Raw genomic sequence first — 144,179 nt, 5'->3', positions numbered from 1 at the left:
CACACATGTGTATACCTCGGAGTAACTGGTGTTCCCTTAGCACATCTCACCTTTGTTCTTCTGCTCTTCCTGTTCTATCTGGAAAGCCCTTTCATCAATCTTCATCTGGTAAATCTTACTCATTCTTTAAGGAGCGACTCGGATTTCACCTTCTCAGTGAAACTTGCCATATCAGGTTGAATTCACCACTCCTGCCTCTGTGTTCCAATAGCACTTTGTCTAAAAGCTGTTACTGCTTTTAAAACATCATTCAGTTCTGGATGTATCTTTCTCTCTTGCAAGATAGTGAGACATTGGACAGCTTGCTTGCATAGCACCAAACTTAGAACATGGAGAAGGCTAAATAAAAGAGTGTCAACTGCTTTTAAAAAGTTAATTCTTACATGGAAAACTACCAAACCCACCACATTTATTGCCCCTTTTTCATAACTTGGCACTTCAGTTTCAGAGAACATTAACATTATACTTTTCTACCTAATTTATTTCTTTAATTTTCCTCAAGAACAAATAAAATATAAGTAAACTTAGATGCATTCTATAAACTATATATTTATTAGTGCTTAGCATTATGCACTTTAAAGGTTTTCTATAATATTGTTTGTTGGCTCAGTTATTAAGATAAGAGAGTGTGCCCTTACAATTTTTCATGTGGCTGTGGTTTTTCCCCATTTTCCAATAGTTTTGTTCCAACTTCTAAAGTATCTTAAGGGTTACTTAGGATTTCTTTTACAATTGCATGTAAATTAATAACAGATTCATTATGTAAAATAACATAGAGAAAAGCAACATGAGAAATCACTCATAATTCCAGAGTCTAGAAAACTAGTCTGAATATTTTGTTACATATTTTTCTGGATACTTCCATGAGAAAATGTATTAAATATAATTTTTTTAAAAAATGGGGTTGTGGTATACATGCTATTGTATAACTGGTTTTTGTCACATAATAATATACCATGAATACATACACTGTTGTTGTTTAGTCACTAAGTCATATCCAACTCTTTTTAAACCCCACAGACTGTTAACTGCCAGGCTTCTCTGTCTGTGGGATTTCCCAGGCAAGGATTCTGGATGGAGTGGATTGCCAGTCCCTTCTCCAGGGGATCTCCCCAACCCAGGGATTGGACCTGCATCTCCTGCTTTGGCAGTCAGATTCTGTACCACTGAGTCACCAGAGAAGCCCCAAACACATACATTACATGTACATATAAACACTATAGGAATTTACCAGAATGGTATTTAGTCAATCCCTTATTTTTAAAATTTTAGATTATTTTCTATTTTTTCTATCATTAAATATACTGCAATACTGCATTGAATGCTTCATTGAAAAAATGCCGCAATGAATTTTTCTGTAAATATATCTACGCAATATTTGCACTAAATTGTTTGAGCTATTCCAGCATTTCATGTTCATTGTGATTTCCATAATGACCCTGACTTTTAGCTTATGAAATGCTATTAATTATAAGAAGCTTGGACCCTGAAATTAGCATCACAGGTGAGATGTTTAGTAGTATTAAGCATGTGATGATGTACAACTCCTAACCTTTTTTTCTGCATTTATAATTAAAAACTAGTGCCAGTTATTAATGTTATAATTAACTTTGACAGCTCATTTTTAAAATATCTAATTTCAATCTGGTCTTTATCTTTGCAATGGGTTATAAAAGTTATTTAGGTAATGGTAACATAAAAGTTAATTTTTATTATCTAAAATGCATAGGGCTTACTCAGAATATTTTGCCTATGTTTTTCTGTTTCTATTGATTAATATTTAATGTTTACTCTAAAATACAATTTATTAGTTTTAAGATAGCTGTATCATTGAAAAAAATAATCTCTTAATTGCGATTCTGAAACTATCCATACTTTAAGCTCTATCCTTTTAATCACTATTTTTTACACTATGATTCTTAATCATTCACAAAGAACTCAATGATTGTGTTAGAACTGACTTTATTCCTAGACATGAATTAGCTGAGTAAAGACTATGCTCATTTTAAGACTTTCAGTTCATAAAAATGACTGATCTCTGTTACCATTCTGAGAACCCAGAAATACATGTCAGGCAGCTGAAGAGAGCACAGTATCTTAGGAAAGCCAACAAGATATGGCAGAAAGTAAGCGTAAAAATGGGAAATCAGTCATTTCCAATTATGGAAGGGAAGACAACAGCTCTCAGAGAAAAAATAAAATTGTAGGAATAAATTAGATTGTTTTTAAAATTCCAAATCATTGCTAATTTTTTTTTTCTCTAAGACAGTAACTGTCTGATCATTGGCTATCTTTTAGTTTGGTCAAATATTAAATCACCTCAATATGATATTCTAAGAAATTTCATTTTAGTTACATGGTGTTCAGAGAAGCTATATTCAAGAAAATCTGAAATATACCATAAATGAGTACAATTAGAGCAGTGAAAGTAGAATACAGTAGGTCACTGGTTTGTCACCGAATCAGTAAGACACCTGTTGATTGCACAAAGTTGCTAATCTGTATTTACTTAGCTTACACTTTAGCCAGACTCCACCTGAGATGTAAAGTTGAGTATAGAACATCCCAAACTGATATTCATTTGCACAGTATGTCAGAGATGAGTGCAATAATAGAACATATGGAAATTTCTGTTCCCTCCTTTTTATACTTGGGATCAGTTGTCAAAACTTTTTTAAATTAGAATAAAATATCTGGCACTACTCTGGATTTTTACGGTGATGCTGACTTCTTCAGTATCATTTTGAGAATAAATGAAATTACACATCTAAAGAAACTAACTAAGGGCTTGAAACAATGTTGTTATAATGGTAGTTCTTTAGTTAACTCTCTTGTCCTACATTGCAAAAACAAAACAAAATAAAACAGGCAAACATATCCACATTTCTAGACATATGCATTGGGGTTCTTAGAGAGTCAATGGATATCAATTATGTCCCTATTTTCCACCTGAGCCCTTAACCTTTTGAGAAACAGACACAGCTGTCAAAATTTTGGAAATAAAAAGTTTTATTACTGATGAAGTTGCTTGGAGAACAGCTTAGCTTTGCCTGCAGGACTTCCATGGCCAGACTGGCTGCTATGGATGGTCACAGGAGAACCCCGGGGCCCAAAAGGCATAGCTTGCTTGCAAAGCCTCCCTCCAGCAAAGCTAGAGTGAAGTTCCTCAAAGCCCTCTTCTCGTCTAGATCTGGGCTTTGGTCCCTGTCTTTGCCTCTACTGCATAGCCTAGTTTTAGCACAAATTCTGTTAGTCAGTTCAGGGAGAATGACCACCTACAATATTTGACCACCCTCCATCTCTGCTCAAATTCCTCATCCTTCACCCTCCCTCAGATGATTATCTGACCCTCCTGGCCTGCCTTCAGTGAGACTCTATCAAGATTACTAACAGAAACTAATAGATTTAACAAGAAAATTTCCTCCTCTTAATGTCTCTTCTTAGTAATTTTCTATCCACTGATCCCTTCACCTTAGCTTCTTAGTTATAAATCCCCATTTGTTCTTGTTTTAGTCAAAGTTGAACCTGGTCTCTCTTCCTATAATGACAGACTTGACACCTCTCACAATAGCTCTAAATAAAGTCTTCTGTACTATTTTAACAAGGGCTAGAACAGTTTTTTCTTTAATATTGCCCCACTCAATTTAGAAAGTGGCAGAGGAAAAAAGATGAGAATATACTCTCTCTACAGTCAGGCCAAACCCAAAAGGAGTCTTTTTGCATGCACACCTAATTTTTCCTCTGATGCACATTGAGGTTCATGAATGTTCTTTTGCCCCTGCTACCCTTAATATTCAGTTAGGACAAATACTGAACATGCAGCTTCAGTTAGGTGTCCATTTATTCCCCAGGGACCTATCAATGACCCTCCCACTGAGAAGAGTAAACAGCAAATGAAAAACATAATCCTTATCATTGAGCAAATCATCAAGCAATCAATTGCCACTAATTAAACAATAATAAATTAACCTAAAATTAACTTTCTGAGTACCGACTATGTGCCAAGAACAGCATTTTAAGACAACTTGAAAGTGTGAGACTTGGTCCCTGGTGTCAATGAGATCAAGATCTCAAATTTGACCTTCACATGTCTAGAATTCTAGGAGATTCAGTCCTTGGTGATAACACCAAGGATCTGAATATAAGTAAAACAAGACATCAGGGGACGGATAATGGTTCCATAGGTAAAGAAATCAAGTACCCTCTTGGGTGTACACACTGCAACTCCCGTCTTTGGCTCCAAACTGGCTTCACTCACTCATGCCTTGAAATCTAGGTCATCAATGACTTCTCCCTCCTTCTCCCCATACCAAATCCATTAGCAAATCCTCTTTCTCATTCCTCCAAAGTCAGTTCTGAATCTGTCCACTTTTTGCCCCCTCAACTGTTACCACTATTCTGTGGCACCACTCCTTGGACCTCTAAGTCAGCCTACTGACTATTTCAGGGACTTTCTCCCTTATTTGTCCAACTCAGAGATTTTCTGAAAATGTGTGTAAGACCTTCTCACTTTTCTGTGAAACCTATTTCCATATGAGGTGGGAAAATCTAAACCAATAAAATATAGTAGCAGCTTCCCTATGTCCAGCCCCGTGCAGTTCACATCTTCACGTGGCCCCTCTCCCCCACAACTTCTGCCTCCTGCAGGTTTCCCTTCATTTCCTAAACATGCTAGGCTCTTTGGTACACTCAGGGCTTTAGCACATGCGATTCCCTCTGCCTGGATGTTTTCTCATTCTTCATCTGGCTAAATTACCTATTCTTTTGAGTTCCCCTACAGAGGCCTGCTCTATATAACGGCCTAAATTAGCTACCTTTGTTTTACTCTCTCATAATATCACTGTAGATTCTTTTTCCTCATGCTTATTCACCTTGAATTTATATTTTTATTCATGTGATTTTTATTTAGTATCTAGATTATAGGTACTTTGAGATCGATGTTTGCTCTACTATTTTCCTAATACTGTGCTTCCTTCATAGCTCAGTTGGTAAAGAATCTGCCTGCCAGTGCAGGAGACCTGGGTTTGAGTCCTGGGTTGGGAAGATCCCCTGGAGAAGGAAATGGCAACCCACTCCAGTACTCTTGCCTGGAAAATCCCATGGATGGAGGAGCATGGTAGGTTACAGTCCATGGGGTCTCAAAGAGTCGACAGACTTAGCAACTAAATAACAAAACAATGACAGCAAAAGATGAGTTTGGACCAGAATATCTGTGAGTGTGTGGATGGGAGGAGCAAATGTTTAAAGTCTGGTGGTGCAAGAATCAGGTTTGTGCATTTCACTGCAATAGGAAACCCAGAAATTTCAAGTGAAACAGGAACTTATTCCCTGAATTACCTCCTCTAACAACATCTATTTCTGCTTTATTGACTATGCCAAAGCCTTTGATTGTGTGGATCACAATAAACTGTGGAAAATTCTGAAAGAGATGGGAATACCAGACCACCTGACCCACCTCTTGAGAAACCCATATGCAGGTCAGGAAGCAACAGTTAAAACTGGACATGGAACAACAGACTGGTTCCAAATAGGAAAAGGAGTACGTCAAGGCTGTATATTGTCACCCTGCTTGTTTAACTTATAAGCAGAGTACATCATGAGAAATGCTGGGCTGGAAGAAGCACAAACTGGAATCAAGATTGCTGGGAGAAATATCAATAACCTCAGATATGCAGATGACACCACCCTTATGGCAGAAAGTAAAGAGGAACTTTTAGCTTTTAGCCTCTTGATGAAAGTGAAAGAGGAGAGTGAAAAAGTTGGCTTAAACCTTAATATTCAGAAAACTACAATCATGGCATCTGGTCCCATCACTTCATGGGAAATAGATGGGGAAACAGTGGAAACAGTGGCTGACTTTATTTTTTTGGTGCTCCAAAATCACTGCAGATGGTGATTGTAGCCATGAAATTAAAAGACGCTTACTCCTTGGAAGGAAAGTTATGACCATCCTAGATAGCATATTAAAAACAGAGACATTACATTGTCAACAAAGGTCCATCTAGTCAAGGCTATGGTTTTTCCAGTGGTCATGTATGGATGTGAGAATTGGACTGTGAAGAAAGCTGAGCGCTGAAAAATTGATTCTTTTGAACTGTGGTGTTAGAGAAGACTCTTGAGAGTCCCTTGGACTGCAAGGAGATCCAACAAATCCATCCTAAAGGAGATCAGTCCTGGGTGTTCATTGGAAGGACTGATGCTGAAGCTGAAACTCCCATACTTTGCCACTCATGCGAAGAGTTGACTCATTGGAAAAGACCCTGATGCTGGGAGGGATTGGGGGCAGGAGGAGAAGGGGACGACAGAGGATGAGATGGCTGGATGGCATCACTGACTCAATGGACATGAGTCTGAGTAAACTCTGGGGGTTGGTGATAGACAGGGAGGCCTGGCGTGCTGCAGTTCATGGGGTCGCAAAGAGTCAGACATGACTGAGCGACTGAATTGAACTGAACTGAACAACATGACACAATTTTGAGGAAGATGTCTTTCCTGATACAAGATGCTTAATCCCACAGTAAGTGAAGACTGAATATGGATTTGTGGATTTTTTTTTCCTCGAAATATTTTTCCAAATATCTTTCAAATAATACCAAGTTCTTCAGTAAGTATGCAGAGGCAATAAGGTTGTATGCCGCCACTACAGAAATCACCCAAGTTCTAAATTCTCCTGTTGATTCAGATATTTAAAGGCTAGCACCGTCTCCAGGTTCAAATGCAAACTCAGCATCCCACATGCCAGATTTCTGGCCAGAACAATCCCAGTGGGAGCTAATCTGCCCATTACACAAAAGGTCTTTAAATGGGTTTTAGCACAGTTTTTTGCTCCTCTGGGTCTGAGAAACATACATAAACAAAATTCCTTTTCAGACAAAAAAGCATTATTCTACTTTAAAAAAAAATTGTCCAAGACAATTAATTAAATAATCATTTAGTGGTAATATGGAGCATGAAAATGTTTATATAAATCAACAGTATTATCAGTGGCTTCAATATATGTTTGTTTATGACATTTACAAAACATAAAACTGTGAAATAGGAAATAATGAGCTTACTGTTAGGGAAAATGTTCAATAAGTTATTAAATTAGAACAACGAGTTAAGAATGAAATTTAATGGGGATAAATGGTAAGGATTAAATATATAGAGTGGGATATAGTCAATAATAATGTGGCATATTTGTATGGTAGTGATAGATGATAACTATATTTATCATAGTGATTATTTTGTAATGCATAGAAATATCAAATCACTATACTGTACACCAGGAATTAACATCATGTTATAGGTCAATTATACTTCAAAAAACAAACTCCAAGGAAAAAAAAAGATTTTATCTGTGGTTACCAAAGGTGAGGAATTAGGGTCTGTGTTGGATGCAGGTGGTCAAAATGTAGAAACTGTTTTATTAAAATAAGAAGAGAGAATTATCAATAGACAGTTAACGGCTTTTACCCTAAAACTACAGGATAAAAGTTAAGGGGGCTAAGAGGATATTTAGATAATATCAAAGTATTTACCCAGAGGATACACATTAATTCAAAAGGCAAAATAGTACTTTTAAAAGGAAAAAACTGGCAGCCATCACCTTAACAAAATGATCAAACTTTGTATCTACAATAATGAGGCTAATTGATGGCATGTACCTCCTGATATAAGGCATTAAAATTCATCATCAGATGCATGGCACTCTCACAAAAGTGCATAAGCTGAATCTCAACCTGAGGAAGCACAAACCTGAACAGAGAAACATTCCACCAGATAACTGACATTATTCTTTAAAATTATCAATTTCATGAAAGACAAAGGGAAGTTCTAAATTAAATATTTTGGATATGTGATCACCAAATGTAACACAAGGCCTTGTAGTTTTGGTTTTGTTTTGTATTTTGACCAAATGGGGTGTTACTTGTATAAAATCTGAGTAAAGACAAATATGAATAAATTGCATAGCTTTTATAAAATATAAAATGTAATAGATACAATCATTATATTTATATTAATTTCTTGATTTTGATAATTGTACTATGTAAGAAAAATACATACTAAAATATTTATAAAGGGAAATTGCCTCTACTATTTATACAGTTCAAGCAAAAAAAAAAAAGCAGTAATTATGCCATATTTGATCATTGGAAGGACTCCTCACACTCCAGAGAGTGTGCTCACAGAAGACTTAAAAGGATACGGAATATGGTGCAGCTGGAGAAAGGACGCACAGGCCCACATCAAAGAGACCTGAGACCTCTGGTTGCCTCTCCCAGGGTCCTTTCTCAATTTCTAGAACACACTTCATCTTCAGATCAGGAATCACTAAGATTACATGAGACATCTCAGTTTCAGTGGAACCGCAGTCTCATTTGAAGTAGGATTTTTAATATCTCTCTGATCACACGCTCAAAAGCAGGTGGCATGACCAGTCTCTACTGCGGAAACCAAAGCACGTACTAAAGCCAGGTGTAAACCATCAATCTGTACATCTTCCAAAACCAAGGCTGATCAAGTGCTAAGTTTGCTGCCTGGTGTTTTGCAGATCCTAGCATATTTCACCAGTTAGCATTTTTTATTCAGGTTTTGCCAAGAGTCAGCAGGCCCCTGCTGTCTCAAAGATAGGCACAGAATTGAAACAGAATGACTAAGATTAGACCTCTACTTACACAGCAAAATCCCTAATCCTTGGTTAAGCATTCTGAATTATAAACCACTTGTCACGGTTCTTTCTGCATCATTCAACAGTTATAGAACAAAAAATGTAGAAAGATGCATACCAAAACATAAAATCATTTGTATTTTCCAATGAGGGGTAGGTATTGCACTAAAGAAACATTTCAGATTAGCCAGTATTCCAACACAGACTTATTTATTACTTTAACAACCTACAAACTTAAGTCTTTTACCTCCTTCCACCATTAAATGTGAACTTTATGAAAAATGTCTATACACTGATTTAATGTAACAGTTAAGCGGATTATTAACAAAATCTCTTCTTTCTTTGGCCATTCAGCTTTCATCAGAAGAACAGCTTGTGGGACTTTTAATTCATTCTCACAATAATTTTGATCACTAATATCGATATAGTGGTAAAATAAAATTGATCTTATCAGTTACACCAGTATTACACCAAAATGAAGCTAAATGGTGTGTTAGTCTAAGATCTTTACAAAATTAATCTGCTGGAATTACCAGTTGTATTTTCTCAACAAAATCACTCACTTCACATTTGTTGCAGAGTTATGTGCCTTTCTTCATGTTAATGCTGTACTGACATGGATTCCCAATGAGCTTTATCCTTACATAATATCTATCATTTCCCACTAGTGAAATCCTGCTGCTGTTGCTGCTTAGTTGCTAAGTCGTGTCTGACTCTTGTGCAACCCTATGGTTCCACTGTCCATGGGATTTTCAAGTCAAGAATACTAGTCACGTTTAATAGGTTTCCAGTCCCAACAAATTGTACTTTTAAGTGAGACTGGTATGATGGTTAATTTTATGTGTCAATTCAAATGTAACAAACATTCATTAAAATATTACTCTTTGTGTGTCTGTGAGGGGGCTCTGGATGAGATTAATATTTGAATCAGTAGATTGAGTAAAGCAGATTGCCCTCCCTGATGTCACTGGGTTTTATCCAGTCAGTTAAAGGAAGACCTGAATAGAACAAAAAAGGTGATCCTCCTATGAGTAAGGGGTAATTTTTTTATCTTCCTACCATTGCAGAAGACTCAGGAGACATGGGTTCAATCCCCGGGTCAGGAAGACCCCCTGGAGAAGGAAATGGCAACCTGCTCCAGTGTTCTTGCCTGGAAAATTCCATGGACAGAGGAGCCTGCCAGGGTAGAGTCCACGGGGTCACCAAGAGTCAGATACGACTGAACATGCATGTACATACCACCTCTCCTGCCTGAATGCCTTCAAGCTAGGAAGCTATCTTTTTCTCTGACTTTGTACTAATTTCTCCACTCTACCTGGATCACCCCTGCAGAACTTCAAACTGACATTACACCCCTGGCTCTCCTGAGTCTCCCATTTACCTAAGGTAGACTGTGGGACTCGTCAACCGCTATAATTGCATGAGCCAAATCCATGTTTTATAGATCTATTACGTATCATCTCACTGGTCCTGTTTCTCTGGAGAACTCTGACAAACACATCTAGGTTTTGTTTGTGCATGGAGCCTTGGAAGTCAGAGAGACCATTAGTATATCACACGTGTATTCCTTGACTTTGGCTGACCAGATCTTAGGATATTTTCCTTGAGCTACCTCTGTTTCCATCTGCAGAAACACACTTCATAGCCTCTCTAAGGTAAGTATGCATACTCATTCCTATCTATGCCCCTAGCAAGTTGTCTAGCTATTGTGTTCATTTTATCCATTTTTTTTCTAAAGCTGTGCTGTCTTAACAGGCTAGATTCCATCTTTGTACTTTCTTCTGAAATAGTATCACTTCAGCATGCAATACAGCAAATACAAATTTTCCTCAGTCTGTCTCTCTTCATTAAAGGTAAATGTGACTTGTCCTAGGATGTGGACACGTAACAATTTCTCTCAATTTTTTTTGGAATGTTTTGGCCAGTGTTGATTTTCCCACTAAATATTTTGTTGCCATTGAGGACTTAGTGTTAGAGTACAATTGAAGTATAAGTGTGACTCTAAGATGTTGAATTACTCAGGGTAGTGTCACATGGTTGGTTGGAGACAACCAACTGACACCCCTAGGTGTTTTTGGTGGAAATCAGGGCTCTGAGGAGTCTGCATGTGGGCCCAGAGAGGCATCCTTAAACTGATTTCAGTTTGTTTTCTTTACCTTGGTTATTGGTCTCCATTTACAAACACATGTCTACAGGCATGAAAGAATCTCATAAAGCATGATGTTTCCCATCCACTAATTTCAAGAATCCTTTTCAACAGATTATCACTTGGGTTAACAGCTACCTTTGGCCCATGGCTTTGTTGTAAAGCCATGTCTTTTGCACTCATTCGGGAAGCAACGATTCACACATGTTACCTTCTGAAAAGAGTCCTCTGTAAAATGCTTATATATAACTTGTAAAATGGAAAACAAAAGACAAAGCAACATAAGAATTATTCCAAGTGCTCATCTCAGAGGCCTCAAAGTGTCACTGAGACGCATCACATAGCTGACTTCGCATAAATGCTTTTTAAATCTACTAGGACCCGTCCTGGACCTTCAGCTCCAGATAAAGCAATGTGTTTTGGTGGGCAAATAGTTTCACTATTATGGGATTCAGAACCAGCTTCCTGGAGTTTGTAAACTGTGCAGTCACTCAGGGCTCTGGATTCGGAAGAGACCTACATTTTGCTTAGTTTTGAGCTGACTTGAAATTCTTATTTATTTAAAAAAAATGTTTTTATTGGAAGATAATTGCTTTATAATATTGTGGTGGTCTCTGCTGTACATCAACATGAATCAGTCATAATTATATATATATAATTATATATTTTAAATTATATAATATATAATAATTATATAATATAATATGATATATATATAAAGCTTAATTATTTTTTAGCAAGGAACTCTGCACTTTAATTTGCACTGAGCTCTACAAATTACATAATCTGTCTTGTACCTGTATAAATACAGCTAAAAGATGATTTCATTCTCTTGCTCTCAGCCTCTCACAAAATAGCAAGATAATATGACCTTTCCATTGTAGCTTTATTCATTTGTAACTTCCTTTCCATCAACAATTATTTCCCCTTTTTTCCATTTGTCATTAATTTTGACCTAGATCCTCTGCCATGGGGTAGTACAAGCAGGTTCAATGACACTGGCAGCGATATAAATATAGCCAGTGCTTCATCCTTCATCCAGTTCCACTCACAGGGTTGGGAAAGGAACATTTATAGGTAATCACTAGGTAAGAAAGAGGGAAACACCATTAATCTCAGTTTAGGCGAGAAGGAAACACTTATGGCACCATCCCTCCCCAGATTTGAACAGTTGTATTTAGAAATGGTATCATGTGTCATGTTTGGCAGCAGATCTTTCCTCTGAAACTCATAAATGTGATATAATTCTCAGCACTATATGATCAGCCAAAAAGAAAGAAACTAAAGGTAAAAAGGAGGTTTATGTAAGTTCTTATGTCACACCCTACCCCTCTTCCTTATCTTTTCCAAAATGTCTCAACAGTCTGTCCAATGGTGAGCCCTCTTTACTTTCTTTTGCTTTGTTAATTTTTATTGGGATATAAGCGGTTTACATTGTTGTTAATTTCTTCCGTACAGCAAAGTGAACCTGTTAACATATACATAAATCCACTCTTTTAGATTCTTTCCCCAGTCCATTACAGAGCATTGAGCAGAGTTCCCTGTGCTATACGGTAGATCTTTATTAGGTATCTGTTTTACATATATATAATAGTGTGTATGTGTCAGTCCCAATCTTCCAAGTTATCCCTTCCCCCTCCTTACCCTGTGGTAAGCATAAGTTTATTTTCTACACCTGTAACTCTATTTCTGTTTTGTAGATAAGTTCATTTACTATAAAACTCTTTAGAGGAAAATATAGGCAGAACACTCTCACATAAATTGCAGCAAGATCTTTTTTGATCCACCTCCTAGCACAATGAAAATAAAAACAAAAATAAACAAATGGGACTTAATTAAACTTAAAAGTTTCGCACAGCAAAAGAAATCATATAACAAAATGAAAAGGCGACCCTCAGAATGGGAGAAAATATTTGCAAATGAATCAGACAATAAAAGATTAACCTCCAAAATATCTCCAAAATATGCAAACAGCTCATGCAGCTTGATATCAAAACAAACAACTCAATCAGAAAATGGATAGATTTAAATAGACATTTCTCTAAGAAGACATAAAGATGGCACATGAAAGGATGCACATCACTGTCACAGAAATGCAAATCAAAACTGCAATGAAGTATCACCTCACACCAGTCAGAATGGCCCTTATCAAAAAATCTACAAAAAAGAAATCCTCTTTATTTTCACATTTATTGAGTTTTAACACACATTGACTTAATCTTGCAAGCCAGCCATTATTCTCTTATTTTGTTCCAATTTAATAAGCAGATGTTTTCATTGCCCATTTCTACCTTCACTTGGTCCACTACTTTGTGGATAATAAGGTAGATAATATTTTTATTGTATATGATACATCTTAACTCATGGTTCTATTATACCTGCATCAAAATGGCCACTGTGACTACAAAAACAAGATCTCAATAAAACACAGGGAACCCCAGAATACCCCTGACAAACTCAACATTTTGATATAAACTGAAAGATTTATCACAATATGTTGTATAATTTCAATATATGAGTATTTTAACATAATGAATTATAAGCTAAGAACCTTGTTTTTAACTACTTTTTCTTTTTCTCTGTCTTGATATATTATTAATTGATTGAATATCACGTCCTAAAAAGAACACTCAAAAATCACAAATTCTAAAATGTTAAAATTGCTTGTTAAAATAATTTAGAATACTTGTTAAAAATTTAAAATAAATAAAATTACTACGGATTCCAAATAACAATTTTATTTAAGGTAATTTAAAATGTAAAATAAAATAAACACCACTTCACTACCAAAGAAAATTCTTAGCTTTCATTTATGCAACATATTTTTTGTGATCAAAGTCTGGGCTAGATACTGAGACATCAGAATTAATACATCATGATCCTTGATACCTGAGTCACACATTTCCAATTAAATCAAATGTATAAAATAAGGAAGCAGTTACAATGCCAAGGTTTCCTCATCACTTCAAAAACAAAATAGGAATAAGAAAATTGATTGATTTCTGCCCTGAGAAATCAACATAATCTATCAAAGCAGAGATTTGCAAATTTCACCTTAAGAAATGTACTCATCTCCAGGCCAATAAAATTTAGACTACAGTCTTATTTAAGTATAATAAAATCAGAAACAATGTGCCAATTAGATAAGAGGTAGGTCAGTCACTTAAATATATAGAGAAAAAGAGTTGTATATAGAGAGAAAAGAGGCAGGCAAAGATTAGTAGTTCTTGTATAAATACTATCCAGGAAGAGTTTTATCAGGCTTACAGGTTTATATGCTCTGCCTGAAGTCATACCCCTGATGCTGAGGTTGCTGTGACCAGTTAAGGAAGCCTAATGCCATAAAATATTGAAACTATACAATGTATATAAATCCCCTTGTTCTGATTCCATGCTTATCGAGCATCTCCCTGGTAATGTGGCTTTCAGCATAGTTTATGGGGAGTAAATGTACTTAATCAGATAAATGTGAATGTCAAATTGGCCACACAGATTTTTCTCATTTTAAATTAACAAAATTGCTTCTGTGAGGTCTCTTAGTGTGAGTTAGCATCTTTCTGTCCAATCATTCTTATTAACTGAAACATGACTGAGGCTAGTTTCTGAGCACACAAGGCTAAGAGCCTGATCTCTATCTGTGGTGAGATCATCAGGCAAATAAATAAATATTATTGATACCTTGTGGCCACCTGTCTAGGTGAGCATTTGGCTTTCCATATAAAAACACGTCTTTATTCTCATTGTATGTGTTCCTAAATCTTCTAAAGTAATAGGGGCCATATCAGAGAAACACAGGAAGCACCCTAACTGTGCATGGAGTACATCACAGAGGATGAGAAAGGAAGAACTGACTCTTCAGCTGAGGCTTAACCTTAGGCAATGGAAGGAAGAATACTTCAGGAAGAAGAAATTTCCATTGCAGAATATCAAGCATGCTTTAAGGAAGGATGAGATGACACTGGAAAATGTAGAGAATGACAAAATTATGAGGAATTTTGTACATTTTCCCTATCAATTTATACAACATATTCAGTGCCTACCATGTATGAGGCCCTATAACAGACTTTCATCATTAAATGGAAGTTTGGTTTTAAGAATGAAGTTGCATGTGTCCTCGGTCACTTCAGTTGTGTCTGACTTTGTGATACTATGGACCACAGCCCACCAGGCTCCTCTGTCCATGGGATTTTCCCAGCAAGAATACTGGAGTGGGTTGTCATGCCCTCCTCCAGGGATCTTCCCAACTCAGGGATTGAATCAGTGTCTCCTGCCTGTCCTGCATTGCAGTCAGATTCTTTACCACTGAGCCACCAGGGAAGCCCTGGAGTAAAGTTAATGGAGACCAAAAAAGTTTAATCAGGGAACTGATAGTTTTTTCAGAAAGACTTTCAGTGTTAATAACAATGTGCAGAAGAGAGTTTATATAGCAGGCTTGAGACTGGTATTCATAGAAAGGCGTATGTGCATGGTTGGCCTTTGGTCAGTGTCTGGAAACCTGGGCCTCAGGATGATTCTCAACATCCTCTAACTGATTAGAAAGACTCATTGTGCCTAAACTGTTTATACAGACAAGATGGTTTATGCTGAACAGAAGCCTTCCCTCTGTGGGGGTGAGGGGGAGGAATATGGGTATGTTCTGGGCAGATAATACCTCTACGACCAGTCTCTAGAAGGAACTTTAGGCATTCAGTTTCTCATGAGCTTTCCTGGTAGACAACATTCCAAATATGCTGTCACAATTCAATGCTGAAGAAATTAGATGTGTCCCGTGGGACCCACAGGGAGCAGACTCCCAGGTGCTTTCACCTGGCTTCATCTGGACTTTTATCTCATGTACTTTTTCCTTTTGCTGATTTTGTGTTGTAATAAATCTTAGTTGTGAGTACCATTGTATCCCAAGTCCTGCTAGAAAATCATCTAAGCAAGCCTTGGATGTGGTTCAGAGATCTCCAATAGAGTGACAAGGAGAGAGAGACTGAACATTGGTGGAAATAGAGGGAACAGTTGATTAGAAGGAAATTCCAAGTAATGTTCAGAATATTTTAATGGGATGGATGAATGGTATCATTATTAAACAGTTTATTTTAAAATTCTGAAAAGAAACAAATTTGGGGGTAAATGATTTACCTTTTAAACCTAGTATATTGAAGTTAGCTGTTGGATATTGCAGAAAGAATAATCTAATAGGTAATAAGAAACACAGGCTTAGAAACCAGGACAAAGACATCGACAAAAGATGTGTGTGTGTGTGTGTGTGTGTGTGTGTGTGTGTGTAGGAATATACATATATTAAATATATGTAGGAATACACATACATATATATATGTAAGAATCATTGTTTTGTAGGAGGGTGTCTATTATATACCCAAGGAATATATATGACATGAGGAGAAAGAATTAAACATTTCATCATTAAGAATATCAGTGTGTAAGAAGTAGACAGAAGAGGATCCTACAAAAGAAATACATGGTGACAAACTTCAAGGAGTGGTATCAAATGCCACAGAAAAGTCAACTATGGAAATATCTGACTACATTCCCTATGTGATTTGTCATCTGCACTTGATCTCAAGCGCCTTTTCCTTTTGCTGATTTTGCATTGTAATAAGTGATTTGTCATCTTTCAGTTCAGTTCAGTTGCTCAGTTGTGTCTGACTCTTTGCAACCCCACAGACTGCAGCATGCCAGGCTTCCCTGTCATCACCAACACCAGGAGCTTGCTCAAACTCATGTCCATCAAGTTGGTGATGCCATTCAATCATCTCATCCCCCGTTGTCCCCTTCTCCTCCTGCCTTCAATCTTTCCCAGCATCAGGGTCTTTCCAATGAATCAGTTCTTCACATTAGGTGGCCAAGGTATTGGAGCTTCAGTTTCAGCATCAGTCCTTCCAATGAATATTCAGGACAGATTTCCTTTAGGATGGACTGGTTGGATCTCCTTGCAGTCAAAGAGACTCTTAAGTCTTCTCCAACACCACAGTTCAAAAGATCAATTCTTCAGCACTTAGCTTTCTTTATAGTCAAACTCTCACATCCATACATGACTACTGGAAAAACCACAACTTTGACTAGATGGACCTTTGTCAGCAAAGTAATGCCTCTCCTTTTTAATATGCTGTTGGTCATAGCGTTTCTTCCAAGGAGCAAGCGTCTTTTAATTTCATGGTTGCAGTCACCATCTGCAATGATTTTTGAAGCCCAAGAAAATGAAGTCTCTCACTGTTTCCATTGTTTCCCTATTTGCCATGAAGTGACGAGACCAGATGCCATGATCTTAGTTTTTTGAAACAAGTTTTAAGTGAACTTTTTCACCCTCCTCTTTCATTTTCATCAAGAGGCTCTTTAGTTCTTCTTCACCTTCTGCCATAAGGGTGGTGTCATCTGCATATCTGAGGTTATCGATATTTCTCCCTGCAATCTTGATTCCATCTTGTGCTTTATCCAGCCCAGCATTTCGCATGTGGTACTCTGCATATAAGTTAAATAAGCAGGGTGACAATATACAGCCTTGACGTACTCCTTTCCCAGTTTGGAACCAGTCTGTTGTTCCATGTCCTGTTCTAACTGTTGCTTCTTGATCTGCATACAGGTTTCGCAGGAGGCAGGTAAGATGGTCTGATGCTCCCATCTCTTTCAGAATTTTCCACAGTATATTGTGATCCACACAGTCAAAGGCTTTGGCATATTCAATAAAGCAGAAGTAGATGGCTTTTTGGAACTCTCTTGCTTTTTCGATGATCCAGCAGATGTTGGCAATTTGATCTCTGGTTCCTCTGCCTTTTATAAATCCAGCTTGAACATTTAAGAACTTAGAGAGAGCAGCCTCATATACATGGAGGAGTATAACAGAGAGGAAAGAAACCAGGTTAATGAGTAAATAGGAAATAAGGAAATAGGGAATCCCCAAAAGAATTAAGCTAATGCCCCAAAGGACACAGGTAGAAGGCTTTTATTACCATTCTCTACATGTGTGTGTGTGTGTGTGTGTGTGTGTGTAGCTAGAAAGATAGATGTTTTGGACACATTTTAAGTATAGGGAAATAAGCTAAAATTAATAGAAGTCTGAAGATACAGGTGACCCAGTTAGGCTGCCGACACATGTCTATGTTCTTACAGATTAACCCAGTTCTGAAGTGACCAACCTGGGCTTCCCTGGTGGCTCAAATGGGGAAGAATCTGCCTGCAATGCGGGAGACCCTGTTTTGATCCCTGGACTGGGAAGATCCCATGGAGGAGGAAATGACAACCCTCTCCAGTATTCTTGCCTGGATAACCCCATGGACAGAGGAGCCTGAGGGGCTAGAGTCCATGGGGTCAGAAAGAGTCAGACACAACTGAACACACACACACACAATGCTTTATAGTATACAAAACACTCTTATATATCTTCCCATTGTCACACTTCCCCACAGTCCTATAAGGTAGAGCAGGCCTTGTTAACCCCATTCCACATATGAGGAGCAGACTCGTGGGACTTGGGCTATTTGTTTGAAGCCATGTTAACAAGAACTGGCAGGACTCACAGAGTCTTGTGTCTCCAAGAGTATGCCATTTCTACTACAGCACATTACTTAAGTAGACATCTACGGATAATTAGGCTAGGATAAGTCAGACATCTGCAGCATATATATACATTCAGCTCTAAAAGAAAACTTACTGATTAGCTCAAAAGGAAATGTGAGGGTTCAGTGGCAGTTTTTCAGCTGACCTAGAGAAATGCAGTAAGCACTGATTTTCTGCCCATAACTATTTCAGGTTTTCCTGCAATTCCTTGGAAGGAATCCGAAGCTTGACTCTCTAGGGAAGTACTGCCTTCAGCCCTGCAAGTGATAAAACATGCCTAAAGGGTGCTATTGGACACGACTTAGCGACTAAATAACAACCAAAAAAAGATGCTTTACTATGAAAGAATTCAAAAGAGAAAAGGCTTGCTGGTACACTGAGGCACAGAAACTGGAAGAACTTAGGGAAAAAATGATGCCTCACAATTTCTGACAAATCCTTCCTAGGAGTTACAGATAATTAAGAATGGCACCTATAGACAACAAAGCAATCTAAATGAAGTGGTATATTCCTGATCTATGATGTTCTAATAGAGTCCAAATTTAAATTATGGCTGTGCAATTGATATCTGGCTTTTCCCCTCAGCATTTGATTTTCAACCAAACGTATGTAAAAATAGATTTTTGCTCATGTGTACTTTTCAAGTTACATTTTAGAAATGAATAAACAGAGGAAAAGATGGGGAGAGGAAACATTTGAAGAAAATCAACTAAGAACTTTTCACGAAACTAGAAATAAAATATTCATTTTTAAATAGCTAAAATAAAGGTATGGATCAAAAATTCATCTAGACTGTTTCTCTTTTAACTGAAGGAAAATGAAAACTGTTTTACTCATTTATGCAAAACCAACAGATTTTTCTGGTTTGATAACCAAGACTTCTTGAAACTGGGAAAGGCACAGGTGTGAGAAAGCCCCAATTCTACACTTAAACGACACATTGGTGGTCACTAGAGAGTGGCAGGAAGCTGTTTTTGGTTTGAATGACATCAGCAGCCTCAGATGTATGTGTTCCTGGAGTCCCAACTGAGTATCTGTCACTATGTTAGGCATTCCTCCAGAGGAAAGGCTTTTCACCATACTTTGCGAGAAGAGGTTTGGCCAGCCCTCTCATGTCAGGTAGGTTCATGTAATGTACATGCAATTATTGGAGTGAAAGGTCTATAAGGGAAGACAAGACTGAAACGGGGCCACAGTTTACTTTTCAATTAAGCAGAGTTTGTAATGTGGGTAACTGCCTACACACCTAGAATATCAAAGTCACCACTATGATGGTACATCACGCTTTCAAGTAGATAATAGAATGCAGAAACCTTATAATGGTTACAGGAAGCATTCAGCTATGAATAATAGACACTACTGCTTACTTCCCCCAAAATGTAACATGTACTTAAACAAATTTAGGTTGGCTTTGCACACATAACAACAGGCTCTGAGTAGGAAATCTAGGGCAGATTTGACAACCCAACAATACCACTGGGGAGCCAAGGTCATTCTAGCCTTCCATCTCACCACCCCTGAGTTTGCTTTTATTTTAGACGGTTACCTCACTATCATAAGATGGCTGTATCATATCCTGCATGGAGTTTGTGTTCTGGAGAAGGGAAAGGTGAACACTGAAGTGTAAAAGTCATGTTCAAGCTGAGTCCTTTGTTCTTTTAAGGACCTTTCTTAACGCTTCACCCTGTAAACTCTAATATCGTCTTATTGACCATCCCTGGCTGCCAGGAATGCTGGGAATTGTAGTACTTTTGTTTAGATGAAGCATGATAACTAAAGAAAATTGAGAATGAAAAGGAAAGCAGGAGGAAGGGTACTGGGCAAGCAACTTGTAGTCTTGCCACAGACAGGAAGAGAAATGAGGAAAGCTGCTGCTCAGGGTCAGCCTCAAATGGCAGGAATAGACCTCAGACAGCTGGGTGTTTTCATTTCTCTTCATTGAGCTATTTCCACTTAACAACATCCTTTGTATTTTCAGACTGTAACCCAGGTTGCATCCTGCTCAACAGAATAACTCAATTAAATTCAACTACTTTTAATTAGAGCTTCATATTTACCAATATAAGAAATTTATGTCTGACATTTATTTAGTAATTACTGTGCCTCAGGCACTGTACATATTATCTTACATAATCCTTAAACATTCCAATTAATTATTATTTTATTTTTGTCTTTTTTGTTGACCCATGGGATGAATAATTTCCCAATATACAAAATGGAAATTTGAAGCATAAATAAATATAAACTGTATAACATCTAAATTAAGTAAATGCCAGAGCCAGAATATAAATCCCCACAGTTTGACTCCAGAATCGATGGCCTTATCACTATGATTACTGATCTCAAGTAGGAGTAAACAATTTTGTGGTGGCTTACTTGTCAATTAGTTATCCTCAGCTTCTAAGAGAGCATGAACTATCTTAGGTGCCAAAAAATAATGAATTAATGATAAACAGAGGAGCAGAGCGTGGCTAGTAGATCTACAAATCCCCTTTTAATTCAGCTCCAGGACAGTGTGATGGACCTGGAAAAGCCAGACACATTCTTTCAATGCTTAGGCACCCTAATCTTAGAAATCTCCTGGGAGAACACTGTTTAGTCTTTTCAAACAAAGTTTCCTTGCTACTTCAAAACTCACTTAAAAAATTACAGAAATAAAACAAAAATGAAAATAAAATATACCAATTAAACTCTTGAAAAGCAATAAAGGAGTAGGAAATACTACTTAAGCTGGAAGTTTTCTAAAAAGTTGTGACTCTTGCAGGCCTTAACATTTACTGTTTCTTCTGTCTGCATCTTTCTTCCTCCAGGTAATATGTATAGTTTGTTCTCTTAGTTCAATTAGATCTCTATTCAAATCACACATCCTCAGAGATATTGTCCGCAACTCTTCTGTTAAAATAGGGGTTCCCCTCCAGTCTCCAATTATCTTGATTTATTTTTCTTCATAACACACAGAGGTACTAGACAGTGTCTTTCATTCACTTTGCCTTGTCATCTTCCTACTAGATAGTAAGATTCTTAGGACCAGGGTCTTTGTCTTATTTGGTTGCCATCATATCGCTGGAGTTTAGAGTAGTACCTAACTTAGCATTATAGGAGCTCACTAGTTCTTCATTCAGAGAATAAGTAAATCAACGAAATTAATTCAAGAATGTTAGAAAACTGACAGAGCAGTATAACATACTCTTAAGTGACTAAAGCCATTATACAAAGATGACTCTGCCATATCTATACAGATATATACATATATAGTATATACATATACATGTGTGTATATATAGCATAAATGGTGTATATAATATAATACATAGGATATGTATTTATATATGTGCATGTGCAATGTACAGGAGGAGAAGGGGATGACAGAAGAGGAGATGGCTGGATGGCATCACAGACTCAATGGACATGACTTTGAGCAAGCTCCAGGAGATGGTAGATGACAGGGAAGCCTGGTGTGCCGCAGTCTATGGGGCTGCAGAGTTGGACACAACTGAGCAACTAAACGGTAACAGTGTGCAATGTCTGTGCATGCGTGCTGTCATGTCCGACTCTTTGTGACCCTATGGACTGTAGCCAGCCAGGCTCGTCTGTTGATGGAATCCTCCAGCAAAAATACTGCAGTGAGTTACCATTTCCTACTCCAGAGAAACTTCCAGAGCCACTGGACCACCTGGAAAGTCCATATTTAAATATACTATATAGATATTTTGTGTATATATATATGTGTGTGTGTGTTATATTAACATAAATATACCTATGTATATGGGGCTTCCACGGTGGCTCAGTCGATAAAGAATCTGCCTGCATTGCAGGAGACTGGTTTCAATCCCTGGGTTGGGAAGAGCCCCTGGAGGAGGGCATGGCAATCCACTCCAGTATCCTTGCCTGAAGAATTCCATGAGCAGAGCAGTGTGGCAAGCTACAGCCCATGGGGTCACAAAGAGTCACACATGACTAACATACACACACACAGACACACACACATATATATATACACTATAGATCAACTCCTATGCTAATATAAACATCAATTATATCAACTAAAATTAGCATACTTTTATTAATTTTAAAAAATTAAAATTTGTTTAATTTTCTTTAAAAAGAAAAATTTTGCAGGTACATTTTCTTCCTGTGGAAGAAGAGGTTTAAGTTTTTCTGAATTTTATCTTGTAGATACCATGGAAACAGTATGCTTTGCATAATCAGTTATTTAATTTAAGAAAATTTCAAATGCTGCCTAGAAGAACCTCTAGAGATTCTAAGCAGTATTACCAGTGGTTTTAGATAATGTCTTGGCAATTATAAACATCAATAAATGCAATGAGAAGAAGCAATGATATGACCATTCTGTCTTCAAGAAGTGAAATTTCGATAATACCCAAATCACTCATTCCCTAACTGAAGAGAATACACATGTAGAGTTGAAATAAAAATTAATTTCAGCAAATTTAAATTTTGTAAGTATACACATAAAAAGACCTACTGATGGAACAGAAATGAATTATTATCACAATTGTTGTTGAATCATCAATTCTATCAATATTTAAAGTAGGTTTTTTTATTCCCTTTGTTAGGAAAATCTAGATGTAGACACATCTTACTTAGTGGTTTAACTGTACAACCTCTTGAGACAGTTACAGACTGAACCACATTCCTCCAAAATTCATATGTCAAAGCCTTAACTTTCTTTGTGATCCAGGTTTATTCACATGTCAGTGGCATGGTGGTATGCTTTAAAGAGAAAAAGTAGAAGCAATGCATGACCACTGAAGTCTAAGCTCAAAAGTGGTATAGTGTCACTTCTGCTGCATTCTGTTGGCTGAAGAAGTCACAAAGCCAGCCCAGACTCATGGTGTAAAGAAATAGACTTACCTCTTGACGGTAGAATCTGCAAGGTCACATTGCGAAGGATACAGAGAGGCCAACTGTGGTGAAAGTGTGAGTGGTAATGGAAATGCTGGGGAGGGGGGCACCATATGCGGATAAATCAGGGCTGATATTTCTTAAGTATATTTATCATAATTTAAGTAATAATTATACATATAGAGGTGGGAGGGTAGATAGTTGATTCCTATTTTCTTAATGAAGGAGAATTCACTTCTTTAAAGAAAATGCAAAGGAATTTAAATGAGAAGGATCTTAATTACCTAACCTTAACATGGAGATTTTCACTGTATGAAGCAAATCAATTCATGTTATGCTGGAATCTGTGAGTTTCATTTTTCCTTTCCTGTTGAATGAATATTTCCTTGTAATAATTCTCTTTGCAGAGCACAATAACTACCCAGCCAGCCTGCCAGTTCTCTCTGAGTGGGAGGCTGTCAAATGGTACATGAGAATCAAGCAAAAATACAACCATCTTTCTGTAGTGTGACATTAATGAATCAGACCAAAAGCTTTTAGTAATATGGAGACAATATGTGAGTTTTAGGCCTATGTGTACAGAAACAGAACTGTCATGATGACAGCATGTTCCCAGATGAAAAAGGCAAAAGTCAAAAGAAGTAAGCAGCCTTCAGTTTCTTTTAATCCTTCAACATGTTTGGGGTTTCTGATTTTTTTTTTTTTCTGGTTTGGCAATAGTTAAAAAATAAAAAGTCACATTAATGTTTTTTGTAAGGAGATTATTTTTATTATATTTTTTCATCTAGAAGAAGAAATATATCATTTCACTAAGCAAAATTTCTATGAAAAATACAGTTGTGATTAGTGTGTACATCATATCCTCATGCACATTCAAGAATATTGAAAAAATCCTTTATTTTCTAAAATCTAAAATAATTTTTATTTTGAGTCCTTTTTCAGAGAGGTGAATGAAAACTTAATCTCAGCCAACTCAGCATCCCCTCTGTTTTCCCTCTGAGTTGCACTGAAGCTTCAGGAAGTTTTGGTCTTGTTTGTTGTTTAGTTGCTAAGTTGTGTCTGGCTCTTTTTACTACATTCCCATGGAATGCAGGCCTCCAGGCTCGTCTGCCCACAGGATTTACACAGTGACAAGACTTTGGAGATGCAGAGGGGAGGCGTCTGGCCTGTTGTTTGCTGTGAGCACAGGAACACACAGAGATGTCCATCGGCCCACCTGAGTCTCAGCCACTGACCCCTGCATATCCCAGAGCTTTCCCTGGTTGTCGTCAACAAGACCCCATCAGGATGAGCAACTGTTGCCATTACTGCTGTGTTCCTGTCAGATGCACGTAAATTATCAATTTTTCTTTCCAAAAATGTGGAAATCCTAGCTGACCTGTTTTAAGGTCCCATGTACTAAGGAAGGCTACTCAGTCAATTCAGTTTTCTGGGGTCTTGCCCTTTCTCAAGGGGCTTCCCAGGTGACACTAGTAGCAAAGAGCCTGCCTGCTAATGCTGGAGACAAAAGGTAAGAGACACAGGTTTGATCCCTGCGGTGGGGAAGATCCCCTGGAGGAAGGCATGGCACCCCACTCCAGTGTTCTTGCCTGGAGAATCCCATGGACAGAGGAGCTGGCGGGCTCCAGTCTATGGGGTCACAAAAGTTGGATATGACTGAGCACGCACGCACATCCTTTCTCAGAGGTGGAACTGGGAAAGGAGACACGTGTCTTTCCTCCTTCTTGGGTGCCACAAGGCCCACTGGGTTTTGTTTTCCTGCCTCTTTGAGGCTCAGTCACAGAAGCAAGATGAAAGACCTTTCATCATGGACCACTCACCGTGCACTCATTGTGTCCCTTCTGACTCTTCTCTCTCACACACACAGGGAATGTTTCTGAGGTGGTGTGTAGGGTGGGAGGGTTGTTCTTTCTCATATGTTTTTCTTACATCTTTCATCAATGTTATGAGCAATTTTTTTTTCTTCTGAGGAGAGGAAGTTGATATGGTACATTTGGTTCAGGGCTTATTTAAAAAATCACAGTAATCCAAGTCTATGCCCCAACCAGTAATGCTGAAGAACCTGAAGTTGAACAGTTCTATGAAGACTTACAAGACCTTCTAGAACTAACACTCAAAAAAGATGTCCTTTTCATTATAGGGAACTGGAATGCAAAAGAAGGAAGTCAAGAAACACCTGGAGTAACAGGCAAATTTGGCCTTGGGGTACAGAATGAATAAGGGCAAAGGCTAATAGAGTTCTACCAAGAGAACACACTGGTCATAGCAAACACCCTCTTCCAACAACACAAGAGAAGACTCTACACATGGACATCACGAGATGGTCAACACCAAAATCAGATTGATTATATTCTTTGCAGCCAAAGATGGAGAAGCTCTATACAGTCAGCAAAAATAAGACCAGGAGCTGACTGGCTCAGGTCATGAACTCCTTATTGCCAAATTCAGACTGAAATTGAGGAAAGTGAAGAAAACCACTAAACCATTCAGGTATGACCTAAATCAAATCCCTTATGACTATACAGTGGAAGTGAGAAAGATTTAAGGGACTAGATCTGATAGACAGAGTGCCTGATGAACTATGGACGGAGGTTCGTGACATTGTACTAGAGACGGGGATCAACACCATCCCCAAGAAAAAGAAATGCAAAAAAGCAAAATAATTGTCTGAGAGGCCTTACAAATAGCTGTGAAATGAAGAGAAGCAAATAGCAAAGGAGAAAAGGAAAGATATACCCATTTGAATTCAGAGTTCCAAAGAATAGCAAGGAGAGATAAGAAAGCCTTCCTCAGTGATCAATGCAAAGAAATGGAGGAAAACAATAGAATGGGAAAGACTAGAGATCTCTTCAAGAAAATTAGAGATACCAAGGGAACATTTCATGCAAAGATGGGCTGAATAAAGGACAGAAATGGCATGGATCTAATAGAAGCAGAAGATATTAAGAAGAGGTGGCAAGAATACACAGAAGAACTGTACAAAAAAGATATTCATGACCCAGATAATCATGATGGTGTGATCACTCACATAGAGCCAGACATCCTGGAATGTGAAGTCAAGTGGGCCTTAAGAAGCATCACTATAAACAAAGCTCCTGGAGGTGATGGAATCCCAGTTGAGCTGTTTCAAATCCTGAAAGATGATGCTGTGAAAGTGCTGCACTCAATATGCCAGCAAATTTAGAAAACTCAGCAGTGATCACAGGGCTGGAAAAGGTCAGTTTTCATTCCAATCCCAAAGAAAGGCAATGCCAAAGAATGCTCAAACTACGTCACAATTGCACTCATCTCACATGCTAGTAAAGTGATGCTTAAAATTCTCCAAGCCAGGCTTCAGCAATACATGAACTGTGAACTTCCAGATGTTCAAGCTGCTTTTAGAAAAGGCAGAGGAACCAGAGATCAAATAGCCAACATCCACTGGATCATTGAAAAAGCAAGAGAGTTTCAGAAAAATATCTATTTCTGCTTTATTAACTATGCCAAAGCCTTTGACTGTGTGGATCACAACAAACTGTGGAAAATTCTTCAAGAGATGGGAATACCAGACCACCTGACCTGCCTCCTGAGAATCCTGTATACAGGTCAGGAAGCAACAGTTAGAACTGGACATGGAACAACAGACTGGTTCCAAGCAGGAAGAGGAGTACGTCAAGGCTGTATATTGTCACCCTGCTTATTTAACTTATATGCGAAGTACATCATGAGAAACGCTGGACTGGAGGAAGAACAAGCTGGAATCAAGATTGCTGGAAGAAATATCAATAACCTCAGATATGCAGATGACACCACCCTTATGGTAGAAAGTGAAGAACTAAAAAGCCTCTTGATGAAAGTGAAAGAAGAGAGTGAAAATGTTGACTTAAAGCTCAACATTCAGAAAACTAAGATCATGGCGTCTGGTCCCATCACTTCATGGCAAACAGATGAGGAAACAGTGAAAACAGTGTCAGACTTTATTTTTGGGGGCTCCAAAATCACTGCAGATGGTGATTTCAGCCATAAAATTAAAAGACACTTACTCCTTGGAAGAAAAGTTATGACCAACCTACACAGCATATTAAAAAGCAGAGACTTACTTTGCCAACAAAGGTCCATCTAGTCAAGGCTATGGTTTTTCCAGTAGTCATGTATGGATGTGAGAGTAGGACAATAATGAAAGCTGAGCACAGAAGAATTGATGCTTTTGAACTGTGGTGTTGGAGAAGACTCTTGAGAGTCCCTTGGACTGCAAGGAGATCCAACCAGTCCATCCTAAAGGAGATCAGTCCTGGGTGCTCATTGGAAGGGCTGATGTTGAAGCTGAAACTCCAATACTTTGGCCACCTGATGCAAAGACCTAACTCATTTGAAAAGACCCTGATGCTGGGAAAGATTGAGGGCAGGAGGAGAAGGGGACGACAGAGGATGAGATGGTTGGATGGCATCACTGACACAATGGACATGGATTTGGGTGGACTCTGGGAGTTGGTGATGGACAGGGAGGCCTGGCGTGCTGCGCTTCATGGGGTTGCAACGAGTCGGACACGACTGAGCGACTGAACTGAACTGAAGTGAAAAAAAATAGCTGACTAGAATGAGATCTGAACCTCCTATGTTTATTCAAGTATAAATGTGTTTAATATTATTTCACTGTCTTTTATATCATTTAATAAAAGTTAGAAATGTCTCTTTATGCTTTAAACAGACTGATTGAACATAGTCCTATGAGGAGATCAAACCAGTCAATCCTAACAGAAATCAACCTTGAATATTCATTGGAAGGACTGTTGCTGGCCAATACTTTGGCCACCTGATGCAAAGAGCTGAATTATTGGAAAAGACTCTGATGCTGGGAAGGATTGAAGGCAAAAAGGAGAAGGGGACAGCAGAAGATGCGATGGTTAGATAGCATCCCTGACTCAGTGGACCTGCATTTGAGTAAACACTGGAGATAGTGCAGGACAGAGGAGCCTGATGTGCTATAGTTAATGCGATCTCAAAGAGTAGGACATGACTTAGCCAACTGAACAACAGCAACAGAGGAGCAAAAGAGACTTTTCTCTACCTGCTGTTCTACATTTTCTCCATAAAATGCCTGCCTGCTTGAGGAGGGGAAAGGTCAAAGAGGAAAAGGATAAGTAAGAGGAAAAATATTCATTAGTAATTCAAAAATAATACCTTTCCAAACAAAGTATGGTATCAGGTTTACTTTACACATAAGTATTCTTCCTTTGGAAAATATGTTATTTTCTTTGGCAGCACAATCAGAGTTACATTACAGCAGTCTCATCCCAAATACATCAAAATTGATCCTATTTCATGAAATACTTGATAGCTGGTTCTAAAGCAGGATAGTAAGAGGGAACAGTGGATAGTTTGGGGCTCAGAAGAAGAAAGAAACTGACATCTTGAAAGAAAGATATGCACCTCCTTCCTTGTTTAATTCTAGTATGTCTAATGGTATTTTAACAAAATTAGAAATATTTTATTTATAAGTGGACACTAAAATAGCCCATCTCTTAACTGTCCATCTACTTACCTAATTTATAAATTTATCTTAGGTGAACAAACATCTTCCTTGCTGCTACCCACTAGGATCAGACAACTAATACCACAAACAAGAATGATCTGGAAATCCTTCCCACAAACTATTTGCTAATGTGTGTATGGGTTTATTTACATGTGCATTTATGTATGTCAATCTTCATTCTAAGACCAAATCAAATTTTTTTAATTATATTTGTTTAATATAATTGCTTTTATTAAACTAAAATTCTATGTTTCCTGGGGGTTCATTGTCATATTTGGGAGTCCAATGAGTCCTCAAATATTAGTGCTGGCAAATATTAGTATTGTCAATGTTTTTTATTCTTTTGGCTGATTCAGGTGATTAAACATTTTCTGTGCTGTCTTATTCCTGAGTCCCCTGAAAGTAGCATCTGAGTGATATCGTCTGGGTTGCAAGTAGTTTATATGGGACAAGATTGGGCCAAGCAGAAGGGAGAGAGCACAGACAGTAATATAGAAGGGGAAAAGGCTATAAGGTGTATCTTATTTAGCTGGTTTCCACTTAGGACAGTTGGAGTTCCCACTGAGGAACCATGTAGAATATGCCTTAGATTTATCTCACTGAATGACAAGGAGATGGGACATCTGCTCACATCCTCATGGCTTAAGAGTTGGCAACAGGGAAATTAACTCCTCTCACATTTACAACCTGTTCCTACTCACAGGAGATGAGAGAGCACTGTAGCTTTGGAAACCAATGAGAAGCCCACAGTGTCCAACTGAGTGAGGTACTAGCTGTGTTCATAGCACCATCTTACATTTGATTTATTGAATCCTCTAAAGCTGCCTTCTCTTTGAAAAAAACTATCTTCCTCGCCTTGTCTTCCTTTCATAATCTAGTGCTTTCTAATTTTTTTTCCAGTTATATCAATTCAGTTAGTCTTTGCCACACACTGTGTGATACACAAATATTCACTCCATTATGTAGGTGAGAAATCAGAGGCTCAGAGAGGAAAATTAACTTTCTGGACCTTGAAACTTCTCCCCTGTATTCTTTCCAATATACTAAGATGCTTCTATTAAAGTGATAGATGTGAAATTTAGAAATTCTTTTGAAATATGAATGATGTTTGGATTAAGTCATAATGATTCAAACTATAAATTCAGTCCTCAGGAAAAGAAAAAGAGAATGCTTTACTCAGAACTCTTCTGATTGTGGCTGGCAGAAACCACACTTAGGTAAAGAAGAATTTATTGACTCAGGTAACCAAAGGTTGAACAGGGCGTCCTCTAGGTCAGGGGTCTTCAATATTTGGGATCTAATGCCTGATGATCTGAGGTGGAGCTTATGTAATAATAATAGAAATAAAGTACACAATAAATATAATATGCTTGAATCATCCCAAAACCATCCTCCCCCACCCTGGTTCATGGAAAAATTATCTTCCACGAAATCGGTCCCTGGTGCCAAAAAGATTGAGGACCTCGGCTAGGTGACTCCATTTCTGTTTATTAGTTTTCTCTGAATCTGCTATGAACCAACTTCTTCCCCAGGATAGAGTACGCTGCTGCTGCTGCTAAGTCACTTGAGTCGTGTCCAACTCTGAGCGACCCCATGGACAGCAGCCCACCAGGCCCTTCCGTCCACAGGAGTCTCTAGGCAAGAATACTGGAGTGGGTTGCCATTTCCTTCTCCAGAAAGATGGAGTATATTTTTGCCCTATTCAGAAGTTGAGATTCAATTTTGAGGTTAAAAGAAACATGGAATCTGGTCTCTCCAATCCAGAATTTTAAAACCCCAGAGAAGAGCTCTGATTGGCCCAGTTTCAAGCAGGCATGCACCTTTAAATAACTAATTGATACCAAAGAAGTAGGTTCTGCTTGGACATTCTGGCCTCCAGATTGTAAGAGACTCAGAGTAGAAGCATTTTGGGGAAATATAGACATTGCAATTTGGGACAAAGTAATTGCTATCTATCTATTCTAAAAGGGATAATAATGTAGTATCTACAGAATAAGAAAATATCAGTATTCATTTAAGAAAAACTTAAATGCTTTTTCCTATGTCTTTTCTTTTTTTTTCTTAATCAGATTTAACCAAGTGGACAAATTGCTCTGGTGTTTTGATGCTATCTAGGCACAATCATTATCCTAGTTAAGGGAAGAAACCCCTAAAGAAAGGAGATGCAAAATCATTTCTGTATTAAGTATTGGCTATTATCAGTTAAGGTCTGAACTATTGTTATAATTGTTCCTCAAGTAAAATGAAAGGGAATTAATATCAAAATATTTGGGAAGAGAAGAGCTCTGCTTTGTAAGAAGAGATGACTTTTGTAAAAAACTGGAAATACAGTATTAAAACTAAGAAAGTGGCTATGGTTAAAAGTGAACATCACATAACAGAAGCTTAGTGAACTAGAAAATATGTCAGAAGAATATATCCAGCGGAGGCATGAGACCACAAAAGGATGGAATAATGAAGAGGGCAAGAAATAAGGGATTATTGGGAAGGCCAAACATATGTATAACTTGAGCTATAGAAGGAAAAAAGAGAGTAGAGGAAGAACAATCTTTAAAAAATGATGGTGCCTTTTTCTCCCCATCTTCCTTTCACTTCCTCTCTTGCTTTTTCTTCCCATACTCACTTTTCTTCCAATCTTTTCTTCCTTTTCTATCTATCCTTTCCAAAGTGGAAGAGTTATCATGGTGGCTGAGGTTACAGAGCAGTAAGCAGGTATTAGGAGGCCACAAGGATTATTTTAAAACTCTACTAGAAAAGGTACATGCACCCCAATGTTCATAGCAGTACTCTTTATAGTTGCCAAGTCATGGAAGCAACCTAAGTGTCCATCAGCTGAGTAGTGGATAAAGAAGATGTAGTACTTATATACAAATGGAATACTAATCAACCATAAAAAGAATGAAGTAATGCCAACTGGACTGCAAGGAGATCAAACCAGTCAATCGTAAAGGAAATCAGTCCTGAATATTCATTAGAGGGATTGATGATGAAGCTGAAGCTCCAATACTTTGGCCACCTGATGCGAAGAACTGACTCATTGGAAAAGACCCTATTGCTGGGAAAGATTGAAGGTGGGAGGAGAAAGGGACGACAGAGGATGAGATGGTTGGATGGCATCACCGACTCAATGGACATGAGTTTGAGCAAGCTCCGGGAGTTGGTGATGGACAGGGAAGCCTGGTGTCCATGCAAAGAGTCGGACATGACTGAGTGATTGAGCTGACTAAATGCCAATTGTAGCAACATGGATGGATCTAGAGATTATTGAAAAGTGAAGTAAATGAAGTAAGCCAGAGAAAAGCAAATAGCATATGATATCATTTATATGTGGAATCTAAAATGGATACAAATGAACTTATTTACAAAACAGAAACAAGCTCACAGACATAGAAGGGAAACAAGGATACTCTGGTGGCTCAGACGGTAAAGAGTCTGCCTGTGGTGGGGGAGACCAGGGTTTGATCCCTGGGTCGGGAAGATCCCCTGAGGATGGAAATGGCAACCCACTCCAGTATTCTTGCCTGGAAAATCCCATGGGTGGCGGAGCCTGGCAGGCTACAGTCCATGGGGTCGCAAAGAGTTGGACACGACTGAGCCACTTCACTTTCTTTCTTTCAAGGTTACCAAAGAGGAAAGGGGGGAGTGTTAGATTAGGAGTTTGAGATTAGAATATACACATCACTATATATAAAATAGATAAATAACAAGGACCTAATGTATTACATAGGGAACTGTACTCAATATCTTATAATAACATATAATGGAAAAGAATCTAAAAAATAAATGTGCATGTAACTGAATCACTTTGCTGTACCCCTGAAATTAACAAAATATTATAAATCAACTATATTTCAATAAAAATTGCTTTAAAAATTTTTTTGAAGTAAAACTCAATAACTTTCCCTAAGAAAACTTTCCCTTTACTTATTAAGCAGGATAAACACATAAAACAACCCACAGATATAGGTGATACAGGCATAGATAGAGATACAGATACAAGAGGCATGCTTTAAAAATTAGGAAACTAAATAAATAAATAATTAGGGCACAGAAAGCATTAAAGTAAAAGAGTATACACAAAAAAAGCTAAAAGAAAAAAAAAAAAGCTAAAAGAAATGTGGCATAGCAAATTCATGTCTTAAAAATTAGATTATAAATCAAAAAGTATTGCTGAAGATGAGAGACATTACACAATGAGAAGGTCAGTTCAACAGAAAAGTATAACAATTCTATGTGTGTATATTTCTGGCCATAAAGCAAACAACAAATGTAGAAAAAATTGGAGATCATAACTATGTTCTTTGAACAGGAATAATTCCCTGTAGCTCAGTTGTTAAAGAATCTGCCTTCAATGCAGGAGACCCAGGTTCGATTCCTGGGTTGGGAAGATTTCCTGGAGAAAGAAGTGGCAACCCGCTCCAATATTCTTGCCTGGAGAATCCCATGGACAGAGGAGCCTGGCAGGCTACAGTCCATAGGGTTGCAAGAGTCGGACATGACTTAGCAACTAAACCACCACCACCAAACAACATCATGACAAAGGAGACATAATCTAAAACTTCAAGATTGGATTAACATTTGAAAAGCACAGGATCTGATTCATCCTTTCTTATATTAACAGAATAAAAAAGAAAAAGAATAAGATCACCTTAATGCTTCTTAGATGAGGAAAATATATTTGACATCTCAAGCCTCACTTATGCTGAATTCTCTTAGCAAATAAGGAATACAAAGGAAATTTTATTTGATAAAGAATATCTAAAAAAAATTAACATCATACTGCAGTAAAATGTAAATGCTTTCCAACTAAGTTAGAGAATAAATTAAGGTTGTCTACCTTGACCACTACTAAAAAACATTGTACCAGAAGTCCTAGCCAGAATACTAAAGCAGTAAAAGAAATGAGCAGATAAAATTGGAAAGAATAAAAACTACTATAGATATTTTGCACATTGAAAATCTAAATGAATCTCAAAAAAAATTATAATTAATAAATGAATTTTCCAAAATCATAGGATACAAAGTAAACATTTTTATGGCCTAGCCATATGTATATATAGTGGTATATAATATGTATGTGTGTATGTATATATGTGTGTGTATATATATATATATACAACATCTCCTTTATTGATTCATCCATTAATAAAAACTTAGTTTGCTTACATAACTTGGCTATTTTAAATAATACTGCAGTAAGTATTGGAGTGCATATATCTTTTCAAATTTCTGTTTGCTTTTCTTCAGATAAATGTCCAGAAGTGAAATTGCTGGATCATGTGGTAGATCTATTTTTAATTTTTTGAGGAGCCTCCAAACTGTTTTCCATAGTGGCTGTATCAATATACATTCCCACCAACAGTGCATGAAGCTTCCCTTTCTCCACATCCTTGCCAACACTTGCCATTTGTTGTCTTTTTGATAACAGCCCTTCTGGCAGGTGTGAGGTGGTATCTCATGTGGTTTTGATCTGCATTTCCCTCATGACTAGTGATGTCAAGCGTCTTTTCATGTGTCTGTTGGCCATATGTATGTCTTCTTTCGAAAATACGGCTGTTCAGGTCCTCTGCCTAATTTTTCAGTCAGACTGTTGATTTTTTTGATGTTGAGTTGTATGAGTTCTGTGTACATACTTTATATTAACCCCTTATTGGATCTATCATTTGAAAATATCTTCTTTCAGTGGGTTGATTTTTCATTTTATTGTTGGCAGCAGGCTTCTTTTGGATCTTTTTGCTTACTGTAGAATGAGAGTCTTTCAATGAGTACCTCACAGGAATGGCTGGTGCTAAACTAATTAAACCCAGAGTGGCCATTTTGATGTCAGTGTCTCCTAAGATTTGCTTATTGGAAGTACCTTAAAATGGAGTTACACTATGCTGTTTTCTTCTCTTTGTAAAGTGATGCTATCCTCCAAGTACAACATTTCAGGCCTGGCCAGTTCCAAGAATGAGGAGATGTTATTGTAGATCAGAACATCTCAACAAAGCAAATTCTTCTCTTCTGGCTCACAAATTCCTAAAAGGAACAAACTTGTTAAATTTGGTGGTAGTAATTAGGCTAAATTAAATACTTTTGGGCTGCTTGCTTAACAAAATGTCGCAAAGGCTGCACCAAAACGCTCCCTGAAAAACCTTCAGATTTACTTGGTTTAATGACAGCTACTCTCTCCTTTAAAGAACTAAACCTCAGATTTCCAACAGTTTACAAAAGCAGTTCTGAAAACTTTCCTCATTAAACATGGGAACACACTGCCCTTGAGCCCTGAAATGTAATTGCTTCAAGTGAAATATCATGTAATACTAACCTACTGGGACATCCCCTAAAACTTTCAAGTGGCTCATTACCTCTAAGGATAGTTAATGTACTACCTAATGCTTCCAAAACTTACAGGAAACAGGAAATGAAAGCGGATAGGCAAGTCTTCTAAGATAATCATAATATTCACATTGGCCTCCACAGAATCATAACAGTATTCATTGAGTCATCACTAGATGTCAATTGATTCATTTTATCCTCACAAACAACATTGTTTTCCTATTTTGCAGGGAAAAAAGGCGGAGGCACAGAGAAAGTAATATGCCTGGTGTCACTAAGCAAGAAATTCTCAAAGTCAGGATCCAAATCTCCATACTCTGCAATGCTTCATTATTCTCTCCTTTAAAATAACTCTGGATTCCTGAGAATGACTCACATGAGTTTTCTTAGCCATTTTTACTCTGTTGAATTGCATCTACTATGTGGGAAGAGGACAGATCAGCTCAGAGAAGATGATCAGGGCTCTTCCTTAAGGAAAGGAAAGATATTATTATAGGTCAGAACATCTCAACAAAGCAAACACTGCTGCTTCTGGCCCTCAATTTCCTAAAATGAACAAACTAACAAAAAGTTGTTACATTTGGTGGTAACAACCTGGGTCAACTACAGTATTTCATATTATGCAGTGCATGCTATGGGTGCTAAGTCTTACCTTTTTACTGTGTGGAGTACAGTGTTTGCCTTCTGACTGTGGTCAAAGGTATGAATGTGTTGTAGGAACCTGGTGATAAAGGGGCATCAAGAACAAAAAGAGCCCCAGGACCTTAGATTTAGGAGGAGAAACTGCACAGGCTCATTTCTTTTTGTTGTGAAACGGAGCTCAATTGAGAAGCCCTTTGGAGACTACTGTTTAAAAATATTGATGATATATTTCATTGACAATCTATGTGCTCAGTTGCTCAATCATATCCAACTCTTTGCAATCGCTTCCCTGTCCATGAAATTTTCCAAGCAAGAATACTGGAGTGGGTTGCCATTTCCTACTCCTACCCCACCATCGATAATCTATGCAGGCAGAATATTAGGCATTTCATGCATTATTTTATTTAATTCTTATGTCTACAACATTATTGTTGTCTCTGTTTTACAGATGACAACTACAATGTTAGTAACAGAGATAGAATTTTAACTTCAGTCTGTTTTTTTTTAATATTTATTTTATATTGGAGCACAACTGATCAACAATGTTGCATTGTTGATCAGGTATACAGAAAAGTGATCAAGTTATACATATACATGTATCTATTCTTTTGCAAATTCTTTTCCCATTTAGGTTATTGTAGAATATAGAGCAGTGCTACCTTTGCTAAAAAAGTAGGTCCTTGTTGGGCTTCCTTGGTTGCTCAGATGGTAAAGAATCCGCCTGCAATGAGGGAAACCTAGGTTCGATCCCTGGGTTGGGAAGATCCCCTGGAGGAGGGCAAGACAACTCACTCCAGTATTCTTGCCTGGAGAACCCCCATGGACAGAGGAGCCTAGCGGGCTACAGTCCATGGAGTGGCAAAGAGTCAGACACGACTGAGCAACTAAGAACTGCACAGATCCTTGTTGGTTATGTATTTTAAATATAGCAGAGTGTATAAATCTATCCCCAAAACTTCAGTCTGTTTTAATACAAAAGAGTTCTTCAATGTTACTCTAGTTTTCCACAAAAAGGACTTTAAATGTATTTTTTCACACTGATGTAGGAACTACCCGACCTTTGCTGTACTGTGTCCTGGGCAGAGATTCCAGGTAGCTCAGTTGCAGACAAATGTATGATCTTCAAAGGAGGTTGTCAAGATCCAGAAAAAACTCAGGGACTTGGGGACTTGAAGTCAAGGCAAGGAGGCAGTTGGAGGAGAATGAAGGGAGGGGGGCAATCAAGGCAAACAATATGGCAGCAACATGGTCCTCAAAACTGAAGACATCTAAACTTTGCTGAGCTCCATGTTACAACAGGATCCAATAACTCTTTTCTTAGGCTCGACCTGGATTTGGTCTCCAAGTTATAGCTAATGTTCTTTCTTGCCACATCTGGGTGTCAAATAAATAGGACATTGGCAATCTGCCTTTCAGTTCCTCACAAGAGCACACCTGAATGACAGCTACGGTAAATCTGACCAGTGGTCCTGAGAGATTTGTTGATATATGCCCTTGCTTCTGTCTCCTTCAACCAATAAAACTCTCCATTTTCTAGCAAGATATGTCAATAGTAACAGAAGGTAGGCCTATTTAAAAACCTTTGTGGACAACCTCTTATTTCAAAATGGCAAACCTTACCATTTAAATTTCAAATTTTACCACTTAAAGTGTAACTTCATGCCTTGGTAGATACACAATTATTTAACTCAGTTGAAAGTTACAGGGGAATAAACACTAGATGACTGCTGCTAAATGATCAATGTATTCATTAAGACTCTTTCCATTGCAAGTGGCAAAAAATGCAGCTGAAGGATTGCATTTAAAGGCAGAAATTTTTGACTCACATATGTGTAAAGTGGGTGCTGGCCTTTGGAACAGCTGGTTTCAGGTCATGTCAACAGTGCCTGCTTCCAAGTGTTGTCTCGACACATCTATATGTGTTATTCTCATCCTCATTTCCTTTGGACATTGTCCTCTGTGTGGTATACGTTCCATGGAAGAGGTGATGATGTCAATCTGTCTGCAAGTAAAGAAGAATGCAAGCTCTCCTCTTCCAACTTAAGAAGAGACCCAGAGAAGGACTGGGTTTGACTCAGACAATCACTTGCATACCCCTTTGGATGAGTATTATTAGAGAGAATGGATGCCATAGTTTTCAGTTATTCTGTGGCTTGTGTGGTAGAGCAGGGTGATCAACAGCTTCACCAGATTCACATGGTAGGGATCCCAAACAAAAATGGAAATGATTTTTCCATAAGAAGAGAAATCAGATAGTAGGGTGAATAATAAAAAAAAAGCAGAAAAACAAATAAAAATAGGTATCTTCTTTAGTCAGTTCAAAGAGAGACAAAGAGAGATCTTATTTAATTTAATCAAATATCCATTCTACTTGTGTGTGGAAGCCCCAGATGTTTTTTGCTTTCAAGAATATTCCATGTGCTCAAACTCATAGTTAGGGGAAAGACAGCAACATAGTTGGACTAGAAACTGAAGTATTTTCTTTGGGTCAGAGTCAAATGGAGCAAAAGCTACACCTGAGTGCTACCGGGTATGTATCAATCTTTACATGAGATTTTATTTTTTCCTTAAGCCCTGAACACTTTAGAACCTAAGGTGAGTTAATCACCATAGAATAAGTTAGTCTCTAGGCTAAATTTGAAGACTTATTTCAGAAATGCTTTCTAAACATTTGCTGTGTAGGATCAAGATCAATTCCCACAAAAAGAGTTACTTCCCGTTTTGTTTCTATAAGTTATTTACAAATGTGATTAGCGACTAATTTCTTTTATTAACTTATCAGGCTTGAAATTTCTTTTTTATCCTCTTTCAAGTCCTCCCTCTTCAAAAAGTAGGATATTTATATGGAAATAATATTACTTTTCAGTATCATTTCCTTTTCAATTTTATGCATTTGGCATTCTGAAAAATATAAAACACAGAGACTAAAGTGGAAAATCTTCCTTTTATTATCTCACATACATAGCTGCTTTTACAAGTATGGTTATACCATCCCTTCAAAATAGACAAGAATGTGAAAGAACTTGGCTGAACTATGGAATCTTTTATGATTAAAATGGAAATTTTTTGCTGGGAAAAGGGAGACAGTTGAAATATTGTTCTTACACAACCTTCTAGTAATATTTTGAACAAGAATTTAATTTATATGCTCATATTGTAGAATCTCAAAGCATAGCAATCCACATGTAAATACGTAATGTCAGCTTGCTTTCTTTCAGAGTATTTATTTCAAAAGCTCCCCATGAACAATAGTATTCTGGGAGGGTTTTTTTTTTTTTTTGAGATATTTGAAAAACTGTGGGTGGCTCACTATTGTGTGGAAATTCTACCACACTTTAAAGCTCTACAAGCTTAGGAATGTTGGTAATTTTCAAAAGCAGATGTTTTTCTTGGCCTCTACAATGATATTTAGCATATACAAAAGTGCTGTATACATTAGGATGACCAAATGATAGACTTGACTGTCTTTGTAGTCTATTTAAAGCTTGGAGAGAAAAATACTAAAGAGCAATGTTATTGAGTTCAAGGATTATAAAAAACAAGGAAGCAAGTAAAATTTATTGTCCTTTAGACAGAATCCCACTGCTGCCTGCATCTCACAGTAATTCTAGAAATAGTAACCATCACTAAAGATTTTTCTCAAATTGTTTCTCTCTGGATATTCCCAACATGGTCAGTGAATACTCAAAAAGAAACTTGAGGGGTTGTCTTTTTTCCATTGTATATCCTTGCCTCCTTTGTCAAAGATAAGGTGTCCATAGGTTCGTGGATTTATCTCTGGGCTTTCTATTCTGTTCCATTGATCTATATTTCTGTCTTTGTGCCCGTACCATACTGTCTTGATGACTGTGGCTTTGTAGTAGAGTCTGAAGTCAGGCAGGTTGATTCCTCCAGTTCCATTCTTCTTTCTCAAGATTACTTTGGCTATTCGAGGTTTTTTGTATTTCCATACAAATTGTGAAATTCTTTGGTCTAGTTCTGTGAAAAATACCGTTGGTAGCTTGATAGGGATTGCATTGAATCTATAGATTGCTTTGGGTAGAATAGCCATTTTGACAATATTGATTCTTCCAATCCATGAACACGGTATGTTTCTCCATCTGTTTGTGTCCTCTTTGATTTCTTTCATCAGTGTTTTATAGTTTTCTATGTATAGGTCTTTTGTTTCTTTAGGTAGATATACTCCTAACAAGTGGTGCTGGGAAAACTGGTCAACCACTTGTAAAAGAATGAAACTAGAACACTTTCTAACACCATACACAAAAATAAACTCAAAATGGATTAAAGATCTAAATGTAAGACCAGAAACTATAAAACTCCTAGAGGAGAACATAGGCAAAACACTCTCCGACATAAATCACAGCAAGATCCTCTATGACCCACCTCCCAGAATATTGGAAATAAAAGCAAAACTAAACAAATGGGACCTAATGAAACTTAAAAGCTTTTGCACTACAAAGGAAACTATAAGTAAGGTGAAAAGACAGCCCTCAGATTGGGAGAAAATAATAGCAAATGAAGAAACAGACAAAGGATTAATCTCAAAAATATACAAGCAACTCCTGCAGCTCAATTCCAGAAAAATAAATGACCCAATCAAAAAATGGGCCAAAGAACTAAACAGACATTTCTCCAAAGAAGACATACAGATGGCTAACAAACACATGAAAAGATGCTCAACATCACTCATTATCAGAGAAATGCAAATCAAAACCACAATGAGGTACCATTACACGCCAGTCAGGATGGCTGCTATCCAAAAGTCTACAAGCAATAAATGCTGGAGAGGGTGTGGAGAAAAGGGAACCCTCTTACACTGTTGGTGGGAATGCAAACTAGTACAGCCGCTATGGAAAACAGTGTGGAGATTTTCTTAAAAAACTGGAAATAGAACTGCCATATGACCCAGCAATCCCACTTCTGGGCATACACACTGAGGAAACCAGATCTGAAAGAGACACGTGCACCCCAATGTTCATCGCAGCACTGTTTATAATAGCCAGGACATGGAAGCAACCTAGATGCCCATCAGCAGATGAATGGAAGGAAGCTGTGGTACATATACACCATGGAATATTACTCAGCCATTAAAAAGAATTCATTTGAACCAGTCCTAATGAGATGGATGAAGCTGGAGCCCATTATACAGAGTGAAGTAAGCCAGAAAGATAAAGAACATTACAGCATACTAACACATATATATGGAATTTAGAAAGGTGATAACGATAACCCTATATGCAAAACAGAAAAAGAGACACAGAAATACAGAACAGACTTTTGAACTCTGTGGGAGAATGTGAGGGTGGGATATTTCAAAAGAACAGCATGTATACTATCTATGGTGAAACAGATCCCCAGCCCAGGTGGGATGCATGAGTCAAGTGCTCGGGCCTGGTGCACTGGGAAGACCCAGAGGAATCGGGTGGAGAGGGAGGTGGGAGGGGGGATCGGGATGGGGAATACATGTAAATCCATGGCTGATTCATATCAATGTATGACAAAACCCACTGGAAAAAATAAAAAATAAAAAAAAAATAAAAAGAAACTTGAGGGGGAAGAAGAGACTTGGGTGATCACCTTTGCTTGTCTTTTGATTTTTTTTTTTTTTTGATGGAGAAAGAGAAACATATGATTTCTGTGTGTGTGTGATGTCTGCCTCTTTGCAACCCCGTGGACTATAGCCCACCAGGCTCCTCTGTCCATGGGATTCTCCAGGCAAGAATACTGGAGTGGGTTGCCATGCCCTCCTCCAGGGGATCTTTCCAACCCAGGGACCAAACCCAGATCTCCCACATTGCAGGCAGATTCTTTACTGTCTGAGCCGCCAGGGAAGACCCATATGATTTCTAAGCACATGCAAAAATGAAATCAGAGTTGATGAAACACATTCAAACAGTGTGGTTACATATCTCCATCTTAGCAAATTAATCAAGTTCTTTCTATTTTTAACATTGAGAAACAAACATCATTCACATATATAAATGATGCATAGTTTTAAATATATATATATATATTTTTTTAATTTATTTATTTATTTTTTCAGTGGGTTTTGTCATACATTGACATGAATCAGCAATAGATTTACACGTATTCCCCATCCCGATCCCCCCTCCCATCTCCCTCTCCACCCGATTCCTCTGGGTCTTCCCAGTGCACCAGGTTCGAGCACTTGTCTCATGCATCCCACCTGGGCTGGTGATCTGTTTCACCATAGATAATATACATGCTGTTCTTTCGAAACATCCCACCCTCACCTTCTCCCACAGAGTTCAAAAGTCTGTTCTGTACTTCTGTGTCTCTTTTTCTGTTTTGCATATAGGGTTATCATTACCATCTTTCTAATTCCATATATATGTGTTAGTATGCTGTAATGTTCTTTATCTTTCTGGCTTACTTCACTCTGTATAATGGGCTCCAGTTTCATCCATCTCATTAGAACTGATTCAAATGAATTCTTTTTAACGGCTGAGTAATATTCCATGGTGTATATGTACCACAGCTTCCTTATCCATTCATCTGCTGATGGGCATCTAGGTTGCTTCCATGTCCTGGCTATTATAAACAGTGCTGCGATGAACATTGGGGTGCACGTGTCTCTTTCAGATCTGGTTTCCTCAGTGTGTAATATACCCAGGAGTGGTATTTTGCTGGGTCTAAATGTAAGACCAGAAACTATAAAACTCCTAGAGGAGAACATAGGCAAAACACTCTCGACATAAATCACAGCAAGATCCTCTATGACCCACCTCCCAGAATATTGGAAATAAAAGCAAAAATAAACAAATGGGACCTAATGAAACTTAAAAGCTTTTGCACTACAAAGGAAACTATAAGTAAGGTGAAAAGACAGCCCTCAGATTGGGAGAAAATAATAGCAAATGAAGAAACAGACAAAGGATAATCTCAAAAATATACAAGCAACTCTTGAAGCTCAATTCCAGAAAAATAAATGACCCAATCAAAAAATGGGCCAAAGAACTAAACAGACATTTCTCCAAAGAAGACATACAGATGGCTAACAAACACATGAAAAGATGCTCAACATCACTCATTATCAGAGAAATGCAAATCAAAACCACAATGAGGTACCATTACACGCCAGTCAGGATGGCTGCTATCCAAAAGTCTACAAGCAATAAATGCTAGAGAGGGTGTGGAGAAAAGGGAACCCTCTTACACTGTTGGTGGGAATGCAAACTAGTACAGCCGCTATGGAAAACAGTGTGGAGATTCCTTATATATTTTTAAAGTCAGAAGACTACGATACAGTGACTCATAAATTTGGAATATTTATTCAGTTGCTAGTTTCTGGACTCATATTATATATAAAGTACATTTTTAAAGCAATGAGGAAAAGGATGATGAACAGGACAAAATCATTAATTTGCATGAGTGTTCAGTGTTATTCAACTGTCATTGACCCCTTTTCCCAATGACTTGATTTGTTCAATACTTTAATAATAAAACTCCATCAACAAAACATTTTATTAGTTGAGTAAAAAGTGTGTGTTATATATGAAGGAACACTCTTTGGCTTTTAAGTAGAAAATAATTCAAAAGTCAAGCTATCTAATGAAAACTGAATAATCGTATGTGGCATACCATCTTGATCAAAACACTAATTGCCATCTTTGATATGCTTCCTCTGGGTTGAGGATCCCTTAGGATTTCTTTGTGGAAGCATCAGAGAAAAGAAGTTTGAAGAAATCCATTCTTTTCATCTCGACTTTCAATAAGTTAAAAAAGAAAGCATGGTTAGAGCCTCTAGAAATGTCTTTACATAGATCAGTTCACATAAACAATTCTCAATACCAAAATATCAAGAAAAACTTTCTCCTATTGTATTTGGAGAGGAGCAGTAATATCCCTGAATTTTATTTCACCAAGCTTTAGTCTCGTAAGATTAATATGTATTCAGCAGGTAAGAGATTTCATAAGGGATTCTAAGTTTCCTATTTGAAACACTAGTATTTTCTAAATCAGACACCATATATTAAGGCCAAAATGTACTGGCCAAAGAGTTTTATAGAGCTCTCTCATGGGTTCAAGTGGATAATTCCTTTGCTAATATCATTGAAGTTCATTGAAAAGGGGATGCTATTATTTCCTGGTTTCAAAAATTATTCCCTGTCTTACTAGTGTCATGGAATAAAACGGCTGCCTCCTATCTCCCCTTTCTCTTGTCAGTCAACACATCTGTGCCAGTTCAGTAACAAGATCCCATTTCTGCAGCAGTGATCCTGCAGGGACTGGTGAAAGATCTCAACCCACACTTCTCATTGGATCCCCAATCCCTCCGAAGAGCTACATGCAAAACAGGAACAAATGAGGTCATCAGATGGAGAACTCAATCAGACTTATTTAGTCAACAATGTCTGAGATAATTCTTTTGTCAGTAATGGAGATATGAAGAAAAAAAATGTTTTTCAATTCTAGCATAAAGTTTCATTTACTTTTCACATCATGCCCTGTTACATCATTATGAAATAAATTTTTAGTTGTATGACCTTAGGCAAGAAGTTTTATGAACTGAGTACTAGCTCAAAATATTTATCCAGAAGGACTGCTGTGAGAATTAAATGAGATAACGTATAAAAAAAACAGTGTCTGGTAAACAGAGCAATAATACTATTCCCCCTAAAGGGCACCATTCACACTGTTTTCTATATATGGAGACCCCTGGAACTAGGCAATGGCAAGATATGCTGGCAAATATGAATAGCTAAAAAAATAAGCAGCATATGGCAAAACATAGAGTGTGCATTATATATTCTTTCTATTTTTCTCCGGGTATCAGGAAACAATAGTGATGAAGCTGTTATCTGCTAAAGCTTCCATTCTGTCAACACATTTACTTTACATGTGGGATCATTTTCTGAGAAATCATACAGTGAATTAAATCAGTGGTGTATTGTGTTATTATAGCATGGCTTCTATGGAACTATGCTCTGAGCAACCTGGTCTGGACATTTCTCTTCCATCCTCTTCAAATACTCTCAAGTCATACCATGCATTCAACAGCAGTTCTTTTCAGCTGCTATTCATACATACTTTTCGCTGCCAATACTTCCAGTATGCTGAGATGTTTCTGATGCGTGTGGAATCACACGTGGAATGACATGTGAAGGAATCACCTTCAGAGTGTGATTCCTAATTGCTAACTTATAAGTACTTTTTGTTTCCCTCACTATTTCTTTGAAACAGACTACAAACTCAAAAATAAATAAATAAAACAGCCTAATAATTTCTCAGGTTTTTTTTTAGAAGATACAGGTAGCACGGTTATTTACATATATTTTTAGCAGCCTTTACAGGTCAAGTCTATTCACTGTATCAAAATAAATGGAAGAAATAGAAACTACATCAAAGGAAAAATAATCATTGCAGAAAGCATTAAACTCAGGATTGTACATTAGGGTTGTTCATGACTGTAAAGTGCACAGACAGCCATGCAGATGCACAGAGAATGGAAACTCACATAAAGTAACCATGTCCTGGCACTGGTGGGAGTGAAAATTAGTTAAGTGCTTTGCAGAGAAATTTGACCACACTTATTTAAATTGAATTTAAACATGCCCTACATTTCAGCAAGTCCACTCAGTCATGTACTTCAGAGAAACTAGCACATAGAGAACTCATTAGAATATATTTCAGCATTGCTCCTATCAGTGCAAAACTGGGGAGAACCCAAATATCTATCAAATAAGAATGATAAATTGAAATGTAGTCATACAAAAAAATACTAAAAAGCAGTTAAATTAATGAACACAAATAAACATGGATAAATTGCAAAAATATATTCTTGATTGAAAAAAGCAGGCTGCGTTATTCAGGTTTTTTTCAGTGAGTATTTTCTAAGTATTTTCTGTGCATCACATACACAAGATTGTTCTAAATAGCAAGAATACTGGAACGGGTAGCCATTCCTTTCTCCAAGGGGATCTTCCCAAGCCAGGGATCAAACCTGAGTCCCCTACATTTCAGGTAGATTCTTTACCTGTGAGTCACCAGGGAAGCCCAAGCTTATAGTCTATACTGCATTAAAGATACCAATGTCACTTTTAAGCTAGACCTGGTCTAAGGGCCAACAAATCAAAACTTTAGTTCCCATTTTGGAAATGGGAACTAATTCAGAGACAAGGTGTTTGGAACTATGAAGAAAATTATAGTAAAAGAAAGTAATTTCTTTTTTTTTTCCACTTCTTTTTTTCTCTCACATTCTTTTTTTTTTTCATTTATTTATATAAGTTGGAGGCTAATTACTTTACAATATTGTAGTGGTTTTTGCCATACATTGATATGATCAGCCATGGATTTACATGTATTCCCCATCCTGAACCCCCCTCCCACCTCCCACCCCATCTCATCCCTCTGGGTCATCCTAGTGTACCAGCCCTGAGCACTTGTCTCATGCATCAAACATGGACTTATGGATGTAGAAAGATTAGCTTACCTATGAATATAACAATTAAACATGACATCATGAAAAACACAAGAGTCTAGTTTTAAAAGAGTACTTGGAATATGTGATTTTTATATTCTTTCCAGTTGTATCAATATTAGACACGGTAGTCAGATAGAAAAGTATAACTCTGCCATCTGCTGTTAGGTTTAATAGCCTGAAGCTTAAAGATGTATATGTGACATGTGAGTGTCATTAGTCATTAGGAAAAAGCAAATTAAAATCTCAATGAGATACCACTACACTGGGGGTCAGCGAACTTTTGCTGTAAAGAGCCAGATTATAAATATTTTAGGCTTTATAGACCAGATGATCTCTATCACAGCTCTTCAATTCTGTCACTGTAAAGCAAAAGCGGCCTTGGAAAAGAAATAAGCAAATGCACATCATCATGTCCCAATAAAGCTTTATTTACAAAACCAGGTGATGGACTGGATTTGGCCTATGAAACATAAATGCTGACTTCACTTTCACTACAATCTTTTCTGGGCGCCTGATGACCTCAGCTAGCGATCAGAAGTTGTTCTGTGAAGTTTGCTCTGCGTTCAGTTATTCTTTTGATGAATTTGTAGGAGAGAAAGTGGTCTCCCCGTCCTACTCCTCCGCCATCTTGGCTCCTCCCCTCACTACAATCTTTAGAACAGCTAAATTAAAAAGACTGACTGTACCAAGTATTGGTGATGTTGTGGAACAACTGGAATTCTTAGACACTTCTGATGGGAAGGTAACGATCAACCACTGGAGAAAATAGTTTGGCAGTTTTTTAAAGACTAAACATATACCTATCTGTTACCCAGCATTCCTCTTCTAGATATTTACCCAATAAATGTGAAAGTGCAAAATCTTATACATGACTTTCAGAGTAACTTTATGTACATAACCAAAACCTGCAAATAACTCAAATGTTCATGAACAGGTAAATGGATACACAAATTTCAATATATCCATACAATGGGCTTATCCTCAGAAATCAAAAGAATAGACTATTAAAACACACACAATATGGGTGTATCTCAAAATAATTATGCAAAATGAAAGATACCAAGCAAATAAGGATACATACTATATGATTCGACTTAATATAAAATTCTAGAAACAAAAAGTTAATCTATAGTGACAGAGAACAGATCAGGGGTTGTCTGAGGTTGAGGGTAGAAGCAGGGAAGGTGGGAAATAAGGATTACAAAAGGTATGAAGAAACATTTGAGAATGATGAATACCTTCAATGATTTGATTTTAATCACAGTTTCATGAATGTATACAGACATCAAAACATCAAATTGTAACACTTTAAATGTGCACAAAAGCTATTGCCTGAGAGATAAAAGTTAATGGTACAAAGAAATGATTTCCTTCAAAGGGCACTGTGGATGAAGCTACATCTGATCCTTTCCTGTGTAGTCATGGCTTATGGTTGGGCATCTCCACTCAACTACAAAGGTATCTGTGTTCAGATTTAATTTTAAAAGTTATTAATTTCATAAGCAAAAATGAACTAAACAGGATCTTAGTGACTAACTTCTTGTATGTACCCTCATATGTGGAGATTTCAGCAAAGCTGATGAGCAAAATTTGTATTGTAACAAAATTTTTTTATTTAATATCAACTTGGCCGCAATAATAGGCTGAATTCTTTGTAGGCTTTCACTAGTGGCAACGGTGACTCATATTTTAGGAGTGAAAGCCAAGATTGTAACTATGCTGAGAGATTAAATGGATCCATCATCATTAAGATGATCATAAAAATTCAGTCATATAGATTCAAGGAAGGGGTTGCCTGGTGGCTCAGATGATAAAGAATTTGCCTGCAATGCGGGAGACCTGGATTCTGTCCCTGGGTTGGGAAGATCCCCTGGAGGAGAGAATCACAACCCACTCCAGTATTCTTGCCAGGAGAATTCCATGAACAGAGGAGCCTGGCAAGCCACAGTCCATGGGGTCACAAAGAGTCAGATACAACTGAGCAACTAACATGCACACACACACACACACACACACACACACACACACACAGACTTTAGGAAACTTCAGAAACTTACTTATTTTATTAGAAGTGTGACATTCTAGCCCAGCAGATTTTAGGGGTTTCCTGCACAAAGTCAGAGTTCCCATAGTCTTTTAAATAAGAACATGAAAATTGATCATGCAGCTTTATATCAAAAACAAAATGGATCATTGTTTTTTGAGGAAGCAGCTAGGATGTGGTCAGAGGCCAGGCTCCACTGTGCTCCCTCCAGGGCCTGGCACAGTGCCTGAGAGTACACAGAAGGTGCTCAATACATGAAAACTGTGGTCTCCACTACAGCTGTCACTTAAGAACCGAACGTGTATACTAATACAATCTTAAGGCAGCTTTAATAAACATTAAACTTACTAAGAGCAATCAGTAAGTGTATAATCTTTGAAAACCAATAGCACTGAAGCAAGTTTTAAGCCTAAAAACAATAATAGTAATAAGATCACCACAGTAATAATAATACAAATAATGATAAGAAGAATATTGGATGCTTATTATATGCCAGGCATTGGCTAAATACATTACAGTTGTGATTTCTTTTACTTCTCATGACAACCATGTGAGATGGATATTACTGTTATCATCACTTTAGACTATACTGATCCATTAACTACATTTTTATGCAGGGAATGGACCACAACTTTCTTATGCTCTGCTGCATACCCAGCACCAAGTCTTCTTTCTAACACAACAGGTATTTGTGAGTACAAATTTATAGCAAAGTCAGGACTCAGACATAGGTCACCCAGAGTCCGAGTTCTAGTTTGCTTATTGTTCTTTATTTATGTCAGTAAAATATCAAAACAACCTAAATGTTCAGTGATATAGAAATGGTTAAATGCCTTTTGCTACAGTGGCTCTATGGGGTAAAATACAGCCAGGAAAATGTTAATTTAAAAAACTAAATAGTAATATGAAAAAATACTCATAATTAATGGGAAAGGAGAAAACAAAATTATATCTCTACTTTGATTACAATTATGTAAAAATGATATATACATATTAATAAGAGCTATAAGGGAGTAAAATATTAAGCAATCTATTTTATGGTGGCTGTAGATAATGTATTTAATTCCCATTATTGTTATTTAATATAGCCTTCTAAAAATTACATTAAAAAATAAGAAAAAAAAATAAGAAAAACCATAGCATAGTATGTGCCTGTATTATGTGAAAATTGCATTTAACCAGTGAGTTTACATTTAAACGCTGCCTCAGTCATACACATTTCAAAATGAATGTGATATGTTGGTTCTGAACAAGTAATAATTAAGTTGAAATCCTGGCAGAGGGTTAATGCGTAGTATGGAGGAGGCAGGGGGTTTATAATAGGCCTAGTGAAGAAAAGGGTGGCTCATAAGCTTTCCTTGTCTTCTTAAGAGGCCTGTGTGTGTGCTCAGTTGCTAAATCTTATCTGATTCTTTGCGATCCCAGGGAATGTAGCCTGCCAGGCTCCTTGGTCCATGGAGTTCCACAGGCAAGAATACTAGGACTGGTGCCATTTCCTCCTCCGAGGGCTCTTTTCCTGACCCAGGGATTGAACCTGAGTCTCCTGTGTCTCCTACATTGGCAGGCAGATTCTTTACCACTGAGCCACCTTCTCATAAATGTTTTCTATGTCTATACTTTACAGAGTATTAGTTATGTTGACAAACCTTTGTAAGACAGGGAAATTCTAGTAACCCAATTCCCCTCATGTCTCCATCTTCTGCAGCAAGTTTAACACCAAAATGATACTCCCTTCATTAATTATCTTCAGGTGAAGGCATTCAGGCTTTCCTAGAACCATATTTCTGTATATTCCTGCATCTTTCTTCCCAATTTAAGAGCCCTCATTCCCACTCCAGTCACTGCAGGCTTAGATTACGGCAACCTCCACTAAGAGACATCACTACCAATAGATACGTGATGAACAAGGTGTTACACCTGCTACTTTAGAGTATTTGAATCTCAGTTCTACCACTTACCAGCTTTGGATGAGAATATAGACAAATAACTCTTTAAAACCTCAGTGTTCTTGATTGTGAAATAGAACCATAATAGTAATCAGCTCTTTGGATTATAGAAAGAATAAGTTAAGGAAATGTAAATAAAGTGCCTAGCCTATAGAAAGTGCCCATTAATGTTAAGTATTACTATAATAAATACTCCTTAGTAGTACTAATTTTCCTTTTGAAGACCATCCAGCAACTCCTGGATACTTTGTATGGTTCTTCTGCTGACTTCTAAAGCTCTTCCCTGTATCTTTACCGTATTTTCATTTACTTAATCTTTATTTATATCTTCCATATATTTTCAGTTTAGCTCACTGCTTTCTCTCATCTAAGCATTATCCATGCTGCATGCAGCCTAAGTCATTTCAGTCATGTGACCCCTCTTTGTGACCCCATGGACTGTAGACCACCAGGCTCCTCTGTCCATGGAACTCTCTAGGCAAGAATACTGGAGTGGGTTGCCATGCTCTCCTTCAGGGGATCTTCCTGACCCAGGGATCGAACCCATGTCTCTTATGTCTCCTGCATTGGAGACATGCAGTCTACCACTAGCACCTCCAGGGAAGCCCAGTCATTATCCGTGCGCTTTAACAAGCTAATAGGTATATAAAATGATTTGTTTAATGAATGGACATATTTAACATTTTTGTTCATATTGTAATTTAATATTTAAGAGTTTTCCACAAAATACATCCTCTCTGAGTATTTGACATCCAGCTGAAGCTGACACCCAGTTGAAATAGTGAACCTCCCTCAAAAATATGATCTGTTGTTGGGGAGAATGGATTATTGCCACAGCTAGACTTCAGGGATGCTGGAATGGGGCTGATGATCTCCATTTTTTCCCCTATTTAATTCATTAGTCTGTTTTGTGCAAAAAACAAGTAGATTCTGGTGGATGACAGTAGACTAACACAAACATAACCAGTATCAGTTCAGGTTCAGCTGCTGTTACCAGATCTGATATCTTTAGTAGAGCATATTATCACAGGTATGTTATATGTGCCTTTTGATTTGGTGAACATGTTCTATCTAATAGCCATTAGGAAAGGAGATCAGAAATACTTTGCATCCACTAAATTTGGACAATAAATATTCACTGTCTTGCTGCAGGGCTATACTAACTCTACTGCTCTGTATCACAATCTGAAAGGACTTGAACCATCTGAACACTCTGCAGCATATCACATTAATATACTATTGATGATATCATGTCAATCATATCTAATGAACAGCATATTACATTAATATACTATATTGGTGATATCATGTCAATTAGATCTAATGAGTAAGACATGGCAAGTTCTCTAAATGCCTCAACATGGCCCAAAGGGAGGGAAATAAACCATACAAAGATATTGGAGCCTGCTACATCTATGAAGTTCTTTGTAGTTCACTGGTTTAAGGCCTGCCAGGATGTCTTCTTCAAAATAAAAGACAAGTTATTATATCATACATCAATTATCACTAGTAAATTCAATACATGGAAAGCCTCTAAATATTTTGGAAGCAGCAAATTCCATACTTGGCAATACCAATCAGTCCATTTATTAAGTGATACAGAAACTATAATATTTATTGCAGTGTGATGACAGAGACTAGGTAACCATATTGCTGTCTTTCAAAAGGCAGTAGAATATAGAGGTTAAAAACACAGACCTTAACCATATTCAGAATCCAGCTCTACCACTGTGTAGCTGCGTGACCTTGAGTGAATCACTTTGACTCTCTGATCTTCAACTTTCTTGTCTGTAAGCAAGAAATATGAGGATATATTTATGAAGATATATATATGAGGATAATAATAACCTCATAGAGTTTTGGAGGGACAACTATGAGTTAACACGTCTGGCACAGACAAAGTTAGCTATTATTTTTATTAAGTTGAAAATGCCTCCAATATAATGAGCTGGATGTTTTGAGAAATAGGAGAGGAGGAGAAGACCAGGAGAGGATTATAAACATTTACGTTCATGAGCTCTTTTCATTGAATGGGATGAAAAGGTTAAAGATTAGTTTGATAAAAGAAAAGTGACTGGGTTAGTTCTTAAATTTAATGTGAAAGGTTAGTTCTTAAAGTTTAATACAGAAGTAAGGTCAGAGTGTAGGGGGAAAAAAAGAGATATCTGAAAATGAGGTTGGAATCCCACATGGAGAAGAGGTGCAAGTGACTGGAAGAGATGGGATGAGTAATCACAGAGGACAGACAGAAGGACAAACTAGAAAGACCTTCAAGTTGGACTTTAAGAAAGCTTGAGAATGCCAGAAATATATTTCAGGTTGCAGAGACTCTGTTTCAGTGAAGAAAAAACACCAGAGCCTTTATATCTTGACAGGGCAAAGAATATACAGATAATCCCCATTTGGGGAGAATTACAATTTAGAAGAGCAGTCAGGGCATTCTGTTCTTACAACTACAACCATCAGCAGTCTGGTAAGATCATGTGAATTGTAGAAGATTAACAAAAGGAGAGGTAATCAGAGTCATTGAGGAAGTAATTGCAAAAAATAGCAGGCAAAAATATGCCCAAAGGATTAAGAAATTGCTGGGAGCCCATAAAACCAGACATTAATGCCCTAAGCACACACAGGCAACAAATATAATCTTCCTCATGTCATTTATTTCATGATTTCCATTGGTATGGATGTCAGCCAGGAAATGCACAGTTGATTTATGTAAACCAGAGAATTGTATCAAGACATGAGCCCATCATGATTGAATATATACCACTATCTAAATAGGCCCTGGAATAAGTCCCCCTGGGCCAGCTGTCAGCTCCAGCTCTGCGCGTGCCACTTCAGGCCTTTCAAACCTCCGTTCTCTCATCTGTAGCATTAAAATGATAAGGGTACCTATTTCGTAACATGGTTATAAAAATTATACGAGTAAATATGTTAAAGTGCTTAGACGAGTGCCAGGTGCAGAGTAAATGTACAAGTGTCCACTGGTGTAATCTTCACAGGGGATGCCATCTTCCTTTAAAACTCACTGGTTAGAGCCATTCTATGAACTCGTAGTTTTGACACAATGTATTTAAAGGCAAAAGGTTTAACTTATATCAAAGTGTTCTTTTTCTTAGTAACTATTTCTGTTTGTTTATAAAAATAGATTTAAAATGAGGGAAGTAGAGGCAGGGTACTGAGCCATCCAACTGTTCCCAGTAATAGCTGGGTGTGGTCATCACTCCTAAGTCATCAAATAAAAGTATTTCAACACACACAATCACATATGCCGCACTCCCCAGTCATATCAGCTGTTGCTGTTGTTTGGTCACCAAGTCATCGACTCTGCGACACCATGGACTGCAGCCCTCCAGGCTCCTCTGTCCACGGGATTCTCCAGGCAAGGGTACAGGAGTGAGTTGCCATTTCCTCCTCCAAGGGGATCTTCTAGACCAAGGATGAAACCTGTGTCTCCTGCACTGGCAGGTAGATTCTTTACCACTGAACCACCAGGGAAGCCCCATTCATGTCAGTTATAAAGAACTTAAATCTCTTCACATAGAAATCTTAGATTTGTATTTGTCCCACACATTAACTGCATCTCTGAATTTTATTTTTAATTTGGATGAAATGAATTCTTGGAAGAGAGAGCCTTGAAAAGCTGTGCTTTTGTTTCCAGTGAAGTTCCAAACAATAATCTAGGGCATCATATCAGAAGACTCATCCTTTAGTGCAGTAGAAACTCCCAGGTATATTTTTTCCAAAGTAACAGGGACTGCACAAACAGAATATTTTCTCCCAAGTGGTAGAGATAGAGGTTCTTACAGTGTCTGCTCACTTGGCAAAAGCCTCTAGCCAAACCATGTCTCCTGACACATATACCTCAGAGACATAGCCCTGTGCTATGTGTAGCCAAGTGGAGGCTATGCCTAGAGACCTGATATTTTAGTAAAAGAACTTTTCCATCAACAAATGCCCTCCAACCCTAATGGCCATAAGGCCATTATCTCTGAACAAGTTAGAAACTGCCATTCCAAGCATAGAAAATACTCAAGCAAAGTTTTCCAAAATTTTTCATTTATAACATCAAAAATATAGCGATAGACATGCCTGTTATATTGAGTCAGCGGTCATTTCATTGCATCCTCTTTAAATCTGTGTGCATGCATGCTAAGTTGCTTCAATCATGTTCAACTCTTTGAGACCCTATTGCTTTTTCTGGCCTAAGGCAATTTCAATTTTTCTTTCTCTAACAGAGAAATTATCATCTTAGAATATTTCTCTCTATAAGTTGCACCATCATTAAATAATTAATCAAGGTCTAGCCTTAGAGAAAAAAACCCATCTAAACAGATGATTCCCTAAGGATTCAAAATCAATCTAGATACAGACCATGACAGAACTAGATCTAGATGAGACAGGAGTCAGAGTGTTGGCTGACTACATATTATCTGCAATAATTTTATAATTGTTAGGGAGACTTTCCTGTTTGCTTCCAACAAGACTACTTGTCGGGATGTGCAGGATATGCCAATAGCCGTGCTTGTTAGATTGGTATCGGTGTTCATTTTATTGAATCCTCTTTAAGTTTATGTGCATGTGCCAAGTCACTTCAGTCACGTCTGACTCTTTGTGACCGTGTGGACTGTAGCCCACCATGCTTCTCTATCCATGGGATTCTCCACGCAAGAATACTGGAGTAGGTTGCCATGCCCTCCTCTGGGGATCTTCCCAACCTAGGGATCAAACCTGCAGCCCCTGCATTGCAGGTGAATTCTTACCTCTGAGCCACTGGGGGAGCCCTCTTAAAATTTAATAAGCCTCACAAATATGAGCCACCCCATGCAAAAGCCACAGCATGTGTCTGCTCACCAACCTCCCACAGCCCCTCCCAGCTGTCACCTCTGTCACCGGCAGGTAGCAGTTCCACTTTCCTTATTCCACCACTTCCCTGACCCTCTGGCTCCCATTTTGCCTCCATACTTTGGGCTGATTCCTCCATTAAGCCCTTCGGATTGATGCCCCAATCACTGACCTTCAGATGCCCACCAGGATACCACTTCCCGTTTCTGGGCTCCAGCTTCCCACAGTTGTATACCCAGCCATATCACACCTGCCCAGCTTTAGTCTGATCAAATCTAACCCCCTCTGACCAGGAGAGTGAGATGGGAGTTACAAACAAATGCTGGAATTTCAGCAGATGAGATACAATCTAGGGATAAAACAATAGACTCATATTCAACCAGACTGCAGTGAAATTTTCTGTGACCATCTGGGCTTCAAGAGATGTTGACTTTCAAGCTGCAGTTCATGAGTGGTAAAGGTAGGGTTAATTTTTGTGTAGAGTGTCCTAACGTGGGGTCTAGGGCAAAATTTAATGTTTTTCTTTTTTTTTTCTAGTAGTAGTTAGGTAGGTAGTTAGCAGGTAGTTAGGTAGTAGTAGATAGTTAGTAGTTCCTTCTTCAAAAGGAACTACCTAGAAGAGCACATGCTTCAGTCCTAGGTTGGGGAGAAATAAGAGACAAGAAGTTATAATCAAATAACTGGAACACTGGGATTGGTGCTCTAATCCCATTATAAGAATTGGGGCACACAGATCTGGGGTCATCTGGTGTTTGAAAATGTCAGTGACCATAATCCATTACTACATTAAGAAAGAGCAATCCGGTTGCAGTGGAGATGACAACAGAGACAAGATGAGCTGTTCCCAAGCCTGGCTATACCAAGATGTTCTTCTTCCAGCCCCATCCTGTTTCCTCCCACTCCTGATTCAAATGGTAATATCTAAAGAAAAGAAATTCACTGAGAGCTGCCGTCAAACTCCCACCCAAGCGTAGGTTGCTGGTAGGCAGATAGGCTCAGCACTCAGGCAGTTCGCATGAAAAGAGAAGCCTCTGTTTTATTGCGTGGCTTAGTCAGACAGATAGAAATCTCAGATGATGCTGATATGAGTAATGAAGTAATTTATAAACTTGTCAGCAAATTGATCTTCCTGTAATTTTTCACATTGCTTACCCAGGAGTGCTCTAAACTAGGAGTCCACAACCTCTGGCATCTAATCCCTGACGATCTGAGGTGGAGCTGATGTAATGATAATAAAAATAAAAAGCACAGCAAATGTAATGCATTTGAATCATCCTGAAACCACCTCCCCATCCAGTCCGTGGAAACATTTCTTCCACGAAACTGGCCCCTGATGCCAAAAAGTTTGGGAACTACTGCTCTAAGAAATCAGCACATGGCCAATAAGTGCAGAGGGCAAAATTCTTCTTTTATTATATTTTTTACTTCTTTTAAAATAAATGTTTGAAATACTCTGTGATGATGACCAACATTTTCTTGTCTAAGGTCTTCTTGGTGTGAGCCCTGAAGGTCCCACGTCCCTGGAGAACCCCCAGTCCCTTGCAAACCAAGATGGTTCATCACCTTGTGGGAATTTAGAAACTTGGATCAGGTCCTTCCTGTGGCACAGATTATATGTATGGCTTGGGGCACATCTGTTGACATAGCTCATCCTCAGATATAATCTAAGACAATACTAAGGCCTGCACAAAGCATTTCATTCTGTTGATCTTTTTGTTCTATTAAAGGTTCTCCACCAAGGAATAGGCATCAATATCAAAAAATGGGCTTCCCTGGTGGCTCAGATGGTAAAGAATCTGCCTGCAATGCAGGAGACCTGAGTTCCATCCCTGGGTTGGGAAGATCCCCTGCAGGAGGGATGGCAACCCACTCCCAGTATTCTTGCCTGGAGAATCCCCATGGACAGAAGAGCCTACAGTCCATGGGGTTGCAAAGAGTCAGATATGACTGAGTGACTAAGCACACACATCAAGCAAAACAAATGCAGAGTAGTGTCAAAATTCCTACTCTCCTCTGTCCCTTGTTAAGAGTCATAGAGAGGCTGAAAAACAGGTGCCAGAAACAATTGTCTAGCTTCAAATATTTCAGTTTTTATTAGGAAATTTATTCACCTTTAGTTTGAATTTAATATGCATTCAAAGATAAATATTAAGAATCATTTTTTTATGAACAAATATATTTGTTATGGAGCTACTCCAGCCCCCTCTGGCATTCCTGTCTTATCAAAAGGGGTAAAAAATCTGAGAAAAACTTATTAAGGTCATAGGCCAGGAACATAGGCCCACTAAAAGATGGAGATTGAATAAAAAATAACAGGCATTTCCTCTAAGATCAAGAACAAGACAAGGATGTCCACTCTCATTGTTATTATTCAACATAGTTTTGGAAGTCCTAGCTATTGCAATCAGAGAAAAAAAGAAATAAAAGGAATCTAAATTGGAAAACAAGATGTAAAGCTGTCACTCTTTGTAGATGACATGATACTATACACAGAAAATTCTAAAGATGTTACCAGGAAACTTCTACAGCTTGTTAATAAATTTGTAAAACTACAGGATACAAAATCAATAAACAGAAATCTCTTGCATTCCTATACACTAACAACAAAAGATCAGAAAGAGAAATTAAGGAAACAATCCCATTTACTATCACATAAAAAAGAATAAAATACCTAAGAATAAACCTACCTAAGGAAGGAAAAGATTTTCACTCAGAAAACTACAAGATACTGATGAAAGAAATCAAAGATTAAATAAACAGATGAAGAGATAAACTATATCCTTGGATTGAAAGAATCAATATTGTAAAAATGACCATACTACCCAAAGCAATCTACAGGTTGAATGCAATCCCTATCAAATTACCAAGAGCATTTTTCACAGAATTAGAACAAAAAAATTTACAATTTGTTTGGAAACACAAAAGAGCATGAATAGCCAAAGCAACCTTAAAAAAGAAAAACAGATGGAGGAATCAATCTCCCTAACTTCAGACTATTCTACAAAGCTACAGTCATCAAAACAGCATGGTACTGTCACAAAAACAGATTTAGATCAATGGAAAGGCTATAAAGCCCAGAGATAAACCCACACACATATGGTCACCTAATATATGATGAAGGAGTCCAGAATATACAATGGAGTGGACAGTCTCTTCAATAAGTGGTGCTGGGAAAACTGGATGACTACCTGTAAAAGAGTGAAATTAGAACCCTCTCTAACATCATACACAAAACTAAACTCAAAATGGATTAAAGCCCTAAACCTAAGGCTGGATACTATAAAACTCTTAAAGGAAAACATAAGCAGAACACTTTCTGACATAAATCACAGCAAGATATTTTTTTTACCTACCTCCTAGAATAATGAAAATAAAAATAAAAATAAACAGAGGGAACTAAACTTAAAAACTCTTGCACAGCAAAGGAAACAATAAGTAAAATGAAGAGACAGCCCTCAGAATGGGAGAAAATATTGCAAATGAAGCAACCAACAAAGGATTAATCTTCAAAATATGCAAACAGCTCATGCAGGTCAGTATCAGTAAAACAAATGACCCAATCAAAAAATAGAAGATCTAAATACACATTTCTCCAAACAAAACATGCAACTGGCTAAAAAGCACAAGAAAAGATGCTCAACATCACTAATTATCAAAGAAATGCAAATCAAAACTACAAAGAGGTATCACCTCACAGTGGTCAGAATGGCCACCATCAAAATATCTACAAACAATAAATGCTGGAGAGGGTGTGGAGAAAAGGGAACCCTTCTACACTATTGGTGGGAATGTAAATTGGTACAGCCACTGTGCAGAACAGTATAGAGGTTCCTTAAAAAACTAAAAATAGAGCTACCATAAGACCCAGCAATCCCACTCCTGGTCATATATCTGAAGAAAACCATAATTTAAAAAAATACATACACCCCAATGTTCACTGCAACACTATTTACAATAGCTAAGACATGGGAGCAACCTACATGTCCATCCGCAGAGGAATGGAAAAAGAAGATATGGTACATATACAATGAAACATTACTCAGCCATAAAAAGAACAAGATAATGCCAGTTGCAGCAACATCGATGTACCTAGAGACTGTCAGACTAAGTGAAGTAAGTCAGAGAAAGACAAATATCATATGATATTGCTTACGCATGGAATCTTTAAAAAAGGGTACAAGTGATCTTATTGACACAACAGAAAACAAAAAACCCAGAATACTTCACATCCCCATGCCTTGTGGATGGTTAATTTTATGTGTCAACTTGGCTGGGCTAAAGACCCAGATAGCTGGTAAAATTTCTGTGAGGGAATCTCTGAAAGGAGTTAGCATTTGAACCAATAAACTGGATACACTGTAAAGATTGTCCTCCCCAGTGTAGGTGGGCATCAACTGATCTGTTGAGGGTCTCAATATAACCTCAACAGACAGAAAGGTAGAGAAAGGATGGGTTACCCTCCCTGCTGGGGATGAGACACGCCTCTTCTCCTGCCCTGGAATGTTGGCACTCCTGCTTCTGGGCTTCCAGACTCAGATGAGGGCTTAACACCATCGCCTCCTTCCCTCTTAAATACATTGGGCAAAGACACTAATCCCAGTAAGACCACATTTAGAGGTGCCAGGGATTAGGAGTTGAACTTATCTTTTAGAAGGACACACTACAATCTGCAACAGACTCTGTAAGAAAAAACCTGGTTCCAAACCAGGAACTGATGTTTTCAAATAGAAACCTAATCCCAGATTACACAGTGCCTTTCCTCTCTTCCCTTCTCTCTGTTCTCACTCAGGTCCGGCACTAATAGGAGAGTTCCCTTTGATGTGAAAGTAGTTGTTCAGAGAAAGAATAAATGATCCTTGTTGAGAATGGCCCAGTTTTAGGGACATACAGATCTGGAGGTAGCTCTAAAAACTAGCTTAATGACTGAAAAATGCCTGTATTTTTCACTAAGATTTTTTTTAGATTTTCTGAGTTAGCACTAGAGTAAATTTTTTTCTTACCATCCTCTTTGCACCATCATTTTAAAATATTGGTTCCAAAATATTTTTCTATGCAAAGTGCTTATTTAAAAACACAAATGGGGACAGCTTTACTGTCTTATTCCCCATTTGGATGTGGCTCACATACAAAGACTTGAGATAAATGAAAATCATCATATCTGATTAAAAAAGAAACAAGCAAAGACTGTTAGAAGAAAGAAATCTGCCTCATAAAAAGAGGTGTAGGTGAGTTATTATGTCAATAGTAATAATTTTAAGAGTAATTTAAGGGAAAAAAAACTATTTCTTTGGACTTCCTGTCTTTTATCTTCTTTCTCTCTTTTTTTATTTTTTTGACATGTTCAAATGGTGAAGGCTGTTTATAGAAAAAAGTCCCAACTGCTTTTGTTTGTACAAACTTATTTTGATCTGTCTAATATGAAAACTGTGGAGGCTCCCCTGATAGCTCAGTTGGTAAAGAATCCACCTGCAATGCAGGAGACCCTGGTTCGATTCCTGAGTTGGGAAGAGCCTCTGGAGAAGGGGTAGGCTCTTCATTCCAGTATTCTTGGGCTTCCCTTGTGTCTCAGCTGGTAAAGAATCTACCTGCAATGCAGGAGACCTGAGTTTGATCCCTGGGTTGGGAAGATCTCCTAGAGAATGGAAAGGCTACTCACTCCAGTATTCTGGCCTGGAGAATGCATGACTGTAGTCCATGGGGTCGCAGAGTTGGACACGACTGAGCAACTTTCACTTCACTTCAGTATGAAAACTGTATAATTGTTACTGCATAATATAAAATAATGAGTGACAGTGTATTTGGTCACTAACTTTTTATTCATGTTATAACTAATAATTAATAAAAAGTGTTACCTAAATATTCATACATTGATATAAATCATTCAAAGACTAAAGTTACTGTGTGTCTTCAAGGTAAATGGCTAAATAGTTTAGTACAAAGAGCTTATATGCTCTTGACATTTCGTGATCTGACCTAGTCACCTTAAATTCACCATTGCCAAAGAAGTGCTCCTGATATTTCCCCTCAACAGCGTCCTTCTGAAATGCCCTCATCTAGTTAAGTCCTCTTCATTCTTTCAGTTGCTCAGTCCAAGATCTTGGTGTCATCATTGACTAATCTCTTCCTCTTCTCTTTCTTATTCAATCCATTCTGTCAACTCTTCTAAACTGCATCCAGAATTTGACCACTTGTCATCACTCTCACTCTTTCCACCCTAGTGCAAACCACCATCACTCACCTGGATTCTGACTAGTTAGTTACCTCATCCATGACACTGGGCTTCCAAGATAAGGACTGAAAAATGGGATGATCATGGGGTTTAGCCTAAGGAGGTTACTGATGATCAGGATAAGTACAGCATTTTACTTGTATTAGAACTTTGTTTGCAACTTAATTCAGTGTCTTTCAAGGACACTGAAAAAGTGATCGGTTTTGAGCTTGCTACAGTGATGTCAGGTAGCAGTATTATGTATGACCCCATATTGACAAGTGGGCTCAAGATCACATAGTTTCAAAGAGGCTAAACCAGACTCATCACTCTATGAGTCATGAGGGTCTTTCCACTCTCCCATCCATGCACTTTGCAGACATTAAATATTAGAGTATTCCTCAGGTTGCCCTCTGTCCTTCAAAAAGTGACTATTTATCTCACAACAATAAATTTATCCAAGCCTCTCCCCATCACTAAATTGGCTTATAAGGCCCCCGGGATAGCAATTCTATTAATTTGTTTTCCACTTTGCAAAGAGATGTGCCCTCTTACTGCTGCTTCCCAGCGGAGAGGCATGCCTCTGCTACAGACTGCCAGGATTGTTCAACAAGTCTCTACTGGAATTATACAGTCATAGAAGGTGAAGGTGAAGTCGCTCAGTCGTGTCCAACTCTTTGCGACCCCATGGACTTTAGCCCACCAGATTCCTCTGTCCATGGGATTTTCTAGGCAAGAATACTGGAGTGGGTTGCCATTTCCTTCTCCAGGAGATCTTCCCGACCCAGGGGTTGAACCAGGGTCTCCCACATTGTAGGCAGACGCTTTACCATCTGAGCCACCAGGGAAGTCTTTTTAGGACTATACAGTCATATGTTCTTATTAACTCTAATGATCGTTTTGCTTAACCATTTCCTCTTTGCAGACAGCTTTTATCCTTTCTTTTGACTATCCCTTAAGGAAGGTGTTTTCTTGTGTTTCAAAACATGCATTTCTTTCTTTAAGTGCCACACTCAGACGATAGTGCTCTCTTCTGGTGGGGATGCACAGTTATTTTTACATGCCTCAGATGATGTTCTCTGTGTTGTTCCTTTCTTCATGATGCACAACCCTTTGGGGATTCTTGTGACTGCAATACAAGAAAAATTTTAAATAATAACCTAGATTATTTTGCCCTAAATGCACTAAAAGATTAATGCAACATATGGACCATCTAAAGAAAAAGGTTTGCAAGTAAAAAATGAAAAATAAAAATTCTACCCAAATTTAGATCTTGCCTCCCACCCCCACAGTTGATCTCTAGCCTTAGAGGTATTAATCAAAACCTTGTCAGTTGAAAGCATCAGTTTCAAATCTGATAAAGCAAAACATAGTTTCTTGACTCGTTTGATGAAAAATCCAGGGCACACTGGGTTTAGTTTGGGCATGCTGGGTTGAAGAGCTGAAGTAAAATCATTGAAACCAGACCTTCCTCTCCTTCCTTCCATTGACTTCCTGGTCAGGCCCCCCAGGGAGGAGAGATGCTTTGGGGCTGATATCATCCTACTTGCCTGCAGCTCTGGTTGAAAGAGCAAATCAGGTTATCTGGATCCAACATTGTATCCAGAGGAACTATGTATGTGGTGTTCTTAAGCCTGGATCCATGGCACCTGATAACAATAGATAAAGGGTCATTTTCTCAAGGGAAATTATAGGAACTGGAAGAGTAAGATGTAACAGTAGCAGGGTGCTGTTATTAACAAAAGAGACAAGTCGGGGAATAGGGGTCAATTCCATTTGGGTACCACATCCAAAGACACCTTTATATTAGTCTAGTGATTTTTTTTTTGGTAAAGGATGATATGTTTAGCTAACTGATGGGAAAGGGAGACAGGAGTTAACAAGGGTAGGCATCTTATTTAATTTTTACAACTGTTAGCTGATTCTGCCCTTGTTCTTTAAATGAGAAAACTGAGGTATGGAGATGTACAACTTGCCGTCAATATCACAACTAATGAGAGACAGAAGCAGCCCTTGTACCCAGAGCTTCAGACTCTGTAGTTCTTGTCAATCTCCCTCACCATGAGGTTCAGGAAGATGCTAACTGAATGTGGACAACATTGGATGCAGTTGACACAGAATGCAGGCAATGTGGGGAAAGTGGAAAGGTGTTATTGAGAAGGGGGCAGCTGCATTGTCTGTCCTTAACGTGTGTCTCACACTAAACCTCATCTGCAGGACCAGGATGCTGTCCTGAAAGATAAAAAACATTCCTTTACACTGAATAGAAGGGAAGCCCTTGGTAATCCAGGAAATTCATTAAAAAGTGGTATTATATTAGGATATTTTTGTATCACATAATTTCCCTTTGATCTCTGAAAAAAATGTATTTCTGTCCTTATCGACTCATTTTAGAAACCTGTATGTAAAGGATATAAAATGGGATGAAAATTTAAAATTGAAAGAATAATTAAGCTGCCTTCTGTCCTCAGTCAACTTCCTGGAAGCTTTTCTAAGAAGAGCAAATGCAGATGCACATGTTACACAAAATCTTTTATTCAAAGATGCAGACTCTTCTTGCTTTGCTTCCCTGCTTAGGTTATCTGAAAACATGCAGTTTCCCTTGGTACTTTGAACTCCCTCTCGGTATTAAATGATTTCCATGGAAACTGGGGCTACAAAGAATATCTCAAAACTCATTAATTATTATGCCACTTAAACAAGATTTTTAATTTCCTTTGTTCTCCCTTTGGTTACATAGTCAATAGCTACCAACACATATTTCTTAATGATGCAACTCCTGGACAAGTCTGGAAAATGGTGTCTGATTAACCCACAAAGATTCCTACTTATAGAGAATACAACATCTGTTTTTAAAAAGATGCTTTCCATCTCAGAAAATGCACCTAAATATTTCCAGTGTAGCTTAGCCTTTTAGCCACAGAAGGAAAATCCTATGCTGAGATTCCAGAATTGTTCTTTGTCTTGGTAATCTTCCAGCCTGTGTTTTTACTCTTCCAAATGCCACATCAGAGTCACAGATGGCAGCATGATTTGAGCAGGTTTGAGCTTCTCTGTTTTTTTAATCCAAATCCTAAATTAGATGGAAGTCAATATTCACCTCTCAGCCTCCCCCACCCCTGTCCTCCCCTTCCTGCTTCTCATTGTTTTCATCTCACTGAGCTTTCAATTTTTGAACTCTTAGTAATTTTTTACCAGCACAATTAAAACACCAGAGTCACAGTAATGTCAATACCATTTCCCAGCACCCTTCTTGTTTCAATCTGTACTCCAAATCTAAACTAATTGAGGTTATCAGGTGAATGCTGGATGCTAGTTTGGCCCACTTAAAAAGGTAGATATAATGTTGATAGTAGGTTTGGACGTGGAGTTTAAAAATGAAAATACTACATTGCTTCTACGTAGCATAAAATATACCTCAAATATCCAAACTTTTGGCTTAGGATTTTTTTTTCCATTTTTCACTTTTTAGCTAGATGCTTGATATTATTTAGAGGTGACTTTAAATCTTAAAACTACAAACTGCATATATATTTCATGTATATTCAAAGATTATATACATATATTTCATGTATATTCAAAGATTATATACATATATTTCATGTATATTCAAAGATGTTAATGTACCAAATTTCAATGACATATAAATATTAACTCCTAACCAAAAATATGAAAATCATATATGATCTTAAACTGTTAACTTCTTTTAGAATTCAATAAAAATGTATTGACTGTCTCCACATGAAATGCATTGGTCTGAGAATCTGAGGGATACAGTGGTAAGTATAAAGGGATCTGCCTTCAACCTAATGTGTGTAACACTCTGTTTAACTGGTGGACCCAAACATATTGTTACAGGACACGTTGCTGTAAAAAGACCTCTGCTTACAGTTGCCATTGATTTTTCTTCTGTTTTGCTACCAGTGTCCATACATTTATGCGCTGTACCATGCGATTCTGAGCTTGCTTTAATGAACCAACTCATTCAACAAATATGCAAACACCTACTATGTTCTAGACTTTGAACATGGCACTGAGGACAGAAAGAAAGTCATCTCCCTACTCAGAAGATATATACAGTCTAATAGACAAGTCTTCCAAATAAATCCACCAGTAACAATGAAGTATGGAATGAGCCATGGAGGCATGAACATGGGGTTCTCAGAGCACTGTACTTACATTTTTATGTTCCTTTCTACTTAGTTTCCAGATCTCATTCCTTCTCCCTGCTACCTCCTCTCCCTCTAACGTTCTGGGTTGTTTTTTTGTTTTGTTTTGTTTTTTTCTTATGTCCTCTGAAAAGACAGACCCTGGAAGAGACCAAATCAGATAGACCTTGAAATCTGGCCCCACCATTGACAAATTGTGTGTTCTTGGATAAATTGTTTTAACTTCTCTGAGTTGGACTTTCTCCCTCTGTGAGATGAGATGTTATAATACTCTACATATATGTGATGCAAAAGTAAATGGAAGGGACCTATGTCAAGTGCCTAGCAAAATGCCCTAGCAGCACAGATGTGAGTATTCTCCCCTTCATGCTACAGTTTAAATGACCTCACGGGTCACATCTCATATCCAACCTTTTTAACCAACCTGACCAATAATGACAACAGCCAACATTAATAAAGCATGTGCAATAAGCCAAGCATCCTTGATGGATCATCTCATTTCAGTCTCACAATCCCCCGTTGAGAAGATACAGCCCAGTCAAGCAACCTAACTTTCTGGTTCCCATCGTGACCAGCACATTGTTCTTCCCATGCTTTCCAAGTGCTGCTATATCTATGAGCTGCCCAGCCTCCCAATCACTTTCTAGTTTATTTGCAGCCTGAGAGATCCATACTGCCTTCTCTGACTGCACCCCACTACCCATCACTCCAATCTGAGTCCTCTTGCATCACTAGTATTACATGGGAAGGAAGAATTTCTAGGCCTAAGGCCACAAGGAAGACCGTGTTGCTAAGGCTTCCTTCTCCATAGTCTTTTCCTGTTTCTATTTCAAAATTCCCTGAGCCAAATGCTCCCCAACTGTTGCAACCAGCCTTGTAATCAAATTCTGCCAAAATACTACTTGGAGGAGCTAGGCACATCGAAACACTTTAACCCTTTCTTGTCTGCTCCTTGCAGTTTATTCTTACCTGGGAAGAAGAAAATTTGCCATTTAACTATATACTAGAAGGTAAAGCAAAATCAATGTCATTAACAAAAGTGTGTGCTTCAGTCTTGTCAGACTCTGGGTTACCCTATGGACTAGCCTGCCAGGCTCCTCTGACCATGGGATTTCCCAGGCAAGAATATTGGAATGGGTTGACATTTCCTTCTCCAGTGGATCTTCCCAACCCAGGGATTGAACTCTCCTCTCTTAGATCTCCTGCATTGCAGGCAGGTTCTTTACCACTAGCGCCACCTGGGAAGCCCAAGAAAAGTACAAGGTGCTTCAATAAAACAGACCTCACAGAATCTCAAGGTACCCATGCCTGGCTTCTCACAATGTCCTTCATTAACTACATGATAAGGAATTTAAGTAAGGAGATCCCTAAGAGCCTGCCAACAATCTCTTATCAGTTACCCACCTGTTTTGCTTCCTGAAGCATTTATTCTATTTCCATTTCCCTTTCCTTTGAGGAAAAGTTACAAATCTATGAACGCACAGTGAGCCCCTGCATGCAAGAAAGGAAAGACTGGCTAGAAACTACCTGGATTCTTCAATCTGTGGCCAGTTTGTCATAAACTTTTGCCAGAAGCCACATGGCTAGTTTTGCAACGAAAGCTCTTAGCAGGTAGAGGGTAGAGAAGTGGCAAGCTTAGCAAGCAATCAATATCATTACAATTCAAAGGTGTAAAGACCTTTCTGACTAAAAACCACACATTTATCCATTCGGTTCATGGTTCTTGGAGGAAATTCACGTGGGGAGTCGACACCTGTGAAGGTGTACAAACAGAGCTATTTTCATGGTAGCTTGATAGAATGTCCGTTGTTTATACTAATAATTTGCAAGTCCAATACATTTGAAACTAATGTCTTCTCAGTCCTTCTGCTTCAGGGTGTTGTGTTAGTCAGTTCATAACCTTTCTTTCATCAGCTTCTTGCTGTCATCTGAAAATCTGAAGAAATTCTATTTGTACCATAGTCTATCTTTGACAAGTTTCTTGTAAGGTTCTTAACTTTGTCAATAAAAGATAATACCCATTTTAATTTGCTTTATAAATTCATTTTTTAATGTATTAATGAAATAAAATTATCTACTTTTAATTTAGTATGAGTACAGTACTCATTATACTCACCTTGCATCTAATAATGAGTTAAGTTCAATAACAGAGTTGCTATGCATATAAAAACTAAGAATTCACCAAAGCAGATCAAACTCATTTAAAAAAAATCTGAAATATTTTCTTCAGTTGGTCGTTCTTAATTCCATAATTTCACCTCCTCTGTTTTGTTGCTCAAGACAGAAACATAGGAAATTTTTCTTTCTTTCCCCCTCCGGTTCATGCACCCTACTTCATCAAGGTCTATTGATTGCATCTCTTAAAATTCTGTTTTTATCAACTTCTCACCATCCTTCTTGCTACAAGCTAGTCTAACACAAGACTCAAGACCTATTAATTGGTTATCCAAATCCTCTTTGTCACTTTGCTTAATTTAGTCTCCAAACTGCAGCCAAAGTTAATCTAAGAAAATCTCAATCTTCTATGTCATTCCTCTTATTAGAGCCCTTCAGTGGCTTTCCATGTCTCTTATGTGTGTTAGTCACTCAATCGTGTCCAGCTCTTTGTGTCCCCATAAACTATAGCCCCCACCAGGCTCCTCTGTCCATGGAATTCTCCAGGCAAGAATACCGGAGTGGGTTGCCATGTCTCGTGATCACTGTTTAATGTGGTCTAGTAGCCCCATGTAACCTGAAGACTGACTTTACTTGCTCCTCTGCCCCAGCCATTCTTTCCCTTATGTTCCTATTTTAACCACACTGGCTGATACAACCTCTTTTCTACCCCAGAATATTTCCATATATTTTTCACTGTCTGGAACACTGTCCCATCCTCCCTCCTATGTCCCCTTAACCAAGCTAACTTGTATTTATCCTGCTAAAAAAAATCATTCAAGGAATAAATTACTCCCCACGCTACCTCACCCCCCCAACACACTCCCAACTAGGCCCCCAGTTCTGTTTTCAAGTTATCCTGAATTCTTCCATTATAAACTGGTCAATTTATTAATGCAACAATCACTTGTTTAAAATGTATTTTCTCTGTGAGAGTGATAATAGATAAGAATATTAACCAACAAATCCAAATGTGCAAATTCCACCCTGCTTAACTGACTTACATCTAAATTCCACCAATCTGAAAGAATTTTTATCCCAATGGTTAATTCTGCGATTTGTCCTTCTTTCTCTAGTGCTATATAAAAATCTAAGTGGGGTGTCTTATTCTGTCCCAAGGCACTGCAGAGGCCTATCCAGCCTTCGGTGCACTTTGGTTATTGCAGAAAAGCCCGTTTTTTCTTCCTACTTTGTGTCACATGGCCTTCATCTGTTCTCTGCTACACATGAGACCTTGGGAATTTTTTACTGGGACTGGTGAGAATGCTATGGCCCAGGGCCAGCCTCTCTGGATACCCTTCAAGTCTTGCCTTGAACAAGAGTGCTACCAAGGAATAGGGGCAGGACAGTTTTGCTGGCAGACCTGGCAGCCTCTGTTTCCACCATAGTCTGAGACATATCTGTCCTTTCTCAGTGGGGAAGGTCTTCCTTTCTCCTCACTTCTCCATTCTTTGTGAGACCAGTCTTTTAGAAAAGAGAAAGGAGGATTTCCTACTTTCTGCTTTGCAAAAAAAACCTGAGGCAAGAAACACAAGTTATCTGCTTAAAATAAGAAGAAAGAGGATAAAATACAAGAGGAAAGAGCACACAAAATAACATTCAGAGACAATTCATTAAGTCAGTCCTTGATCATAGAGTGTGCTCATATATATATATATATATATATATATATATATATATATATATATAAAGAACAAATGAATTTGAACCATTAACTCTCAATCTTCATATGTATTTTGTATGTATTCGAGCATATTGAGAAACCTGCTTGTATGTATTAGGTTGGCCAAAAGTTTGCTTGGCTTTTTCCATAAAGTGTTACACAAAAATCTGAATGAAATTTTGGCCAACCCAATATATGAAGAGAGAAGTATGAACTGACTTTTATAGGGGCAAGGAGGCAGCCTTTCTAGTCTGTGTACTATGCATCATAATGCGATATTCAGCTCCAGCTCCAGGGCCAACTGTGCACTTAGAAAAAGAAGAAAAAAATGATTATGGATTATAAGAGAGTTCCCTATAATACATGAAGCTCAGGACATGTTTAATAACATGCCCATAGGTTAATAACAACCTATCTTGCCCTCCACAGGGCTTCCCTGCTGGTTCAATGATAAAGAATCTGCCTGCAATGCAGGAGATGTGGGTTCGATCCCTGGATGAGGAAGATCCCCTGGAGAAGGAAATGGCAATCCACTGCGGTATCATTTCCTGGGAAATCCCATAGAGACAGGAGCCTGGCAGGCTACATTCCATGGGGTCGCAAGAGAGGCAGACACAGTTTAGTGACTAAGCCAGCCAGCCAGCCAACTTCCGCTGCAAAGGTAGAATGAACTCCAGAAGACCCTTTAGCACATGTAAAGTATAACAGAGTACTTTGGGTATAGTCTGAGTTTAAATCAGGCAGACAGTAACAAATTACATACTGTGGTACTTAGATAACCTTACTCTTGAATGGGTAAAATATTTCACGTCCCTCTCCCAAAGCTGAGGTAAGTTTTGGAAAAGGAGATTTATCATTATCCTTTATAAAGGTCTCAGAGAGAGAGAGAGAGAGAGACTGCTTTGGAAATACTTCCTCAGCTAGATTTCTTCTTATTTTTCCAGAAGAAATTCAGCAATTGGTCTATGCCTGCAAAAATTTCATTCAACTCTCTAAGGCTACATACCATCTAATATATGGTTGATGCTTAAGAATATCAAAATAAAGAACAATTCCTGGGAATTGAGCTCTCCCTTAGCAAAGAATATTTGGATTTTGCAAAATGTGTTTTGTTCCTGCAGCACTGAAGCCAGTCTGGACATTGGCAAGGCACCGGTCTTACAGGACTGGCTCTTTTTGAAACAAACCCCCAAGCTCCAGGAAGCACATTTGCTCCAATGTAAGTGGGCTGCAATTCAAGTAATTTTCTCCCTTGCCACTCTGTGACAATCTTGTTTCTGTTTCTGTACTCCTTCTACAGCTCTCCTTCCCCTCTGGACCTAAAGATTGATTCCATCATTTCATCTGCACTTTCAGAAATCCAGTTTCCTTTTCATATTCTGTCTTTGGCTCACATGCTGCCTCCTATCCCATTATCTCTACAGAGTGAGAATCTTATAGAGTCTTCTCTCTTGTATCAGATCCCTATTTGGACCTCAAAGATATCCCTAACCATTCACAGCCCGGCTCTATGAGCTCCAGTCCCATTTTAAACAGGTTAGGTCATATTACCCTGTCTCAGAATTTGAATCTTTATCAAAGATTACTAATACTGGATTTATAGTTTTAAAAGAATCTCAGGATTGAGAGATATAAGGCCAACCTGATACAGATACTAAGGTCATTGTGTGTGCATGTTCAGTTGCTCAGTCATGTCTGACTCTTCGCGACCCCATGGACTGTAGCCTGCTAGGCTCCTCCGTCCATTGGATTCTCCAGCAAGAATACTGGAAGACGTTGCCGTTTCCTTTTCCAGGGTACCTTCCCGACCCAGAAATGAAACCCAGGTCTCCTGCATTGCAGGCAGATTCCTCACCATCTGAGCCACCAGGAAAGATATGCATGTCATTATTTATATCTGATTCATTTCAGTCATTGGGACAGCCAGTTCTTCAACCAAGAATTTAGCCTCTCTAAGTAAACTCCTTCATTGAATATTCAAGCTAGTGCCCAATCAAGCTATTGTGGCACAACTCTAAGGACCAGCCAAGAAAATACTGTAATTCTTTCATTCTAAGAATATAGCATACATTTTCCACAAGGCAATTCAGGTTCTTAACAAAATGTATATACCCAGAGTCATTGAATCTTACGACACAGTCAACAAGTAGAGGCGCGTCTCTGTCCTCCTCACTATAAGGGAGCACACTTTCTGGTGTTACAGAAGCTGTTTCTCCACACAGTTATAACAGGGAAATGCCAAGACTCACACTTACCAGATAAATGCTGCCACATTGCATAAACCATATGATGAATGAGAATAAAATCAGGTCACAGAGCATTACTGTGGAGAAAAATAACGTCAATGTATCCAATCATAAAATTACAGCCAAGGATGCTGTCATAAGCCAGCAACTCTGATGGCAATAGCAAGTCTATTTTGCTGCCCATGTACGTGAAGGCCAGTATTCTATGAGACTGATACTCACCCAGAAGTGCTCTCTGTGAGTACTTGCCTTACCCCTAGTCTCACCATCCTTCTTCTATCCAACCCAGACCACCTGACCTGTTAGCCTGTTTAGCCTCAAACCTGTTCCATCATCAGAAAACAGCCCCAGCTTTAGAGACAAGGAATTTAAGAAGTTCTAGGTGAATATTTGGCTTGACACTCATACCACTCCAGCTCTGATCCCCCCTCATAGACATACACGCACAACTGCCTCTTGGGAGCAGGTGGCTCAGTGGGTAAATAAACGGCCTGAATGCAGGAGACGCTGGAGATAAGGGTTCGATTCCTGGGTTGCGAAGATCCCATGGAGAAGGGCACGGCAACCCACTCCAGTATTCTTGCCTGGAGAATCTCATGGACAGAGGAGCCTGGTGGGCCACAATCCACAGGTTGCAAATAGTCAGACACGACTGAAGTGACAGCAGCAGCACTCACTCAAATTTCACCAAAGCAAAGCTTGAAATCAGACAGGTATAAGTTCTAATTCTATTTCCACGGGGAAGTTTTCACATGACTTCTTGTCTGTAAAATGAAAATTAAGCCTGTACTTGCAGAACTGTTATAAGTGTCGCCTGAGATGGCAAATGTGAAATTGCCTAGCAGAGTCTAGCACATGGGAGATGTTTACCTTGTTGCTTTTTAAGATTCCCATACCACAATTCTGAAGTTTTCTTCTAGTTTTAGTTTGAGATCTTGTTTGTCGAAATTTTCAATATTTCACTTCAAAAATTTCAGCATTCTAATTAGGCATCTATTCTTCTCGGCCTACACTATCCAAATATGGTACCATATATTTAAATATGGTTATTTATATATAAATTGTATTTACCTATTTTAAAGAAAATTATTTAGTTCCTCAGTTGCCATCACCATATTTTAAGTGTCCAATGACCGCATACAACTAGTGGCTACTCTACTGAATGATACAAGAAGAGAACACTGCCATCATGGCAAAAAATTCTATTAGACAGTACTGGCATAGACAATATCTAAGGAACTTATTAATATATTTAATTACTTAGCTCTGAAGCATTTCATAACCTTTTCCTTAACATGTCAAAAAATGATAGATGCTTATTGTGGTCACATGAATAATAAGATTTTCAATTTTGTGCCTTCTAAGTCTTAGGCTAAGAAACCAGTGCATAAAAGGAATTAACCTCAAACTTAACTGACCTTTGGAAATAGAAATCACATTAAATATCCTTGAAAGATTTTTGAAATATTTCCCCTCAAAACTCTGAGTTGAACTAAATATTTTCAAAGACTGGATCTCAGAGGAGTCCAATATCTAATATTTTATGCTCAAGTTAGCATCCAAATATTGACTCATGAGAAATCATTTATTTCAAGGTCTTTATATGATATGATTCTTTGATGATTTGAAGTGAAACAGACTACTCAAGGAATTCCCAGGTTTCCCATTTTTACTGCTGATATCTTCTTATTGCTAGTTTCCAAGAGGCCACAGACTACCCTTCCAAAAAACCCTTCTCTTTTACTTCACTAGGAACTCCTTATTCAGAGTAGTCCACCAGCTTTGAGTGAAAAATGACCTCATTTAATGGGGAAAATCATGTGGCGTAAAATCTTATTCACTCTTTCAATCAGCAAGTGTTAATGAGTCCTTGCTTTATGCTAGATGTTGGCTAGATGCTGGAGATGTGATAAACAAAGAAACATGTCCCTTTTCACAGTGTTTATAGATGAATATTCTAATTTGGCCTGACTTAGATTAATAAAATTATAGGAATTGTTAGTTGCTTTAATTTCTCACCCTGAGACTATATGGTTTATTCTCCATTGCCAAGTGTATGGAAAAAGGGACTTTCTGTTCCACAAACATCTTCATGATCAAGTCAAAATTATATTCTCCAAAGCCATCCAATCCTGGTCTGACTTAACCAGCCACCAACTCAACCTAAGTCACCAAGGTTGCAAATATGTTTCACCTCATAAACCAACTGCAGTTCATTGATATTGGTATCTGAGCTATTCTGAGAAGCTGTAATGGGAAAGACAAGAAGGTCAGATTCAGTGAAGTGGGGGGAGTGTTGTGATCTATTAGTAATATATTCCATGGTTTAAGCAATTAGCAGATGACAAATATGCCCAGTTACTTGCAATACCTGGAGTGGGGGTAGAAATGATAGGGATGGTGGGAGGAAGCATCATCCCAGAGCAAGGCAAGTGAGGACAGACACAGAAGTCCACAAAAGCATCAAGTTAGATGACTTGTCTTCAAACAGCCATGTTTCTTTGGTGGCTGCCAATCTGAATTAAAGTCTTATTCTTTCCGCTACTAGCTACTCTAAAAAATCTCCCTTTCTCTTCTAAACCTTTTCTTAACCAAGACATTTATTCACATATAAGTCATTTTATTATCATTACCATTAAACTTGACAGTATTCAAATCAACTCTAAATTTCATGGGTTCTTTATTTTGCTGCTGTTTTGTCACTAAGTCGTATCCAGCTCTTTCATAACCCCATGGAGTGTAGCCTACTAGGCTCCCCTGTCCATAGGATTTCCCAGGTAAGAATACTGGAGTGGGTTGCCATTTCCTTCTCCAGGGGATCTTCCTGACCCAGGGATCAAACCCACATCTCCTGCACTGGCAGGCAAATTCTTTACCACCGAGCGACCAGGGAAGCCATTCTTCATTTATAGAAAAGTAATTTTCATAATTAACAATAAAATGAAATAGAGGAAAATAAACAAATATAGAAAAACAATAGAATGGGAAAGACTAGAGACCTCTTCAAGAAAATTAGAGCTACCAAGGGAACATTTTATGCAAAGATGGTCACAATAAAGGAAAGAATTGGTATGGACCTAACAGAAGCAGAAGATATTAAGAAGAGGTAGCAAGAATACACAGAAGAACTATACAGAAAAGATCTTCACTACCCAGATAATCACAATGTTGTGATCACTCACCTAGAGCCAGACATTCTGGAGTGCGAAGTCGAGTGGGCCTTAGGAAGCATCACTACGAACAAAGCTAGTGGAGGTGATGGAATTCCAGTTGAGCTACTTCAAATCCTAAAAGACAATGCTGTGAAAGTGCTGTACTCAATATGCCAGCAAATTTGGGAAACTCAGCAGAGGCCACAGGACTGGAAAAGGTCAGTTTTCATTCCAATCCCAAAGAAAGGCAATCCCAAAGAATGCTCAAACTACCACATAATTGCATTCATCTTACATGCTAGTAAAGTAATGCTCAAAATTCTCCAAGCCAGGCTTTAACAGTACATGAACTGTGGACTTTCAGATGTTCAAGCTGGTTTTAGAAAAGACAGAAGAACCAGAGATCAGACAGCTAACATCTGCTGGATCATTGAAAAAGCAAGAGAGTTCCAGAAAGACATCTACTTCTGCATTATTGACAATGTCAAAGCTTTTGACTGTGAGCATCACAACAAACTGTAGAAAATTCTTAAAGAGTTGGGAATATCAGACCACCTGACCTGTCTCCTGAGAAATCTGTATGCAGGTCAAGAAGCAACAGTTAGAAGTGGACATGGAACAGACTGGTTCCAAATAGGGAAAGGAGTGTGTCGAGGCTGTATATTGTCATCCTGCTTATTCATCTTACATGCAGAGTACATCACGCAAAATGCCAGACTGGATGAAGCACAAGCTGAAAACAAGATTGCCAGGAGAAATATCAATAACCTCAGATATGAAGATGACACCATCCTTATGGCAGAAAGCAAATAAGAACTAAAGAGCCTCTTGATGAAAGTGAAAGAGGAGAGTGAAAAAGTAAGCTTAAAACTCAACATTCAGAAAACTAAGATCATGGCATCCAGTCCCATCACTTAATGTGAAATAGATGGGGAAACAGTGGAAACAGTGAGAGATTTTACTTTTTAGGGCTCCAAAATTTCTGCAGATGTTGACTGTAGCCATGAACTTAAAAGACGCTTGCTCCTTGGAAGAAAAGCTATGACCAACCTAGACAGCATATTAAAAAGCAGAGATATTTCTTTGCCAACAAAGTTCCGTCTAGTCAAAAGTATGGTTTTTCCAGTAGTCACGTATGGATGTGAGAGTTCAACTATACAGAAAGCTGAGTGCCGAAGAATTGATGCTTTTGAACTGAGGTGTTGGAGATTTTTGAGTGTCCCTTGGACTGCAAGGAGATCCAACCAGTCCATCCTAAAGGAAATCAGTACTGAATATTCATTGGAAGGACTGATGTTGAAGCTGAAACTCCAATACTTTGGCCATCTGATGCAAAGAGCTGACTTATTTGAAAAGATCCAATGCTGGGAAAGATTGAAGGCAGGAAGAGAAGGGAACTACAGAGGATGAGATGGTTGGATGGCATCACCAACTCAATGGACATGAGCTTGAGTAAACTCTGGTATTTGGTGATGGACAAGGAGGCCTGGCGTGCTGCAGTCCATGGGGTCGCAAAGAGTCAGACATGACTGAGCGACTGAACTGAACTGAACTGATTCATGTAATCTAGCTAGCTTATATAAAGTCCCACCCAAACCCTTCAGGAGAATTCTGTCAAGAAAGTCACATATATCTCAGGATGTGTTTTTCTCAGTTAAAGTGAACAAGAGATGAATATGTGTTTAGTGCACAAAACATAGAATAATAAAGCAAACTAAACTGTGAAATCTTGTTATTCCCACCAAATGTACAATTTCTCATTTCTACACCATAATACTTAAAAAGTGAAAGTGAAAGTGAAGTCGCTCAGTTGTGTCCGACTCTTTGTGACCCCATGGACTGCAGCACGCCAGGCTCCTCCGTTAACAGGATTCTCCAGGCAAGGGTACTGGAGTGTGGGTTGCCACATACTTAAGTACTCCCTAAAAGGTTTTTTCCCAAAAAAGCATGGAATCTCTTTTTCCCTCCATCAACATACATGTGTACATGTGTCTGTGTAGGCTAATAATAAAACAGAAAAATGGAAACTGGCTATAAAATTACCAACGAACAATTTCCTGCAATGTCTGGCAAATCATCCTTATAATTCTGTGTAATTACTTAGTGTAGTGAAGAGATGAGTTGTTTCATGCCTATAATTTGAATGCTACCATATGGAGAGGGTGAAGGTAGTTATATACTTTAGATGGCCAATGCGAGGGAAACTCATTCAATGAATAAATAAATAATGGCCCAGGTTCACTGTCAACAATAATCTCATGATACAGAGTTCTGAGTCAAAAGAACTGAATATTGTCTATCTCTGCCCCCTTGTGGTGATATGTGCCCCTCAGGTAAAATGAACAAAATTTTAGAGGAGGGAAAACAGACACTTCAGGTTTGAAAATAGACCAGAAAAAATAAAAGTAATGGGTTGGCCAAAAAGTTTGTTTGGGTTTTTGTTTTTTTCCCAATAGAAAAGAATTATTGTACGTAATACATAATAGAATAGTTTCCATCAACATGTATATACTTAATGCAACATCTGTGGTTAATTTTCAAGAGCTACTGTACAAGAACAAGTTATAAATGCAGAATCTAAATTAGTCTGAGACAGAAACAAACAGCAAAATTAGACTTAGTTTTTATTTTAGGTTTTCAAAGTCCTGAAATGGTAATTATATAGAGATATGTTTTACCCAGAGACTATGTAGGATTAAATGACTTAAATGATATAGAACACTCAATCACAATGATGAACGCTTACTGAAGACATTCTTACTGTATTGCAGGTTCTGGATTAGATCTTGGGGACTAAATGATAAGCAATTATAAACACAGTGTTTGCCCTCATGGGGTTTATGCTTTGTGCAGAGAAAAGACAAGCAACAAATAATCCTACTTTTAAAAAAAAAGCAATCTTCAAGTGGTATTTGAAGAAGAGAGTATGGTTTTCTGAGAGCCAGTTATGAAATGTACCTAGCAGGGGGCAGGCCAGAAAGACAATGAGGATGGGGAAGGCGGTGCATGTGGAGGGGTTAAGAACTCTCTATATTTTCCATTCAATTCTACACTTTTACACACTTTTCCACTCAGGGTAGAAGCCTAAAAATTCCCTAAAAAGTAAAACTTACTGAAAAAAAGAAAAGAAGGAAGAGGAGTTTCATAGTAAAGGGCTTTGGGGTAGGTAGGAAGAGTTATTCACAGGCAAGTATGCATAAAATGGGTCAGGGCTGGACAGTGGGCTAGACAGTGGCATCACCACCCCAGCATCTAAAACAATGTCTGAAGCCCAGAGCGTGAGCAAGCTCCCCAGGTAACATGACAAGGTATTCAGGAGCTAAAACTGGCATGATCATGCGGGCCATGATGTGAATTTACGGCTTCAGAAGTAATGTGAAGCTGTTGAAGCATCTTAAAGAGGACAATGATATAATCTGATTTGTATTTTAGAAACATATTGAGTATTTTAAAACGAATCTTATGAAAAGAGGAGAGGAGGGAGACAAAATAGCATACTACTTTTATTATTGGGTTGGCCAAAAAATTCATTCAGGTTTTTCCATAACAACAAATGAAATTTTTTGGCCAACCCAGTAAGTTGCTGTGCATTTAGTGGATGTTTATTAGGTTCCAGACACGGTTCTAAGATTTTAGGTGTAAAAACTTAGTTTGCACAACCCCATAAGGTGAATAGACTATGAAAGTAGTTTCAAAGAGAGGTGATGGAAGCTTAGACTAACATGGTGGACTAATGGAAAAGAGTGATGAAAATACATTTGAAAAATACATGGGACAGTCAAAGATGAGTGGAATTTGAAGACTGAAGAAGAGGAAATAACATGAATTAGTCCTTGGTTTCTGGTTTATGCCATTGTAAGGAAAGTTGGTGCCATATCCTAAAATATGAAACTGCAAGAAAGATCACATTTGGAGCATTATGGTGGTGGAGGAGAAGAGACCTAGACCTCTGGTCTGGGAAACACTGAGTTTGAAGAGTTTCTGAGACAACCACGTGCACATGGGATATGCCCATTGAGATCTGGGTCATGTCTTGAGACACGAACTGGTAAATTATTTCCTCAAAGATAGTGACTAAAGCTATGGCAAAGATGAAATTGCCAGAGAAAAAATGCAGAAAAAAGAAGTATAGAATAAGTTTTGGCCAGGGAAAAGAAGGGGAACCTGAAAAAGAGGAAACAAACAAACCTCTGACCAGAAAAGCTTAAAGTATCTTAATTATAAAAGAGTTAGCAGACATCCCTTAAGAGAGGGATGGCAGGAGGAAGACAGGTTTCAATGAACACAATAAAGTCGTAGAAATTGAGAAAGGTTGAGAGTATAAGGTAAGTTTGCTGGTGGCAAACGAGCAGACAAAGTCACTAAAAATCAGTTCAGCAAATGGCTGATTCACTTGATGGCCAACCCAATAAATATACTGACTTGACAAAAGAGAATCTAATAGATTTTAAGAGTCATATTTGATTTGATGACTGAATATGAAATAGCTCATATGTAGTAAGCAAAATCTTAGTTTTCATATGGGAATTCTCAACTTATATTGAGTTTTATTCCTCTTTACAATGGAAAGAGTAACAGACTTTGTTTTCTTAGGCTCCAAAATCACTATGGATGGTGACTGCAGCCATGAAATTAAAAGACGCTTGCTCCTTGGAAGAAAAGCTATGATGAACCTAGGCAGTGTGTTATTAAGCAGAGACATTACTTTGCTGACAAAGGTCTGTATAAGTCAAAGCTGTGGTTTTTCCAGTGGTCATGAATAGATGTGAGAGTTGAACCATAAAGAAGGCTGAGCACCAGAGACTTGACGCTTTTGAACTGTGGTGCTAGAGAAGACTCTTGAGAGTCCCTTGGACAGCAAGGAGATCAAACCAGCCAATTCTAAAGGAAATCAACCCTGAATACTTTTTGGAGGACTGATGCTGTAGTTGAATACTTTGGCCACCTTATGCAAAGAGCTGACTCAATGGAAAAGATTCTAATGCTGGGAAAGACTGAGGGCAGGAGGAGAAGATGGCAACAGTGGATAAGATGGTTGGATGGCATCACCAACTCTATGGACATGAGTTTGAACAAACTCTGGGAGACAGTGAAGGACAGTGAAGCCTGGCATGCTGTAGTCCATGGGGTCACAAAGAGTCAGACACAGCTGAGTGACTGGACTGAACTGAAAATGTCATTTTATATTGAGCCAATCTTTCAGCATCCATCTGTTATCATTTATAGTATTTTTTAGCAATTTATTTTTTACCTTTCTTTAAAATCTTTTTATTTGGTCCATTGTCATTTCTTTTCACTGTTTTTTGTGTTTTCAACAATCATTTAGCAAATTGCTACCAACCAAGACAAGATACTCTAATTGTTCCTTAGCAGAAGTTGCATTTTTAGTTTTATGGAAATGTGATGTCTTTAACTAATTCTGATTCTTTTAGAGAAATTTAAGTTCAATTCTAAATTTAGCTAAAACATTTCATTTAATTAAAATTTAATTTAAAATTCTGATTTATTTTAGTGCCTGTGAGTGTAAATTTAAAGTTTAATCTTAATTAAAGTTTAATTTAACCTTAAAATTTAAATGCTAGAGATATAAAAGGAAAGCTGGTATGCCATTTGAGGAAATGGCAAACAAAATAGGAGAATGCTTAAAGTTTGTTAAAATAGAAAATTACATTCAAAGATAACTGAGACTATTTCAAAGGTAGACAAGTGGTCCCATTATGTATGTGTGTGCACGTGCTAAGTCACTTCAGTCATGTCCAACTCTTTGTGACCCCATGGACCACAGCCCACCCTGTCCATGGGATTCTCCAGGCAAGAATACTGGAGTGGGTTGCCATTTTCTTCTCCACCCATTACCTATAAAATAAGGTAAAAAGGAGGGAGGTTGGAGGACAGCTTTTCCTTTGAGAATTTTTTTCACTGTTTCTGGTTTTCTAAACTTTAGCACTTAAAAAAAAATTTTTTTAAGGTTCTCAGATAATAAACCAACATTAAAAAGTTAATATGAAGGAAATCATATTTCATCACTGGGAACCAAACTTACACAGCCAGGTTTCTTTAACTACTAAAACCTTTGGGAATGTAAACTGATAAATTTGGTAACTTCAGCCATTACTTGGCAAATGGCTTTTCAGTGAACTAGACTTTTAGCAGATATATTTTCAAATTAGGAAGTTTCCAGTTGACTGTAACAAAGACAAACTTCCTTTATTCAAAACTCTCACAATCTAGAAGGAGAGATGAATCCCCAAAGAGTTGCAGACCTTATGACAAATATTTTTCATAGAAAAACAGAGGATATAAAATAATGTAGCTTCAGCATTTAATGCTCAGGAAGAATGGATAATGGTGAATCATAGGTAACAATGAATGAATAAAACCCTATCCAGCTGAATTATCTTTAGGAAATGTAATTTCTTGTTAATTAACAAGACTTAGAATTTGATTAGGTGTAGGGGATGACTGAAAGAGCAGATCCAAAGATAATATGCCTTTCCCAACTTGGACAAAAGGGTAAATTGCTGAAACGGGGAAATTTAGAGGGAGAACTGTTAGAAGGAAAGATAGACAGAAACAGATTATATCTTCAGTTTTAGTAATGTTAAGCTTGAGATGCTTTTGCAACATCTAAATTGTGAATATCAAATAGAACTTGATTGCATGTATGCTCAGTCATGTCTGACTCTTTGTGACCTCATAGACTATAGCCCACCAAGGTCCTCTGTCCATGGGATTATCCAGGCAAGAATAGTGGAGTGGGTTGTCATTTCCTCCTCCAGGGGATCTTCCCGATGGAGGGATTGGACCTGTGTCTCCTGAATCTCCTACTTTGGCAGGCAGATTCTTTACCACTGGGCCTCCTAGGAATCCCAGAACTTGATTAAATGGTTATAGAAATCAAAAACAATGAGTATTCTAGATAAAAGAAGGAATATGTGGCATATATTATGTAACTGAAACCACAGGAGTGAATGATATTAACAGCAGAATGTTTAGAGTTAAAATAAATAGTTTCAGGGGTAAGAACCCTAAGAAACCTCAACATTTAAAAAACAGTCAGAGGAAAATAAACCCCCAAAGTTAGGCTGAGAAAGAGTGGCTAGACAAGTAGTGTGGAGTGGAAAAGGTGCTAAAGAAAGGAGAACATGTAGCGAGTATTCAGGGAACTAAACATTTCACAGATTGAGTGATATAAGAGGTAGGCAGTTTCCATTGGCTGTGTTACTAGAAAATAGGCAAATCATTTGAGTGGTGAAGACAGGCTTCTTAAAGGGTAAAAGTGAGAAAATAGACACAGCTAACAAAGGTAATGAAAGAGGGAACAATAGTTTCAGGGAATGACTTTTTTTCAAAACTGGGGGGATATAAGGATGCTTAAATGCAGACAGAAAGTGAAGAGAGTTTAAAGATACAGGGAGGTTCTACTATGCTTGCTTTTTGAACCGACTGCTTAATTTTTCTGTCCTTAATTCTGTCACCTGCAATACAGATATGAAATAGTGCCTATTTCATGAGCTCTATGATATAATTCATGCAAAGCTTCACATATTGCCTGGCACACACTAATCAATAAATACTGGCTAATACTAAATAGCAGGACTATGACTAGAGCAGGAAGAAAGGAGAGAAATGGGTTTTGGAGCCACATTTGTGTATAGATTTGGCAACGGGAAATTAACAAATCTTCAGTCTCATAAGTACTGTTTTCTCTGCCAGGTAGAGAATGGAGAAAAAAGTGGTAGTGGAATCAAAGGCTTAAAAAGCAAGAAAAGAGATTGTTTTCCTCACATATAAGGGAGAATAGGTTGGGCTTCCCTTCTGGCTCAGATGGTAAAGAATCCTCCTGCAATGCAAGAGACCCAGTTCAATCCCTAAGTCGGAAAGATCTGCTGGAGAAGGGAATGACTACTCACTGGAATATTGAGTGGAGAATCCCATGAACAGAGGAGCCTGCTGGGGTCCATGGGGTCACAAAGAGTTGGATATGACTGAATGACTAAGCACAAAGGAGAATGGAAGAAAGAAACAAACTAAAATTTATCAGGTATCTTCCATAGACATATATTAAAATAAATACTTTGTTTACATTATTTCATTTAGTTCTCAAAGTAGTTATTTTTCCCTTTTCATATATGAATAAATTGAGGTTTCTAAATAATCCAGGAAGGTGCTAGGGGTCTTTCTCTATATTTGTTTAAGAACTCAGACTGATAATAACTCCCATTTTCAACAATATGGCTTCCAAGTTTGGCATAGTCATCTCCAGTCAAGAAAAAGCTTAGAAGTTTTATTTAAATCTGTTGTTGTTATTCTTGTTGTTTCTTTGTTTGCTGGTTTGTTTGTTGTGAGCCAGGAAGATGGTATGGACCAGACTTAGAAGAGATACTCACAGCTTGAATTCCTATGACATTGACTAGAAGGCAGTCACACATTGAGTAGAAGTCAGCCAGCAGTCTCTGCCACTGTACATTTATTTGTTTGAGGAATATTGAGACAGGCAAGAAGATCATGAGTTTATTTTAGAAACATTGCATTTAATAGTAGATGTAATTTCACATGTAGAAGTAGAGCTTAAGAGAGAATCTCAATGGAGTTTTGAGTAGAATTCTAAAGCAGAAAGTAAACAAGACCACCAGTTTTGAAATAAGACTGCCCAAAAGAAATATTAGAGTAGTTATAATATTTTCTTATATAAAATAGCACTGAAAGAATCCCTACCTACTGATTTAAAAATTAGTAAGGATAAAATGGAAAAAAAAGGTCCCAAATGGCTGGGCAAATACATAGAATTACGATCCTAGAAATACAGTAAAGAACAAAAGAAGTAGAATAGCTGACAATGTATAATACTGTGGTTCTCTGTTCAGCCTTCTATTTTTTTTGTTAATAAAATATTTGCTATGCAAATAAAAGCCATGTAACAAAGGAGACAATACCAGTTAAACACACGTGGACTATTTAAAACCAGAAATAGTTATTGATGTTTCCTGGAAACCAGCTGACAATCTATACTTAGTTTTTTCTGTTGTATTTGAATCAATTTTATGATATAGTTCATGTCATATACCTGGTAACTGTGTAAGCAAAAATTTAAAGCAAGCAATAAAATAAACAAACTCACAATCTTAATAGAGATAATGCTCAACCACACAAAATCATATACTTCTTCCAGGACAAATTCCTCCATGAACAGCAAGTGTAGTAAAAAGAACAATAGACTTATATTTTTTGTTCTAGTTCTATCAATATCTGCTTGAGCAATTTGGAGAAAGTTACTTTCCTCTCGGGAACTCTGCTTTTCCATCTGTAAAATGAGTCAAGTTTTAGCTAGATTAGATTCACTTTATGAAACATTTATTGGATGTTTATTGCCAAACTCTGTGCCAAGTACTGGGGATGTAAAGATGATTGTGACATAATTCCAGTGCTAAACTGTTCGTGGAAGTTCCCCTTTCTTTCCTGGGTACATGGAAGACTAATATTCCCAATTCCACTCTCATTAGACAAAACCCTGTGATTAAGTATGGCCAGTGAAATATAAACAGCAAAGACCTGTGCCAGTCTGGTATGAAGCAGTTTCTAACCTCTCTCTTCTGCCATGGAAGTCATAGATAGAAAGCTGTCATATTGGGAAGGTAAAGGCTCAGATTTGAGTGTTGGGAAAATTGGAAAGCTACAGGTAAAAGAATTAAACGGAGGACTTTCTCATACTACATACAAAAATATACTCAAAATAGATTATACCTAAATATAAGACTTGAAACCATAAAACTTTCAGGAAAAAACATATCGTTAGGCTCCTTGACATTGACGTTGGCAATAGTTTTTTTGGATAGAGCTCCTCAGACTAGGGAAACAAAAGTAGAAATAAACAAATGGACATACATCAAACCAAAAAGCTTTTGCACAATGAAGAAAGCTATCAACATAACAAAAAGGCAGCCTATGAATAGTAGAAGATATTTGCAGATGAAATATCTGACAAGGGGTTAATATTTAAAATACACAAAAGAACTCAAACAACTCAACATCAAAAGAAACGAAACAACCAGGCTGAAAAATGGGCAGAAGACCTGAATGAACATTTTTCCAAAGAAGAAATACAGATGGCCAATAGATGCATGAAAAGATGTTTAACATCACTAATCCTCAGAGAAATGCGAATCAAAACCACAATAAGCTATCACCTCACACCTGTCAGAATGGCTATTATCAAAAAAACAACAAACAACAAATGCTGGCAAAAATGTGGAAAAAAGGGAAGCTTTGTGTGCTGTTGGTGGAAATGCCAATTGGTGCAATCACTACAGACCGCAGTATGGAGGTTCCTCAAAAATTAAAAGTAAAATTATAATATAATCCAGCAATCTCGATTCTGTGATTTTCTGGAAGAATACAAAACACTATTTTGAAAAAAATATATGCATTTATATGGGCTTCCCATGTGGCGATAGTAGTAAAGAAACTGCTTGTCACTGCAGAAGACACAAGAAATGTGGGTTCAATCCCTGGGTCAGGAAGATCCCCTGGAGGAGGGCAAGGCAACCCACTCCAATATTCTTGCTTAGAGAATCCCCAGAGACAGATGAGCCTGGCAAGCTATGGTCCACAGGGTGAGAAAAAGTCAGACGTGACTGAAGTGACTTAGCAAGCACAAATGCACTCACCTTATGTTCATTGCAGCACTCTTTACAAGAGCCAAGGTATGGAAACAACCTAAGCATCCATCAGTAGACGAATGGACCAAGAATATGTGATATATATGTATGTGTATATATATATCATATAATGTTACTCAGTTATAAAAATAATGAAATCTTGCCATTTGTGATAACATGGATGAATCTACAGGATATTATGCAAAGTGAAAAAAGTCACACAGAGAAAGACAAATATTGTCTGATAGCACTTATATATGTGGAATATAAAAAACCAAAAAAATGAACAAACAGAACTGAAACAGTCATAGATATAGAGAACAAAGACTGTACGTGGATGCTGGAGGGGAGGAGGTGTGGAGAGTAAAGAAATAGGTGAGAGAGATTAAAAGGTACAAGCTTTTAGTTACAAAACAAATGAGTCACAGGGATGACATATAAAGTGTGGGAATATAGTCAGTTATATTGTAATAACTGTGTATGGTAACTACACTCATTGTGGTGATCATGTTGTAATATATAAAAATACCAAATCACCATGTTGTATACCTGGAACTAACACACGGTGTAGGTCAATTATACCTCAAATTTTAAAAAGAGAGGGAAGATTTGTAAGGTAAGGGTGAGTGTGGAAGTCTAAATGAGGCAACTGGAAATACATCACTGAGACACAAGACAGTTAGGGATGGAACTTTGGGAAACACCAATACTGAATAAATGGACCAACACAAGTTAATAAAGAAAACTGAGAAGACGGAGAAGAAAGAAAATTGGAAGGAAATGGTGAGTTGGAAATCAGGAAATGAGAATTTTTCAGGAGTCAGAAATTATCTGTAAAGTCACTTACTGGGAAGTCATGAGATAAGAGGCCTTTGGATTTGAAATTATGGAAGTCTTAAAGACAAAAATCCAGATTTTAGTCATCTGAGAAGTGAAAAGGTGGTAAAATATGCATTTATCAAAGGATGTCTTATGAAACACTTGCTGCAGAAAATGCTCTCCCAAAGAGGGAGGGATCCAATGTAAATGCATGTAAAGCATGCTGTATACTCTATACCTATAAGGAAATTTCTTGAACATTTACTCTTGATTTTCTTACATTGAGATTTGAGAAAATAGAAAAAAGATATTATTTACTTACAAACTAACAATTCAAAAATAACATTTACTAATAATGTTTAGCTTTTACTGTCACTAAATTGTATGTCACTAAGAAAACTAAAACACTTGACTAAGGAATAATTAGGATAAATTTTTTATTGAATATGGTTTGAAAATAAAAGAACCAATAAAATATATCTCAATTCTGGTGTAAAAATTTGTAGAGAAGTCAGACTGCCAGCTTGATCACAATTACGAGATGTGTGGCCAGTCTTCATAATTTCCCTTTCTCTGATCTGTAAAATGAAAATAAGAATAATATCTATTTTGTAGAGTTTTTAGGAATTAATGAGATAAAACATGAAAATATTTAGACTATTGCCCAGCACATAGGTAGGGTTTAATTAATATTAACTATTAGCAAAGCTTCCTTTGCTATGAAACTTTTTGTATCTCCTTCCGCATCAAGCTGTAATATAGCAGAAAACTTAAATAGTCTGGACTCCCTGGTAAAGTGATGTAACTGGCTGTGAGAGGTCAATTTAGCATTAAAGCATAATTGTCACACTAATAATCAGGAGTTTTAAAAGTATTAGTGACTCAGTTATGTCTGACTCTTTGCGACCCGTGGACAGTAGCCCACCAGGTGGCTCTGTCCGTGGAATTCTCCAGTCAAGAATACTGAAGAGGGTAGCCATTCCTTTCTCCAGAGGATCTTCCTGACCTAAGGATTGAACCTGGGTCTCCCTCATTGCGGGAAGATTCTTCACCATCTGAGCCACCTGGGAAGCCCAATAAAGAGTTGAGAGGAACTATTATGTTTGGTTACTTCATTTTCAGGTGGGGAAATCTGTACTTGAGAATGAACTCTCAACATAGCCCAGACCCTTACATGAGAACTCTACTTTTGGGATCTGCTCATTTCATCCACCTGATTCCATAAAAACAGAATAATTTAATGCATATTCCTAACTGCGGTTCACACCTAATCACACACAAGTTCCTGGCTGAGTGGGTAAGGAGCCTGTACTTTCCTGTCATTTTTCTAATCATTGGGTTAAATCATTCCTCTAGAAATCTGTTTTCAGAAAGGATGCTATAGAAAAAAGTTTCAATGTTTTCATAATTAAAGAGCAATTCTTTAAATCTTAATATGAATTAAAAACTTGAACATAAAATCGTCTGCTCTGCAGAAAATGTGATTATAAATGTTGCTACTGACAAACAACCCCCTCCCTGAGGATTTACATCATGTGATTGTGGGGGCTGTGAACAGTGTGAGAGCTTTCCTCTCACATCTCCCAGGCTGAGCACTGCCTCCCACACAGCTTTTTTTAAAAAACATAGGATTTTTAACTCATTTTTACTTTTAATGTCAGACTTACTATGAGGCAATTTACAAAATCATCATTAAACAGAAAATGTCTCCTCTCCCTCATACTCCAACAAAAATAAATATTTGAAATCATCAGCAACATGATTGTGATAGATAGGTTTGTCTAAATGTAAAATCCTTGCTCTAGAACTGCACTGAATTCCCCTTGAATGTCTTTGGAGATGGATTTCTTTTTTTTTATATTTGCTATCTGAGTTTTTTATATCTGCCAACCTTAGAAGGCATTTTACGCCTTTTCCTATCTGTCCAGGGAGAGCTCCCCGTTAGCTCCTAATGATGCACTTCCCTGAGGACAGCGATCTAATGGCCTCTGGGTGCTGTATTCTACCTCCGCAGGATCCACTGGCTCTTCCTTCCCTCCTCTGACACCTTCAAAGCCTAAAAGAAGGCGATTTATTCACAAACAACTATATAATTCTACCACACATCTCTGCTTTGCAGGGTAGGGAGAAGTGTTTTAAAAGAAAACACACCAGTCTAGTACTCTATTGTTATTTCATGATGTTTCCAATTTCCATTCCATTCCCTCTAATCAGCCACACCAGAGACAGAAAACTAGCTAAGTTTCTTTTGTGCCTAACATGGAAGCTATGAATCCGTTTAAAGAATATAATAGGATCAGTCATATAAAACCTGACTCCACCACTACCTTCACCTGGCCAATTTCTATTTACTCTTCAAGTCTCCTTATGTGCATCTCATGGAGGGACACTTTCTGTTAGCTGTCCTTCCTCTCCCAACATACACACCTGTTAAAATAGGTCCTTCTGTACAATGTTATGAGAAACAATATAACTTTTCTTCATGGCATTTAATGTAATTGTAATTATTGGGTGATCTGTAATTGTATCTTAGTATTTCTCTCTCTCACCAGACTGTTTACCTGCCCATGGTTATCGTTTAATGTGTGTTCACTGAATGGATGAATCATTGAGATTCCTTTATTTAGGAAGCATGACTGATGAGATTATGATGCTACCCAGATTTCAGTTATCAATCTGAGGCATGAGGAAAGTGAAATAGGGATGAACCATTGCATCACTTTGGCATTTAAGAAAACATATAATCTAATCATAATTCATTTCATGAGCCTGGTCCTTTAACTTTTAAATGCAGCAACTAAACACACATTGAAATCATCTTATGCTTGGGAATACTATTTCTTTCCTGCTATTGTTCTCTGTAACTGACCAGAACATTAAAACTTGATGTCTGCTTTTTGGCCAATCATTTAGAGTGCAAAGTACCAATGCAAAATAGTCCATAGAGGAAAATAAAAATTTACTATCGTCCTCTATTTGTTTCCCTGATCAGTCGCCTCTCACGGCTACTCTGTGCTATCTCCCCTGTGTTCTCTGCTGCCAGAGTCTTTCCTACCACCTCTTTCTCTGCTTGGCATCCTCTCTGTACTCCTTCATTTTATCACAGGCATATGAACCGCTGGAAGGATTGTTCTGCATGGATTTTCCATTGTGTGGAAGACTCAGAGCACATCATTAACCCCAGCCTAACCTACCGACATTTACAGACCTGCTCATCAGTGCCCCCCTCCCCTTATCAGCTGGAGTTTGTTCAGAAAATGTGAGCAGTTACAGTTCTGTCCTGAGGCAAATATAATTAAACAACCAAATCCTGGGAGAATGAAAATGTCCAAAATAATGCTTGCCAAAGCCAAATATAAATGATTTATTAAAAATCACCCATATTCATTTGTCAGACCTATTTCTAAAATTTAAAATCTCATTTAACACATTTATGCTTCTATGATGATACTTAAAATGTTATTTGAAACGTTCATAATGACAAATTCTCAGTCTTACAGGAATCAAAATATCAAGGACAAATACATGAAAAGGTAACAACACAGTTGCAAGTGTTCTTCCTCTAAATAAGTTGCCAAATTTTTTCCTGCTACATAAAATCAACCATAGTAAGCAGGTTCTGCTACAAAACATTAAAAACCTACAAGGAAATTAAGTAAATAAATACTTATCAGATGCCTGATACATATCTAGCATTGGTTAAATGCAAAAATAAATAGATTGTTAATTTCTTTATTCCTCAGTAACTTTATCTTCAAAATGTGGTCCACAGGAGAAGGGAATGGCAAATCACTTCACTGCTCTTGCCCTGAAAACCCTATGAACAATGAAAAGGCAAAAAGATAGGACGCTGAAAGATGAACTCCCCAGGTCAGTTTGTGCCCAATATTCTACTGGATATCAGTAGAGAAATAACTCCAGAAAGAATGAAAAGATGGAGCCAAAGCAAAAACAACACCCAATTGTGGAGGTGACTGGTGATAGAAGCAAGGTTCCATGGTGTAAAAAGCAATATTGCACAGGAACCTGGAATGTTAGGTCCATGAATCAAGGCAAATTGGAAGTGGTCAAACAGGAGATGGCAGGAGTGAATGTCAACATGTTAGGAATCAGCGAACTAAAATGGACTGGAATGGGTGAATTTAACTGAGATGACCATTATATCTACTACCGTGGGCAAGAATCCCTTAGCAGAAATGGAGTAGCCATCATAGTAAACAAAAGACTCTGAAATGCAGTCCTTGGATGCAATCTCAGAAACAATAAAATGATCTCTGTTTGTTTCCAAGGCAAACCATTCAATAGCACGGTAATCCAAGTCTATGCCCCAACCAATAATTCTGAAGAAGCTGAAGTTGAATGGTTCTATGAAGACATACAAGACTTTCTAGAACTAACACCCAAAAGAACATGTCCTTTTCATTATAGGTGACTGGAATGCAAAAGTAAGGAAGTCAAGAAACACCTGGAGTAACAGGCAAATTTGACCCTGGAGTACAGAATGAAGCAGGGCAAAGGGAAGGCTAATAGAGTTTGGTCAAGAGAATGCACTGGTCATAGCAAACACCCTCTTCCAACAACACAAGAGAAAACTGTACACATGGACATCACCAGATGGTCGACACCAAAATCAGATTGATTATATTCTTTGCAGCCAAAGATGAAGAAGCTCTACAGTCAGCAAAAACAAAACTGGGAGCTGACTGTGGCTCAGATCATGAACTCCTTGTTGCCAAATTCAAACATAAATTAAAGAAAGTAGGGAAAACCACTAGGCCATTCAGGTATGACCTAAATCAAATCCCTTATGATTATTCAGTGGAAGTGAGAAATAGATTTAAGGTACTCAATCTGATAGACAGAGTGCCTGATGAACTATAGATGGAGGTTCTTAACATTGTACTAGAGAAGGGGATCAACACCATCCCCAAGAAAAAGAAATGCAAAAAATCAAAATGGTTGTCTGAGGAGACCTTACAAATAGCTGTGAAATGAAGAGAAGCAAATAGCAAAGGAGAAAAGGAAAGATATACCCATTTGAATTCAGAGTTCCAAAGAATAGCAAGGAGAGATAAGAAAGCCTTCCTCAGTGATCAGTACAAAGAAATAGAGGAAAATAGAATGGGAAAGACTAGAGATCTCTTCAAGAAAATTAGAAGATACCAAGGGAATATTTTATGCAAAGATGGGCCCAATAAAGGACAGAAATGGCATGGATCTAATAGAAGCAGAAGATATTAAGAAGAGGTGGCAAGAATATACAGAAGAACTGTACAAAAAAAGATGTTCAAGACCCAGATAATCACAGTGGTGTGATCACTCACCTAGAGCTGGACATCCTGAAATGTGAAGACAAGTGGGCCTTAGGAAGCATCCCTATGAACAAAGCTAGTGGAGGTAATGGAATTCCAGTTGAGCTATTTCAAATCCTGAAAGATGATGCTGTGAAAGTGCTGTGCTCAACATGCCAGTAAAATTGGAAAACTCAGCAGTGGCCACAGGACTGGAAAATGTCAGTTTTCATTCCAACCCCAAAGAAAGGCAATGCCAAAGAATGCTCAAACTACCACATAATTGCACTCATCTCACATGCTAGTAAAGTAATGCTCAAAACTCTCCAAGCCAGGCTTCAGCAATACCTGAACGGTGAACTTCCAGATGTTCAAGCTGGTTTTAGAAAAGGCAGAGGAACCAGAGATCAAATTGCCAACATCCATTGGATCATCGAAAAAGCAGGGGAATTGTGGGAAAACATATATTTATTCTTTATTGACTATGCCAAAGCCTTTGACTGTGTGGATCACAATAAACTGTGGAAAATTCTGAAAGAGATGGGAATACCAGACCACCTGACCTGCCTCTCGAGAATTCTGTATGCAGGTCAGGACGCAACAGTTAGAACTGGACATGGAACAACACACTGGTTCCAAATAGGAAAAGGAATATGACAAGGCTGTATATTGCCACCCTGCTTATTTAACTTATATGCAGAGTACATCATGAGAAATGCTGGGCTGGATGAATCACAAGCTGGAATCAAGTTTGCTGGGAGAAATATCAATAACCTCAGATATGCAGGTGACACCACCATTATGGCAGAAAGTGAAGAACTAAAGAGCCTCTTGATGAAAGTGAAAGAGGAGAGTGAAAAAGTTGGCTTAAAGCCATAAGACAAAGATCATAGCATCTGGTCCCATCACCTCATGGCAAATAGATGGGGAAACAGTGGAAACAGCAGCAGACTTTATTTTGGGGGGCTCCAAAATCACTGCAGGTGGTGATTGCAGGCATGAAATTAAAAGATGCTTGCTCTTTGGAAGAAAAGTTATGACCAACCTAGACAGCATATTAAAAAGCAGAGACATTACTTTGCCAACAAAGGTCCATCTAGTCAAGCTATGGTTTTTCCAGTAATCATGTATGGATGTGAGAGTTGGACTGTGAAGAAAGCTGAGCGCCGAAGAATAGATGCTTTTGAACTGTGGTGTTAGAGAAGACTCTTGAGAGTCCCTTGGATGGCAAGGAGATCCAACCAGCCCATCCTAAAGGAAATCAGTTCTGGATATTCATTGGAAGGACTGATGCTGAAGCTGAAGCTCTAATACTTTGGCTACCTGATGCAAAGAGCTGACTCATTTGTAAAGACCCTGATGTTGGGAAAGATTGAAGGCAGGAGGAGAAGGGAACAGCAGAGGATGAGATGGTTGGATGTCATCACTGACTCAATGGATGTGAGTTTGAGTAAACTCCATGAGTTGGTTATGGACAGGGAGGCCTGGTGTGCTGCAGCCCATGGGGTTTCAAAGAGTCAGACATGACTGAGAGACTGAACTGAACTGAGGTAGGTTCTGTTAGAAAACATTAAAAAACCTACAAGGAAATTAGTAAACAAATACAGATCCCTGATACATATCTAGCATTGATTAAATGCAAGAGTAAATAGAGTATTAATTTCCTCTATTCCTCAGTACCTTTACCTTCAAAATGATGATAATAAGAAAACTTAACTCAAATATCTATTGTAGATATCACATAAGTTAGTACCTGTTGAGCCCATTGGAGAAGGCCTGGTGGTGGTTGGTTATTTCAGTCATTAAGTTACATCTGATTCTTTTGACCCCATGGACTATAACCTACCAGGCTCCTCTGTCCATGGGATTCTCCAGGCAAGAATACTGGAGTAGGCTGCCATTTCCTTCTCCAGGGATTCTTCCCAACCTAGGAATTGAACCCAGGTCTCCTCTATTGAAGGCAGATTCTTTACCAACCGAGCTACAAGGGAAACCCCTAGGCACAGGGGAGGTGGTGGGGGGCAGGACAGGGCCTGGCATCTAGTAAATGCTTAACAATGATAGCTACAACTTCTTTTATTTAGAAATAAATAACAAATTCTATTTAGAATAACAAATTCTCCTCGTTTTGGGAGGTCAGAGGCCAAGATTGCAGAGTGAGAGCAGAGACCACCTTGAGAGGTCAGGCCAAGACCCTAGGATCAAAGCTGGGACCACCCCCTTGTGAAGGGCAGAGACCAAAACCCCAGGTGAGAGCAAGGACCACCCCTTTGTGGGCAGGAGGTCAGAAACCTTCTCCCCAGTTTGCCCCCAGATCCCATCTCCTCTCCCCACCAAGCCCTCATAAGGCCAGCGGTGTTCCAGGAGGCAGCTGCCTGACAACCGTGGGCTCGAGCAGGGGTGGGAAGGGACACTATGCAATTCCCGGAGCACCAGCCAGGATCAACGCCATGCCCTGGGCTAGGGCTGGGGTGGCAGGTCAGGCAGCCCAGGCTCAGCCCTGCGCTTGGTGAAGTGGTTTCTCCTCGACACTCCCTGACCAGCCGGGAGGAGCAGCGTCTAGCAGTCCTTGTCTGGCCCTGTCCAGGCACTTGCAGGGTGTAGCTTCTCCCAACTCCACTCTGTCTTCCCGAGCCAGCATCCTCTCTATGGCTGCTCAGCCCTGAGCTGTGTCTGCCGGGAGATGACTGGGGCTGCTTCTTGAGCTGCTGGGTCTCACTGCCCAGCAACCCCCAGGGAGGGGGTGGCCCTGTGCGTGACCCCTCGCTCCCCGCGGGGCTTGCGTGGATGGGGTTGGGTGTGGAGGGCTGGTATTTTACACCTGGAGAAGAACCAGAAGCACTAGATTCCACTTTGGGCCCCATTTATATTCCTGCTTTTACTCTGGGCTGTGAGTCTTTTTAACCCCATATATATGGCGACTCGACACAGAGACTATTTTATCAATTGTCAGTACCATCAGGCTGATTCTCCATGGATGTTTCCAGACTCAGGCTCTGACAGACCAAATAAAAATATTTTGTTTTGTGGAAGAAAAGAAAAGAAACATTAAGAGGATTAGCTTAGTGGGGAAGACTTAAAGGTAAATATACAATCACTGTTTCGGCTGTCCAGTGTTTTCTCAAACCTCATTTGTTTTGACAACACAGTTATATGAGGAACAAATCTAGTACACCTCTGACCCAGCACTGGGTCAGCACCTCCATTGACCCAGCACCTCTGAGACTTTAAGCCAGTAAAATAAGGTTTTGGTCAGACCTCCTTCTCCCCTCTACTCACTTCCAAAGAAAACTTGGAAATACTTCTTTCTGAAGGAGAAACAAGCTTTCAGCTCTCTCTATCCTAAATCTCGTTTTGACTATCCTAAAGTGAACAGTTAGTGCTTCCCTGGCGGCTCAGTGGTAAAGAATCCACCTGCCAATGCAGGAGATGTGGGTTTGCTCCCGTCGGTTGGGAAGATCCCCTGGAGAAGGAAATGGCAACCAACTGCAGTATTCTTGCCTGGGAAGTCCCAGGGACAGAGCAGCCTGGCATGCTACAGTCCATGGGGGCGTAAAGAGTCAGACACCACTCGATGACTAACACTTTCACTAGGGTCCATCTGGATAATTTAAACAATATGTCTGATACGTAACTTAGTATGTCTGGAAGTGGGATATGAGCTTGTGCGCATACGTGTATGTTTGCCCTAAGCTTCTGAATTCTTTATCTTTAAAATTTTTTTTTTTCTTGAATTTGTCTGTCACAGATTTAAATCTTTAAAACTAAATCGGAACACTCATCCATCTCAGAAGACCCCTGGCAAAATGGCTAAGAGGATATAAAGGAGTAATGGCCCTTTACATCTATGACACAGAGTGTTGATAATAATTGCAGTTAGAACTCAGCTATTCTCCCATTTTTCTGCTTAGTTCATGAACTGTTGTTGAAGTTATTTTGTAAAAGGCATTTGAATGTATCCTTGACCAAATATTGTTTTTAGGCACTTTTAATTTGTTTTTAAATCTCTGGGTCTGTCGACATATTCACTTGTCTGATCATGAAATAAGACAGCAGCATCTTCTTCTGATTCATGAAGTTTCTGGGGGTGGCCTCAGAGCCTTCATGCATGTTTAGGGGCTACATAATGTCACAGATTACTATTTCCTCCACTGGGTGTTCATTTCTTATTGTTCTGTTTCAGCTGTCCTTGACGCTGTTTTGTTTTATGACTTTAGCTTGTCTTCTCTTAATGCAAAAATAAATAAATAAAACTCACAGTTAAACCTCTTTTATATGCCTTCTGGGTATCTTCCTGCCACTTAGCATTGTTTTAAAAACAAAGTGATCTCCTGTTACAAATTTTAAGTAGATATCTGACTAGAATGCCCTCTTGTCTTCTCTCTCTGGTGAGATTTTAACTGTCTTCCAAGCCCACATCAAAATCTTCTTTTCTGCTAACATTCTAGACAGAATTAATTGCTCCCCCACCTGTAATGTTGCCATTTCACTCAGCTCGTATTATGATTTTGCCCTCATCTGTCACCTCCCTCAACTGTGAGTTCAATCAGAACGAGGACTCTTGCTCAGTTTTATATGTCTCCTTGGGGCCTATTGCAAGGTGTGAAATATATGAATTCAAAAAATATGTGATGAATGAATACCACTTTATCTTGCATGAAGTTATTTCAAAAATATCCTATTAGCTCCATAGTAATCTTATATGGTATAAGATTATGAATGTCTCCATTTCACTGATAAGAAAGCTGAGAACTCCTGGAAGGTAAAGCATGTGGGGAGAGGCTGAAAACCACTCTATAGGTTTCCAACTAAATAGTTTTTTATAAATTATATGTGATTTAATTTTCCATGGCAATAAAGAAAATTTTGATTAAAAAAAAAACTATTTGATCTGACAATTTTCTCTAGCATCCAGAGAAGACTTCTGAAAATGTTTTTTGGGTTTTTTGTTTATGGTAACAGAGTTATCAGATCTACTGTAAGCTTCAATGTGGCAGCTTCACCTGACACAAAATGTGCAGGTCACAGGCTAAACTTCTGAAATTATGTAAGTCAAGGAACACAAAGGCCTTGGAACTTTATTTCCCAAGTAGGTTTTCCATTACTTTTAGAATGGTCTCCAGAGTTGAATGACCTCTAGAGAGCAGACCTTGGTCAATCTTCATGATACTGACCTACCTGGAAAATGTCCAGGCCACAACAGACCATAGCTTAGGTAACATGGGTAAGACTGCTCTCAGATGACTGAAATTATCTAAGCTCCCTTTGGAAGGGTCCAATCCCTATCACCTTAAATCACTCTTATTTTTCTCTTCAAAGAGGTTGGGATGCAAGCAAAATCCATTGAAATAAAATGTCATTTGCAGTTGACCCCTGAATAAGAAGTAGTGTGAATTCTCTAAATTATTAAATTTAATTACTAATTTTATTAAATATATACAGTTGATTCTTGAACAACACAGGGTAAATGATGCTGACCCTCCATGCAATCCAAAATATGCATAACTTATAGTCAGCCCTCCATACATACATAGTTCCTCCGCATTCACAGATTCAACCAGACGCAAATAATGCAGTACTACTACTTTTGAAAAAAATCAATGTATAAGTGGACCTATACTGTTCAAAGTTGTGTAGTTAAAAAAGCCAAATGCAATAAATAAATAATATTGTTCTATATGTATTGTGTGTGTGCTTAGTCACTCAGTTGTGTCTGACTCTGCAACCTCATAGACTGTAACCCGCCAGGCTCCTCTGACCATGGGGATTCTTCAGGCAAGAATACTGGAGTGGGTTGCCATGCCCTCCTCCAGGGGATCTTTCCAGCTCAGAGATTGAACCCAGGTATCCCACATTGCAGGTGAATTCTTTACCATCTGAGCCATGAGGGAAGCCCAAGAATACGGGAGTGGGTAGCCTAATCCCTTCTCCAGGGGCTCTTCCCAACCCAGGACTCAAACCAGGATCTCATGCATTGCAGGTGGATTCTTTACCAGCTGAGCTACCAGGGAAGTCCATACGTATTATTATATATAAATATAAAATGTAGATTTGCCTTCCCCCTATATTATTAAAATCATTTTTAGAACATGAACACAAGTAAATTAAGTTTATAAGCAAAAGAAGCAGGATCAGCAAATTGAGTCTATTTCACTGTGCCATAGGAAGAAGAGTTCTGAAATCAGACAAGTCAGGGGTGTTTCGATCAATATTTACTGAACACCTGTTATGTACTAGGCACTGCGTTGTATGTTAGAGATTCAGTACTAGGTAAAATGACATGGTCCCAGACCTCACAAGGCTTACACTCTCACTTTCACAGGAAAACCAGACTTTGAACACATAATTACAGTAAGGCATGAGTGTTAATATCCACAGAAGGTAAAGAAGGCCTGAAGACAGGATTTTTAAGCTCAGATTCATGGATAATTATGTTAGCTCAACAAAGAAGGGGAAGGGAGGGAAATGTAAAAAAGCATTTCAGATAGGGAGAGAAAAGGAGACCAATGTGAGTATGCTGGGGGACTGCTACTGCTGCTGCTAAGTCGATTCAGTCGTGTCCGACTCTGGGCAACCCCATAGATGGCAGCCCACCAGGCTCCCCCGTCCCTGGGATTCTCCAGGCGAGAACACTGGAGTGGGTTGCCATTTCCTTCTCCAATGCATGAGAGTGAAAAGTGAAAGTGAAGTCGCTCAGTCATGTCCGACTCTTAGCGACCCCATGGACCACAGCCTACCAGGCTCCTCCGTCCATGGGATTTTCCAGGCAAGAGTACTGGAGTGGGTGCCATTGCTTTCTCCACTGGGAGACTAAATCTGGCTATTTGAGTAACCAAGAGAAATTAAGAGTATAGTAGGGAGACAGCCAAAGCATGAAGAGATAGAAAACAAATCATAGTGTACCTTGTAAGTATTTAAGGAGCTAGACTTTAGAACATTCAGAACCATAGTATGCCAGTAAAGTTTTAAGCAAATTGTAGCCTGATAGACCAATCACTGCTGTATTGGAGATTAAAGGAACCCCTAAGACTTCCCTATACCTCAAATGGTAAAGAATCTGCCTGCGAGGCAGGAGACCAGGGTTCAATCCCTGAGTTGGGAAGTTCCTCTGGGGAAGGGAATGGCAATCCACTCCAGTATTCTTGCCTGGAGAATTCCATGGACAGAGAAGCATGGTGGGCTACAGTCCATGGGGTCACAAAGAGCAACTAACACACACCACATAGTAATGTAGTAAGGAATATGTTAAGAGGCTATTATAAAGTCCCAGGGTAAAAGTTGACAAAACTGGATGTGAAATATTCCTCCCTCGCTACCCACAACCTCAGGTAGTGCCTTGGCACAGGGACTTAGAGGCTCTGGATGGCGTTCACTAATATAATGCAAACCAAGGCTTGAAAAGCACTTGTGTTCTGGGGCTTGTTCTCTCTTACTGCGCTTGGAATCCTGACACCACCACGAGGATGAGCCCAAGCTCCTAAAGAATGAGAGGCCACAGGGAAAAGAGCCCCAGCATTCTAGTCAACCAGCTGAGAGCTCACCTACCAACAGCTATGGAAGCGGTGGATCGTTAAGCCACCAGCCAACTTATCAGCAGATCACAGACACAAGAGAAAGCCCAACAGAGATTAGCCAAACTTGTCCAGACTCAAAGTACTGCCTGGGGGACCCACATAACTGTAAGTTAAGTATAATGATTTCTATTTTAAGCCACTAGGTTATGGGGAAATTTGCGTTATGTGGCAGGCACTAACTGATACACCTGGCAAGACATGAGGCTGGACTGAACTATCAGGTTAGCAGGGAGGACAAGCAGGACATAAGATCAGGAGAGATTTAATGGCTTCAATAAAAAGAACTCCATGATTTTTGGCTTGGACCAACAGGTAGATGGTAGAGCCTACTGACTGAACACCAGGATAGAAAAGGAGAAACAGAGATGGAGATGAAGACAGAAAGTACAATTGAGAACATGTAGAACTTGCAATGATTGGAAAACATCTAGGTAAGGACGTCAAAGAAGCCATGGCTGGAGAACACCCAAGAGAGATCCAGGCTGCAGACACAGATCTGAGGTTTGTTATAAGCATTGGAATGAAAGTCATGGTAGATAAACTTGCACAAGTATAATGGGGAAAGTGAAAAACCTAAACCGGCCTTGATAATTTCTATATATATCATTTTGGACAAGTTACTCAACAGCTCTCAGCCTGTTTTCCACTCCCTGCAAAATGATGTAATGTGAACTGACTCTGCTATATTAAAGATTAAATAAAATTTATTTTGTTTGAATCATCTGACACAATTTAGGACCCTGAGGGATGGGATGGGGACGGAGGTGGGAGGGGGGTTCAGGATGGGGAACACATGTACACCCATGGCTGATTCATGTCAATGTATGGCAAACACCACTACAATATTGTAAAGTAATTAGCCTCCAATTAAAATTAAAAAAAATGTTAACTACCTTCCCATAACTTACAATCAAATTACACAAAAAGATATTAGAGTTGATTTTCCTCCCTGTTTTTTATTCTTGAATATTTGTGAATTAGTGATGAGTTATAATCCCAATAAAAATATTAGATGCTTTATTCTCCTTCAGAAATTGTAATGCTGTTACTTAAATTATTTGCATCAGAATGACCGGCAATGATCATCAAATGCAAATTCCTTGGCTCCACACTCAACCTTCTGAACCAGAAAGTCTGGAGGATGCAAACAGGACTTTGCATTTTTAATAAGCTCCCAAGGTGATTCTATACACACACTCCAAAGGTGCATTACCCAAACCCTTCCCTGCGGCTCCTTAATGTAACATGAAAACAAGCAGAAGTTGGTGAAATGTATTTAACATCCTATGATGTGCTCAGTCACTTCAGTCGTGTCCAACTCTTTGCAACCCTGTGGATTGAAGCCCACCAGTGACTTTTGCCCATGGGATTTTCCAGGCAAGAACACTGGAGTGGATTGCCTTTTTCTCCTTCAAGAGAGCTTCCCGGCCCAAGGATCAAACCCACATCTCCTGCGTCTTCTACATTTCAGGAGAATTCTTTATGACTGAGCCACCAGGGAAGCCCATGTCCTATGATGCTGCTAAGTCGATTCAGTCGTGTCCGATTCTGTGCGACCCCATAGACGGCAGCCCACCAGACTCCTCTGTCCCTCGGATTCTCCAGGCAAGAACACTGGAGTGGGTTGCCATTTCCTTCTCCAACGCATGAAAGTGAAAAGTGAAAGCGAAGACGCTCAGTCGTGTCTGACTCTTAGCAATCCCATGGACTGTAGCCTACCAGGCTTCTCTGTCCATGGGATTTTCCAGGCAAGAGTACTGGAGTGGGATGCCATTTCCTTCTCCAATGTCCTGTGATAGTCACACACAAATGCTCTTTCCTAACCAACCTCCCACAACTCTTTTGTTGCACTAATTCTGAACTCCCCGCGCCACAACCACCACTATCACTAGATAAAACTCTCAAAGTATTCCTTCTGCCTGTGAGTTTGACTGGCCTTCCTGGAAATGGAAAGCCTTGGCCTCCTCCTAAGCCATTTTATCATATTCTTAGAATAGAGTGTGATCCATTCCATGATCCCAAAGCTCCTCTTTCTCAGATAACCCTTGATTGCCTCCTATTGAAGTTCTGCTCCATAACACAGGCAGCTTTTCATGGTTTAATACACAGTCACCAAAAAAAATAAAATAAAACACAGTCACATACATTGCATGGCATCAGACTCATGAAATCAGTTGCTGATTAAGAATAAATATTGTATCACAACTGTTAGGAAGGTTCAAACACTTTAAACTGAAAGAAGATAGGTCCAATCTGTTCTGTTCTGCAAAATGTCAGTAGAGATTCTTAACCAGGCATGTCTGATATTTCTCTTTTGCACAAATTACTGGGTAGACTAGAAACCAGGATGGCATGAATAGAAAGGCATATTTCAGGGGGAAAAAGTCAGTGGCAAATCAATGAGCTGAATCTGAGCAGGGAGCTACTTGTCACGGACTTCTGAAGCTCAATTAACATAAAGACAGAGGGCTTTCCTCCCTTTTGCAGAGATGGAGCTCTCTAATCACTGGGGCACTCTTCTAGAAACATGGTTTTGCAAACTTACTCCTTCTTAGTGTGCGTGCATGATAAGTCACTTTAGTTTTGTCTGATTCTTTGTGACCCTATGGACTGTAGCCACAAGCTAGAATCAAGCTTGCCAGGAGAAATATCAATAACCTCAGATATGCGGATGACACCACACTTATGGCATAAAGCAAAGAGGAACTGAAGAGCTTCTTGATGAAAGTGAAAGAGGAGAATGAAAAAGCTGGCTTAAAACTCAACGTTCACAAAACTAAGATCATGGCATCTGGTCCCATCACTTCATAGCAAATAGATGGAAGCAATGGAAACAGTGAGAGACTTTATTTTCTTGGGCTCCAAAATCACTGCAGATGGTGACTACAGCCATGAAATTAAAAGACACTTGCTCCTTGAAAGAAAAGTTATGACCAACCTAGACAGCATATTAAAAAGCAGAGAATGTGCTTTGCAGACAAAGATCTGTCTAGTCAAAGCTACACTTTTTCCAGTAGCCATGTGTGGATGTGAGAGTTGGACCATAAATAAGGCTGAGCACCAAAGAATTGATGCTTTTGAACTGTGGTATTGGAGAAGACTCTTGAGAGTCCCTTGGACTGCAAGGAGATCCAACCAGTCCATCCTAAAGGAAATCAGTCTTGAATATTCATTGGAAGGACTGATGCTGAAGCTAAAGCTCCAATACTTTGGCCACCTGATGCAGAGAGCTGACTCACTGGAAAAGACCCTGACGCTAGGAAAGATTGAAGGTATGAGAAGGGGACAACAGAGAATGAGATGGTTGGATGGCATCACCCCTCAAAGGAATGAGTTTGAGGAAGCTCAAAGAGTTAGTGATGGACATGGAGGCCTGGCATGCCACAGTCCATGGGGTTGCAAAGAGTCAGACACGACTGGGTAATTGGACTGAACTGAACTGATGGACCATAGCCAGCCAGGCTCCTCTGTCCATGGGATTCTCCAGGCAAGAATACTGGAGTGGGTTGCCATGCCTTTTTCCAGGGGATCTTCCCAACTCAGGGATTGAACCCACAACTCTTATGCCTCCTGCATTGACTGACTCTTAACCACTGAGTCACCAGGCAGTGTATTTAAGAATCCTGCATTTTTTATCATTAGCATCTGGGATCAAAAATGCAGGGTCTTTAAATATCCTATGGGCTTCCTTGGTGGCTCAGATGGTAAAGAATTCACCTACAATGAAGGAGACCTGGGTTCAATCCCTGGAGAAGATCCCCTGGAGGAGGAAATGGCAACCCACTCCGGTATTCTAGCCTGGAGAATCCCATGGACAGAGACGCCTGACAGGCTACAGTCCATGGGGCTGCAGAGTTGGACACACTGAGACACTAACACTTTCACTTTAAATCCACTGTGTTAGTTTGCCTGTTTCTCAGCAGCTGGAGCAAAAGGGAGGAAACATGCTAGGAAGCAACACACATATTCTAAAATAGCATTGAAGGCCTATGATTAAAATACCTTTAAATCTGTTCAATAACACCACATGTCAGCTCAACGTGCCTCTCCCTCCCAATTCTCTTTCTCTGTTTCAACCTCCAGAAGCTGCATGTTTGCCGAAATCACTGCAGTTTGAAACAAAGAGAAGATAATCCTTCTCTAAATAAAGTCACTGAGAGAGTGAAAAAGCCCAATCTCTATGCTCCTATTGTGAGGTTGAGTTTTATATTTCTGCTGGTGCATTGTAAAATATATATTTTCAAATAACATGTTACCATAAGGTCGGTGATTTATTCCCGTGTGAGAACTGCAGCCCCCAGACACCCAAGCTAAAACACATCCTGTGTCCTTAACAGACTTCAGTCCAAGTAACAATCATAGATGAGAGGTGGTGCTCCCCAAGAGACTGTGCACCATGCCAATTTCCACCCTGTCTGTAGAAAACTCTTTGGTCTTTAAGGGAAAAAAAATTTCTACAAGAAACAGCAGGCAGGCATATTTTTCTCATTCAGAGAGGGAACTGCTTAAAGAGAAAAGATAACATGTGCCGCTCTTTCCCGGTGGCTTGCTTTGACTCCACAAGCGCTGATGTCATTGTCACTAATGGCAAGTCTTCCTGTGCACAATGCCCGGCTGGGCAACTGGAGAAATCTACCCAAGGCCACAGTTTCAACCTCAAGAGAACTGTTACAGATTAGGTGAGACACTTCTTTTGATAATTCTGTCCTTTCTCATGCCTGACTAAGACTAATTAAAATGTAGGTTTCAGCAGTCTCTGATGGCTAAAGATCTCAAAATCTGAGGGTTAAAATAAAATCATTCCCTAATCACTATAAATTAAATTAAACTCATTCATATGTAACTCAATTGACCCCTTCTCAAGACACTGCTTGATGAATGATTCAAGTACAGTATATTTTGCAAGCTTTTTTCCCACACAGGTTTACTAATAATTGATTGACAGCAAAGTAAAATTATTAACCCCATTTTAAATACAATAAGAAATCTGAGGCTTAGAAAACTTAAGTAAACACATAAGATCAGGAAGTTAGTAATATAAAATAATTCAGAACCTGCTATTCTTATTACTATAAATACATCATGTTGGAGGAAAGACTAGCTCTTTGGCAATGTTTTAGTCTGTTTGGGCTGCCATAACCAAATGCCATAAACTGGTGGTTTATAAACAACAGAAATTTATTTCTTGCAATTCTGGAGACTGGGAAGTCCAAGATCAAGGCATTAGCAGATTCAGTGGCTGGTATAAACCCAATTTCTGATTCATTTCTGGTTCTTAGCACTTGCTAACTATAACCTCTCATGAAGGAGGGGTGAGGGATCTCTCTAGGTCTCTTGGATAAGGACATTAATCTCATGCATTTAGTCTCTGCTCTTATAACCTAATCCTATCCTAAAATCCCCCATTGAGGTGGGGAGGTTAGGATCTCAACATATTAATTTTAGGGGGATACAAACATTCAATCCATTGCAGACAATATCTGTAAATTAAATTAGATGGTTGATGCCAAAACTAAAGGTGAAAGTTCATCTGATTCTTATGAAGTGGTGGGTACACTTAGAAATAACCTAAGGAGAAAAATCACTAAGCCTTTGAATAACCTCAATCTCTATTTTCAACCACAAGTTAAAAGTGTACTAATTTTGGTCATCTAAACTATAACAATTTAGTAAAAAAGTCACATCTATCATAATTAATGTGTTTTTTTCTTTTCTTTTGACCTTCTTAGTCCCTAGGCCTGGCTAGTTAGCAACTATATGTGTCCTTTCAAGGGAAGACTCTTGAGAGTCTCTTGGACTGTGAGGAGATCAAACCAGTCAATCCTAAAGAAAATCAATCCTGAATATTCATTGGAAGGACTGATGCTGAAGCTAAAGTTCCAATACTTTGGTCACCTGATATTAAGAGCCAGCTTGCTGGAAAAGCCCCTGATGTAGGAAGGATTCAGGACAGAAGAAGAAGGGAGGTGACCAAGAATGAGATGGTTGGATGGCATCACTGACTCAATGGACTTGAGTCTGAACAAATTCCAGGAGGTAGTGAAGGAAAGGGAAGCCTGGCGTACTGCAGTCCATGGGGACACAGAGAGTCAGACACAGCTAGCAACTACAAACACCATGAATGACAATGTGTTCTCTGACATATCCCACTGGAGTTTTCATTCTGAAGTACATTAAAAAATGGTTCCCTTTCCCTGATTTCCCCATTTCCTCACCACCTCCCCAACATGTCTCCACATTCCTGAAGTAAGCTGCATAAGGACAACAGTGCAAATGAAAAAGGTACAGTCTGTTAGAAAGGCCCTTCCTCACTCCCCTGGATAGCAGCAGGGATTTATTTACTCAAAAGATAAGGCAACAAGAAGTTAGGTTAGATCTGCCCATTTCATCACAGGATCATTCAGGCAGTTTCTGAAATTAGATCTCCTGGTCTCTATAAGTACCCTATTTTTATATCCACAATCACGGCGCCTTTTAAATATGTACAAAGTGTCACAGCAATAAGTAAAAATCCAGCTGCTCCTGGCTCCCATTTCTACCTAAGGAACATGGTTGTACATAGGTAATGAAACTCTGACTGACAGGCTGTCAAATAATCACTTATTTTCATTCTCTGCACATTAAAGAAAGAGCTTACGAACCTATGAAACATGCCAATATGTACATTAAAATAAAATCTTCCCCATTAGAAGTTTGACTTTCAAAGCAGTGTAAAGGTCATATTTCAAAATTAAGCAGGTGCAAAGAATCTCAAGACATCAGCAATTCAACTCTAGAAACTTGAAATGGTTCAATAAAATGAAATATCCAAATTTTATTCACCAAGTGAAAAATATTTTTGACTCACCACAGAAAATGAATGATTGACAAGCCAGCTAACAAGGTAAGCCTGAGACTTGAAGAAGCTAGTCAAATTACCTTGTGTTACAAGTGATACAGAATGAAAAGCCACAATTAATCTTAAGAAACAGATGGGGGAAAATTTTAGCTAATTTCTCAATGTAGTAGAAACATCTTTTTGGTGATGCATAAGGAACAGAGTGAGGAAATCTGTGCAGACTTTAGAGTTAGAAACCGGGTACATTTTTTTGGTCTGCTAAAATGTGATAGGGTGATTTTTTTTTTTTAATTATACTAATCTCATATCAAAGTAATGAAAGATGATTCTTCTCACACCTCCTCCCACTAAAAAGTCCAACAGACCTCACTGTTCACTGCTAAGGAGCTAGTTAAACATTTTTGTTGCTGTTAAAGGCCAAAAATGTTGGTAGAACGTAGCTGAAAGTAGAACTACTTTGATGAAAACTCCCACTAAGAACTTTATGTGGAAAGATCTGGTTCACTGATCTCATTCAAATGTTTATAAAAGTCAGGTCAGTAATAATAAAGAAAGCATAATGAATACTAATATAAAATAAAAACACCTACAAAGCATTTACGATGTGCTAAGTATGGTTCTAAGTGACACATATACACTAATTCAGTTAATACTTAAAACACCTTTAGGATATTGGTCTTTTATTTGCAATTTAAAGGTAGGGGAACTGAAATAAAGAAAGGCTAAATAACTTGACAAAGCCATACAACTAATGGGTGATAAAACTTGAATTTAAACTTAGACAATCTGATTTTTGGAGTTGCACAGTGAACTACAAATGTAGGAAAAGCAACAGTGAAAGAACGATGACATAGATGCTCAGTTGTGTTGTTGAAAATCAAAAGGGAGTGACGGAGATGGTAGCAATTGGAGAAGAAACCATCTGTGAGTCAAATTCAATCCTTGGATCACTAGTTTGGAGCCTTAGGCCTTAAGAAGATAAGGACTACATTGCCCAGTGTAGGATATGGTGAACGCTGTAGGCTTGAATCTGTTCCCAGATGGTGCTAGTTACAGAACATGCCTGCTAATGCAGGAGCTATAAGAGACGCAAGTTCAATCCCTGGGTGGAAAAGATCCCCCGGAGAAGGAAATGCCAACCCACTCCAGTATTCTTGCCTGAAAAATCTCATGGACAGAGGAGCCTGGCGGGCTACAGTCCATACGGTCACAAAGAGTCAGACAGGACTGAAGCAACTTAGCATGCACGTCGCCTTGAGAATTAAGCAGGGTGGTAGTTCAAAGTCTCATGATAGCTTGACTCCCAGAGACTGAAGAGATGGATGAAGGTGGGTTTTGTGGAGTGGCAAATACTGGCCTACTTATTCATAGTGAAATAGGAGGGGGCAGGGCACAACCTTCAAAAGAATGACACAGCCTGTGTGCTTAATCATTGGGTCATGTTCAACTCTTTGCAATCCCATGGACTGCAGCCTGCCAGGCTCCTCCGTCCAGGGGGATTCTCCAGTGGGTTGCCATGTCCTCCTCCAGGGGATCTTCCCAACCAGGGACTGAACCCAGGTCTCCCACACTACAGGCGGAGTCTTTACCGACAGCCACTGACATAGCCTGAGGACATGACATAACTGATCAGAATCAAATAGGTATAAGATGGAGAAGGAGGAGGAGGAGAAATCAACTTCCAGTAGACCTTGAACTCATTATACACTCATTGTAATACATCAGCGAGCTAAATGAGACACCCACCAGCACCATGACAATTCTGAAGCCAACCATGAAAGGTCAAAAAGTGGCCCAATTCATGGAAATCCCCACCCCTTCCCCCAAAATAATTGGACTGCTCCTCCAATTTATTAGCTTATGAAATTATCCACCCCTATAAAAATTCACAACCCTATATCCTAGGGCCACTCTAGTCTTCTTCTGTCTATGGAGTATGTTTTTCTCTAAATAAATTCAATTCTTGTTGCTGTTGTTCAGTTGCTAAGTCGTGTCTGACTCTATGAGGTTGTCATAGCATTTCTTCCAAGGAGCAAGTGTCTTTTAATTTCATGGCTGCAGCACAGTCTACAGTGATTTTGGAGCCCAGGAAAAGAAAATCTATAACTGCTTCCATTTTTTCCCCTTGTATTTGCCATGAAGTGATGGGACCAGATACCATGATCTTTGTTTTCTGAATGTTGAGTTTCAAGCCAACTTTTTCACTCTTGTCTTTCACTTCGTTAATAAGTTTTTTAGTTCTTCTTCATTTTCTGCCATTAGAGTGGTATCATCTGCATATCTGAAGTTGTTGCTATTTCTTCTGGATGAATCACAAGCTGGAATCAAGATTGCTTGGAGAAATATCAACAACTTCAAATTCATTTGTTACCTATCATTTTTTCTCTCACTGAATTCTTCATAAACTGAGACATCAAGAACCTGAGCTTCATTAGTTCTTAATACCAGGTATGTGATCTCAGTTATAAGACCATGTATTAAAGTCCCAATCTTGGTTTTGGCTGGGTTCAAGTCCCAATCTGAATTACAGTTTCGGCAGCATCATAAAAAGGACAAGATCTAGGACATTGAATGAGTTCCTATGGAAATGGAGGCAAACAGAGCCTGGCCAAAATTCCTAACAACACTTGGTTCTTAAGAAAGGATGCTACCTACAGAGTTGGACACTTTTCAAAGATATGATCAGACAAAAGGCAATGGCAGTTGTGATGGCCATAAACAGAGAGCCAGGGATTGCTCTTATTTTTCCTGGACTGCGTAAATCTCAGGTATGGACTAACCCAAGACCTAGGGAAGGACCTGTGAAAAATAAATGATATTAGACATCACCCTTGGAAAGAAAAAACTAGGAGGAAAAAAAAAACACTCCAGTGGTCGGGCAAGACCTTGTCTGCCCTCTTTCCCAAGAATACCCCAGAATTGAATACATGTCTGGTATATAATGGCCATTAAACGATTATTTGTTGAATAAATAAGCTAGATTTATTTTTATCTAAAAAAAACACTACATGATATTTCTCACTCTCAAGTTTTAGAGGAATTCTTACTCTACTCATTGCTTATTTATAAATTACTTTTAAGCTAAAAGGGACTTATGCTATAAACCTCTATTTTACGGATGAGGAAATGGAATAACCTAAGAACTCAGTCAGTTAGGATGAGACTCAGGACTAAAAACCCACCCAATTCTTCCTCACTCTCACAAAACCACTACACACTTCCCCTCTCAGACATCATTATGGTCAAAATAAGTCTGCTGGCTGAGTCAAAAAACATCAGAAAATTACAGTAATTCCACTTTCTATACATGTCCTTTGTGGTCTCGCTTTCACACATGTCATTTACTTCTACTCAGAATGCTTTCCCACATTACTTCTTTGTAGGGAACAGTTCCTCTTGGAGCTCAAACATTTTTCACCAAGGAGTCTTCCTTAACTGACCTGATTACACTGAAGGTTTGTGGCCCCTAACCAAGGGGCCCTTCCCACATTCTAAGAGATAATTAGAGTAATACACTCTAAACTGAGTTAAGTGTAATACCTTTTCTATATAGATAATCCATTCCATTGCTTTTATTTGCTTCTGGCTCATTCAAGCTGACATTTCAAAATACAAATCTCTTACCAATAATTTCTAGTGAATCAGTGTTTTGTTTATTTTTAACTCACTTTGGTGGGGCTAACTTTTTTTGTTTGTTTGTTTGCTTGCTTTATTGCAGTTTTAGCATCTTATCCTTTTCTTACTCAGAGGTATGATAAGTATCCCTCCCGAGTTGGCTTCTGGAGACAAGAAGAAAGCCACAGAAGTGGGAGTGCTAAAATACAAAGTTGCAGTTAGAAGTGACATCAGCATCATGGCAGCATAAGATGTCCCTCATTTTTTGCTCCCCGCCTCAACAACAAAATTTAGCAACCATTCTCAGACAAAAGTCTCTTTGAGGGAACTATTGGATCCAGCATCATATACCAAGGGATCAGGAGGACTCTTCTTTACCTGGGCATCAGGTAATAGGCTGACAGACCTCAGTACCCCCTGGGAACCCTGAAGTGGCCCATGAACCTGCTCCAGCCTCTATTGTCCTGCAGTCCAGGAACCCCTGGAGAACACTGACTTGGACAATTCCTCATAGATGGGAGAACATTTATGGAAGTATAGGTTTCCAGGGAGATGTTCCAGCACTCTCTTGGGCCAAAAAATACCAACAACAAATAAACAAACAAAAACCAAGTTTGGACACATTGGAGGAGACAAGAGGAACAGTCTGACAAAAGTTGTGTCACCATCTCCCAAGGTATGACAGCCTAGGGTCAAGAAAGTTCTTCCTCAATCCTGTAATTTGTCCTGTAAAGGAGGAGAGCATGTGAGTAAGCACCCAACTTCCCCAGCTGTGTGGGAAGCTACCAAAGGAGTTCACTTCTCTCTTGCTCCAGCTAAATAGAGGCAAGTTTTGAGCAGAGAAATGACATGACCACTAAGAAGAAACTGATAGTGGGCAAGAGAACTGAAGGCAGAACAGTGAGGTAGCCACTGCAAGAATCTCCAGGCCACTGCTGTTTGTGGCTTGCTTTATAATGGTAGAAGTGGTGGTGGTGAGAAATGGTCAGTTTCTGGGTATTCTCTGAAGGCAATGCTAAGAGGTGATGTTAAATTATTACAGGTGGCATATAAGAGAAAGTAGCTTCAAGAGTTGCTCCAAGGCTATGGGCTGGAGCAACTGTCATGATGGAGATAGCATTAATTGAGGTCAAAAAGCCTGTGGAAGGAGTCTTCAGGCAAAAATCAAGTGCTCAACTTTGAACATGTTACATGTAAAATGATTATCAGATCTTTAAGTTGAAATGTCAAATAGGCAGTTAGAAATGAGTATGGATTTAGGGGAACAACCCAGGTTATAAATTGCTTAGTCTTCAGTGTATAGATTGCTTTTAAAGCCACCAGACTTGTTAAGACCTTGAGCATAGAAAGAAAAGTAAGTTCAGGTGTAAGCTCTAGAGCACTTCTATGCTAAGGGTTTGGTAAGATGAGGCAGAACCAGCAAAGGAAACTGAAAATAAAGGTCATTGAGCTAAGAGAAAGCCAGTGACCTAAAGACCAAGAGAAAAAAGAGCTTCAAGAAGAGGGGAGTAATCAATTGTACCAATGCTGCAGACACATTAATAGAATGAGTACTGAAAAGTGACCACTGAATTTAGAAACAATCATTGGCAGAGGCTGAGTGGAATGAGGAAGGCAGAGGATTCAAGAGAGACTGGGAGGAGAGTGCTTGAAGACACAAAATACAGAAAAATAGTTCAAAGGATTTTTCTCCAAAGGGAAGTGGAGGAAGAGAGCAGTAATTTAAAAGTAAGTGAGGGTCAGGACAAAGTTTTTCACAATATAAAGAATTAACTGCATAAATATTGGTAAAAAGGGAAGGCTTAAATTTATATATAAATTTATATTTTTCTTAATAATTGAATTAATTTCAAGAATATTGATTCATCTTGTATAGCTATGTTTAAAATTGGCATATATTTTCTTAACAAAAAGACAAAGCTATGGAATCGGTTCAATTTAAGGCTGCAGAATAGTGTTAATATAATTCTAATTGATAAAATTTCTCAATTAAATATTTCTTTTAATATTTTAATTTGAATGTAAAAAAATGCTTTTTGATTCCTTTGACTATTATAGATTATTGGATTTTTTTTTAAGTCAGGCTAGAGTGGATATAAATACCACAGAATGTAAAACTGGGACAATAAGGAGAGGATAATAGGTGAATACATCTAACAATAGGAACACATGTACTGAAAATGCTATAGAATTTACTGAGACGTATTAATCAGTAACTTCCATTTTTTCATGCTAACTTTTACAAGGAAGTAAAAGGCTTGTATAAAAAATGACTATGAATTAATTTTAATTATACTGAGTTATACATCGAGGTGTGAGAATAGAATTGCATTCAAAATTGCTATGGGGTGCAGGCTGCCCAGGCATATGAATGGCATGTAACTGAATTTATGAATTATCTCAGTAGAAGAAGTGGTATTTCAGTTCTGAATTTGACTGACTTCTGTGATATGTTTGTTAAAAATGCACATGCTGGTGTGGCATGCGGCAGACACCCATGGCTGTTTGCCAAAATCATCCTTGCTTTTAATTTATTGCCAGACTCCCCAAAATTTAGCTGATCACACAGCAGCTCAAAATGTAGACATTTCTCCTCTCTTTATGCACATAGGTGTGGCATGTGACTGAGAGCTGGTCTATGGGAAAGTCATACAAGACATCTTACAGGAAGTGCCCTTAAAGAGAGGGTGTTTGCCTTGATTTATCCATTTCTACTTTCTGACTGCAATGTAGCCCCATTAGGCCATCCAGTAAACTTAAAATGGTGACTACACCCAAGAATGGTAGCAGGGCATAGAAGCCCAGACTTTTCTCTTACCCTATGGAATGCCATTCAGTTTTATATTGTCTCTTCTAAACTTCTCTAATGCAAGAGAGAAATAAATATCTACGTTTTTCAAGTCACTATTAGTTGATGCTTCTCTCTTGACCATGTTACATGGAATAATATATACAGGCCCAGAATTAATAGATTTGAATGATGTGAAGTAAAAATAGGAGACAGAAGTCCCAGAAATAATGACTGAGAGATTTTTTTAGAAAGAGAAATGATGACTACACAGATTCGTATGTGGGATAGTTGTCTGAAAGAATCTCTTTCTGACTTTATCTAAAATGTTTATTTCTTAAATCAGTGACTAGAAAGTCACCTATACTATCTTAAGGCCTATTTATGACCACCCATTTTTAAAATTAGAACAACTGCTTTATGAATATCCTTGTACTCTGGAGGAAAAACATAACTTTGTCACTTACTAATGGAATTCAAGTGCCCAAACAGAAGTGAAATCATGGATTTGGTGGAGAAATAGAACAGTTGCCTCTACTGATAAGTGTCTTCAAAGAAATTTATTCACAGGATATTAGAGAATGCTATCAGACTACTCTAAAATGAAAGAAGAATATAATAGCTCTTTTAAGAGAAGAGATAGGAAATATGATCAAAGAAGGAAATTGATGGTGAGGTTCAGCAAAGAAAATCTACTCATCATACAACATTTTTTGAACCACATGAATAAAAAGAGATACCAAATCAAGGTTTTTGTATGATTTCCAAAGCCAATATTTCTTATCTTGTCTTCTTTTGTTGCTTTTATTCAAAAGCAAAGATGTTCCTCTTTTGGTAGCAAGCACCGCAGGTGGAGCAGTGTTAATTCTGGCATCTTTGTGTGAACTTCAGAACATGAAAGGAAATAAAATAATGGTCCACATTTGACTCCGCTAGGCATTGACACTGAAAATGGTGAAGAAAGTGTTTCAGAGTCCCTGGCCATCAAAACGCTTAGCTCTCAAGATTGGAAGAAGACATTTATATCTCTACCTACCTCATTAACTTCTGTTCTCAGAAATATATGAAGTTTTAAAATATTAAGCCATCCACTATCATTACAAGGAAGATAGAATAAATAAATTCTTGAATAAAAGCGAGCATATTTGGTCTTTGGTAAATGGAAGTGGTGTATAGGTCCTGAAAATAGTAATGACAATTTATTTTTAATGTTCTCACAAAGAGGAGCAATTAGGTTTTAAATCAAGAGGGAAACAAAGGCATTCATCTCCCCAGGTTGAAATGAAGAAGCCAAGAAGAAATCAGCATGCCTATTAACCAAAGAGAATGAGCATGTAGTAGAAGTGCCTGTGTTCTGCAAGAGGGGTGAATGCAGCAAGGGGTGGGGGTGGGGGTGGGGAGTGAGACTATATAACTAAATTTCTGCTTCTGAATTTCAGGCATAAATCATAGAACTTGGTTTTACTTCCATCAGTTAGAAGAGAATATACAAGCATATTGTGTATATATACAAGTATATATATATACTTATATGCTTATATATATAAGTATATATACATATATGTATATATATACAAATATACAAGTATATTGTATAGAGGAGACTACCACAAGCCCAGACCAACAAAATTGTTGTTCAGTCGCTAAGTCCTGTCCAACTCTGCGACCCCAACCAATGGCAGCACTCCAGACTCTACTGTCCTTCACTAGTTCCCAGAGTTTGCTCAAATTCATGCCCATTGAGTTTGTGATGCCATCTATCTTATCCTCTGACACTCCCTTCTCCTTTTGCCTTTCCTCTGTCCCAGCATCAGGGTCTTTTCCAATGAGTTGGCTCTTGCCATCAGGTGGCCAAAGTATCAGAGCTTCAGCTTCAGCATAATACAGTTAAATATAATCTATTGTATTATTAAGAACTGTTGGATTCAGTAGAATGAGCAGCTACGCTACTGGAAGATGAGGCTGGCAGGAAGACCTTATAACAGGAATATGCAAGGGAACTAAAGAATATGTTCAGACAATAATTAATAGCAGCAAGACACAAACCCAGCTCAGTCTCCAACTGGATCAACTCAATCCCTATGCAAAAGATTCAGCAAAGTAAGATTTGCAACAATTTCCAGGCTCCTACTCCCAGATTCCATTTACCTGAGTCTCTACCGTCTCTGGGGTCGCACAGAGTCGGATATGACTGAAGCGACTTAGCAGCAGCAGCAGATACATTCCTATACAAGATTAATACTATGCATGTGAAGCTTAAAAGGTACATGAAGAAGCAATTAAATAAAAAATCCACTGTCAAGACTAATCAACAAAATCTCAGACACAGATATAACTGAGATGCCTAAGTATTAGACAGGGAATTAAAAACAACTACACTTAAAATGCAAAATGGGAAAGTTGTACAGCATGCACGAACACATGGGAATTTTAGCAAAGAGATAGAAACTATAAGAAAAAATGAAAAGGAAATGCTATAAGTAAAAAATACAGTGAAAGTGAAGTCGCTCAGTTGTGTCCAACTCTTTGCAACCCCATGGACTGTAACCTACTAGGCTCCTCCGTAAATGGGATTTTCCAGGCAAGAGTACTGGAATGGGTTGCCATTTCCTTCTCCAGAGGATCTTCCCAACTCAGGGATCGAACCCGGGTCTCCTGCATTGTAGGCAGATGCTTTATCATCTGAGCAACCAGAGAAGTCAAAAATACAGTAACAGATGAGAATTCTTTCAACAAGTTCATTGGTAGATTCAAGACAACTAAGGAAAGAAGTAAACTTTAAAAGAGGTCAGTAGAAACCAGCCAAATTGAAACAGAAATAGAAAAGGTCAATTGTTTTTAAAAATGGAATCACAAAGAAAATTAAGGAAGATTTTAAATTGAATGGAAATGAAAACATAGCCTATCAAACCTAATGGGATGACTGGTAGTGCTGATGGCAAATTCATAGCACTAAACACATCTTAGATTGGACTCTTGGATCATTGATTTGAAAATTTTCTTCTTTTCTGGAAAATGATCCAAGAGTCCAATCTAAGAAAACTAGGGAAAAGGGAGTAAAATAATCACAAACAAAGTATAAGGAAGGAAATAATAAAAAGAGCAGAAATCAAAGGAATTGAAGACAACAAATGTAATCAATGAAATCAAAAGCAACTGACAGGATTCAACAGCCAGCAACTTCCCCCGGCACCTCCCTCGGGTGGTTTTGTAGTAGAGAACCTCCAGTGAGACACTTGTTCACAAACAGCTTTCCCTGGGACCCTGGGTTCAGATTTTCAGCAAGTTCCACTCATGCAGTTTCACAGTGAGTTCTCAGCCATCTACTGACCCATAACTATGTCCTCGCCAAGAAAGTGTGTATCTCAGACCTACAGGTAGTGACTGTTTCTTATATTTGCTATTCTTACGTTTTTTAGAGTTCTCCTTACTTCATACTATCTAATCTCTCATTACTTGAATCCCCTATTATGGTCAACAGTTCTTTATGTGTAATTTTTCCTGTTCAAATGACTAATTACTGTGTAGTTTTTGTTTCCTGATAGACACAGACTGATACAATCACAAATCCCTTCCTCTGACCTGGTGGTTTGACTATCATACAAAAAAATGTATACTGTCCTCCCTCTAAGGATCTTCAAACCACTTCACTGCAATGCCTACTCTTAACTCCACTCTAAAAAAGGAAGGGGCGTCTATATATTTTTTCTGGTCATACAGGAAATTGCCATATGGCACCTGCACATAAAATGTAAGTCAGACACCCAGAGGAGTTTCAATTTTCTTTTTGCCTCATGAATAGAAGGCAGAATAGAAAGAACACTTGTGCCTCCCACCAGTTCTTCACTGAATCCATCCTTTGGACCACCCAGGTTGGGAAAAAGAATTGTTCAATATATGAATAAAGCTTTCCATTGATGGGTAAGCATAGGAGGAGAACCAAATTCCTAATCTCTCATTTCACATGTCACCTAAGGCTTAATTTCAAGACTGCATCTTTTACTAAGCTTTAAGGAAAAAAAAAATTGAAATTCTGTGCATAGTCTTCCAAAATCTCATGTGATTTTTATATCCTTACTATTTTAACACCATATACTTTCCTACTTAGAGGTTATTCCTTCTATTTCCCTAACTGGTAGAACTTAGAACACAAGACCAGAGTCTTCAATAATAACAAGAATAGGAAAGAGAGAGAGGAAAGATAGTTTGCTCTTCAAATGTTGATTTTTTTTTTAATTTCACATGTCCAAAAAATTCTGAGTGGTAATCAAAGAGATTTGGAAAAGGAAGTGGCAGAATTGTAAAACTACAGACTATGGACTAAAAAGAGCTTTATAATTTATTTATTCACATCAATCCCTAATACATGAACACCTTGTAGAATTCCCACTTACATGACTGTCTCACCATCATGGAAACTCAGTGTCAATGTTACAGTCCATTCTATCCAAGGACTGACTGTTAGAAAGTTCTGCTATTTATTTTGAACTAAAGTCTGTTAACATTATTCCTAGTTTTATTCCTTGGGTTTATATAGACAGTAAATGTTAGTTCATTTTCATATAGCAATCTTTCAAATAAATAAATGTTAGTGGCTTAGTCACATCTGACTCTGACCCCATGAACTGTAGCACACCAGGCTCCTCTGTTTGTGGAATTCTCCAAACAAGAATACTGGAGCAAGTAGCCAATCCCTTCTCTGGAAATCTTCCCCGCCCAAGGATTGAACCTGGGTCTCCTGCCTTGCAGGCAGATTCCTTACCGTCTGCTAAAAACATCTGCTATTTTCTCCCTTGCCACATTGTCTATGTACCTTTGGTAATGATGAACTTTGGTTCACTCCCAGAATAAGGCTCCTGAAACAATTAAGATAGCAATTCTAATCAATGATGAAATGAGACGGAGTTCTCCTCACCTTACTCCCACAAGCAATGAGAGACTGAACGCTCAGGTTCAACTTTACTAGAGTCTGAGAGGAATGAAACCAAATCATATTTCCAAAATCCCTCCTCAGCTGGAGCCACCTCAGCCCAGAAAATGCTTCCTCCTATAGAGAGCACCTCTTAGAGCCCGGAACCTCTAATATCTCTGTACTTCTGGAAACTGAGCCTCTGATCCCAGGATCTGGCTGATATTTACACAAAGAACCTCACAGTATACAGTTAATTTGTTGAACATGAGGATGTGAAAAAAGATATTTTATTCTGACATTTCCCTTTTTCTCTAATGATTTTCTCAATTCATTTAAAATAGTTTGTTATCTAATGTGTCCTCCTAAATATTTATTTCACTATTGGAACAACACAGTGAGTGTTGATAGCATACTGTTAGCTGAAGTTGGTTAGAATATAGATGCAAGGTTAAGGGTTAAGTACAAAGATCCAGTATTTTTTACGCAACCAATGATAGGCATGGACATCACTTGTTAAAACTTGCATTATACTTTGCACCAGCAAAGAAGCGATGAAACGGTTCCAGATCCCACAGAAAATGGGATCTGTGGAATCTGGGTTCAGAGCTCATACATGGGGCCTTCCAGACTAATCTTGGTTCTAAGACATAGAGCCCAATCACTCACCTCCAAGCCCATACTATAGTCATATTTCTTCTTTCTTAATCATCCAATGTTGACTGATACTATGTTATATACAGTATTTAAGATAACATACACATGTTTCAGAGGAAATTCAAAATAAAAGGTATCCACCAGTTGTGTTTATTCTGTGAAGTAAGATAACGGGAACTCTAAGCACCAAGTGTACAGATGATATCAAAACCTAAAGCTGGCCTAGATGATGGGAAAATTCCATGAATGAGTTCCTCCTTTACATTGGGAGAGAGGGGCAATATATTTCAAAACAAGACAGCAGATGCTAAATGTCGAGATAGAAATAGCTACATACACAAGACGGGAGTGGTCGTTGGGAATCAAGCAGATGGGGAAGGCTTCCCAGAAAATGTACGCCTTATCCAGAGCCCATGAAGGAAAAGTAAGATCTAAATAAAGGAAATGGAGAGAACAAGTCATTTCAGATGGTGGAAACTATATGATCAAAAATGCAGAGACAAGAATGTGCAGAGTATCTTCTTTAAATGCTTAGCCCAGTTGGATTGGAAAGGAGGATTCAGTGTGAGATAAGTATGGGAAACAGGTTGGGAGCCAGAGAGTAAAGGGTCTTAAAATGCCTAATTGATGACAAAAACCTCAATCTGTTAGGAACAGAGGACTTTCCAAGAGGAAGTATACTCTATCACTTTGTTGTTTTGTGGTTAAGTCATGTCTGACTCTTTTGTAACCCCATGGACTTTGCTCACCAGGATCCTCTGTCCCTGGAATTTCCCAGGCAAGAATACTGCAGTGGGTTGCCATTTCCTTCTCCAGGGGATCTTCCCAATTTAGGGGTCGAACCTACATCTCCTGCATTGGAGGTGGTTTCTTTCCCACCGAGCCACCATCGGCATGATTTAGAATTGCTGATGCATAGTGATTTATTTTAATGCAGAATGATTTTAGTTGGTATTATTACTGTTTAAACTCTATACAAGCAATGCATCTCCTTTCAGCCTTCACCCTGGAGCTGACTGCTTCCATCCACCCCATGGTACCCTCATTGGTTTAGAGTAAGCCATAGAAACTTCTTTTTAGATATCATGCTTACATTTGATCTGATTCATTCTCTGTGTATGTGTGTAAGTACTACAGTTTTCTAGGCATTTTTACCTACATTATCTTTCTTAATCCCCAATGACACTGTACCTATTACTAGTCTCACTTTACAAACCGAGAGAACAAGACAGAAAAGTTAAATGATTTGCCAGAGTTCACACTACCATTGAGTCAAATCCAGATATCTGTAGCACTGAAGTGCATGTCCTTAAACAGTTTCCTTATTTTAACTGAGGTCAACAACTAGTTTTACAACTATTTGCAACATTTCTTATCATGCCTTTAAAACATTACTGTTCAGAAGAGTTTTTTCTTTCACATTCTCTGCTGCCACCACCTGGCCTCTTGAAAAATTTTCAAACTTTCCTTCTCAAGTCATTTTCAGTTTTATGGGAGTTTTGCATTCCCTTGAAAAAGAACTGAAATATGTGTGGACTGCATTTATTTAACTGAAAAATTCCTAATATCAATAGACTCTCCTTTGCTTGTCTACAATGTGTTAGGCTCATTAAGAGATTAGAATGGAAATTAACTGGATAATAAGTTGTACCAGCAAAGAAACTTATAGCAAATCAGTCATTGTGCCACATGCTGCTGATGGGCTCTAGATTCAGTTCTAGATTCAGACAGAAAAGCGAGTTTGATTCATTTTCCCCGTGGTTGACTATGGGAGCCCTGAATTAACAAGGGAAGGTAGGCATACACCAGAAAATCAATAGGGTTATGAAAAAGGAGTTCAGAGAGCAAGGAAGAAACCAGAAGAGATTTAGCACTTGGACCTCTAAAAGACTGATAGCCATAATCCTATGAAAAATAAAACAGGTTCACATTTCATAGAATAAGAAAAACAATAAAACCTTTGCCAAGTCCTTACCAATATCTGGTTTCTTCTGCCAGTCTCTACCTTCTACAAACCACTGATTGTTTTGAATTCGTTTCTCCCTCATGTGGGAGAGAAGGGAGAGGAACAAAAGAGTGCATGATGAGAAGAGAGTTTGTCGATGTGGAAATATGGAGAGACAAGGAGTTTGCAGTCCTCTCTGACCTGGCCTCACAGACCTGTTCATGAGCAGTTCAGTTGTTTGATTTCCAAGTACTTTCCCAGTTCTCACACTTTGTTCCCTTAGAGCCTATAACCTTAGTAAGTACCCTATTGAGATTAATAGAATATTGAGGATGAAAGAGGAGGCAAGAGATGTTCAGTGCCTCCTACTTTCTAGGCTCCATGTAAGGCTCTTCAAACCCATTGCCTCATTTCATTAATCCGCACAATAACCCTATGAAGTAGAGATCATTATCCTCATTTTACAGTTGAGGAAACTAAAGTTTATGAGCTCACAGGTAAGATAAGCTGCCCCAAATCATGTAAGGCCAGGATTTAAATCAAGGTTTTCTGTAACTTTATTCACATGACTTTTCACATGTGCAAGCATATAGGAGTAATTTCTGATATTGAAATTATTTGTTTGTAAGTTTGGTTAATATTGCAAATTACTTTACATAAAAGATGTTCAATTTACTCTCTGTAAGGATTAAGTGATATTTGATAGACAGCCAATATGGCATTGGAGATCACTGGAAAGGGGAAAATCTACTTCGATGATGTTGAAACAAATAATTATCAACATAAGAAAGAAAAAAAAGATGAATTCCTACCTCACATAATATACAAATTTACAGACAGATTAAGAATTTAAGTCTGAAACCATAACTTTGGCATCTAAAAAATAAAGAATATATTTCTGATTTTGGCTAAGCTAAGGATTTCCCAAACAGGAAACAGTTTGCTACAAAGAAATAAAATTAAAATAGGGACTACATTAAAATTAAGAATGCTGTTTAATAAAATACACAACAGTGTATTATATAAAAAACAGGAAAATGTAAGTATAACACATATTATCAATTATAGCAAATCAAGATTTATTTATAATGAATTAATGAATGAAGCCAAGAAAGGAATGTATTCTCTTCTTAACAAAATGGATATTTTAATTTCCTGTTTGTTTCATTTATCACCAACCACTGGGTCTTTTGTTCCACTTTTGAAGTTACTTGTCAGTCAAATGCAAAAAGGCATATAATAGCATTTAATTCTTGCTTGTGCTCAGGCACATCCCACTCTTTGCAACTCTATGGACTGTAGCCCTCCAGGTTCCTCTAGTCCATGGGATTTTCCAGACAAGAATACTGGAGTGGGTTGTCATTTCTTCCTCCATGGATCTTTCCAACCCAGAGATGAAACCTGTGTCTCCTGCATCTCCTGCATTGGCAGGCAGATTCTTTACCACTGAGCCACCTGGGAAGCCCTATTTAATACTTACTCAACACTTAGTATGTGTCAGGCGCCATTCTAAATACTTGAACCAATTTGTCTACACAATGCCCATATGAAGTAGGGACTATTACTGAACCACCTAACAGATAAGCAATCTAAAGATAAGAAGTTAAGTGACTTGCCCAAGGTCACAGTAAATAAATGTGTAGCAAAGTTAGACTCCGTCTGGTTCCAGAGTCTGTGCTCTTAACACCTAATACCTCTTCAGCACACACACACACACTCACAAACACACACACATGAACACACATTCAGACTTATTTCTTACACAAACAAATGGAGCTATAGAGCAAATAGATTTGATGTTCAGATGTTTGGGGACACATCAAACTCTCATCATCCTTTGTAACACCCCATCTCTATTTACCTAACAAGGAGCCAGGGGAAATGCGTGCTCAGTAGCCCAGTTGTGTCCAACTCTTTCCATGGCTACAGACTCCAATGGACTGTAGCCCACCAGGCTCCTCTGTCCATGGAATTTTCCAGGCAAGAATACTGGAATGGGTCCTATTTCCTACTTCAGGGGATCTTCCCAATTCAGGGATTGAACTTACGACTGCTGCATTGACAGGCAGATTCTTTACCACTAGCGCCACATGGGAAGCCCCAGAGGTAACAGAGAAGCTCATTAAATAAAGTTAACTGCCATCGGGGCTGGAATTCATTAAAACTTTTCCCTAAGAGTGAAGACTGGTCTTGGAATTTCCATAGCTATAACTGTACTGTATTAGTTTGCTAGCCCTGCCATAACAAAGTACCACAGGCTGAATGATTTAAACAACAGAAATCTGTTTTCTCACAGTTCTGGAAGCTGTAGTCAAAGATGGAGGTGCCAGCAGGGCTGGGTTCTTCTGAGGACTCTCCACTCGGCTTGTGAGTGGCCTTCTTCTCCCTGTTCTTCTTATGATCTTTTCTCTGTATGCTTGTGTCCTAATCTCCTCCTCTCATCAGGACAACAGTCATATCGGATTAGGGTTCCTGAAGACCTCATTATAATTTAATCATCTTTTTAGAGATCCTATATCTAAATACACTCACATTCTGAGGTACCGGGTGTTAGGACTTCACATACAAATTTAAAAGGGATGGAGAGGGGAGAGACACAATTCAGCCCACAACAAGTACTAAAAAAAGAACAACATTCTAACAGTTAAGAACTAATTATGTTCAGAGGTAGGTGCTTCTTAGTGATGCTAACATACCTTGTCTGGGTCAAAAGACTACTGCTATTGCATCGATCTTGTTAAACGTTGTACTTTATCTTGTATCTCTATAACAAAGTAAAGGACAAAAATTTTAATACACAAACAAAATAAGATATAGAAATTAAAATATTGACTATGAGAAATTAATTTTTATTGTGAAATTAAATATCAATTTTGAGAATGTTCACTCTTCCACCTCACCCAAAGAAAAGTACAATGTCTGATTTTTCTGGAAAAAAGCCCTGCTTCCTTCTATGATAATTCTCAGCATAATTTAAAACCTGGAATTTAAACTTTGCAGTAGAAAACATACTTATGTAACTGAAAGGAGTATGTGAGGGGTCCGGCTACTCACTGCTCAAAAGCCAATAAACAGGCCAGGCTGGTGAAAAGGAAAGTTTGCTTTATTTCAGATGCCAGCAACTGGGTGGTGGGGAGGGTGGTGGACATCTGCCGAAAGGCCAACTCCAGACAGAGTCAGGAGGGTGCTACATGCTGAAACAGCACAGTCATCTCTAACAGTCATCTTCAAACTGGTCATCAGTCATCTGACTAGCATCATCTTGGTTGTTTTAGGTACAGTTAATCTTCAGTTCTGGGGTGCACTTGTTCCCATCTCTTTGTGGTCAGTTCTCAGAATTGTTGCAGTTTAAGTCCTGGGTAAAGTCTGGTCATCGTGGAGTTAACTTCTCCACCTGGGGTTTTCGTATCTATAAAACAGCTCACAGGATATTGCTCAGAATATTATCTACAGCCCTTGAGAAAGAACTGCCGGTCCTTGCCTATGCTTAATGACTACCTTATTATTATTATTTAGTCTCCTCTGATTGTTTTTCTTTGTTTCCACATTTCTCACTTCTCTGATTAAACTTATTCTTTGACTAAAGTTTTCCACAGACAAAAGGCCTCAGAGGACATGGGGGTGGGGGTGGGGCAAGGACAATAGGGTCCTGCTTTGTTTCACTTGGACTCGCTGACTTAAAATTTATTATTAGTTAGTTGGGATTATAAGAAAAGTTGTTTCAGTATGAGCTGATTCTAAATATTTTTTTCTTCTGGTAAGTATGTGTTTGATTGCTCCCATAGCAAGAACAAGATTTTTCAAGCAAGTAACATTATGTCTGGAATATCCTAGCAAAAGCCTGAGTAGATTAATGTTTCAACATACTTAAATACTTAGAATAAATTTCTGTTTTTCAAAACAAATATGAAATCTTCAGTAATCAGTTTTGTAATTAATTAAATATTCACACATATAATTATCCATTTCATACATTTGGTACAAATGAAACTGTCTCAATATAAGAGAAATTGCTAGTAGGTAGTAATACTGTCTACTATATTTACATTTTAAGTTTTCATGACTAACACCAAAGAGAATAATAAATAGATCCTCATGACTAACACTAAAAAACTGACAAGCAGATCCTCAAAAAGTAAATTTTACCTTAAGAATTGAAATAAAATTGCAAAACTACTTTTTATTTTAATGATATATTCACAAGCCTACTTGTGAGTTTAGAGCTTGTTTGATTTCATTTCTTTACATGCAACCATAAAAATAATTCTTGTTGTTGTTGTTCAGTCACTAAGTCCTGCCTGACTCTTTGCAACCTCATGAACCTACAGCATGCCAGGTTCCTCTGTCTTCCACTATCTCCCGGTGTTTGCTCAAATTCCTGTCTCTCGAGTTGGTGATGCTATCTAATCATTTTCATCCTCTATCACCCCCTTCTCCCTTTGCCTTCAATCTTGCCCGGTGTCAGGGTCTTTTCAAATGAGTCGGCTATTCACAAGTGGCCAAAGTATTGGAACTTCAGCTTCAGCATCAGCCCTTTCAGTGAATATTCAGGGTTGATTTCCTTTAGGATTGACTGATTTGATCTCTTTGCTGTCCAAGGAACACTGAAGAGTCTTTTCCAGTACCACAATTTGAAAGTATCAATTCTTTGGCACTCAGCCTCCTTTATGGACCAACTCTTACATCTGTACATGACTACTGGAAAAACCATAGCTTTGACTATATGGACCTTTGTTGGCAAAGTGATGTCTTTATTTTTTAATACACTGTCTAGGTTTATCATAGCTTTCTTTCCAAGGAGCAAGTATCTTTCAATTTCATGGCCACAGTCACCATCTGCAGTGACTTTGGAGCCCAAGAAAAGAAACTCTGTCACTGCTCCCACTTTTTCCTTTTCTATTTGTCATGGAGTGATGGGACCAGATGCCAGCATCTTTGTTTTCTTGATGATGAGTTTCAAGCCAGCTTTTTCACGCTGCTCTTTCACTCTCATCAAGAGGCTCTTTAGCTCCTCTTCACTTTCTGCCATTACAGTGGTATCATCTGCATATCTGAGGTTGTTGATATTTCTTCTGGCAATCTTGATTCCAGCTTGTGATTCATCCAGCTTGGCATTTTGCATGATGTTCTCTGCATATAAGTTAAATAAGCAAGGTGACAACATACAGTCTTGTCATACTCCTTTCCCAATTTTGAACCAGTCTGTTGTTCCATGTCCTGTTATACCTGTTGTTTCTTGACCTGCATACAGGTTTCTCAGGAGACAGGTAAGGTGGTCTGGTGATCCCATCTCTTCCAAGAATTTTCCACAGTTTGTTGTGATCCACATAGTCAAAGGCTTTAGTGCAGCCAATGAAGCAGAAGTAGATTTTTTTCTAGAACTCCCTTGCTTTCTCCATGATCCACCAACCATTGGCAATTTGATCTGTGATATCTCTGCCTCTTCAAAGCCCAGCTTGTTCATCTGGAAGTTCTCAGTTAATAAGCATCTGAATAAACTACTTGGTAACTGGCTCACTTCTAGAGTCAAAACCATGTCACCGAGAAAAGTAGGTGAGATATCATACTGATTGATTTGTGGATATTGAAAAATCCTTGCATTCCTCAGATAAGCCCACTTGACCATAGTGTATGATCCTTTTAATGTATTGCTATATTCAGTTTGCTACTATTTTGTTAAGGATTGCTATGTTCACCAGTGATAAGGACCTAAATTTTCTTTTTTGTGATACCTCTGTCTAGTTTTGGTATCAGGTGGGTGGTGACCTCATTGAATAATTTTGGAAGTGTTCCTTCCTCTGCAATTTTTCAAAATAGCTACTTGTAAAAGAATTAAATTAGGATATTCTTTAATATCATACATAAAAATAAACTCAAAGTGGATTAAAAACTTAAATGTTACTATAAAATTCCTAGAGGAAAACATAGGCAGAGCACTATTTGATAAATTGTAGCAATATATTTTTTGATCCATCTCCTAGAATCATGTAAATATTAATAAAAACAAAAATAAGCAATGGAAGCTAGTTAAACTTAAAGCTTTTACATAGCAAAGGAAACCATAAACAGAGCAAAAGACAACCTACAGAATTGTATAAAATATTCTCAAATGATACAACTAACAAGGAATTAATCTCCAAAGATATACAAACAGCTCATATTGCTCAATTTCAAAAAACAAATAACCCAATCACAAGATGGAAAGAAGATCTAAAAGAATGTTTCTCTAATAAAGATGGCATATGAAAAGATGCCCAAAATTGCTAAATATTAGAGAAATGCAAATCAAAACCACAATGAGGTATCATCTCACATCAATCAAAATGGCCATCATCAAAAAACCTACAAAAAAAAAAACACTGGAGAGGATGTGGAGAAAAGGGAACCCTTCTGCACTATTGGTGGAAATATAAACTGGACAAGAGTGCGGAGACTTCTTTAAAAAAAAAAATCTAGGAATAAAACTACCATATGCAGGAGGGGGGATCGGAAAGGGGAACACATGTAAATCCATGGCTGATTCATGTCAATGTATGGCAAAAACCACTACAATATTGTAAAGTAATTAGTCTCCAACTAATAAAAATAAATGGGGAAAAAAAAACTACCATATGATGAAGCAGTCCCATTAGTGGGCATATACCCTGAGAAAATCCAATTCAAAAAGACACATGTACCCCAGTGTTTATTGCAGCACTATTTACAATAGCCAGGAAATGGAAGCAACCTAGATGTCTGTTGACAGATGAATGGATAAAGAAGATGTGGTACATATACACAATGGAATATAACTCAACCATAAAAATGAACAAAATTGAGTCAGTTGTACTGAGGTGGATGAACCTAGAACCTGTTATACAGAGTGAAGTAAGTCAGAAAGAGAAAGACACATATATATATAGAATCTAGAAAAATAGTACCGATGAACCTATATACAGGGAATGAATGGAGATGCAGACACATAGAACAGACTTGTGGACACAGCGGGAGAAGGGGAGAATGGAACAAATTGAGAAAGCAGCATTGACATATACATCCTATCTTGTGTAAAACAGATAGCTAGTGGAAAGTTGCTATATAACATAGGGAGCACAGCCTGGCACTACAAGATGACCTAGAGGGGTGGAACGGGGAGAGGAGAGGGAGGCTCCTGAGAGAGGCAATATATAATTATGACTGATTCCTGCTATTGGCTGGCAGAAACCAACACAACGTTATAAAGCAATTTTCCTCCAATTAAGAAACAAATTTAAAACATTCTGGAGAGACTGTGGAAAGAAAAGAACTCTCCTACACTGCTGGTGGAAATGTAAATTGGTAGAGCCACCATGAAGAACACTGTAGAGGTTTCTTAAAAACTAAAAATTGAGCTACCACATGATGCTGCAATCCCATTCTTTGGCATATATCCAGGAACATAATTCAAAAAGGTACATGCACCCTAATGTTAATAGCAGTACTATTTACAATAGCCAAGACATGGGAGCAACCTATGCATCCACTGACAGGTGATGGATAAAGAAAATGTTATTTTATACACACACACACACACATACACACACACAATGGAATGTTACTCAGCCATAAAGAAAAGTGAATAATGTCATTTGCAGCAAAATGGATGGACTTAAAGATTATTATCAAGTGAAGTAAGCCAGACAGAGAAAAAAAAAAAAACAAATGTCAAATGTCATATGACGTCACTTATATGTAGAATCTTAAAAAAGGAAACAAATATACTAATTTACAAAATAGAAGTAGGCTCACATAGAAAACAAACTTATGGTTACCAATGAGAAAGGTTTGGGAGAGGGATATATTAGGAGTATGTGATTAAAATACACACACTACTATATTTAAAATAGATAACCAACAGGACATAGCAATACATGAACCGTGAACTTCCAGATGTTCAAGCTGGTTTTAGAAAAGGCAGAGGAACCAGAGATCAAATTGCCAACATCCGCTGGATCATCGGAAAAGCAAGAGAGTTCCAGAAAAACATCTATTTCTGCTTTATTGACTACACCAAAGACTTCAACTGTGTGGATCACAATAAACTGTGGAAAATTCTGAAAGAGATGGGAATACCAGACCACCTGACCCACCTCTTGAGAAACCTATATGCAGGTCAGGAAGCAACAGTTAGAACTGGACATAGACCAACAAACTGGTTCCAAATAGGAAAAGGAGTCCGTCAAGACTGTATATTGTCCCCCTGCTTATTTAACTTATGTGCAGGGTACATCATGAGAAACGCTGGGCTGGATGAAACACAAGCTGGAATCAAGATAGCCGGGAGAAATATCAATAACCTCAGATATGCAGATGACACCACCTTTATGGCAGAAAGTGAAGAGGAACTAAAAAACCTCTTGATGAAAGTGAAAGAGAGTGAAAAAGTTGGCTTAAAGCTCAACATTCAGAAAACAAAGATCATGGCATCTGGTCCCATCTCTTCATGGGAAACAGATGGGGAACCAGTGGAAGCAGTGTCAGACTTTATTTTTTGGGGATCCAAAAATCACTGCAGGTGGTGATTGCAGCCATGAAATTAAAAGACGCTTACTCCTTGGAAGGAAAGTTATGATCAACCTAGATAGCATATTGAAAAGCAGAGACATTACTTTGCCAACAAAGGTCCATTTAGTCGAGGCTATGGTTTTTCCAGTGGTCATGTGTGAATGTGAGAGTTGGACTTTGAAGAAAGCTGAGCGCCAAATAATTGATGCTTTTAAACTGTGGTGTTGGAGAAGACTCTTGAGAGTCCCTTGGACTGCAAGGAGATCCAACCAGTTCATCCTAAAGGAGATCAGTCCTAGGTGTTCATTGGAAGGACTGATACTGAAGCTGAAACTCCAATACTTTGGCCATCTCACGCGAAGAGTTGACTCATTGGAAAAGACCCTGATGCTGGGAGAGATCAGGGGCAGGAGGAGAAGGGGACGACAGAGGATGAGATGGTTGGATGGCATCACTGACTCGATGGACATGACGGGAGTTGGTGATGGACAGGGAGGCCTGGCATGCTGCGATTCAGGGGGTCGCAGAGTCGGACACGACTGACCAACTGAACTGAACTGAACCAACAGGAATCTACTGTATAGTAAAGAGACCTATACTCAATATCTTGTAATACCCTATAATGGAAGAGAACGGAAAAAAGAAAATAAAACTGAAACACTATACTGTCCACCTGAAACAAACACAACCTTGTAAATCATCTATGTTTCAATAAATTTTTTAAGAAATAAAAAAATAGGTAAATACTTTGGGGCAACTAATAAGTAGCATAGGAATCTTAGTTGTCTATAAAATTATGTCATTTTAACTTTAAAAAAGAAGTTAAAGTGAAAATAAATAGTCTATTTAAAATAATACAAGCTCAAAATCATTTTCTAGATGCCTACCGTGTGTGTGGTATGCTCCATGTCCGTCAGTGCATACTAAGCCAATGTTTCCTAAAAGACAATGTCTTCAATCATCAGTCTAAGAATATCCTATGGAGAAAATCAGGAAAATCTAATCAAACATTTGAGTTCAACATGAAAAATAACTTAGTCTGCATCTCTAAGAAAAGTTAACTATTTGTGCTTAGTGGTTAACAGTAGCACCAGATAAATATCTTTTGAATTCAGAACTGAATAAATATTGTACAGATAAAGGAAAGGATCAGACGGATGAATCAGCAATGATATTCCAATTCTTCCATAATGAACTAATTAGGACCTACTATAATATTTGGGTTTCCCTGGTGGCTCAGAGGTTAAAGCGTCTGCCAGCAATGCCGGAGACCTGGGTTCGACCCCTGGGTCGGGAAGATTCCCCTGGAGAAGGAACTGGCAACCCACTCCAGTATTCTCGCCTGAAGAATCCCATGGACAGAGGAGCCTGGTGGGCTACAGTCCATGGGGTCGAAAAGAGTTGGACACGACTAAGCGACTTCACTTCACTTCACTATAATATTATATGCAGTTTTTTAAATTCCTTTTTAAAGATCAGTTAATAGAAAAAATAAGTACAAGGAAAATTATAGTAAAGGACAGATGAACAGTATCATCTCAAATTACTAGAAACTGCCCACCATCACCATGTTCACTAAGTCACTGAATTACATTACATTATTTTTGCCAAGCCTTAATTATACAACTTGGCGAACGAATTATCCAGATATTTGGTCCACTTCTGTGCTTCTGATAACAATTGTTTGAGCAGGTGACAAATTACTATTAGCAAAATGGAAAATAAAGTTTTAATATATAGAATTATAATAGTTTGAAATTTATTAGCCACACAGAAAAAAATGTTGGCTTTGACTGAAAACTGAACATTTTATAATACCTTTAAGGTTTGAGACTGATTATTGGTGGATGCTCATTATTCATGATACCACTAAAATTAATACAGATAGTTCATTCTTTCCTCTATTTTTAAAGTACTATTTTCAAACATTTAAAATTGTCTTAAAAGATCTTTGACCTACACTCGACTTTTCATAATGGCGCATCCAAGATATTTATTTATTTAATCTTAGAGGTGTCCTGCATGGTAATGCTTCTAAAATACTAAGTTCTTTTTTATTGAAAAAAATTGGTACATAACACTATATAAATTTCAGGTGTACACCATTATAACTTGATATCTGTATAGACCACAAACTGGTCACCACTAAAGGTCAAGTTACCATCACATCCCATACAGCTGACCCCCTTCTCCCATTTTGCCCATCCCCCAACATCCTTTCCCCTGTCTCCTCTTTGTGTCCATGAGTTTTGTTTATTCCTTTTTTTAAGATTCCACATATGAGTGAAATCACATGGTATTTATTTCTAAATGAGTGTTTTTTAGGCTCTGCATTACATTGTCTGTTTTTAAAACAATTATCCAATTTCTGTTTCTGCAGAAAGAAGCAAGCATTCCAATCCTCTTCAAAGTTAGCACCAGGTCCCCAACTCTTGCTCAGATGGCTGGAGACAGAAATACATAGTTTGGAATGTCAGCCAGTGATATTTTCTAATTTAAGGATTGACATAAACACACCATCTTCTTATTTTTCTGGCCCTTGGAAATATTTCTCTTTAGCGACAGAGTGCTTTGAACTCTGCCAGGCTTGATCCATTTCTCCTAGTTTACGAGAAAAGTAAAATCAACAAAATTCTCCATACTTTGTATGTTTTCAGGAATAGCAATTGCTCCAACATTTCTCTTAGATCTGCATGACAGCAAGAACCAACTTCCCAACAAACTGGCTTCTTAATTTCATCTAGTTCTGACGGTAAAAGAACAATGAGCTCAGTGATGCTGAGGCAACACTCAGTCACAGAAAAGAAAACTTTAGTGACCATTCTGTCACTCACTGAACTAGGCTCAAGACTAATGAATTTCTGCCACACAGTGAAACACTTGCTCTTATGTAGGAGTAATTCCTGATGTTTAACTCATGCAATCTTGCCAAGTAACATAAGGATCAACTCATGAAAGGATATTTTTATCTGTTGTTTTTGTTTTTATTTTGTCTTCAAGTGCTCCATGGAGAGAAAATGAAAAAAATTGGAAGTTGGATGTAACCATCCCATTTTTCTCCACTAAATTGCCAATTTTCTAAAATTACAAGTCTTCCTTTACTTTCCCTTTTTTATTCCTCTTGGAATCTGACTTCTGGACCAAATCATTGGGGCCTGAGAGTCATCACACACTTTTTTATTCCCTATTGTTAACTTTTGGGCTCCCCAGTGGCTCAGACAGTAGAGTCTGCCTGCAATGCGGGAGACCAGGGTTCGATCCATGGGTCAGGAAGATTCCCTGAAGGAGGAAATGGCAACCCATTCCAGTATTCTTGCCTAAAAACATCCCATGGACAGTGGAGCCTGGCAAGCTACAGTCCATGTGGTCACAGAGTTGAACACGACTGAATGAGCATACACATAATCTATTCTCACCCTCTAATTTTCCTGATGAGCCTATTAAATACAATCATACAATTCAGAACATTGCTAAGAAATTTCCTAATGTATCATCTTTGTTGGTTTCAGGAAATATATATCTGCAGACTGTTTACTGATAGAAATACAACCTGCTTCATTAGCTTGTTTGGTTGTTTCTGTGACACAATGATGGTTCCCTACAGAACGTGGGATTTTATTCTGATACTATATATCTAGTACTTGCACTGCAGAAAGGACAGTAATTCCCATTAGGACCAGAAAAACCTGAGGTTAAGAAAGGTGGCAGCTTCCAACTTCAGCACAAAGTGGGAGTGTCAGGTTGCTGCAGAAACCACTGTCCTCTGGAGACTGATGACCAGTATGACCCCAGAAGCAATTTTTCATTCTCATGAGATGGCTTGCTAAGATATTTCTGAGAAGAAGCGGTGGGCCTGCACAAAAACATGCTCTTTGTTTCCTGTTGCAGAAGTTGATAGGAGTCAATGAGACCAGACACAGAGCAAGAATCCAGATGGCCTTTCCTTGTGGCTCAGATGGTAAGGAGTCCACCTACAATGCGGGAGACATGGGTTCAAAACCTTGGTCAGGAAGATCCACTGGAGAAGGAAATGGCTACCCACTATAGTATTCTTGCCTGGAAAATTCCATGGACAGAGGAGCCCAGTGGACTACAGTCCAAGGGGTTGCAGAGTCAGACATGACTAAGTGACTAACACAGACACGGCCATTGAATTGGTGGCTGCAGAAGGAATCAGTGGGTTATCCAGAAAGGGGGATATTTCATGGGTGAAGCTTTGGTCTGCTTCTATTACATTCATGTTCACTCCCTAAATGCAGGATGAGCACCACAAATAGAAACCATTCCCGGGTATCCCAAGGGTAAAACTTAATTCCAACCTAAAACTTTCGAAAGTGTTATATGCCCATCTAGCAGTGAATCAGCAAGGCTGAGAAAAATAAAACATCATTTCTCCTTTAGGGGAACCAGCTCTATTTTCTTCTATACCATAGATAATGGTATTAACACTAAATAGCACATAATGTTTAAAGAATGGAGGAACAAACTATGGTTTTTGCTACCAGCAGCCTTCATATATAATCCCTATGGTGTTGTCCTACAATCACCTATTTCAGAATTACCAATGTGGTTGCTAAAAATGCAGATTTCTGGTCCATGCACCAGAGAATCAGCACCCGTGTGTGTTCATACCCAGGCACACACATGTCCTGCAAGCTTCCCCTGTTAATTCTACTTCATACTCTTAGAGTTTGGAGACCATGACTCCATTGAAGAGGAACAGTGGTTAAATCTGCCACTGTCTAGCTTTGTAAATTTTAGCATTTTACTTAAAATGCATATAATATGATCTACTCTGCTAGCCAACAGATTCATTAATTTTGAGAAATAAGAGAGAAGAGCCCAAGGTGTCGTGTCAGATCGAGGTGTAATTACCTGGAAGAGACTAGTGTGGTGGCCTACACCAGCTAAACTGCCTGAAGGCAGGGGTGTGCAGAGATAAATGTTGAGGTAACATGGCTTTTTTTAATGTACTCAGGGGAAAGCATTTTAATTTTATAAAATGCTAGCTTGGCTTTTCATGTTATGCTGTCTCTTGCCTTCATCCCATAAATTTGGGTAGACTAATGTCTAATATCTATACATTTTCACGAGGAGGAAGAAAGTCTCAGAAATTAAGCGATTTACCAAAGATTCGTGTAGTTCTGCCTATTTAATATATTCCACACAATTAAAATGTCTAGGGAAGAGCTTGAGCTACCACAGACGAGAAACGGTCTAAACATTTGAATGTTGCTACAGACTAAACTAATGAATATTTTACTCTCAACAGCTGCTTCATAATCCTTCTCCTGCCTAAAAGCCATGAGATTACAAAATGCAATTTCACCTTCTCTGGGGCTTTGCACTCCTGTATATGCAAGAGCCAAATCTCTTTGGTATTCTACTAATAAAACAAAAGGCAGCAAAAGCAGCCATAATTGAAGTCTCTGCGACTAAGTAAATCCCAAACCTGTTCGTGCGCTCTTTTCTGCCACCACATACAGTTCTAAACTGGGCCTGCATTGTCCTTTTGGTTCTGGGAGAGCTCCTGGGACCAAGGAACTCAGTGGCCACTAACATTAATGCAGATATGCTGGGAAGCGGCATGCACTCAGTTTAGAAAAAATGATTCAATAAAAGAGCACATTTTTAATAATAATAGATAACATGTATTGATTATGTGACTGGCCTTAAAACGTCATCCGATTTCATCCTCACAACACATCTATGAAGTAGATATTCTCTCCATTTTATAGATGAGGAAAGTGAGAAAGACTAAGGACTGTGATGAATGTCACAGTGCATGCACTAAAATTCACATTAGGCAGTCAACCAAGGTTTACTTGGCTCCAGATATCATACGTTTAGTTATTACAAAAAGATAAACCTGATGGCATTGATGTATCTATCTTTGTCAGAAAACTAATTCTTCTTTGAATTGAATCAGATTTCTCCGTTAGTCATTATTATTTTTTCTTTCAAATCTAGGAATCATCCTAATTTACGGGACTGTACCTTTAAGGCATATGGTAAGGTGGTCAGCAAATATTTGTTGGATGCCTCCTCAGTACTTAGAGGACCTGTCAGGCATTTTAAACCCCAAACTCTCTTCCTTATGATGAATAACCATCAGTATTATTCTCACACCAGTTGCTCAGCAGTTCTTCATAGGTAACGTCACTATTTGCAATTATAAAAACATAGCTTATAAATTATTTCTGAAAGAGTGTGAAGTTAAGGGGTGGTCCATCAGACAAGGCTCACTTCTGACACCAGCTGCAAGTTCAATAATTTGCTAGAAAGACTCAGAGAGATCACTGGAATCTCTTAACACTCATGATTTTGATTTAGCATACAGTGTTGTTACTAAGTTGTGTCTGACTCTTTGCGACCCCAAGGACTGTAGCCTGCCAGGCTCCTCTGTCCATGGGATTTCCCAGACAAGAATACTGTAGTGGGTTGCCATTTCATTCTCCAGGGAATCTTCCCAACCAAGGGATCAAACCCACGTCTCTTGCATTAGCAGGTAGATTCTTTACCATTGAGCCACCAGGGAAGCCCCAAGGATACAGATTAAGTTAGGCTTAAAGATACAGTTAAAATCAGCCAAGAGAAGAGGCATGTAGAGCAGAATGAAGGAAAGATTCCAAGAGCTTCAAGTTGCTTTCTCTTCATGGAGTCATGGACGTCATTTCTCTTCATGGAGTCATTATTTTCCTGGCAACAGTGTATGATTATACACATGGAATATTGCCAACCAAGTAGTGGTGTCAAGAGTCTTTATTTGAGCTCTATGGTTTACCACCTACATAGGTGTCCTCTATTTCCAGACACTGGAGTCAAGCTGATACCATATAACTCAAAGTTTCTACCATAAATATCATTGTTAGGCTGTTTGGCATATCCCAAAACCCTCAATCACACAAAGACACTACTATGAGGCATGGCATTGCAAGGGCTTAGAGATTACCTCCCAGAAGCTGAAGGGAGAAGGCAGCCCTCTCTTAGGCAAGGTGCAACTCATCACTACACAAAGGGTGTTAAGAAAATCCAAGGTTTTTCAAGAATACTATTTTTGCTTGCATTCTGATATATTTTCTGATGTAGATATCAGGTATAACTTTAGTGCCAAGATATGAATGTGCACATCATCTTTCAGCCATGTTGTTACTTCATGAAAACTGTATTTTGCAAAGAAACAGAGCTAACTTGGAGGGCAGCCAAGGACTGCAAGTGTAAGAATATATTAGCGAGCTATTTTAGAGAACAATGTGCGATAATAACTATACCATGTGATGAAATTAGAGAATCTAAACATGGAGGTAGATTTTAGAATTTCTTTAGTTTGGGATCCTGCCCAACAACTAGACTCTGAAATCAGGCCTCTCCTGCATGCTGCTGCTGCTGCTGCTAAGTCGCTTCAGTCGTGTCCGACTCTGTGCGACCCCATAGACGACAGCCCACCAGGCTCCCCCGTCCCTGGGCTTCTCCAGGCAAGAACACTGGAGTGGGTTGCCATTTCCTTCTCCAATGCATGAAAGTGAAAAGTGAAAGTGAAGTCGCCTAGGTGGGTCTGACTCTTCACGACCCCATGGACTGCAGCCCACCAGGCTCCTCGGTCCTCTCCTGCATAGCTATGCCCAAAATCAATCTTTCTCTTAATTCTACTGTCTTTTCCTCCAGCCATTCCAGACTCCTCGCTATTCATTCTTTTGGCTGTCAAGGAAATAGGTGTTTGTCCATCTGGAAGTACAAGTTTTGCTCCATCCTGAGCATTTCCAAATATGCTGAAGTCTCAAAGGCTTATGTGTTGTTCCATTATTTTAATGATTAGGTTTTTGGGTTGAAAGCAATAGTAACTTAATTCCAATTAATTTGAACAAAAGTTTTAGGCATAGACACACACACACACACACACACACACACGGAGAATCCCATGTGATTTCTGTTGCTTAAGTCACCCCAGTATGTGTTACTTTGTAACAGCAGTCCTAGCAAACTAATATAGACTAAGTATGTATTTCTGGCCATTTAAATATCGTGTTTCGTAGTTGCCTCATCTGGTTGGTCAAAGTACAGTACAGTTCACAAAAAGAATTTTCTCTTTATTATATGCAACTTCAGGCTCTTATTACCATTCATTACCATTCATCAGCCTACACTTACTGGTTTCTATGTTCACATCATAGGTTTTATCCTGTGTGGCAGATAAATGTGATTACCATGAGATTCTAGGCTAATAAGTCATATCAGACCTTAAGTCCTTAATTTCAAATATTGTACTTTGCAGACCCATATTTGTATTAGATTCTTTTAATAGAGCCCAACTTTGTTTAAAAAAATCCATCTTTTTATTCACTTTGATCTTCTCCTTTATTTTTAACACACTAGGATTATTTTGAACTCAACATACGAAATTCAATATTTATATCACCTCTAGGTCCTTATTTACGTTCTGTTTATCTCTTATTTGCTCTTTTTCTGCTTATTTGCGTGTCTAATACGTTTTTACGTAGCGCTAGTGGTAAAGAACCCACCTGCCACTATAGGAGATATGAGACCCAGATTCAATCCTTGGTGGAGAAGATACCCTGGAGGAGGAAATGGCAATCCATTCTAGTGTTGCCTGGGAAATCCCAGGGATACAGGAGCCTAGTGGGCTACAGTCCATAGGGTTGCAAATAGTCAGATATGACTGAGGTGACTTAGCATGGATGTCATAAATGATACATCGTAGAAGCTCTGGGAAATATTACCATCTTTCAGAGTGTCAATTATTTTATTTGACAAGCAATTAAATTGGACTTCCCTATAGCTCAAATGGTAAAGAATCTGCCAACAATGCAGGATATCTGGGTTCAATCCCTGGGTCAGGAAGATCCACTGAAGAAGGAAATGGCAATCCACTGCAATATTCTTGCCTGGAGAATCCCTTGGACAGGGCAGCCTGGTGGGCTGCAGTTCATGGGGTCACAAAGAGTCAGACATGACTAAGTGACTAACACGCAAGCAATTAAAATACTAAAGGATCTCCCTGGTCCTGCCACAACTTGATTCTAGCCTTTGTTAGTGTGAGTCTGTCTCTCTTTTGCCCTTTCTCCTAGAGTTTAGCACTCAAAGCATACTCATAGCATTCTCCCAACTTTTAGGATGTGATGTTTCAACAATAATGACAACAAGCCCAAGATATTCATCAGTTGGACTTAAACTTTATTGTCCTGAAAACTGTGAAACCTCTGAAATTCCTGATTATATTTTAGCCTCCCTGCCTTTTTCTGTGCTCCATCTCTTGAAATTATATTCTGTGAAAGCACAGCTTTATGAGACAGCCAAAGACTCAGTGTGAATTTTTATGTAGATTTTTGAAGTTCCTTCTCTGAAGCTCTCTCCTGTCTAATACCTTATCTCTCAAATCCTAATCATTAGTGTAACTCAAAATACAGTCTCCTGTTCCTCTGCCAGCAAAACTTCTATTTTCTTCTTGGGCTATTCCCCCATACAATGATTTGGAAATTGCACCCAGGAAGAAACCAGGGGGCATCGAGGATATAGCTCATGTGCTTCCCTTTGTTCAGAGTTCTTAGTATTGCATTGGTTGATGTCCATTTCCTGCACATAATTGTTTTATATATTTTTTTCCATATTTATATACATTCTGGTGGAAGAAAAAGCCTGATACAAGCTATTTAATCATGGCCAAATTTCAAGGTCATGCAGAAAGTTCTTCAGTACAGAGTTAAGTGTTCATGATTCATCTCCTTGCTTTTCCATATCCCCTTCTCTCTTCTATTTCTAGACCTACTAACTAGAACATAATAAAAGTATGTTTCCAGTGGATACTTCCAATAATAACTTTAGACCTGCTGTTTGAAGAATCAACACACTATCATCCTAGAGAAGAAAACTTATACCTCGACAGAAGGAATTCTAATCAATGAATAAATTGATACTTAGATTTCCTACCTACTGTGATGTTCTATGGAAGAAATATAAATTATAAACAGCTTTCATCATTGCCTAATTACTTAAATGCAACCTTATGGAAAGACAGAACCAGACAAAGAATAAAGACAATAGTACAAACACATCATGGAGGTACAAAGTAGATTTCTTAGGTTAAGTTCTAGGTCTAACGTTAGCAAACTCTATGTAGCTTCCCAGATTTGCATATCCCATGAAGAGGCACACTTTGGCCAGCCAGACATCCGTCAATTTTATTCCAGGATGAGGACACTGATCTCAGGTCCTCTTGTCTTTTCAGAAAGGATGAGTGTAGAGAGAAGACATCCACACTGAGTAGAAAGAATCCTGGTCTTCACAGTTGGAGAGACAGGTTTTTTGTTCTCAAATGCCAATTGCCAGGTAAGCTTGCACATGCATGTGTTTACAGCTGGAGACCTTGAAGCTCTCCTGGACAATGCAGCTAGTCAACCTGATAGAGAAAACCAGATTGCCTCTCCATAGATAGCAACTGCCAATGGGTTGTTATTTCATTGTTATCATGAAGGAATTTTATAGCAGGGTGTTTGTTTCTGGTTCGGATACAAGTACCTCTAGGAGAGGCATTACGGATTAGTCAGTTACACTCAGAATGATGCCTTTCATCACCAGCCCAGGTCGGATGCATGAGACAAAGTGCTCGGACCTGGTGCACTGGGAAGGCCCAGAGGGATCAGGTAGAGAGGGAGGTGGGAGGGGGGAGCGGGATGGGGAATACATGTAAATCCATGGCTGATTCATGTCAATGTATGGCAAAAACCACTACAATATTGTAAAGTAATTAGCCTCCAACTAATAAAAATAAATGGAAAAAAAAAAAGAATGATGCCTTTCTGGGTACCTTTTCTAATGACTCGTTTTGCTAGTTTAGAGACAGTGGGCAAATTCCATGGGCTATGTAAGGAAAGTAAATAGAAAGACAAACAGGAATATGCAGAAAGAGGTTTGGAGGCTTGATGAAATAGCTTCAGATCGAGCCATTTGAACTCCTACTGACATATCTGGGTGTTCATATTGACATCTTATTAAGAGCATGTGGGTATAAGTAGTATTGTTTATCTCACTTAACACAGGGGTTTTCAATTTGGGGCTACACAGAAGGACTGCCTGAAGAGATTTTAAAATTCTAGGTGTCCTATCTATATCCCAAACCAATTACATCCAAGATTCTGGAAATAGGGCCCAGCAAGCAGTGATTTTTAAATCTCTACAGGTGATTCCAATAGCAGCCAAGGTTGTGAATCATTTACTTACATTCTCTTGGCTTCAACACTCTTCTGTAAAAATAAACATCAGTTAGATGATGCCTGAATGTCCTTCCAGTCCAAGGTCTTCAACTCTATAATCTTCCATGGAAAAATTTCCTTTAGTCAGTCTTCTGCTTTCATTGCTCATAAAACTTGAGGAAAACCCAATGAGATGATTTTTGCTTTAGCTTTGTGACATTGGTGAATACAAATCTTCTCCAAACATTATATCATTTCATAAGATATTTGCCATCTTTTCTCACCTAGTCATTTATCACAGGAAAAGGAGAAAGAGCTATTATCTGTCCAAAGAAAAGCACAAGCCTGACATGAAATATTTCATAAAAATAAACAATTTAGAAATGAGATGAACCCCTTTACAAACACAAGGAAGCGCTAGTCTCTTGACAACTTGCTACTGCAAAAATTGTGTATAAATGGTTTCATAATTAACAGATCTGTACTTTGTATATATAAAACAAAACTGTTTTCCTTTTAAAAATGGAAGTATAATTGACTTACAAAGTTGTATTAATTACTGCTGTACAGAAAAGTGATTCAGTTATACATATATGTTTTTTTAATATTCTTTTCCATTACGGTGTATCAGCAAAACTGCTTTCATGACTCATTTGCAGAAGGCTTTGAGGCCTCTTGTTTAAGTCCTGCCAGTGCTCGGTTCTCTTCCTTTCACTCTCCTCCAGAGCAGATGTGATGGTAAATGCCGTGACTGGCCACATGGGCTTTTACGGGAAGACTCCGGGAGGAAGAAAACCTAGAGCCAGGCCCTTCTCCACAGCACATTCACCTGCTGTGAGTCATTCAGTCCACATCAAACATTTTTATTCACAGCTCTTCCCCTCTCACAGGTGTGTTATATAAGAACTGTGTCATGTGTAAGACACCCCAAGGTGCTGTAAAGCAAGAAATTTAATAAATATAGAAAGTTTACCTTGCCAGAAGGCGGCATCTCAGCATTCAAAAGGGAGATGCCAAGCCACCTGCTAAAGTCAAGTGGCTTATAATCTAAAGCAAATGGCCTCTATTCAAGACAAATAGTGTAACATCTTCAGCCCCTCAAAATCTTCAGTCTGGTCCAGTTACATTCTCCTTACACATATCTGCATATTTAGGCCTTCCCACCTTGTTCACGGCTTTCCTGATGGCTCATTGGTAATTGGCTCCTGCCAATGCAGGAGATGTGGGTTCAATCCCTGGGTCAGGAAGATCCTCTGGAGAAGGAAATGCAACCCATTCCAGTATTCTTGCCTGTGAAATCCCATGGACAGAGGAGCCTAGTGGGCTACAGTTCACAGTGTTACAAAAGAGTTGGACATAACTTAGCAGCTAAAACAATGCCACCACCACTCTTGTTTACCATTTTGCTCCACCAGCAAGATCTTCTGTCTTTATTATTCTGCCTTCACTTCATTTTTCTGCCCTGTCTGTCCTGATCCCTCAGTCCTAGCTCCCACCATGGAAATCATAACCTAATCATAGCCCCGCAAGTAGATGTGTTCATCTCTGGTTACACCTTCATGGCTTTCTTGATCTCAGGCCTTGTCATTTAATCCCCTGCAATTGGACTCATCAAATGGTAGTCATTTATTTGGCTGGGTTAAACTACTATACATAAAAATATGTACAACCTGTCATTCAAGTTCCAATTTACTTAATAGCACCTACCATTGTTCAGCATTTACAGTATACCAAGATCTAAACTAAATGCTCTACATGCTTTATTTTTCATAATTCTTCCAAATTATCTGCAAAATAAATTTTGTTAACCCAGTTTAATAGAAGACAACCAAAGCTCACAGAGGTAAAATAACTTGCTCAGGATCACAAAGCCTGGATTCAAGTGCAGGCCTGCCTTGATCCAAAGTTGATGCTGTTACTTACTACACTACACTTGTTCCTCTTGCTCTAATCAGCTCTCCATGAAAATGTTTTTCTTGATTCCACAATAGAGCACAATGTCTCCAAGTCTAAACCAAACTCCCCTTTGGAACATATTTTGGCATACTTTATATTGTCTTCATTGCTGTTTGTTTTATATTGCTTTTTAATGGTAAATAAGTATGCTTAATTTCCTTCCCTAAGTATATTATCACCCTATTAAAGCCACAGAACTGTTCAAAAAGCCTAAACTAATTCACCCATATTCTGTAGACAAACACAAAAACTGGTACTTATAACATGAGTATATGTTGTTGGTACCCTTTTATCACCAAGCATATTTTTATGTACAGTAGACTAACCCAGCCAACAAATTATTCCAATTTGAAGAATGACAAGGCCTGAGTTTGAATGGCCATGAAGGTGTGAGCAGAGATGAACACAGTTAACTCTGGGATACCAGATTATGACTTTAAAGTTGCATGCATGCTCGGTTGCTTCAGTTGTGTCTGACTCCTTGCAATTCTATGGACTGTAGCTGCCAGCCTCCTCTGTCCATGGGATTCTCCAGGCCAGAATACTTGAGTGAGTTGCCATGCCCTTCAGGGGATCTTCTGACCCAGGGATCGAATCCATGTCTCCTGCATTGCAGGAGGATTCTTTACCACTGAGCCACCAGGGAAGCCCTTTAAAGTTTATATGAGCCATCAAAATTTAACAAGGCATTCTTTTTTCATAATGTATAAATGTCTGCTAATATATTGACATTAGTATTCTAAATATGTATCAGTCATAATAGTTCCCAATCAGCTATTAATAGTTACTAGAGTCTTCTTTGTACAGAATGTTTCCATAGCAACATTCCTCTATCAATTTTCCAAAGTAAAATCAAACATAAAATAGACTAACATAGTATTTTACATTTCAAGGATAAGGAACACTAGGTATATCTATGCAAAGAGATTTTGTGGATTAAAAACATATTTAGAAAATTCAGAAGGAAAAGCACTGTAATCAGACAAACTTAGAAAATGGAGGAAAATCTTTTAGTTGAACAAAGTAGATAAAGTTTTAAGAGGTGAGACCAAATTACATAAATGAATACTTATTGATGAAATGAAACAAAACCTGATACTGAAAGATAAAATAAATGGCACCCAGGAGACTTTGACCCCAAAGAGACTTCATGTATCAACTACAGTATAGGTTTCTCAAATGCAAGAGGAAAAAAGGTTACCTGCTCTGGTTTCCTGATGAAATTACTCCAATTCTCATTTTTCTAATTCTAAAACTCTTGGCTAAGAATGCTCAATCTCTTATTTGGGAACACAAAGGGAATACACTCAGTGATCATTGTATTTGCTCAGTTGGAAACAAGCCCTGTGTACTTTCTCAGTAATGCACCCTATTTGGGGTGATGGGAATATGAACGCACTACATAGACATCAAAACTGGGAGATGGACCTCACTCTTGTCCACCATTTCACTGCGTTATTGCAAAGGGTATTCTTCCTTATTTATGAGTTTGCTTCCCTTGGTATAGAAGGAAATAATGCCCACTTACTTTCCTTCAAAGTTCTCAGGGATGACTCATGAAAAAGGCTCTTCAATTTAGCCAGTGAACTAAGGCATTTTCAATAATAAATAATTTTCTTTAAGCTTGCAGAAACTTTCATCTGCATAGACACTTACCTAGAATCTCAACTGACCTTTCCTATGTCTTATTCTCACCCCTAAAACTTTTCAGAATTGTAGGTGGAGGTTCCCACTGTTTCCTGGCATCTCTATAGCTATAGATTTTCTAGCCATGTGATCTTACAGTCAACTAGGTTTGGTGAAAGTGCATCCAGATACAGCATCAAGTGAGCCATGTTCAAATTTCAGCTCTGCCTAATGTTAGCTTCCATATGACCCTGACTAAACCAAGCATCACTCTCAGCCTCAGCATCTTTGTCTCTAAAAAGGGGGAAATAATACCTGCCTACACTTACCCACAGTATTGTATTGAGGCTCAGATTAAAAAGGATGCATAAATGCTATGTAAAGCACCTTTGTAGCAGGATTGTTCATAAGAACTCAAGAGTTTCTTGTCCTTTCTTTCCTATCAGTCAACAATAAGTACTGTTAAGATTTTCATGTATTTTCTTCTAGTTTTTTCCTAGAGAATGTATATATGTGTTTAAGTATATGTATAGATATACAAAATACATGCATTTTATTATGATATATGCATCTATTATGACATATGTATGTGCCACTAGGTTTGGAGAAGGAAATGGCAACCAACCCTAGTATTCTTGCCTAGAAAATCTCATTGACAGAGGAATCTGGTAGGCTATAGTACATGGGGTTGCAAAAGAATTGGACGTGACTTAGCAACTAAATAACAACCCATAGGTTAATAAAAATTCTCCCAAAGCATGGTTAGTAACAATTTATATGATGTCTATCATATATGATACATAACAAAGTATGAGGTATACTCGTATATATTTTCATGTTATTAAAAATTATTTCTGAGCATGGTTAATAGTGGCTGCATTTGGAAATATGTTGATCAATAATCCTACCATATGGTGGCTCAGACAGTAAAGTGTCTGCCTGCAGTGCAGGAGACCCGGGTTTCGATCCCTGGGTTGGGAAGAACCCTGGAGAAGGAAATGGCAACCCGCTCCAGTACTCTTGCCTGGAAAATTCCATGGGCTGAGGAGCCTGGTGGGCTACAGTCCATGGGGTCACAAAGAATCAGACATGACTGAGAGACTTCACTTTGACTTTTACTTTCTATGAATATCAAAGTATAGTTTACTTGATCATTCCCTATTTTTAGCTTATTAGAAATACTTGTTCCCAGTTTTTTATTTGTT

The sequence above is a fragment of the Cervus canadensis genome, chromosome 2 (genome assembly GCF_019320065.1).
Source record: "Cervus canadensis isolate Bull #8, Minnesota chromosome 2, ASM1932006v1, whole genome shotgun sequence".
Classification (NCBI taxonomy): domain Eukaryota; kingdom Metazoa; phylum Chordata; class Mammalia; order Artiodactyla; family Cervidae; genus Cervus; species Cervus canadensis.
This window is presented reverse-complemented; position numbering follows the sequence as displayed.